Source organism: Hemicordylus capensis, chromosome 3 (assembly GCF_027244095.1).
Source record: "Hemicordylus capensis ecotype Gifberg chromosome 3, rHemCap1.1.pri, whole genome shotgun sequence".
Taxonomy (NCBI): domain Eukaryota; kingdom Metazoa; phylum Chordata; class Lepidosauria; order Squamata; family Cordylidae; genus Hemicordylus; species Hemicordylus capensis.
The window spans coordinates 214,483,632-214,598,938 of record NC_069659.1 but is presented as its reverse complement, the minus strand read 5'-3'; the positions used below and the strand labels follow the sequence as shown (position 1 = coordinate 214,598,938).

The window sequence follows — 115,307 nt, the reverse complement described above, 5'->3', positions numbered from 1 at the left end:
TTGCTCTACACAGCTGTGTGGCGATCTGAGGCAAACAAATGCAACCATGATGCTAATCATGATGCTCCGGCTGATACGCCAGCTGCACCCGTTTCTCAAGATCAATGACCTCAAAAGAGTGGTACATCTGTTGGTAACCTCCAGACTTGACTTCTGTAATGCGCTCTACATGGGGCTGCCTTTGTACGTAGTCCAGAAACTTCAGTTGGGTCAGAATGCGGCAGCCAGGTTGGTCTCTAGGTCATCTCGGAGAGAGCATGTTACTCCTTTACGGATGGAGCTACACTGGCTGCCAATAGGTTTCTGGACAAAGTACAAAGTGCTAGTTATAACTTATAAAGCCTTAAATGGCTTAGGCCCTGGGTATCTAAGAGAGTGTCTTCTTCACTAGGAGCACCACAGCCCATTGAAGTCATCTGAGGAGGTCCGTCTCCAGTTACCGCCAACTTGTTTGGTGGCTACTCAGAGACGGGCCTTCCCGGTCGCTGCCCTGAGATTGTGGAATGCGCTCCCTGCTGAGATACAATCCTCCCCATCTCTGACAATTTTCAAAAAACACCTGAAAACCCATCTGTTCACCCAAACTTTCTCAGCTTCCTAAAATGTTTAGGTTTGAATCTCTGGTTTATTTTTAAATTGTTAAATTGTTTTAAGTTTTTGTATATGTTTTTAATTTGTTTTATGATATTGTTAACCGCCCAGAGATGAAAGTTTGGGGCGGTGTACAAATTTGATAGATATAAATAAATAATAAATAAATAAATAAATAATCAGAGTGCCTGGAATTCACAGTTGAATAACAGAGGAGGAGAGAACAGGAGAGGAGACAGCATGCAATTCATGTGGGAAGCAGTTTTAAAATGGCCTCCATTAGTAGGCGGGACCTAAGGAGCCCAGCCGTATGTGAATATCAAGATGCCACCTTTCAAGGGGGGCTTTTTAGGATATGTAGCCTTAAGTACTTATGTGAATAGTTTCAGCAATATCTATTTTCATTTCAATATTCCAGATGACGGCCAACTGGAACCTCCAGGTTCAGAAACAGTGTATCTCTGTCCCTCAGCTATGCCAGCTGGGGAAGACAACCACCCGGAGAGGGTTGCTTTTATTCTCCACCTGTGAGCATGCTGGAGGCATCTGATTGGTCACTGATGGGCCTTGGTCTGAGCCAGAAGGATTTTTCCTATGAGCAAATCTCACTGAAACTCGGCTTTACTTCTCACTGAGGTCAGGTTTTGCAATCATCCATGGATAAGACTGGCTTGCAGGGTTTTATACCAACACCTACATCTCTGGCCAGCTCATTGGTTTTGCATGCATGTCAGCTGTTGTAAACAATTACATGGGCTGAGGGACGAGCTATATAATCACAAAAGCTTTCTGCTTGTAAAGGGAGGTGATTGTGATTGCTTGATCTCTGCTAATAGCATTGCTAAGCTTTCTAAGAAGTTTTCACAACAACATACCTGCCAACATGTCCCTATTCTTCCATCCATTCCTATTTTCCCTATGTCCCCTGCTAACTGAGAAAAGGCATCCTTTGAAAGTGGTGTGATTCCCTTTATTAAGCAGGGGGAGAGCAACTGGCCTTATCCATCCCTAGTACAGCATCCCTCCAGTGGATGTTGCTGGTGTTTATCTTATGTTTCTTTTTTCGATTGTGAGCCCTTTGGATCCAGGGAGCCGTTTTATTTGTTTGTTTGTTTGTTTATATTTATGTAAACCGCTTTGGGGACTTTGGTTGAAAGGCGGCATATAAATATCTGTTGCATTTGTATTCACCTGAATGGGAAAATAGGGACATCTTGGCAGATATGCAACAATTGCTCTTCACTGTTTGTTTGTTTGTTTGGGGGTGTTTTCTTTTGCATTTTATTTACTTGATTTATATACCATCTTTCCAAAAATGGCTCAGGGTGGTTCAATCTTTGATATATATCTCTCTCTAAGCAAGCATCTGAATCTTGCCCCTCCCTGCATCTCTTTGGCCTTCTTTAAAATCAGAAATGGAGCACCTACTGCCTTTTAATGGAGCTCAGAAAAGCTGCGCTTTTGAGGAAACTTACGCAAAGTTGGTCCAGATGCCGAGAGGAAGGGTTTTGTAGCGTGTGTAGAGGGACGACGCGGATAACCATCCCTCATACTCAATTAAAAGGCATGCTGAAAACATATTGGTATGTCCTTTAATGGCACTGGGGTGGGAGTGTTCTTGGCACGTCCACCCTGGCATTGCGTGTAGGGAGCTGTGTTCATGTCAACCAGCCCAATGTCTATAGGTCTGCTGGAATTCTGGACAATGATTGTATTTGATAGCTGCTTCCCACATAGACACAAAGAAATCTTATGTAGATTTACTAAAGGCTTATTCAGCAATAACTCCCTTTTCTCCTTCTCCTTTCCCTCCCTTTTCCTTTCTGACTCCACACCCACACTTTCTACAGAATCCCCATTGGGAAAAACTCTTCATCCACGAAACATAAAAGAGGTAGAATACAAAAGACTGAGTGGTAAAGACCCAAACAATTCTCCCTGCCCACATAGTGGCAGGCCTTTAAACATTACAGTGGGACCATGGGATGAACCCATGCAATAACAATTCCCACCCTGCTGTCCTATCTAATGATCATACTACTATGTAATGGAATTGCATGTATATGCATACAATTTCCACTGCATTCAGTAGGACTTACTGCCTGATGATTCTGCTTTAGGACTTATCTAAAGGTGAATGTAGATGGAATTCCAGCATGGGTCCAGGAGGAAAGGACAAACTCATCAGTAGGGTTGCTGTCTTCTAACTCCGAGAAGGTGCATCTATTTTCAAGATTCTTATTGTGCAGTTAATGCAGAGAAGTATTGCACCCCTGCTCATGCTGTCACTACCAAGGTGGCAGGGAGGGTGACCAAGGTGGAAGAAGAACCTATTTCTCTTCTTGGCCTGCGCAGGCATGAATGTCCTTGGTGCTCATCATTGGATAGATTGTACATAACATAAACAGTTTGATAGACACCAAAAGGGTTACAAGCACAATTATTGCCAAAGTTAATAAACAGAATATCTGTGCAAATACCAACACAGTTGCTGGCATGTCCAAACAGGAAAATGTACAGTAATACAGCAACTACCCTGAACAAACATACATTAATCCCAGACCAAGTAAACAATTCAGGTTCAGACAAAATGGCAGGAATAGAGTGATTTAAGACATGAAATGAAAGCAGTATTGAATGAGCTTTAGCAGAAATGCTGTGCCTCAACAGAGAGACAGCACAGGTGGAAAACACCTGTCATTTGGATTGTAGAGAAACAGACTAGATTCAGATAAATCCCTTACCCTGATGTCCATCATTTTCCACACCATTTTGGGGGGGCCTCATGCTGGGCGGGAGTCTGCGCAGAAGAGCCGCAACAGGAGGGGGGAGGGAGGGGGGAGTCTCAGAAGCCATAATCTGAGAAAATGGGATTTCAGACAAGACTTTGGTCCACCTACCCATGATTGTCTACCCTGACTGGAAGCAGCTCCTGAAGTGCAGCTCTAGCTCTGCTACTCAAGAACATTGCAACTAGAAAGTGTATGTTCTGCCACTTCATTCCTTAGATTAATGATACAATTGCTGCATTCACATGTAACATGAAACCAAGGGTCCAATGGGCCTACGGTTCCACCCTCTCCCTATCCGCATTTGGATGTAACCACTAGGGATGTGCGAATCAGTCCGAATTCAAACTGGTTCAAATTTGAACCAGGGTGGTTCGAAGGTCTGAATACGAACCGAACTACCCTTCAGGTTCAAGCTGCAGGTTCGAATTTGAACTGAACCACGGGGTGGTTCGATTTGAACTGGTTCAAACCGGTTTGAACCAGTTCAGACATCCAAAAATTGGTAGATGGTAGCTGGCACCCAGTTTGAATTTGAACCGAACCAGCCATCAGGTTCAAGCTGCAGGTTCGAATTCGAACTGAACCATGGGGTGGTTCGATTCGAACCAGTTCAGACATCCAAAAATTGGTAGATGGTAGCTGGCACCCAGGGGTACCTGTCACCCAAACCCCAAAGCAATCGGACACTCGTACGATTTTTTAAAATGAATTTTTGAAAATTGTTTTTATTTTTTTCTCATAGGGTATAATGGGACTTGAACCAGCCCATTATTCCTTATTGTGGAGCACCCATGGGTGCCAACAATCATGCAAACCCTGAAGCAATCAGACAGTCCTATGATTTTTTATGAATATTTGAAATATTTTTAATTATTTTTCTCATAGAGTATAATGGGACCTGAACCAGCCCATATCCCCTATTGTGGAGCACCTAGGGGCACAAAAGCAGGGTGGGTGGTAGACAGACAGGGGTGCCTACCACCCACAAAACCCCAAAGCAATTGGACACTCCTCTGATTATTGGTGAATTTTTAAAGTATTTTTGAATTCCTCATAGGGAATAATTAGGATTGCAGCAAATGTATAGCTTCACGTTGGGGGGAAAGGGGTGTCCTAGAGTGGAGTGTGGTGGGTGGTAGTTCCCAAGGTGGGCAAAGAAGCTATCAGAATTATTTGAAAGGAATTGGGCAAAAGGCTGATTTTTAAGTGATTTTTGAAGTTTACATGACTTTAAGGTTTTTCTCCAAAAAGAAGCATGGAGGTGTCAGCAAATGTATAGCTTCACATCGGGGGAAGAGGGGTGGCCTAGAGCAGAGTGTGGTGGGTGGTAGTGCAAGTGGGGCAAGGAAGCTATCAGAATTATTTGAAAGGAATTGAGCAAAGGGCTGATTTTTAAGTGATTTTTGAAGTTTATATGTCTTTAAGGTTAGCAGATGAGAGTAGATTCATGGTTTGTCATTGAAAATCTTATATGCTACCAAAGAATCTACACTCAGAACACTTCAGAAACAACAAAACCCAGTACCCCATGGGTTGCTTGGCACCCTCTTTGCACTAGACCACCACTCACTCTGGGCCACCCCAGCACCCCACAAGTGGCTTTAAGGTTTTTCTCCATAGGGAAGAATGGAGGTTTCAGCAGCCCCATAACTGCACTTGGGGGTTGCTGGGGTGGCCCAGAGCGAGGGTGCCAACCACCTCCATGGGTTGCTAACCTTAAAGTCGCGTAAAATTCAAAAATCACTTAAAAATCAGCCTTTTGCCCAATTCGTTTCAAATAATTCTTATAGCTTCCTTGCCCTCCTTGGGAACTACCACCCACCACACTCCACTCTAGGACACCCCTTTCCCCCTGACATGAAGCTATACATTTGCTGCAATCCTCATTATTCTCTATGAGGAATTCCAAAATAATTTTAAAATTCACCAATAATCAGAGGAATGTCCGATTGCCTTTGAACTTTGTGAATAGTAGGCACCCCTGGTTGTCTACCATCCACCCAACTTTTGTGCCCCTAGGTGCTCCACAATAGGGGATATGGGCTGGTTCCGGTCCCATTATACCCTATGAGAAAAATAATTAAAAATATTTCAAATATTCATAAAAAATCATAGGACTGTCTGATTGCTTCAGGGTTTGCATGGTTGTTGGCACCCTTGGGTGCTCCACAATAAGGAATAATGGGCTGGTTCAAGTCCCATTATACCCTATAAGAAAAAAAATAATTTTCAAAAATTCATAAAAAAAATTGCATGACGGTCCGATTGCTTTGGGGTTTGGGTGACAGGTACCCCTGGGTGCCAGCTACCATCCTACCAATTTTTGGATGTCCAAACCAGTTCAAAACAGTTCAAATTCGAACTGAACCAGAGGGAGGTTCGAGCAAAACCAAAACCGAACCACCCCCTCCTGGTTCGAACCTGGTTTGAATTTGAACCGAACCGGGCATACCGGTTTTGTGCACATCCCTAGTAACCACCAGGACCCGAACTGTAATCAGGACTATTGGCTGTGTGTAGGGATGTGCACGAATCTGTTTAGGGGCCCGTTTACAGGCCTCTGAACAGGTTCGAACATGCGGCCATTTTGAAGTTTGATGGAGAAGGGTTGCCTCTTTAAGGGTGGGGAGGGTGCACCTAACCCCTCCTTCAGCTTCCCCCCCACCGGCACTGTTAAAAGCCTTTGGGGTAGCAGCATACCTCCGTGCTGCCCGGTTGCCCTCCTCAAGTGGAAGTGGCCATAAGTACCAGGTGCGCACCCCCCCGTCGCATGTGCACGGCAAACAGGAGCATGCACGCCCAGTACTTCCGGCCAAGGAGGGCAACAGGGCAGCAGGGAGCTACACTGCCACCCCAAAGGCTTTTAAATGTAATGAGCACCGGCGGGGAAAAAGCAGCGGCAGAGTTAAGTGCACCCTCCCCCACCCTTAAAGAGGCACCCCCCCACCTTCGAACTGCCCATCCCTTGCTGTGTGGGCTTCCTTCTGGAATGAAGGACAGCCCAGGCAGCCAGTCACAGCCAGAGCGAGGGAGTAGCTTCCTCCCTCAACTCCAGTTAGAGCTCGCTGGGACTCCAATGCAGCATTCCGACGTAATGACCCCAGATGGAAACCTCATGTAGGAGCCATGAAACTCACTACAAACCAAAGGTTCAAACTGGAGTTTGATGAGGGAAACCTTGGGTCGCTTTTGTGTCCGAACCTTAGTTGCATGCATTCGGACATACAAGAAATTCAACTTATCCTCCCTTCCAGCCTTCAAAACCTTATTGAAGACATTTCTTTTCCACCAGATGTTTGCCTTTTAATTTTATTTATTTATTGTGGTTTATTTATCCCCCACCCCCTCAAAAAGATCTTAGATGCTGTTCTTGTTTGTACACTGCTCTGAGTCTGTGGATTGGGCGGTATATTAAATCTCTTAATAAAACAAACAAACAAACTTCAGGCCCCTTCAACTCCAGTTTCCTGTTATGAGCAAATGGGGCCACAGTGTGAAGAAGTCCTTTCTTTTCTCCATCTGAAAACACCTGCCAATCAGCTTCATTGCAATGAAAATGAGGCAAATGAAAATGAGGAAAGGAAAGGTTACTTGGAGGCTGTTAGTTCTCTTCCTTTTGTTCTAGATTGTTGCCAACTTAGCTGAGGCAGTGGAACAGCCGAGGGATCAAAGTGCTGACAACTTCCCCACTCTTTAGCCTAAAGGAATTTAGCTGTACATAAGGGCTCCCAGACCTAATTTTGCAGTTGGCCTCAAAATTTCTTGAAATGGCCCTGGGTTGTACTTTCAGCCCGCAGCAGCATTTTCTCAATTTTTTAATGTTTCATGTTGAAGTAGGTTGCCAACTGGCAAAAAAGGAAAAGGGAAAAAAGCTTGACTTGCTTCTGTGTTTTTTGCAAAAGCATGACATTCCAAAATCAGCAAGTGAAACTTGCCAGAGCATATGATTTGCTTATGCCTGAAGATCATGGGGCTGCTAAAGACACAGGAAAAGAGGAGTTGATAAGAAAGTTTGTTGGAACAGGGAATCAACACAATTAGCTGCCTCTTTATTTCAGGAATTCAGTAGCTTATTAAAATGGGTGCTGTGTCTCTAACAGCTGTGTAGACAGTCATTAAGTAAACCTAAAGGGGGAAAGCATGGCTAGAAGAGGTGAATCAAATACTGAAGTATGGCTACATAAAGCTTCTGAAAGAAAATAATTTCTGTCTTTTTCCTGACAGAATCTCTGTGCCATTAGCAGCTAAATGACAGGTAGAAATCAAAAGATGATTTTCTTCCATCACTGTATATCATTGTTGGAAAATGCTGCACCTGCTGAATTTTTGCATCTTGAGCAGGAGCTAAAGGCAGAGGAAAAGGTTTGTTCAGAAAAAGGTGCATGCCACAATTGAAAGACTTGGGAGCAATGAGTTGATGACAAATCATCATTTGATGACAAATATTTCCAGGTAATTTTTCAGAACTACGATGTGGTAGGATTCAGAGAGCTAGGTTGTTTTTATTATTATTATTATTATTATTATTATTATTTCACATTTTATATCCCGCTCTTCCTCCAAGGAGCCCAGAGCGGTGTACTACATACTTGAGTTTCTCTTTTACAACAACCCTGTGAAGTAGGTTAGGCTGAGAGAGAAGTGACTGGCCCAGAGTCACCCAGATAGTATCATGGCTGAATAGGGATTTGAACTCGGGTCTTTCCAGTCCTAGTCCAGCACTCTAACCACTACACCACGCAAAGGAACACAGAAATCTGCCTTATACCGAGTCAGAACATTGATCCACCAAACTCAGTATTGTCTACATTGACTGGTAGTGGGTCTCCAAGGTTTCAGGCAGGAATCTCTCCCAGCTATGCCTGGAGATGCCAGGGTGTAAACCTAGGACCTTTTGCATGCAGATGCTCTTCCACTGAGCTATGACCCTGTCCCCTCAGGAGAATATCCTACAGTGTTCACAAGTAATCACCTATCCATATGCACACCAAGGAGGTCCCTGCTTGCTTGCTTGATTAAGTGCCGTCAAGTCGGTGTTGACCCTTAGCGACCACATAGATAGATTCTCTCCAGGATGATCCATCTTCAGCTTGGCCTTTAAGGTCTCTCAGTGGTGCATTCATTGCTGTCATGACCGAGTCCATCCACCTTGCTGCTGGTCGTCCTCGTCTTCTCTTTCCTTCAACTTTCCCCAGCATTATGGATTTCTCAAGGGAGTTGGGTCTTTGCATAATGCATCCAAAGTATGATAATTTGAGCCTGGTCATTTGTGCCTTAAGTGAAAATTCTAGATTGATTTGTTCTATGATCTATTGGTTTGTTTTCCTGGCTGTCTATGGTATCCTCAAAAGTCTTCTCCAGTACCAAAGTTCAAAAGTGTCAATATTTTTTCTATCCTGCTTCTTCAATGTCCAGCTTTCACATCCATAAAGTGTCATGGGGAAAACCATTGTCTGAATGATTCTAGTACGTACAGACATGTCATGGCATCTAAATATCCTTTCCAAGGCCTTCATTGCAACCCTACCAAGTGCTAGTCTGCAGCATATTTCTTGACTACTGTATCCTTTACTGTTGATGGTCAATCCTAAAAGGCAGAAGCTATCCACCACTTCAATGTCTTCATTATCAATTCTGAGGTTGGTTGCAGAACCCGTTGTCGTTAGTTTAGTCTTCTTGACATTTAGTCGTAGTCCCATTTTTCACTGTGCTCCTTGACTTTCATTACTAGAGCTTGCAGATCATCTGCATTCTCAGCTATCGGAGTGGTGTCAGCAGTATAGCACAGGTTATTAATATTTCTTCCTCCAACTTTAAGACCATGCTCATCTTCTTCCAAACCAGCATCTCTCAGTATATGTTCAGCATATAAGGTGAATAAATAAAGAGAAAGTAAACAGCCTTGTCTTACTCCTTTGCCAGTCTGGAACCAGTCTGTTTCACCATGTTTCATCTGGACTGTGGCTTCCTGTCCTGTGTATAGGTTTCTCATCAGAACAATGAGATGTTTTGGGACACTCATTTTTCTAAGGATATTCTACAACTTAACATGGTCAAAGGCTTTTCTGTAGTCAATAAAGCACATATTGACTTCTTTTTGGTATTCTTTGGCTTTCTCAATTATCCAGTGTGCATCAGCAATGATGTCTCTTGTTTCTTGGCCATAATTTATGTTCACTACCACATGACCAGTTCTTCTCCCCGGGTGGAGAGTTGTTGGTTATGACTGATAATGGGAGGGAAATCTCTCTATATAATACACGCACAGGGTTATAAAAAGAGTTAAGATACTTTCCCAACAAATAGGGATAGCCCTTGTTTGTTGCTCCTGTTTCTTTAATATCAGTCTGACACAAACATGAAGCAGGAGAAGCTTTCCGCAGGCATGTAGATAAAGTGATGAGAAAAGCTTCACCTGCTATATTTCTTTGCTACCAGGCTGCTATTAAAGGCACAGGAGCAAGGCCAGTAAAAAGGCAACTATATAGGAGATGGAGTCAGTCATCAAATGGCAGCTTGGTGAGGCAAAGTGATGTGAAGCCAGTCACAAAATGGCAGATTGTGCAAAAATTTATACCAAAATAAGGGATTTTAACTGCACCCTCCTAGATAATTCCTAGAGAATTTAGTTGCAGGACAGGAGGGGACCAGGAGAGGCTGCTTTGTGGAGGAAGGAACTGGAAATAAATCATTGAGGGAGAAAATGAAAGCAGCTCTGATCACCTGAGGAGAGCAGAGGCGTAACTAGGGAAAACGGTGCCCGGGGCAAGCACTGAAATTGCGCCCCCCCATCACCGCCCCCCCAGCATACATCTGACACACATGTGTTTTTTCCTCACAACAACCCTGTGGAGTTGGCCTGTATCTCAAACAACAGAATTATGATGCAATGATGATACACACCACATTATACTTAGGTTTTTCCTCACAAGCAACAACCCTGTGGAGCAGGCCTGTATCTCAAACAACAGAATTATGATGCAATGATTGATGATACACACCACATTATACTTAGGTTTTTCCTCACAAGCAAGAGACAATCTCCAAAGGTCCTGGCATATAACCCCCTCCCCCATTTTTCTTGCCAAACTTTGTGTCTTTAGCAGGATACCACAGGCACTTGTTAAAGCTAACACTGCAGGTTTTTCTGAGATGGAGCTGTTATAGGAGCACTTCAGCGTAAACTGAGATCACAAGGCAAGCTTTCACAGTGCAAAAACGAGCATGCCAGCAAGCAGAACTCATGGTAAAACTCTCTTGAAACACCTTGTAACAATGCACAGGCAGCTATGTTACACTGCTTGAGTCAACTCACACTGCTGTACTACCCAGGCTGTGAGAATTGACTCTCAGTTCCATATACATGCATGCATTTAAGATTGAGTGCCAAAGAATCTTTATGATTGTTTTTCTTTCTTTTGGGGCGGAGAGAGTAGTGTATAATGCAAACATTAACACCTGTTAGGCATCTGAGAACCATAGTTGGGCAGCTAAATAAAAGCCTGATTCTTTAATATGTTTTTCCCCCACATGTGGCTTCTGTAGTTTTTGCAGCTCATTCAATTTCTCACCCTGACACTTGGTCTGCTGCTTCCACCCACCCGCCACCGAATCCTTTCTTCCGTGCGGGTGTCTGTGTGTGTCCTCGTCGTCCTGCCTGCGTCTGCTGCAGTGCATCCCCAGCCCCAGCAACCACGCTTTCCTCCGCGACGGCGACCGCGCCACCACGTGCAGGAGAACAGAGGAAGACGGACGCACCGCACGCATGTGCAGCGCAACACGGCATGCCGGACGAGACACGCATGCATGCGTCACTGACTAGAGACCCTCTGGCTGGCAAGCCACTAGAGAGCCTCTTTCTGGTTGTTCCAGACTAAGCGAGCGACGGAGCGAGCGAGCCTCAGCCAAGGGCAGGCGCAGTGAGCAGCATGAAAGGCGCCCGCCGCCAAGCCAGGCCACTGACTGGCCGCCAGCAAAGCAATGGGGGGGGGGGGGCGCGGGCTGTGCGGAAGGGACCGCTCGTGGGGGAGGGGGCGCCGACGCGCTCCCTTGACTGCTGCAGTGCTGCTGCACTGAGCAGGAGAAATTTGTATTAAAATTTTATATATATATATATATATATATATATATATATATATATATATATATAAAATTTTGGTCATGGCGGCGCCCCCCATGTGACCCGAAAAGATGGCGCCCGGGGCACGTGCCCCCCCTGCCCCCCCATAGTTACGCCTCTGGAGGAGAGAGAGATTTAAAATGTCCTCACGCAGCCAGCCAATCAGTTCTGTGGTATTGGTTGGAAAGGGAGGGAGAAGCAAATGCCCGAAGAACAATTTCAGACAAGTCTGGGAGCGACCACCAGCTTCCTAATACCCACCGTGGTTCTAAGTCATGTTTCAGAAAGTCTGTTTCTGAAGGAAACTGATATTTTGACACCAATTTGTTGAAAAGTAACCTAGCCTTTGGGCACACTAAACAAAAGGAAAGAAATGTTAATGCATTGTGTTTTATTGATTTCCTTTTTCTGACACATCATAATTACAGACTTATCAGTTACATCATACGGAATATTGATTTCCCTTTTCAGAAACACCATAATCACAGACTTATCAGTTATACAATATGGAATGTTCAGTTATTCTGATTCATAGGTGCAACCTCGACTTATGCATATTTTAGGAAACTCCCCTGGTATTAAGGTCTGCAGTGGAGTTTGGTTTAAAGCTGACAGACAGTGAGGCGGTATTTATTGCACACTTTATCATTCCAGGTGCCATCCGTGTACATTTCCACACATTTCTCTGTCCCTTTGCCCATGGGCTCATCCTCATACCAGTTTGTAAAATTTAGGGGTGTCCCATTTAGGAAATGGAACTCCCCAGGAACATGCCCCTCAGTAATGCCCAGATAAGCATACGTATTATACCATTTTACAAAACTCATAATAGCATCATTCTCATTCTTGTTTGTTGGAGCTGCAATGGAACCTTGAGCTCTTTTGCATATTTTTACACTGTTGTCAAAGTCGGCTGTCTTCTCAGTAGTGGCAAACATTTTATCTCCAGCTACTACAATCTTTCCATTCAAAGCCAAGACTGCAAAAGAAAACAGAAGACCTCATTAATCTCATTAGACATCCAACTTCGTCATTGCTCTTGTATCCCTTATTCTATCCAAGTCCTAGGAATTTCCAGGTAGCCTTTTCTGAATTTGTGGGGAAATCAAGATTTTCTATGATTTCCATTCTTTTCAATAGGGCTTGCTCAGGTGACATACTTAGTAGGGCAGACCTACATATGTTATGACTTAGCAAAGAGATTGCAGCTTGTCAAGTGCTTGAAATCCCCCCTGCCCCCGTTTTACTCCCTGGCAAGTAAATCACCCAAAGCAGAAAGTTTATTGAGCCCCTGGTGGGCCATTGCTGATGGGCTGTACTTAGCTTGTGCTTCACAAGCTGAAGCTAGGTAGGTTGATGGCAGATGGTCTTCTGTAGGTATTACATCAGATTACTGATGTGTATATTGAGTTTCTACCAGCAAATTGTAGCCATCTACCAGCAAATGCTCTCCAAGATTCCCAGGTATCCTGAGCTGGCCCAGTACAGCAAATGTGTGCATATACCCAGTGGGCAGCAGCAACACACATGCTTTCCAGTTCTGGTGGTCTTTGGGTAACACTGGGATTTCCCCCCTAATAAACAAGGTTGCTATAAACAAGCCTTTTCTCTCTGCAGGTTTTGGTCCACTTTTGGTATTCAATGACACCATACAGTGGTCCCTCGACTTACGAACTACTCGACATAAGTATTTTTCGAGTTACAAACGGCAGTTTTAGATCCGGTTTTAGATGCAGTTTTTTCGACTTACAAATTTTTAGATGGGGTTTCCTCGACTTACGAATTTTACATGCGGTTTCCTTCACTTGCCTGCCTGTTTACTGCCTGTTTATTCTTGAAAAGAAATGTTCCTGTGCAGTTTGCAAGCCTTACTGGGGGTCTGGGTCTTTTTTCTAGGCTCCGGAACGCATTAATCCATTCCCAATGCATTCCTATGGGAAACCGCTTTTCGACTTACGAACTTTTCGACTTACAAATGTGCATTCGGAACGGATTAATTTCGTAAGTAGAGGGACCACTGTACGTCTGATCCTCTGTTCCTTAATTTAGACTTAGCTGCACTTATTTTCTATAGTGCAATGAAATCTGATTCCAATGATGAGCAGCAAAGGGAACAGGGCTTCAGCTGCAGCTACTGAGCATGCAATATTGCCCTTCAGCAGGTTCAGTTGCATTAATCATATAAAGTTAAATGCAGTGGCAACCAGTGAGGGCTGTGCAGCAAGATGTACCTTTAAAAATAGTTACTGGCAATACTGCATGGCAGAGGCTCCAGCTCCAGCACTCACCTAGCCTCTGTGCATGTGCGGCCGCCATTTGGGAGCCAGCAACACTATGCTGGCCATGCTAATGGCTGCTGCACATGCACAGAGGTCAGGTGAGTGCTATAGGTGGAGCCTCTGCTATGTGGGATGTTGGGCGGGGCACTGCTGCTTCCTACATCTTCCAGGTGCTGGAGGTATCAACAGTGTCACTGGTAATGACTCTTAAAGGTACCTCTCTCTGCCCCACCACTAGCTGCCACCACCGCTTATAACTATAATTAATTAATTATATTATATATTATAATTATATATTAATTATATTGTAATTAATTGAGTTAATGCTACTGAGCCTGCTGAAGTGCAATGGATCATGCAATGGATATGGTGTCAATACCAAAAGTGGACTAAGACCTGCCTTGAGTTTTTGGAAAAATTCCCAGTGGTCCCCAAAGACAGCCAGAACTGGAAAGAATAGAGCATGCTCAGGCTTTCCTCTTGTAGTCACTGCCTTGACCCTACCCATTCTGGCGGTCTCAAAGGTCTATCTTCACCAAACAATGTGAGCAGGAGTTAAGTGATTTCATTAAGCCAGATGGTGTGAACTGGATTTTCTGCTTTGAGCAGCAAAAGTGGGCTGGCATTGATCCTGAGGTGCAGGTGGTAGAGTCAGGGAGCTAAGGAGTGATGTTTGGCAAAACAGGGAGTGGGGACTGGTGGGGTTGGAAGGAATATAGTGGTTTCTGGTGTGAGAGAGAAGATGGCACTGGACCAGTTTGGGAAGAAACTGGCTGTTTCTGGTTTGACAGAGAAAATGCAAAAGGCCTCTAGCCAAGGAGAAAATAGCCTCTTGATTCAGTCCCCCACCCTGAGATTATACTCTTCCACGAGAAGACCCTGAGGAGGAGGCTAAACCTTGGAAACCTTTAGGTCAAGACCCGGGAACCCTAACTCTATCCAGCTTCTGGAAAGCTGTGTGTCTTGTGGGAGGACTTGAGTTCATTATTTTTCCAGTGAGATCCCAGAGCTGAAGAAAGCTAGGAAGCACAACAAGCTAGTTAATTAGATAATTTTGAGCATTCTGTGACTATCTTAATGGTGTTTTTACACCATTAGGCATTTTACTCTCAGTTCTGGAGAGAGTTGATAGCAATTTGGAAGAAGAATTGACTCTGTGGGCTCTATGCATCAATATTTCCCTTCCAGTAAGTCAGTCTTGCACATTTTTATAATATATCAAAAATCAGCAAAATTTGACCATGTGTGACACTGGGGAAACAGAAATGTGTGTGTACAGCATGGGAAGTGAATTCAGTTTTGAATGATAACTTGGACTGTAGGCACTGGCTGACATCCAGACTAAACTGCATGAGTTGTCCCACTGAAATTAACGGGACAAGTTTGTCATGACTAGCTTGCCCCATTAACTTCAAGGGGCTATTCATGAATAACTTAGTCTCGATGTCAGCCAATTGTTTTTAATTGCTGTAGATAAAAAAAAATCCTGGGTTCAGCATATAGCTACTTGTCCAGGACCGATTGTTTCTGCAAATGAATGTTAAGCAACAAGTAGATGAATACAAACCAAAACAACCCACACTCATTTAAAAAGATGAATAAGTGGAAGACGCAAACATTTTAAAAAGTGTACCTCTTTCCATTCTGGTGATTCTGTGCTTTAATTCACTGAGCATTCGTTGGAGTTGAGCATCCTGAGAAGCAGGCAGGCCTGTGGACAAAAATAACAATTATTTGTTCCATTTTAATTGCTGTTAGATTGTAACATTTTGTGAAAGTCACTTGATGAGATAGTTTTTTCTGAACAGCCTCACTGACTACATAACAAACAAAAAAGTTGAGGTATGTAAAAACAAATATGTCTGTATATTGATAATAATAATTATTATTATTATATACCACTTTTCAACAAAAACAGTTCTCAAAGCAAGTTACACAGTAAAAGAAAATAGAAGATGGTTCCCTGTCCCAAAAGGGATCACAATCTAAAAAGCATACACACACAAAAGGAGACACAGCGGCAGCCACTGGAGAGATGCTATACTGGACTGAATAGGGACAGTTGCTCTTCCTCTGCTAAATAGAAAGGAACCACCACGTGGAAAGTGACTCCATGCCATTTAATTTTCTATCTCAGATAAATTGATTTTGATATATTAAATGCACTTGTGGGCTATATGTTATTCAGCATTATTGCCAACAAATCTGAAAGGAAGTGTGAGCACTGTAAGATATTCCCCTCAGGGTATGGAGCCGCCGCTCTGGGAAGAGCAGAAGGTTTCAAGTTCCCTCCCTGGCAGCATCTCCAAGATAGGACTGAGAGAGATTCCTGTCTGCAACCTTGGAGAAGCCACTGCCAGTCTGTGAAGACAATACTGATCTAGATAGACCAATGGTCTGACTCAGTATATGGCAGCTTCCTATGTTCCTAAATGGTTTATGGTCTCTCCAGGAATTTTCAGACTGTATTCCTAGATACTGTATACTGCCTCTTTACAAGGCAATACCAGAAGGCTTCTGTATGAGAGAGACTATGTGAGGGAACTGGAGAAACATTTTCAGAACAGAAGCCTGTGTGAGTGGTTGGGCCTGAATAGTTCTAGGCCCAGACAGTCTAGAGACCTGCAGCAGTGTTCCCTCTAACAGAAAATCCCAGATGTTGTTGACTACAATTCCCAGAATCCTCAGCCAAATCCCACTTCAGCTAGGGGTTCTGGGAGCTGTAGTCAACAACATCTGGGATTCCCTCTTACAGGAACATTGGTCTGCAGATGTGCTGTCCCCCCCCCCTTTCCCTTTTCTTTTTGTTAAGCAGTCTACATTAGGGATGTTCATGGAACTGGCTCCCTTTGAGCTGATGGTGGGGCAGGGGTGGATTTAAGGACGGGGGAGGGTGCACTCCCCCCCGCTGTGCTTCCTGACTCAAGGTGAAGTGCCAGGCACACGGACTTCTCATGTATGCATGACATGTGCGCATGTGCGCATGGCACTTCCACACACACCCATCCTTTAAGCCACCTGTTCGAATGCGAGGGTTCCGAACCTGTTCAGCAAACCTGTTCAGCATGCACTGGGCTTTCGTAATGGGTCGCTAGCAGTAAATAGTCAAGTAATTAGAAGAGATCTGCTGTATGCTGATGTTTTCACATATGAAATACTAGGATCCTCCTCAGGGGTTCCTTGGTGAGAAGATCCGTAATGCTGAGAAGCTTCCCAGAAAGACAGCTTGACCATCATTATCCCAATGTACATTGCAGAGGATTCTTAGATGTATCCTAGGGCAAGAGTTACCAACCTGTGTTGTTCCAGATGTTGATGAACTACAACTCCCATCACCTCCAGCTACAATGTGGCTGGGGATGATGGGAGTTGTAGTTCAGCAACATCTGGAGTACCACAGATTGAGAACCTCTTTCCTAGATCACACACAATTAATGCAGGGAGGTCCCAGAAGTCTGCTGCCTTATCTTCACATCCTGTGTAAAGTTTGAGCCCTAAAAAGTGTCCCAGAATCCTCTATAAATGTTTGGGCAGATATGCAGGGGGGTTGTGGGCATATAAATCAATGGATAAAGTTCCCTAAATATAGAAGGTTCGAGAACTGCATGCCTAGCTCTTCAATTCACTAGTCAAAAGGAAGACCAATAGAGAAAGGAGCAAAGGTGCTGCACTGCTATGTGAAAATTAAAGGACATTGTGTGTTATTGTTGGGCCTGATGTGTTGACTTGATTAGGGCAGGAAAGTACATTTTGTTCAAGTACTGCAAAGAGTAAACACCTTGCAGCTTTTGTGGAACCAAATATAGCATACTTTTGAAGTGTGTGTGCTGGCCTCTAGTGGCTTGGCTACATTATAGAACAGTGTTCTTCACTGCAAGGCTTAGGAGCAAGTGGCAGCTCCCATCAGCCTAAACTGCAGCTCCCTGACTAAATGTTTATTGCATGGTTTCTTAACCTTGGGCCTCCAGATGTTGTTGGACTACAACTCCCATCATCCTCAGCCACAAAGGCCATGTCTGGGGATGATGGGAGTTGTAGTCCAACAACAGAGAACCAGCGTGGTGTAGTGGTTAGAGTGCTGGACTAGGACCGGGGAGACCCGAGTTCAAATCCTCATTCAGCCATGAAACTAGCTGGGTGACTCTGGGCCAGTCACTTCTCTCTCAGCCTAACCTACTTCACAGGGTTGTTGTGGGGAGAAACTTAAGTATGTAATACACCGCTCTGGGCTCCTTGGAGGAAGAGCGGGATATAAATGTAATAACAACAACAACATCTGGGGGGGCCAAGGATAAGAAACCCTGCTCTATTGGGCCTTTGAGAAGCTATGATCAAAGCTGGATAGTCTGCACAGTTCCCTGGCATCATGTGGAGGCAATTGTTTCCACCATTCCACTGTTGATCATTCCGATTGATCCATTGCCCAGCATTGCTGGGGCTCCTTTAAGGGAAACAGAGCCCTCTTGGAAAGCATGCATGGGCTTCTGGGAAGTGCTTTCCCCACAGAGATCTTAAGAGAGGGCTTTGTTTCTGTTAAAGAGTCCTACCAGCACTGAGAAAAGCACAGTATTACTCTGTGGAGATTAGCACAGTGGGAAACGCCTTTCATACTGAAGGTTTTTTGGCCAAAGTGGCCTGCACTTGAAAACCAGGGGGAAATGATGCTATGCTCTCTATATATAATTCTCCTGGGTGTGCCCAGGAAAAATGCGTCCCGGCAGCCCAGCTGATTGGCTGGGCTGCAGGGGGCGCCTGATTGGTCCTGGCGGCACACCCAGGAGAACAGCGGCGGCCATGGCCGCTGGCGGGGCCGGCCTGGCAGCGACAGGGAGGACAGGCTGAGGGGCGAGGAGGCGGCAGCCCCGATACTGGGGTGGGGGTTGGCAGCCCGACAGATGGCGGCGGCTCTCAGCCCGGTGGTGGGCCCGCCCATGGCGGCATGCCGCCGGAGACTGGGGTGGGGGGAGAGAGGCGGCGGGTCTGGCCCGGCCGAGGCGGACCAAGCCGTGGCACTCGGCCCGGCCAGAGATTGGGGCGGTGGGGAGAGAGGTAGCCCTGCCTCCCGCCCACCTCCGCCTCCTCTATCGCCCAGGTCATGCCCCCCCACAGCATTGCTCTGTCTGATGCGCAGCTGCCCAGTGCCAGAGGCCAGCGCCCGCCTAGAGGCCGCCCCTTCTATCTGCGCCACCCTGGACACTGCCCTGCACGCCTCGGGGCGGAAACGAGCGGCGGCGGCAGCGGACAAGCCCAGCAGAGCCCAGCGACGAGCTGAGCACGTAGGAGCAGCGGGGGCCCCCTGGCCGCCTGCACCGGGTCTTCCAGCCAAAAGCGCGCTTCGGCCACGCGGGCAGGCAGCAGCCCCCGCGGCTCCCTCCTCCCCTCCGCAGGGGTCTGGCAGACACTCATCGCAGACACGTCCCTCGATTCCATCCGCTATTCCTCTCCTGGCCAGAGTGCTTTGACGGATAAGATCTATGAAAGCGGAAGTCATCATGGTGGCTCCCTTCTGGCCCAGGCGCCCCTGGTTCACAGGTCTGATCTCCATGGCAATCAACAGGCCTTGGCACCTCGACCCGAGCCTGGACCTTCTTCGTCAGGGTCCGGTTCAGCACCCCAATCCAGGCTGGTTTCAGCTAGCCGCCTGGAGACTGAGCGGAGCCGGCTGCGGGCGCAGGGATTACCTCCGAAGGTAACTCAGACTATTCTGGCCTCTACAAAAGATTCCACCAACCACATCTACCAATACACGTGGAGAATGTTCCTACGTTGGCTTAGGAGGAACAAGACTCCCAGCCACAGGGCCTCTCTCCATCACCTACTACACTTCCTCCAGGATGGCCTCGACAAGGGTCTGAAGCCCAACACTCTCAAGCGACAGGCAGCATCCTTACTACCAATGTTGCGAGGCGCCGCCTCATCGAGTGTCAAGGATCGTGCCCTATTGAAAAGATTCCTGAGAGGAGCCACCCTCCTGTCACCGCCCGTCTTTCATCGCTTTCCGTCATGGAACCTGAACCTAGTTCTCCGGGCGCTGCAGGAACCTCCCTTTGAACCTATCCGCACTATCCCTCTGAGGCTTCTTTCCCAAAAGCTGGCTTTCCTGGTGGCGCTCACCTCAGCCAGAAGAATTTCTGAACTACGAGCCCTGTCCATCCACAAGGCACGTTGCGTTTTCTCGGAGGACTCAGTCAGGTTAATTCCAGACTCGTTTATCCTCCCCAAGGTTGTCTCCCATTTTCATACCTCACAGGACGTCTTCCTTCCTTCCTTCTGCCCTCACCCGGAACACCCGCAGGAAAAACTATGGCACAAGCTCGACGTCCGCCGTTGTTTGAAGCGATACATCAAGAGAACTGCTGGCTTCCGGAAAACTGACACTATGTTTGTCTCGTTCCTGCCTTCCTCCATGGGAGAAGCCGTGCCAGCTCGAACTATCGCCAGGTGGATCAGGGCGTGTATTACCTTAGCGTATGAAACCCGGAAGGTCCCTCCACCACCAAACATATGGGCTCACTCGACCAGGTCGGCTGCTGCCTCTGCCGCCTTCGCTTCTAATGCGTCGGTCCTAGAGGGCGCCGGGGCCGAGTGGCAGCAAGGAGGCCCTCGCTCTGTGCTGCTGGGCCGATGGGTTCCACTCAGCACCCTGCCGTGGCCCAACGAGGCTCTCTGCTGCTGCTGCCGCCTGTGGAAGGAGGGGCTGGGGCGGGGGCTGGATTCCTCCCGGCTGCCCTCCTCCTCGGAGGCTGGCTGGCTCTCCCTGCGACCTGAGTGGGGTGGGCGGAGGGGGTGGCCAAAGTGTCCTCACTTTTTGTAAAAAAGCATGTGCCCCCCACACCCTGCTGGTGCCGCCTGTCCTCGCTGGGCTTAGAAGGAGGGGGGGAAACGGGAGGGCGAGCACCCCGAGTTTCATGGGGACAGAGGAAGATGCCTACTACCGAGTCAGCCCCTTGCTCCACCTAGTCCGCAATGTCTACCCGGTGGTGGTGGGCCCGGGAGGAGCCCAACTAGAGGCACAGATGCTCTGTGCCCGGGCCCACTAGTAATACATATTGCACACATTACTAAGAGATCAAGAACTATCTCTCTAGTTCATAAGCATTTATGGAGGGACAACTGAAAAATAATTATTACTCTGTAGTTCTAACCTCATTCATGGTTTGTATTTATCAACATACTTGTGTTTTCACATTTATAGTATTATTCATTCCAAAATATGTGTGTTTCCCTTTAAAAAAAAGATGAAAAGAGATTTTCCTTGTAGCCTTCTGTAAACTCAGAGTCAGATAATTCAGCTTGGCTGTGGTTTTCAAACTCTTTTTCTTAGATAGACCCTCTGGGATTGTACACCACAGAGCATTTGCTACAGTTTAAGAGTTGCTAAACTGATAAGGAAGACTACACAGTTAAGGTATTCTGAAACAAAAGTCTAATTCTTGTAATTTCATGAATGACGATGACAGTGAAGAAAAATGAAAAAAGGAGTGCACCCAACAGAAGTGAAACATGGCAAAAAGCAAAACAAATAAAAACCCTAATTTAATTTAATTTAACAAATCCAGTGGAATCATGTCAAGCTGTGCTCTTCTTTAGAGATACTTGTGCAGGTAAAACAAATATCGGAGTTGAAAACAAACAGAATTAAAACATATTTTATTGTTTATGTAGTAAACTTAGTACTATTTTATCGTTATAGCCTGTGTCTTTAAGATATAAAAAATGTGTTAATGACTTTGAGTTAGAGACATAGAGTTCTGTTAATGACACATACATATATATGTATATGTAATATATTACATATATATGTGTGTGTGTATATATATATATATACACACACACACACGCACAAATTTTTTATTTTCTTATACACATTGCTTCACACAATTGTACTAATAATTATAGCAATAGAGTGTTGTTCTAAGAAAATAGTAATGTTAGTAATAGTAATAGTATGTCAGCATAGGCTTAGTGGATATCATATCTTAGTGGATACCATTCGTTGTAATAAGCTTAGTGGATATCATTCTCCCAGAGGCGGATTTAAGGAAGGCAAAGTAGGCACTTGCCTATGGCGGCAAAATTTGAGGAGTGGCAAATTTTGCTGCTCCTTAAATTTTCCATTCCTCTTTGGGGGTGCGGGGAAAGTCCCCCCTTTTTTCATCTAAAAACTGCCACTGTGCGGCAGGATGGGGGCAGCAAAGGCCACACAGCTGCACTGGTCGGGGTGGCAAATCCTTGGCTGCCTACAGGCGGCAAAAGGCTTAATCCGCCCCTGCATTCTCCCCCAACCAGGAATGTTAACCTGACCAAATGTGACTTGTAATCATGTTATTGGTCTGGCACTGCTCTTCAGGGCAGGTGATAGAGTCTGGGAGCTAAGGAGTGAGGCCTAGCAGAACAGAGGATGGCGACCAATGGGATGGGAAAGAACAAAGTGGTTTCTGGTGTGGGAAAGAAGATGGAGCTGGGCCAGTCTGTGGAAAATCCGGTTGTACCTGGTTTGGTAGAGAAAATTCAAAGGGCCTCAATGCAAGGAGGAAATAGCCTGCCCTCTTGATTCAGTCCCCCACCTTGAGACCCTGAGGAAAAGGCTAAAACTCAGAAACCTTTAGGTCAAGACCTTGGAACCCTAATTCTATACAGCTTTTGGAAACCTGCTTGTCTTGTGGGAGAACTTGAATTCTGCGTCAATACAATGTGTGGTAGCTGTGAAAAAGGCCAATTCCATGCTTAGAATCATTAGGAAGGGGACCGAAAACAAAACTGTTAATGTCATAATGCCCTTATACAATGTGTGGCCACATTTGGAATACTGTGTACAGTTCTGGTCACCAACCTCAAAAGGATATTATAGAACTGGAGAAGGTGCAGAAGGGGGCAACCAAGATGATCAGAGGCCTAGAGCACATTCCTTACAAGGTAAGCCTATAGCACCTGGGGCTTTTTAGTTTAGAAAAAAGACGACTGGGGGTGACATAATAGAGGTCTATAAAATCATGCATGGTGTGGAGAGAGATACATTTTTCTTCCTTTCACATAACACTAGAACCAGGGGTCATCCCATGAAACTAATTGCCAAGAAATTTAGCACCGACAAAAGGAAGAACTTTGTCACACAATGCATAATTAACCTATGGAATTCTCTGCCACAAGATGTGGTGATAGTCACCAGCCTGGATGTCTTTAAGAAGGGCTTAGATAAATTCATGGAGGACATGTCTATCAAGGGCTACTAGTCTGAGGGTTATAAGCCACCTCCAGCTTCAGAGACAAGGTGCCAGGTGCAGGGGAGCAACAGCAGTTAGAGAGGGCATGCCCTCAGCTCTTGCCTGTGGGCTTCCCTGAGGCATCTGGTGGGCCTCGGTGCAAAACAGGATGCTGGACTAGATAGGCCTTAGGCCTGATCCAGCTGAGCTGTTCTTATGTTGAATTCATTACTTTTCCTGTAAAATTCCAGAGCTGAAGAGCAGCCTCACCCAGGAAGCACAACAAGCCAGTTTCTAGATAGTTTTGAGCATTCTTTTACTATCTTAATGCTTCCCCACCCTGGCATTTTACTCTCAGTTCTATAGATAGTTGGTAGCAATTTGGTCTCTATTTGGTCATCAGTGCTCTATTAATTTTGAATTACATTTTGGTTTTAAAATTCCCAATTTCACTTGTAAGGAAAGGGGGGGGGAGTTGTAAGTGAGGAATGGAAGATATTATATATGTGCATGTAATATCTCTCTTGGATAATGCCCTGGCCAGCAGCTTCTTGGAGGAGTAATGAGACACTATGGGGCTTGATCTAAACCACTGCAGATGCAACATGCACATATAGAGGCGATTCTCATGACCGCTGGAAAGCGGGCTAAGGAAGCCCAGCCCGCTTTCCAGCGGTCGTGTGCTGCAATGGGAGCCGAGTGGCTCCTGGCAGCAAATCTCACTAAATACTCATTACATTAAATTAAATACTCATTAAATCAGCCGCTCTGGGAAGAGTATCTAGGTTCCAGGTTCTTTCCCTGGCATCTCCAATATAGGGCTGAGAGAGATTCCTGCATGCAACCTTGGAGAAGCCGCTGCCAGTCTGTGTAGACCAGGGCTGCTCAACTTTGGCCCTCCTGCAGATGTTGGCCTACAATTCGCACAATCCCTGGCACTGTTCCCTCTAACAGGGATTTCCAGATATTGTTGACTACAACTCCCAGCATCCCCAGCTGCAGTGCCCTTGGGCTAGGGAATATGGGAGTTGTAGTCAACATCATCTGGGAATCCCTGTTAGAGGGAACACTGATCCCTGGCTATTGGCCACTGTGGCTGGGAATTTTGGGGGTTGTCATCCAAAAACAGCTGGGGGGGCCTAAGTTGAGCAGGCCTGGTGTAGACAATACTGAGATAGATGGACTTATGGTCTGACTCAGTATATGGCAGTATCCTATGTTCCTAACCATTTTACCTCACCTCCTTCCTCCCACAGTATATCTACCATCAGGGCACTAACCATTATGGTGAATGGGAGATGTGTGTGAGTGCCTCCCATAGCCTCATCCAACCCACTCTCCTCTGTCTGCATTCCTTGCATTCCATGATTGAGTGGAGAAGAGGAGTCTTCGTGGGTTATAGGTCATGTGCAGACACCTCCCATTCCCCATGGCATGGTCCCTGTGCACATACTCATATGCATACACCAAACGGGGAGGAGAAAACAGGATCGTCTCAGAGAGATGAAACAACAAAAGAGAAGCTATGCCTAGCTGTCTGGGATCAATAAGGTAATGGACAAGGATATGGTTCCAGTGATTGATTTGATTGATTAAGTGCCATCAGGTCAATGTCAACTCTTTAAAACCACGCTCATCTTCTTCCAATCCAGCTTCTCTCAGTATATGTTCAGCATATAAATTAAATAAAGAAGGAGAAAGTATACAGCCTTGTCTTACTCCTTTGCCAATCTGGAACCAGTCTATTTCACCATGTTTCGTCTGGACTGTGGCTTCCTGTCCTGTGTCTAGGTTTCTCATGAGAACAATGAGATGTTCTCGGAAGCCCATTCTCCTAAGGATATTCCACAGCTTGACATAGTTGATGCAATTGAAGGCTTTTCTGTAGTCAATAAAGCATGTACTGACTTCTTTCTGGTATACTTTGGCTTTCTCAATTATCCAGCGTACATCAGCAATGATGTCTTTTCTGAAACCAGCTTGAACATCTGGCATTTCCCTTTCCATGTAGAGCTCTAATCTGTGTTGGATGATCCTGAGAATTATTTTGCTAGCATGTGAAATCAAGGATATTGTGCGATGGTATGGGTATGTAGACTGCCCTCTTCCAATCTGTTGGCCACTGTGTCATTCTGCAAATTTGCTGGCATAGTTTGGTTAGAGCCTTGACTGATTCTTCTTCTGTTGCCTACCATATTTCTGTAGCTATTCCATCAATTCCTGTAGCCTTCTCCTTGGTAATGACTGGAATTCTGATCTAGCTTCATCTTCCCGTACTAGATGTTCTTGCAAGTAGGGAATATCTTCTACAATATCTTGGATGTTGACGTCCCTGCTGTACAGATTTTCAGTATACTCCTTCCACCTCTGTTTGATCTTCTCTGAGTCAGTTACTATCTGTCTTTTGGCATCCTTTCACATACCAATTCGAGGTTGGAACCTCCCTCTGAGTTCAGAGATCTTTTGTAAAACTTGCCTTGTTTTTCCGTGTCTATTTCCATCCTCAAGGTCTTTACAGATGTCATTGTAGTACTTGCTCCTTGTCTCTTCTAACAGCTTCCTGAAATTCCCTATTAAGTTCTTTCCTGAGGTCTTTATCTTTCTTGACTGGCTTTTCTCCTCTTCTTGGCAATTTCCACCATCTGTTCAGACATCCATTTTGCTTTCTTCTGTTTCTTGGTCTTTGGCAGTCTGTTTTCACATTTGTCCTTAACAACTTCTTTGATTTCATTCCACAGTCCCTCTGGTTCCCTATCAATGAGGCTGAGAACTTCAAAGTGGTTCCTGATGTTCTCCTTGAAAATGGTGGGTACATTCTCAAGATCATATCATGGAAGCGGGATAGCTTTGTTTTTCCACTTTAGCTTGACTTGAAACTTGCACACAAGCAGTTCGTGATCTGTTCCACAGTCAGCCCCCAGCCATGTCTTTGCTATTATAACTCAGCTCTTCCACCTCCTTGCACCAATAATGTAATCAATTTGATTTCTGTGTACTCCATCTGGTGATCTCCATGTGTATAGGTGCCGCTCTAGTTATTTGAAGAATGTGTTAGCAATGAGGGCATCATTGGCTTGACAGAAATGAATAAGTCGTTCTCCTGCTTCGTTTCTGTTTCCCAGGCCATATAGGCTAACTGTGTTTTCCTCCTCACCTTTTCCAACTTTGGCATTCCAATCTCCAACCACCACCAGCACATCTTGCTTGCATGTTCTGTCAATTTCAGACTGAACTTGAGCATAAAACTCATCAACTTCTTCTTCTAATGCATCGGTCGTTAGGGCACAGACTTGAAGAGCTGTCATGTTAAAGGGTTGTCCACGAAATCTAATTGATATTAGTTGGTCACTGACTGCATTGTACCCAGGTACTGTCATTGCTATATCCTTCCTGATTATGAAAGCAACACCATTCCTTCTTTGGTTTCAGTAGCAGAAACCAATGTCTCAAAACCAAATAATGGTACAGAGAATGTGTTCCCATTCCATCCTAACTGCAGCCTTCCTAAATTAGAAGACAAGTTATGAACTGCTCCTTATTAACTTAAAGTGCTGTCAAGTCGATTCCGACTCCTGGCGCCCACAGAGCCCTGTGGTTTTCTTTAGTAGAATACAGGAGTGGTTTACCATTGTGCAGTATGAGATGATGCCTTTCAGTATCTTCCTATATCACTGCTGCATGATATAGTAGCAGCGGGGATTCGAACCGGCAACCTTTGGCTTGTTAGTCAAGCATTTCCCCGCTGCACCACTTAAGGTGACTCTTATTAACTTAGGCAGGGTTAATTGTTGATGCTGAGGAAAGCATTCAAGGAGTAGTATCTCTTCATCATAAAATTAATGGCTGACATGACATGCACTCTTAAAAAGCCAGAACATTCCATACTGGGGCTGCTGTGGAATCAGAAGGCAACCCCAATGCCAGAGAACCAGCACTAGTGCAATTAGTGTTACCGTTGTTTCTGAAAAACAGCTGTGTGTAGCAGGGACAGGGGCAGATAATCTAATCTGATCCAATTTGAATAAAGTATTAAGTGGTGATTCAGACAAACCATTCCCTCCCACATACAACAACAGATATTTATATGCTGCTTTTCAACAAAAGTTCCCAAAACAGTTTACAGAGAGAGAGAGAGAGAGAGAGAGAGAGAGAGAGAGAAATAAATAAATACAGACTTGAAAATAAAACTAGCACCATGTAGCAGCATGCATTTCACAGCACATGCATTAAATTGGTGACCATCAGTTGTGGGGAGATAAGAAACTCATGCTTTCAAAAAGACTGATGCAGGAAGCAGATGGGCAGTTCTGCTTTACCATAGTTCTGGAACTCCTACTGTAGGAGCACAGCAAACTGGCACACCCCTGTTTCTCCTCTTTCTCTCTGGGTAAACTGCACCCAGGAGCATAATGCCTTAAGAGGGTTACAGTTTCACTTTAGAGATGAGATTCTGTCACCTGGTGGCCCAGGGTCTCCTTTCTCGCCTTGTTTGCCTCTTGGTCCTTGTAAACCAGGGTATCCATCTCTTCCAGAAAGACCTGGCGGACCTGTTGAAGTAAAACACAAGTATGAAAATCTGGCACACTCTTTATAGATCAAGATAGCAGCACCAAAGCAGCGGATATTTCACTCATTATATCTGAACTGTTCTCCCTCTGGTACTCTTCCCCACACCTAAGTGGGCAGTCCACTTCAGAGAGGCAATTTTCAGTGGGAAATCAGTCCAGATCTAAACTGTCAAATACTCTTCACCTAAAGTCCATGATGCAGTTTGGGAGTACTTCTGGACCAAAAGTGGCCCCTGATATCTCAGGTTGAGGCAGTGGCCAAGAGTGCTTGTTATCAGCTTCAGTGGATACGCCAGCTATGTCAATTGCTCAAGATAAATAACCTTAAAACAGTGGTGCAAATGCTTATAATGCAATGCACTCTATGTTGGGCTGACTTTGTATGTAGTCCAGAAACTGCAACTGGTGCAGAATACGGCAGCCTGGTCTCTGGGGCTATTCGAAGAGACCATATTACTCCTATTTTAAAAGAACTACACTGGCTGCCAATTAGCTTTCAGGCAAAATACAAAGTACTTGTTATTACCTTCAGAGGTGCACTTAGCCATGGACCATGGGGATTTAGTCTGTATTCTGGGGGTCCTTCTGTCTTCTGGGGGTCCTCCAAATATTCTGGGGGACCCCACCAGAGCCCCGCCACTGATCCATGCCTGCCAGGCAAGTCAAATATTTTGTAAACTTTTTTAAAAGTACCGTTGTGTGGCGGTGATGGGGACTGCCCACTAGGGATGTGCACAAACCAGTTTGGAGGCCCTTTTATGGACCTCCGAACCGGTTCGAACCCTGGCTGGCTTGAAGGTTTGACAGCAGGTGAGGGATGCATGCAGTCGCAGCTACTACTTCCCGTTACATCCAGTCAACATCGGAATGGGGCGGCAGGGAGGTATGCTGCCGACCTGATGGGCTTTTAGGGAATCATGCTCCAGTGAGGGAAACACGGTGGTAGGGGTGGGGGGTAAGTGCATCCTCCTCTGCCCTTAAAGCCACCTAGGGGCGTAGCAAGGTTGGAGTGGGCCCAGAGATGAGATTTTAAAATGGGCCCCCTTCCCAAAGTCCAGGGCCTCCGCATACCCCAGGACCCCTAGGATTTAAATCTGATATTTCAAAATATGTATGCTGCCTGGAAATACATTTCACTGAATACGTATATGCACACTTCACAATATATAGTGATATACATTGAAAACACTAATTATTAAAATGAGCCCCTCGCTGCAGATTAGCAAAGGAGACTTTCAACCATGCAGTGTGAGCCTATGTATGTTTTCTCAGAATTCTGAACAAATTCAGTAAAGTGTGATTCCAGGAGGTTTTTCACACGGGGCTTTTAAAGCCCTTTAACACACATCTCCTCTGGAATGGAGGTGCTGCATTCACATGTTGGCCAGATTTACCCTGTAGTCCCTGTGAGTTATTGGGAGCAGTTCACACACAATTCAGGTTTTTCACTGCTCGTTAGAGTGTAGCCTGATTTATATCCGGAGTAAAAATTTAAAAAAATTCCACTATTTTGCATTGGTTCTTTGGGACAACTTCAATTTTGCAGTAAAGCCTTCCAGTAAACTTGCAGTAAAGCCTGCTGTGTGTAAAAGTCCCAGGTAAGTGTGTGGAAAATTGCAGGGTCAGGCAGCAAATCTAACCACATTTAGCTGGAAGTACATTTCACTGAAACCTTAAGGACTTACTAGCAAGGAAAGCATGTCTACTTAAAAATAAACTCCATTGCATTCAGCTGTCTGAGATTCTTCCCTGGTAAGTGCATATAGGATTCTACATGCTCAGGGATGTAAACCAAAGTAATTTGTGCTCCCAGCATATTTTGCTCCCTATAGGAGACCAGTAAGTCCCACTGAAGCAAGGAAGATAGGTGGGGAGAAATAGAGAAAAGAGCAAGAATTAGCACCATTTCTCAGGAGAAAAAGAGGTGTGTGTGTGGTGGTGGGGAGAATGAGGAGTCTGCCTCTTCTTGGTAAAAATTTCAGATAGATGAGGCATGCCAGGGCTCCAGGAGCTCCTGAAGTTACCCTCTGTCCTAAAAGTTGTTCTCCCTGCTCCCCAATGTGGAAGTAGAGCTGGTTGTGGTCTCTCCCTGTTCTGAGATAAAAACCTCTGCAGGTGCTCAGAAGCAGGGTCATCCCTAGTGGGGTGCAGGGCTGGGGGGCAAATCAGCATGTGCAGGGCCTCCTTAACATTTCATATCATTACAGAATCATACGGACTGATGACATGCAGTGTAAATAGTGTGAGTGAGGTTTTTGGACATGTCCAATCAGCTTGGCATTTCTAAAGAAAAATAAAATAAAATAAAAGCACCACACATGCTTCACAGTTCTCACTCAGACCTTCTGGGTTGCAAAACAACTTGAACATAAGTGCATTTATACATGAATGAATGAAGGAATATAAATATAATACTGTTTCTTCCAGAAGTTTTTGTAATTTTCTGCCATGAAACAAGCCACTTACAAGACTTTTTAGATAGTTATTTTAAAAAGCCAGCAGATTTTCCAATCTGTTTCAAATTAAATATTCAGAGACTTATCAATCTCCCCCCCACCCCATATCAAAGCCCTATGGCAAGCAGATCCCTATATATGGGGGGGACCACAAAAAGGAATTCACATCATACCTCCATTACTAAGCAGGCAAAGGCTGGTCTGTGCTGGGCAGAGAGTCTGCAGAGAACTGTGGTGGGTAAGAGCAGCCAGCGCTGGCCACTCTGGCTAGAGAGCTTCAGGCTTCAGCGAGGCCTACACAGAGGCCTCTCTGGAAGCCCCACGCACCCGCCCACCTGCCAATCAGCTGAGAGGCGGAGAGAGAAGGAGCTCTAGCAGCATGCAGGCTGCTTAGATTACTGGCCAGGAGGGCAAGCAGGAGAGAGGGCGAACACAGCAAGGGAGACTGGCTGAGGGGCCTTGGGCCTGGGCAATGGGGAGTCATGTGACATGTCTTTGGGGGGCCCCTCAGGCAGTGGGCCCCCACACAACTGTCTCCCCTTGCCTAATTATAGTTATGCCCATGAAGCTACCCTGGCCGTCGAACCAGCTCCTGCCAGTTCCGTGCACATCCCTACTGTCCGTGGGTGTGTGGGCACTTGGGGGAGGGAGGCAGTAGCAAGAGCTCCTTCTCTGAGCCCGCATGTCTCCCAAATGACAGGTTGGGCCATTTTTGGCCCATTTCAGGCCTCTATGCACATGTGTACATGCGCAGAGAGACCCTGAATCGGCCGAAAATGGACCGATTGGTCATTTGGGAGGCAGGCAGGCAGGCTCAAAGGAGTTCTTGCCTCCACCTCTCTTCCCCGAGTGCCCGCACACCGGCTGACAGTACCCATTCCCGCCGCACAGTGGCACTTAAAAAAATGTAAAAAAGAAGAAGAAAGATTTGAGCAGCCCTCAAGCGGTGTGTGTGTGTGTGGGGGGGGGGTGCTCCAGGCTTCAAAATTACCTAGGTGCAGCCCTGATTACCTATAAAGCCCTGAATGGCTTGGGCCCAGGGTATTTAAGAAAGAGCTTCTTCATGAACCCTGCTACCTAGTAGGAATCATCAGGGGAGCTTTGGTTGTAGTTACCACCGGCTTGTTTGGTGGTGATTCATAATCAGGCCTTTTCTAAGGTTGCCCTAGGGCTCGAGAACATGCTCCCAAATGAAATCAGAACCTTCACATCTCTGGCTGTGTTTAAGCGACTTTCGAAAATACATCCATTTTATCAGGCTTTTAGTTTATAATGTTTTAATGTTTTCTTGATCATTATATTAATTTGTTCTATATGATTTTAGGTTTTCATTGTTCCTGGGTTTTAATTGTAAACAGCTCAGAGATTTTATATGGGGTGGAATAAAAATATGACACACACACACACTTCACCTGTGCAATGCAATCTTAATCCAAACTGCAGCCCTGAGGGGTGTGGAGTCAGAAAGGAAAAGGGAGGGAAAGGAGAAGGAGACAAATGGAGTTGTTTCTGAATAAAGTTTAGTTAAACAAACAAAAGATTGATTTGTATTTATGAGGGACGCAGCTATAAAACAGTTGTAGTTCAGGAATAGCAGTAGAGTCAAAATTGCCTATCCTAACTTTGAGGGAGAACATTTGTTTTAAAAATGAATGGGGATTAACATAAGTAAGCTCATTTGTTGGTTTTCATTTTTTTACAATGATAACAAGTAGAGATTAAAATGAACAGGCACTGAAATAAAATCCATTTGATTTTCTTTCATTTTTTCATTCATTTTTATAGGAGCTCTCAGGAATGTTAGAACAGCCGGTATGCAGATCACGGAGAGATTTCAGGGTGTGGGGGGAGAAGTCCCCCTCACACACACTCCTAATTATTATACCACATTGCCACTGCAATTTGACTATGTGAGGACACTGATACCACACCAGAGTGAGGAAATTGGTTTGTCCTTATTCTGATAACCTGTGGGCAATGCATACATAAATGGCACCCAGCGGCACTGAGATGCACGGAAGGTGCCACCATCAGGAACACTAGTAAATGGGGCAAACTTTGCAGGCCCCCAAATTGCCAAAACAGTCCTCCAGTCCCAGTCTAGGCCCCCAAAATTTGCAGCCTATTAAGTCTTTTTGATTATCTCTTGTGGTTCACAATATTTTTAGACGTGTGCACCAACACATATGAAGAAGGTATGGGTGTCTGTTTTGTCACTCATAGATGTGCTGAGAAGCTGACTGGCTTTGCAACATTTGTACTTGGCCACACTACAATGGTGTGTTTTATTGGCACTTGATGCCACTATTCAGGCTTAGAATTACATGTTCCCTTCACATTAGAAATGTAAGAAACACAATGAGTGAAATCATTCTGAGGCTACAGTGTAATGAAGTGTGTCACACTGGAAAGCCATTCCTCTCTATAACAGTTCATTTTCAGTTAAGAAGAAACTGAACTGGTATAAGCCAGCTTTAGGTTTTACATGAAATGCCAAGAAAAGATAAACTTCTGGATGCTCTTCTTGTCTATAGTATATGATCACTACTTATAGCAGTCACCTAACCTTGTAGCCAGATGCTACAAGCCAAAGAAAGTTGCAGAAGTAGTCCAGAGAGGCAGGGGTGAGGGAAAAGAAAAGCCAAACATTCAGAGAAGCAGGTGTCCAAATGATACAGATCGCTACCCTTCCTCATGCTTCAGATACATGAGCCCTGCATACAGATACAAATACGACAAATATTTATATACCGCTTTCCAACAAAAGTTCCCAAAGTGGTTTACACAGATATAAATAATTAAATTAAATTAAATTAAATTAAATTAAATTGTCCCTTGTCCCCAATAGGCGTCCTTTGCGTCCATAGCAGCAGTTTGGGCATTGGCTTAGCACAGAGAGGAGCTCTGTTCGGGAGCTCCTCTCTTCTTCGCAAAAAATGGATTTTAGATCGCCCGACTGTCGCGGGCTGCTTTGGGTAAGGAAGTCTCCGCCAGCTGGGAGGGCATGGGGGGGGGGGAAGGCCAGAGGAAGTGGGGCAGGGAGGGAAACTCTCCCCTACTAGCGCCCGTTATCACAACGGGCCTGAAAACACTAGTCCTGAGCATAATGCACTGAACATATTTTCAGTAGAAGGCTCAGATTTCTGGGACTGGATTAAAAAAACATGGATGCTATTTTCTTTTGAGAGTTGTTAAATTCCACTGTACTTCTCCACTAGTAGCTGCCCTTCATAATCTCCTCCTCATCTCCCCCAGCTCAATGATTATTTCTAGGCTTACCTTTTGGTCCCATACATGTTGGCTGAGCATGGCATGATACCAGCAAGATAGTTACTGCAATAAGGACATGAACCATCTGAGATGCCATCATCCTTTTAGATCTGCTAAATAACGAGAAATGTTTTCACCAAGTGGAATTGCATCCAAATAATTTTATTGTGCTCACTTTGTGGTAATATTGTCTCATCCACCTTGTTCACTCATTGATGAACACCTATGTTCACCATATGAACACCTATACACCTATGATGACCTGGTTTTGAATTATTGTTATGCCAATCATTATACATTATTGTTTCAAATGGAAGGGTTCACTTAATTGGAGTCCTTTGCTTCTTCACCCCTTCTTTGTGAAGGCTTCCTTTGTATATGTTGGTATAACTCATATGTCGTTATAAGGATTTATTTATTATTATAACTTTCTTAAAGATGACTTGATGTTGCCCCATGCTTGATTGGCAGTTGTGATATTTTCATTAAAATATTATTTGAGTTAATTACAAGATGTTTGGGGAAAAACAGGCCAATTTACAGTCTGAGCCTATATATGGTTGCTTAGAAGTAGATGTTGCTGAGCACAAAGGGCTTAAAGGTAAAGTGTGCCGTCAAGTTGATATTGACTCCTGGCACCCACAGAGCCCTTTTTCTTTTGGTAGAATACAGGAGGGGTTTACCATTGCCTCCTCCCATGCAGTATGAGTTTATTATTATTATTATTTTATTATTATTTCGATTTCTATACCGCCCTTCCAAAAATAGCTCAGGGCGGTTTACAAAGAGAAACAACAAATAAATAAGATGGCTCCCTGTCCCCAAAGGGCTCACATTCTAAAACGAAACAGCATCTTTCAGCATCTTCCTATATCACTGCTGCTTGCTATCAGGCTTAGTCCAAACTAAATGAGCAAACTTAGGAAGTTTAAATCTATACTTAAATAGAGAAGTCCGACTTACCTTCTTGCTCCAATGTAGACAACTGAAGAAGCAAAGAAAGGGCAAATTTATAGGGTATGTTATTTGATATATGTGTTAATGTTAGATTTCTACTGGCTTAGCAACCCCGCACCCAATTTTATTTACGTAGCTTCATTACAGAAATGATTTGCCAGAGGCAGAATGGACAACAGAGAGTATTGATTTCCTGTATTTTAGAAACAAGATCTAGCATAACGAGAGAGAGAAATTGCTCTTGGGCAGGACAACAGAGCTTTGATAAAATATTTCTAAGAATTGTTTGCAAGATATAATGTTTCAAAAAACCTTAATCTAATTAATAAATAATGCTACTTCCATTGTGATTTTCAATGCCACAGGGGGAAAGCAAATCCAAACCAAGACATAGTTTACATAAGCTACAAACTGTTCTCTGCACATTTCTATATAAAACACACATCCTTTGTATATATTATTTCCTACAAATCAAGGTATGTACGCTGATGGCTGACATGAAAAGATTATTAGTAATCTGATCCACAATTCCACTTGACCTAGAACATACAGTTCAGGAGGACATACTGTCTCCTCTGTGCCTAAGGTAGAGTACTGATAACTATTGAGATGACATTCTTGATCAAACACTCTGTCTTTTGTCTTGACATAAGAAAATGAGACACAGTGGCTGCATTTTGGAGAGCTCTGCCCGCCTATGGCAGGGAAAGGGCATTTTGAGCCTTTTAAATGCCCCACAGTGCCAGCACGGCTTCTGCCAGCGATGGCACCGCCCTCCCCCAAGTAGCTCTGCACCCTGAAAACACCACACAAGCATGACTTAGATAGCACGGGCGGGGAAGGGAAAATCCACATTTACTAATATGGGATGTGCAGATGGTGGAGGGCAAAGGATGCTGGGGGGTCTGTCTCACCATAACTAAGGAAGATGTCACATGAAGGGTGACTCTGGCAAAGCAGTCCGTGCAGAACCATCTGAAATTCACTGTTTGGCAGCTTGCTGCTGAGTGGGCTAGCCCAGAGGCGCATCTAGGGAAAATAGCACCTAGGGCAAGCACTGAAATTGCGCCTCCCACTGTGGGTGGAAAAGAAGCTGGGGGGGCGGCGTGATTGTTAGCCACTTCACACAGTCCAGAGCAAGGCTCCTGGGCTGCGTTGGGCTTGGCGCGTCCTGCAGAGATTACTTTTGGAAGTCAGAGTTCACCTCAGACCCCTACTTAGCTTCAGCAAAATTGCTGCATCACATGCCTTCAGGTAATCCCAGTGACCTACAGGACATTGGCCGTTCCACTTAGGAACATAGGAAGCTGCCATATACCGAGTCAGACCATTGGTCCATCTAGCTCAGTATTGACTAAACAGACTGGCAGCGGCTTCTCCAAGGTTGCAGGCAGGAATCTCTCTCAGCCCTCTCTTGGAGATGCCAGAGCCAGAGAGGGGACTTGGAACCTTCTACTCTTCCCAGAGTGGCTCAATCCCCTAAGGGGAATATCTTACAATGCTCACACATCGTATCCCATTCATATGCAACCAGGGTGTACCCTGCTTAGCTAAGGGGATAAGTCATGCTTGCTACCACAAGACCAGCTCTCCTCTCCTTCTTGAACTGCCATCTCCTTCTTCTTGGATTCCAGAGTGAAAAGCAAAACCTTCCTGCTTTCTGTAGCTCTGGAAAGCAAGGAAATGCTGTCACAAAAATTCCCTAACAGGCTAACCATTAGTATGGGGTCTAAAGGCTTCAACTAGCAAGAAGAAAATGCTGTAAATAGCAAATGATGACCAGAAACTCTAGCTCATCTCCTTTGATTAGCATGCAAACACCGAGATTAATTCAAATAGTGACTCATGGCAACATAGGATGTTACCAACATGTGTTGTGACTTGTAAAAAGGAAGAAATGCCAAAGAAACAGCAGAAGCTCCTCTGAAAACAGTTTCATTAGATCAAATAGTTCATTTGTCTGAAGTTTGGGAATAATTCATCAGAATGGATTCTAGTTCTCTGCAGAAGGATTGCTGTACTTGGGAGTTGGTCTGTTCCACTGGGTGGCCAGAGTATGTGTCTCATTAAAAATATTATTAGCCCAGCCCCGTGTAACTTTGTTTACTAAATCAGAGCCACAGGTGATCCAAATTGGGACCAAAGCATGGGGCTGGTGGGGGCGCTTTTGGAGTAAGAATCTGTCTTGGGTCTGTGGCAGGGAAAAGCCTTTTCCCTGCTACAGACCCAAGACAGATTCTTACTCCATACCACATAGCTGCTATTTAGTAAACAAAACGGAAGGGCATCAGAATGAAGGATGCACTTAACATAATGTGTAGTTACTTGCGGACCTCAAGAAGCTCAGATGAAGTGCAACAATTCTGGTAATGGGAAGAAATCACTTGGACTACAAGCTGTAATGTTTCCCAGCAGGGAAGAAAATCATGTATAGAGAAAAGAAATCCATTGTGCCTTGCTGTGTCTGGTTTTAAAGTTCATGCTAAGCTAGTTATACTCACTGGCCTGCTGAATGTGCATTTATACAGTAGGGCAACAACAACTTCCCTTCATGTGTGTAACCTGCTCTTTCTCCTGGCCCAACCCACTCCTTATCCAAACCTATAACTCTGTGCTGTGGCGACTCAAGGCTTATTATGTAAAGACTGAAGCCCTATTCACCCACCCTCTCCCGAGGAAACTGCAGTGTCAACTTCTCAGAGAAGAAAAAATCTGGGGGGGGGGGGGAATCTGTCCGGCCATTGGAAGCAGTGCAGCTGCTGGGCTGGAGCCTGGTGGTGCTCAGAGGCTTGTCACTAGAATTTTGTGGGGGTGGGGCAATCAGTGGCATTTTATGCTCCCCTCAGTGGCGTCCAGGGCATGTGCCCTGGCTGCCCCCTCAGTTATGCCTCTGGGCTAGCCCTCTCATGACAAGGCCAGTCTACTGGCAATATGGCTGAGCTTTGCTGTGCCCCCTGAAGGGCAATTCCCATCCTGTGGACTGTGAGCTCACAAGTTGAGCCAGCCCACTTAACCACCAATGAACCCAAGGGGGCCCCACTGTAGTGGGGTCCCCAACTCTCTCTGGTAAAAAATAGAACTGGTTCTCTGCTACCTCCCTCTCCTCAAATCCCCCTAAAGCCTTGCATGTACTCCAAAGGAGATTCTGACACCCCATGTGCCATTGCCTGGCTGTGTGTGTGGCCATGGAGTGGGCCAATGGGACATACATTTACACACATGCAGAAATTCCGGGTCCACTCTGTCTGTGTGCCATATGCAGAAAAGCGAGCCCAGTGAATCACGAGAGAGGGCACTTTCCTCTTTCCCCCAAAACCTGGGGCAGTGGGGTTGACTGCAAGGGCCACAGGCAAGGTGCACCTGTGCACAGGTGCAGGCAGTCAGGCAGGCAGCTTGTTTCTGCGGCAGCTGGGCCATTGTCCCTGGGATCAGGAAAGCAGTCTCTTGGATACCCCTGCCCACCACTTACCCACACACCGCAGCACAGCACAGCTCTACTTAGAGCACCGATGGCCTGCCACTCTTGTGATTGGGCATAATCTGCGTGGGCGATGGTAGTGCCTGTCATCACAGAGGAAGAATTATTCCAAAACCTGGATCAATCCTGATCCTGCTGGCCCTGCTCATGAATAAGCCTGGGTTGTAAACATCCCACCCCCCCAGGGAAAGTGGCTGGGACCCAAACTCCACCCTTTCTTTGTAAAAAATAGAACAGGCCCCGCTAAATCTCTCCACCCTTTCCCTCTGTGCAGACATTCATGCACCCAAAGGACATCCAGATGCTCCATCTGTCATTGCCTGGACATATGCATGGAGGGGAGGGGGAGACATTGGGATGTACAGTACCTTTAAACCCATTAAAAATGTGCAGTTCTCAGTCTGTTGTTGCAGTGTATGCAGATCTCCCGGCACAGGGATTCCTGGGAGAGGGGAGCCCCTTTCCCCGGCCACCCCAGGACAGTGGGCTCATCCTTCGGGGTGATGGAAAGGGTGGACATGTGCACATGAGAGGGTGGGCAGGCAGGGGGCAATCAATCAATCAATCAATCAATCAATCAATCAATCAATCATTTTATTTATGGCCATAAGCCAAACAAAATAAAAACTTTAGACAGTTACCATAGATAAATATACAGCATAAAATAACTAAAAGATACACAATCAGCCTCATAAAACCCCATGACGAGAGGTCAGTTTCATAGCCCCATATAAAAATTTAGCAACCAGTTTAGTAATACCCACATTAACATCAGCAAGACATAAATTAAGATAAAATTAGTCAGGCCTGCCTGGGAACTGATCAAATGGAGGGGGGGTCAATAATTCTTTCCTTGAGTTACGAAACAGAGGGCAGTACAAAAGCACATGAGCAACTGTTTCTAAACAGCCCTCTTCACAAGATCATAGCCCCCAAACAGGGGAATCCTTGCAAAAGCTTCTAAGGAGCAAGGCAGAGGGCAAAACATCCAGCCTGGCTCTTGCAAAGGCTGACCTCAGTTTAACCAGATGGCGCGTGGAGAGATATTTAGCAGGATGATTTCGAGCAGGGAGGGAAATACCAAGATATCTGAGAGAGCAGCATCTATTCGCTAAGGAGACAAGGCGTCGATATGCAATGTCTCTAAGACGTTGGATCATAATAGCCTTAGCGCTGGTAAAACACAGAAACAATAAACTGGAGCAAGAAAGCCCAAACTCAGCACTTTTTTGGTAATGACAGATAACCAAGGGTTAGGGAAGTTGTCCCTCCACATAAGTTGAGTATACAATGAACCCTGAGACTCAAGGCAAAATTTGAGCCAGCAAGTTAGTGTAAGCTCCCAAGCCCAACAGGCAATGGAATAGGAAACCAACTCCAGACACAAAGCGCCATAGGAAACACATCTCAGCACTCTAAAAATAGCTCTGAGAAATCTGGACTGAATAGAATCCATCTCCGACTGAATCCATAGTGGAGCCCCAAAGAGCATTTGAGCTACAATTTTGGCTCAGAACACCCTGAGAACCATGGTTAGTAATTGGTTTCAGTACCATCAGTTAAATGAAGTTTTTAAGAAGGATTTCAAACTGGGATTCGAGGATCAAATGTTGAGATTTGAGAGGAGCTATGTGAAAATGATGAAAAATTAGTGTCTAAGATGTATAGGCTGTTGCTTTTGGAAGAGACAAGAGAAGAAGTGGTTAAAACAACTATGATAAAATGGGCTCAAGATGTGGGTCATAATATAGATATGGCAGCTTGGGAAAAATTATGGAAAACTGATTTAAAGTTCACTGCATGTTACACTTTAAAAGAAAATTATTATAAGATGATGTACAGGTGGTATTTGACGCCTAAAAAACTGGCGATAATGTATAAAAATGTTTCAAACAAATGTTGGAAATGTGGACATTGTGAAGGAACCTTTTTTCATATGTGGTGGTCTTGTAGGAAGGCAAAGGCCTTTTGGGACATGAAATTTTTTTTTTTACATGACATTTCCTCAGAGCCCAGAATCCTTCCTGTTGGGAATAATGCAAGGAGAGTTTTCCACAAGCAATTTAACATTCTTCATGTATGCAACCACGGCGGCTAGAATAGTATATGCACAGAAATGGAAGGACAATGAACTGTCCTCAAAAGAAGATTGGTTGATAAAAATTATGGAATATGTGGAGAAGGACCCCTTCCTCCTTAAGGAGGGAGGAAGGATCGCAGGTCATATCATCCTCCACTGCAGAAGGCTCTGAGATGTCAGAAGAGGTAGGCGACTGATAGAATCTCCGAAGGCCCTGGTTGAAGCCCATGGTTTCGCAGTAGCTTGTCTGTGATCCCCAAGACAAGGAGAGCCGTCTCCAGGACACCCTTTCCCATGGCTTGCCTGTACACAGTAACCTGGCTCTAAGTGTTTAGAGCCCCATCGCCTGACACTCGTGAGGGAGGTGTTAGTGGGAGAAGGGGATGTTCTGCCTTCTGTATTCATATCAGACTTGTCCAGGCAATTCTCTCCCCTCCCCTCCGATAGTCCTTCTCATGAGTTGTCTGGGGATGTCCCAATGACCTTTCCATCTGGCCAGGGAGCCCCGGGTCAGGTGCCTGTATCCTTGAAAAAGGTTCTAGGCCTACTCAGGACTGACCTGGTGAACAACCTTAATCGTAAATAAACCTGGGGGACAAAAAAACCCAAAGGGGAAGGGGCTGGAGCCCCCTTTCATAAACTTTCTGTAAAAAGAATAGAACTTGGCTGCTCAGGAATCCCTTCTGAGGCTGCCTTTCAAACCTTGCCAATAGCACCCACACCCAAACCATTTGAATAGACGGTGTAGACCCTCAAACCCATTCTAAAGACCCGGATCTAGCCTGGTGTGCCACCATAAACAGATCTCCCAGTGCAGCGATTGGTGGGAGAGGGGATCCCAAGTTTCCAGCTGCCTTAGGACTGGGCAGGGGTGCACATCTCCACCTGGGCTGGCGGGCTGGCAGGTGGCACATTTTTGAAGCAGCTTGTCTCCAGGATACCCCTCACAACTGCTGGCTGGGCCCACTCCCCCAAATTTTCTCTAGAATCTCTGCCTGTGGCAGCCCCTTCATCCCATACAGGAACTCCCCCCAAATATGTACTCCCCAACCAGATAGGGGATGCCCTAATCATGCTGACTATCTCTGTAATTAGGGGGCCCTTTGCCAGGGCATACTCACTTGCATGGACAGTGGAGACACAGGGGTTGGGCACGGGACTTTAAACTCGTTCAAATTTCCTGTGTTCGATCTGGCCGGGTCATGACCCACCTTAGAGAAGCCCCCTGAGAGGGTAAGTTTAATTTTTTTTTAAAAAAAGGCTTGCTGAAGCCCCCCAGACTGGACTCTGTGTGTATGTGTGTGTGTGTGTGTGTGTGTGTGTGTGTGTGTGTGTGTGTGTGTGTGTGTTTCAAAGGGGACCAAAACCAAATTGGCCCGATGTGGTTCGAGTTCAGTTAGAACTTGAACAGAACTGGTCCAGGTGGTTTTGTGCACATCCCTACCACCAAGGACAATATGATTTGGGGTCCCCCAGGGTGTGTGTGGGCCCTAGACATTGGCCCCCAAATCCAGGGGTAAGAGCGCCTCATCCTCCCTCTCCCCCTGTAGTCTGCCACTCTCATGAGAGAGAGGTCTGTGGGATAATGGGCTAAGTCTCCAGTGTGATGATGGCCATGATGATGGCCATTTCCTGTGCACCCAGGAATGCCATCTTGTACATTAGCACTTGGTCCTCACAATGGTTCTTCTCATGAACAAGACTTAGAGAGCAAATATCCCCACCTGGGGAAGGGGCAGCCTATGTGAAAAGAACAGAGCTTTGCTTCTCCAGGTTCCCTGTTTGGGACTGCCTTTTAAACCTGACCATGCCCCTACCCTCAGATTTTTAACTTTCTTTTATTTAACATTCCGGGGGGGGGAGAGCCACCTCCGCTGCCTCCCCCTGCTCCCAGCTCCAGTCACTTCACCTCCCATCCTCCTCTCCCCACGCCTAGGCCCCCAGCTCCTATCTCTCTGGGTTGCTGGGGGGGAGCCACCATGGGGAGCTGCCACCTCCCATCCTCCTCCCCCACATCATCTGCATATCTTGAGGGAAGTCTCACAAGATCTGCAGCCGGAACTGGAGGAGGAGGAGGCCTGACCAGGGGGGGAAGCTGGTGGGGGGAGTGAGGAGGAGGAGGCAGTGCAGCAGCAACCCGGCTGGGGGTAATGGGGAAATGCTTCCAGGCTGGGGAGGGGAAGGGAATGGGGTGCCGGGGTGCTGGTCTCTCTCCCTTTCTGGGAGTGCATCTCTCTGCCTTTCAAGGAAATGGCCCCATTTCTGCATTTGGCCATGGCCCATGCATGTGACACAAGGGTTGTCTATGGGCTGTGGGGCAGCTTCACCAGAAAGGTGGCCTGGGCTCTTTGAATCCAGGCACGTAATGGTGGCTCTGCCTGGAGTAATGCAATTCTTTTTACTCCAACAAAAAAGTGTGCGTGGAGAAGGGCAATATGAAACAAACTACTTCGCATTGTTGAGCAGAGGCACTATGTGTAATAATGCACTTATCGTCCTGAGTTTGACCCTGAAAGCTTCAGTTTATTTCTTCTTATCTAATCCATTATGGATTCCAAACACCAGTTTAGTACTTTTGCGACCAATCAGATATAAATGAAGGGCACAATGGTGCCATCGGCATACTGATGATACCCAACTCCAAAACTCTGGATGATTTCACTTAGTGATGTTAAAGAGGATGGGGACAACCCCATAGCATAAATGCCATGGGGGGGAGGGGTGTCAAGCAGTACCTTTTGGAACTGACCCTTAAAGGGGGAACAGAACCATCAAAAATGTGTCCTTGAACCCTAATTCAGATAGCCTATCTAGATGGATATCATGAGTGATCGTACTTAAAGCTGCTGAGTGGTCCATGAGAATGACCAGGGTCACCCTCCCCCTGTCCTTCTCTAGGTAAAAGTCACCCATCAGGGCAACCAAGGCAGTTTCTGTGTCAAATGTTGTATGTCCACTCAAAGAGTGGCATCTTTGGGTGTTTTCACTTGAGAAGCTAAAGCCTCTCTCAGACTATTTGTGTCATGTGTGGCTATTATCATTAGAAGAGAGAATATGTTCCTTAGAGATTTTACAATTATGCTTGTATAAAGAAAGTGATGTAGCCTTTCATGTGTATGCAAAACACTCATCTATACAAATCAGTTCAAAAACCATTTTAGATCATTCAAGGCACTTCTGTGCAGAGGCAGAAGTGAATGAACTTATGAATGAACTCTCCAAGCATAAAAACAAAGCTCTCCCATACGTAGTGTGGAAATAAGCCTTTTACAAATGTCAACTCATAATATAATCTCTCTCATTAAAAGCAAGAAGATCTGGATAATTTCCCAAGGACTTGAAATGCATTGAACATCCTGGTTCTCAAACATTCTATTGGAAAATATTTTTCTCAGCCAACACTTAATCACTGTGTACTGATTATTCATGTAGTGTTTAATTAGCTTAAGGCAGCTTAGCAGAGTGCTTGGGCAATCTCATCCCTCCCTAGCCTCCCTGAACGTTGTATTGCAGAACAAGTATAAGCAGTTTTTAGAAATTGTCAGTAAGAATTTCTGAAATAACTCTGTAGCTGTGAGAACTGCTGGTTAGAAGGCCATACCCTTTATGGGATCAGGGCTGAGCCAAAACTGACTTATTTATGTAGCATTCATATACATTATGTCATAAAGCATGTCCTGTTTGCTTTCTTTCCCCCCGCAAATAGCTTGGTGAAATCAAAATTAAGAAAATAAAAGATATTTGAAAGGAAGGCAGGCAGGAATGAGATTGGGGGTGTGATTTAGAAGGAAAGAAAGAAAGAGAGGGAGGGAGGGAGGGAGGGAAGGAAGGAAGGAAGGAGGTGGTGAGGGAAGGAAGCACCATTTGGTTCTCTGCTTCAGGCAGCAGAATGTTTTGGGCCAGCACTAGTTTCAATATTGTCTTCTCGGCACTAGACTGAAAGGTGTGCTTGTCATGCCTTCATGATTGCTCCCACACTGCTCCCAGTGATCCTTACTGGGGACAGTGTGGAACCAACCATGAAGGCACGGCAAAGGCACCTTTTCAGCCGGACCGTTTATAAATACTGAGATGGATAGAGAGGAGCAATCTAGTCTTTTAAAAATCATATCAGATTTTGTATTTGCCTTTTCCTATCAAGTGTATCACTTTTTTGAAAATTAAAACTGCAGTTTCTGGACTACAACACTATCTATCTATCTATCTATCTATCTATCTATCTATCTATCTATCTATCTATCTATCTATCTATCTATCTGTCTGTCCGTCTACTGACTTATCTGCCCCAAATAACTGAAGATCGAACAGTATTCCTGTTTTTGGATGATACTGAAATAAATGCCCCTGAAGAAATACAGGTCTGGGAACACTGGCTATATATTCTGGTAACCAACTATTACTCTGACTTCACCAGGCAATAATTCATGACAGAACTTGGGGCTGTTCCTGCTTAGAGCTATTTTATTTGAAACAGCCTGGAAAGAAGGAAAGAAAAAGAAAAGAAAAGATTGAAAATACTATGAAGCATGTTTGTTTAGATCATGTCTTTCCAACCAGAGCCGGGGGTGGGGGAGATTCATGGGAGTTGAATCCTTGTGTCGGGACTCTTCCCCAAAGCCCAGCAGGGCGGGGCACTCACCTGACTGGGCAGCAAGCAAATCAACAGCCAGGGACTCCTTGGCCATGCACGAAGCCAACAGCAACCATGCTGGGAGGTGTGGGAGGGAGAAGAAGCTGGGAGGACGGCCACCCTTGACTGGGCCCAAATGGCCCGACAAGCCATTGCCTAGCTGCAGTGAGGAACTAGCAATTTCCTCTGCTCTGCAGAGACCCTGGGTGATGATGCAGGTAGAAGAAATGGAGTCCAGTAATTGGCCCCTTTAAGGGCTAACAGACAGAATACTGGAAGCTGGAAATGGAAGTCAGGGGAGGGGCTAAGAGAGGTGATGGCTGATCCTGAGAACATATATAAGGGGCTTGAAGCGAGTAATGAGGAGGCCAGTGGAAATGGAGGGTGGCCGCCTCTATTGGTTCCCAGGGAGGAGCAAGGCATTCCATCTCCCTGACAGACTGAGGAAGAACAGGGTGCTTTGAACCTCCACCCCATCCTTCTGAGGCCTTTATGCCCAGGGTTTGCGAGGCTTGTGCAGAGGAAACACCACACCTTGTCTGTAAGGGATCCACAGTAGGCTGCCACCATCCACTTTATTTTGATGTGGGAAAACCCACTCCATGTACAAGGTTCCTGTGGGTGGGTGGGGGGTAAAGTGGCAAAACCCTCCCGAAAAGGGCTAAACAGTTCTAGGTCTCCAAAGGTGTGTGACTAAGGTAGACCCAAAATGAAGATTAGCACACTTCAGCAACAGGGATTTATTATTGTGATGATGTCATCTACCCTGATCCAAGATGGTGGACGTGTAACCTGTGAGGTGCAAGTGGGCTAACTTGTGAACTGCCTAACCAATTTGAACCAAATTTGCTACAGCTGTATGGACACACAGGGATGCTAAAATGGTGTGGTGTGTGATGATGTCATCCACTCCAATTCAAGATGGTGGCCATGTGAACATCTGAAGTAAAAGTGGGCTAATTTGTGGATAACCCATTTGAACCAAATTGGGTACAGTTGCAGTGAGTGACACACAGGGATATATCAGTGGCATAATTTGTGATGATGTCATGCACATCGATTCAAGATGGCAGACACATACACTTTTGAGGTGCAAGTGAGCTAATTTGTGAACTGCTTAACCAATTTGAACCAAATTTGCTGCAGCTGTAGGGACGCATAGGGACATCTCAATGGCATAGTTTGTGATGATGTCATCTACCCCAATCCAAGTTGGCAGACACATGAACGTTTGAGGTGCAAGTGGGCTAACTTGTGGACTGTCTAACTGATTTGAACCAAATTATGTACAGTTGTAGTGAGGGACACATCAGTGGTGTAGTTTGTGATGATGTCATCCACCCTGATTCATGATGGCGGAAGCATAAACTTTTGAGGTGCAAGTGAGCTAACTTTTGAACCGCTTAACTGATTTGAATCAAATTTGCTACAGCTGTAGGGACACCTCAGTGGCAAAGATTGTGCCAATGTCATCCACCCCAATTCAAGATGGTGGACACATAAATGTTTGAGACAAAAGTGCACTAACTTGTGGACAGTCTAACCGATTTGAACCAAATTTGCTACAGCTGAATGGACATATAGGGATGCCACAGTGGTGTAGTTTGTGATGATGTCACCCACCCCAATCCAAGATGGCAGATGCATAAACATTTGAGGCACAAGTGCACTTGTGCTTTTGAGGCACAAGTGAGTGACACAAGGGACACCTCAGTGGTGCAGTTTGTAATGATGACATCCACCCTGATCCAATATGGTGGACACATGAACATTTGAGGTACAAGAGATCTAACTTGTGGACTTGATTTGCACCAAATTTGGTCCAGATGTAGAGACAGTGAAAGGAAAGTAGGCTGATTAGTTCTTACTAGAACAACTTGTTTCCTTTTTTGGAAAGGCCCACCTTCCCAGTACCTGCTGTAAGTGAGGCCTAGTCCTCCCTCAAAGCCTTGCTATCACTACAATGTGCGACTTCATGATGACAAAATGTTTAATCCAGGCCTACAAGTAAGTGTTTAAAAGTTTGGTTCAGGCTTCTAAACAGAAAGTAAGTCTAGTAGGCCAGAATGAAATTGTTTGAGTTTAAGAATGTGAGATCTCTCTCTGTCAAGAGGTAGCAAATACCAGAGGCGGACAAAAGATACATGTAGCCCAGGTTGTGAGACAATTCTCCAGTCAGCAGAAGAAGAAACACAGCTGGCACCCGAAGATACCAGAAGATATCGATAAGGAGTAGGGAGAGCAGATAGGCCAAACAGTAGCTCATGTCCAAGGCTAATTGGCACATCATGAAAACATCTGTTTATTCACAAAGATAAGTATTGAAGAATTTACTGATTTGTTTGCTTTTTAAAATCTATATAAGCTAGCCACTGTGTACCTTCAGGGCCCAGTGCTTGTCAGACTTTTCTTGACCTGTACTGTGCTTTCATGATCATGAATAAAAGCTTTTTTGAGCACAGACCCCTTGTTGTATTTGACTCAATTCTTTCAGGCATGGGAAGCTTGCCTAATCCTCTTTAGTTCAGTAAGATGCCCCATTCTCTATCATATCTGATGGAAGGATGAAAGCAAGGGACTGAATTAAACAGGAGGGCAAGGTTCCAGAGGATTTCCCTGCAACATTTAGTTGTATGTTCATGGCAAGAATGCCAGTTCAGTGTTTGAAGCAGCATTTCAGCAGCTCTGGGGAAAGATTACTAAGCCTATCAACCTCCATTACTTCCATTTTACTGCCAACAGAAAACTTAAAAGAAGAAACCTCTCCTGCCACTTCAGGGAAGAGATGTTACTTCCGCTTGTCTTGGAGGACTGGTTAAAAAGGCGGGGGGATGAGTTGTGGTGAGGGGTGAGAGCTGATTGGGGAAGCGGGAGGGTAAAGCAGGTAAACATCTCCAAATAGAGATAAATTCTGGTACTAGGAAGGGTAATCTCTCTTTCTGAGATTCCAAAATTATTTTTCAGTTCAAAACTTGGTGGATTTTGCCAGCATCACTACTAATTATCAATAAATCATTATTTAAATTCCTTAATTTAAGTATAGTAGTATGGAAGTATAATAATTCTGATTTTTGTGATTCTGCACACCAGAACTAAGCCAAATTAAAGTACAGGTAAAGTGTGTTGATGAGTCAGTGTTGACTCCTGGCGACCACAGAGCCCTGTAGTTATCTTTGGTAGAATACAGGAGGTGTTTACCATTGCCATCTCCCGCGCAGTATGAGATGATGCCTTTCAGTATCTTCCTATATCACAGCAGGGATTCGGACCGGCAACCTCTGGCTAAGCCAAACTAAATCATCTGTTTATTACATTACATGAGAAGAAAAAATAAACAGATTTTATCAAGCTTACATTATTACTTTAAAACCGGCTTTGTCACAGTTTAATTGTCATGGCTTCCCACAAGGAATCTTGGGAATTGTGCTATTCTGAGTGTTGAGACATATCTGATGAAACATATTGAGTACCCTTACAGAACTACAGTTCTCAGAAGACAAGATAGTTAATCTGCTTTGGTTTGTATAGTGTAGATGGAGAAATGTGTTTAAAATTCACAGATGGTGAGACGATACTGGTTGCATTTTTTGTCATTCCAGCCTCCATCAGTGAACATCTCCACACAGTTTTCTGCTCCATTACCATTTGGTTCATATTGACGCCAGTTAGTATAATTCACAGGCGTCCCGTCCAAATACTGGAATTCTCCTGGAAGAGGGCTCTCATTAATTCCCAGGTAGGCATATCGGTTTTTCTCTTTCACAATTTCAAGAATAGCTTTATTCTCTTCTTCATTCATGGGCTGTGCAATGGAACCCCCAAAATGCTGGCACGTTTGGACCGTGGTTTCAAAATTAACTTCCTTTGCATTGGTAGCAAATATTTTGTCTCCTGCCTTATTTATCACTCCTTTCAAAGCAAGGACTGCAGAGGAGACAAAAAATCATGGTTAACCATTTTGTACTACAACAATTAAAATTCATATGTGCATATCATCACTTGGTATTGCAGCCATCAAAGGATGAATGTCTGAACTGGCCAGGGATTTTGTAGTATTGTTGGGAATTTTAAAGGAAGGATTAGTCCTTCTTTCAGAAAATGGCAGTTCTACAAAATATGAGATTCCTCCCCCTGCCCTGAATATTACAGTGCTGTTGGATACTGTTAAAGCTCCCCATGTTCCAGGGGGGAAGTGCTACCTAGGTTTGGTATCCTTTGGAGGAAAGATCACTGGAGACTGTATGGAAATATTGCTGAAATATGTTCCAGCCATTAGGTGGGCACTAGGGTTTGCTTTACCAAGCTGCTGGCTTGCTTGGTTCCGGCCTCCTTTCATGTGCGGATGCAGCACAAATGGCCTCCGCACCTGCATGGAGGTCAGAACCAAGATGTCGCTGAGCCAGCAGCTTTGTAAAGGAGGGGGGAGCACACTTGGGGCTGTGTCAGGAGGGCAAATGGCAGTGCTGGCAGCTGTGCCCGCTGGGTAAGCAGCTTATTTCCTCTCTCGCTGCCCCTGCCTGGCAGCCCCTTACCTGGAACGGTCCCCCACCTGCTGTACTTGTAAAAAGAAATCCTCACCGGATTCCCCTTTACAGGTACATGGCCACCCGAACCAGTTAAACTGAACGGACCGAACTGGCTGGTCGGTTCAACAGAACCACTTCAGAGAAACACAGTTAGGTTTGAATTCAAAATGAACCATATTTGGTTCGTGCACACGCCTATCAGCCATAACAATACCGCCGTGTAAAATACAATACAACCATAGCTAATATTACAGTTCTGAAATGCCTCTTATTTTTCAAACATTTCACAAGCACTATGTAATTCTTATGGGGTTCGGGTAATTTAAATTGGAGACAGGCAAGTGTTCTCTGCCCAGAGAGTGAGTGAGTGAGTGAGTTTGTTTATTTATTAATTAATTACATTTGTACACTGCCCCAAACTTCCGTCTCTGGGCAGTTGAAGATTATTTGAATGAGAGATCACTGATTTGGTGTGTAAATTCATCTGACTTTGACCTTTGATGAGAAGATGGATTTTTACATTCCTATAAGACCCTGCAAAACCTGTTGGACCAGAGACAATGGGGAGACTAATAAAGAATGGACTGGATCTTAACTCACTGCTTCACTGCTTTGTGAAGGGAGCTCCTTCCATTCACTGAAGGAGAGGTAGGAGCTGTGAGTGCAACTCTCCTTCTCGCTGCCAACTAGGCAAAGAGGCACCTTTCAAAGTGGAGCTTCTCTTATATTTAGCAGGGAGAGAGCAACTGGCCCTTTTCAACGCCAGCATAGCATCTCTCCAGTGGTTGTTGCTGGTGTCTACCTTGTGTTTCTTTTTAGATGGTGAGCCCTTTGGAGACAGGGGATCAGCATCTTATTACTTTTTTACTGCACAAGCCATGTTGAGAACTTGTTTGTTGAAAAGCATCATCATCATCAATAATAATAATAATAATAATAATAGGAGCTTTGTTCAAAAAGCAATACATTGCCCCAGTGAGGCATTACCTTGGCGTGGTTGTGGGGCTTGTGTGCTCTGAGGAAGGTGAGAGCTATGCCAGAGGTCCAACCATACTGGACAGGTCTCACCAGAGGAGCCAGACAAAGAGTGCCTCTCCCATCAACAATATGGTGAGACGTAACTTTAATAAATCTATACCGGATCGGTCATCGCCCGGGTCAACAAGGACTGCGCCAGGTGCTGGAGTCCCTGGACATCTGGTGGCAAGTGGACAACAGGATTCAGGATCTTCAGTTGAGCAACCAGGGCTGAAGACAGCAAAGTTACTGGAAGAAACGTCGCTTAACCGAAAAAAATATACGAAAAATGCCAACAAGGAAATAATAGGAGCTTTGTTCAAAAAGCAATACATTAAGCTCCAGATTTGTGTTTGGACACTATGGGGAGTGAATAGAAGCCTGTCTCAACCTCTTTCCTCTTTAAAACCATTAACAGGCTCCAGCCAAAGCTACCTAAGAGGGGATAGGCAAGGGTTGACAATCAATGCCTATTCTGAACATATTCCCAACAGTATATAAAACTGGGGAGACAAAAAGCAAGAGCATTACCTCCTTCAAGCCTCATGATTCTTTGTACCAGACTTCTGAGGACTTTCTGTACTTCAGGATCAAAAGAAGCAGGACGGCCTGCAAATTAATTTAAGAAAACAATTGAGTTCAACTGTGCTTCACTGGCCATTGTTCTTGGAGTAAACAGATATTATTTTCTGTAATGAGTAATTAAAAGGACCTGTTACAAATGTGTTAGTTTGCTTTCATCAATGGCCACTGAAAAATCACTTCTGGAACAGGATTGAGTCTCAATGCCTTAGAATTATTTTACTTGAAGTTAATGATCACACATAGTTTTGGAAATGAATTTGATAGTTGGCTTCACTGGTGATGTAGATGTTGTGCAAACAGGGTAGTTTTCCTAAACATCCCCTTTATACCTTCTGGTCCAGGCTCCCCCTTCTCTCCCTTCTCTCCTGGTTCACCTCTCTGCCCTTCTGGACCTGGCAGTCCATCTCTCCCAGGAGCACCTGGCAGGCCATTAGGGGGCCCCGTAGGACCTAGGAAGAAGCACAAGAATAAACACGAGCAAGACACTCTTCTCAATGACTTCAGAATAAATAATATTTGCATGGCTGAGTGACCTTCAAGGGAACAGCTTTGTGACCAGTTCTGAATAACTCAATGTTCTGTACTGATTTGCTTGGAATGATGAGTCAGAAACCCAAATATTAATGTACTCTAGGCCCTGAAGCTGGAAAGATTTTCTCACCTGACCTTTCAAAGTAAGATTGCACAACAGTGAACTCGGTCTTCTATTTTAGTACTTGCCTGGTCACTACTGGCAACCAGGAATGTATGTTGGGGTAATGACATTGTCCAGTTTATGTTGTGGCAAGTGACAAAAGTTACCCACTTGCAACATTCCTTTATTTGTCTGCTTCAGGAGGTTTATCCTTGGTGTGGGTGGCACTGGCAGAGCTTTAAAATACTTTTCATTGTGTCTCTGTGGGTGGTAGCAGCTCCAGCAGCACTTGAAGCCCTGATCATGTTCCCAGTGGCCGGTTCCTGGTTGTTGTGATTTTGTTTTTCTAAAATGCATCACCAAGACTTGGCCCTACATCACATTATAAGATCATTTCCTGGCGTGTTATAAGAAAATGGTGACGGGACATTATCAGCACTTTCAAGCACATCTGAAGCTGCTGCTTCCACAGCAAAACAAAGCAAAAGACGCAGCAAAACAAAGTGTTAAAAAGAAGTATGCCTTCTCAATGCCACCACCACCAAATGGTAATCCTCCTGAAGCAGGTGAGCAAACCATTTTGCAGTTGGCTAACTTTTGTGGCTTAATTACCAGGCTGAGGGAACTATTCTAGTATATAAGCACAAATTAGTCTACTTCTGGGTACCTTTCTCAGCTGCTCAACCCACATTTTGAGGACATAGAAGATGCAAAAGATTATTTCCTCCACCTTGCCAGTGTTGATTATTAACATGTTTATTCATTCTGTCTTTTGCAGATTTTTTTTTTTTAAAAAAGCCCTTGCAACAATTCAGTGACCATCTTTCCATTAGGGGGTGTGCAAGGACCATTTGGAGTGGTTTAGTCCAAATTCGAACGGAATTTGGACTGAACTGTGAGTATACAAACTGGTTTGGTTGAACCGATCAGATAGGCTGGTCAGTTCAATGAACCAGCTTGAACTGGTTCAAAGCAGTTTGTGATCGAATTCCTAGAACCACGCCAGTTCATGGGGTCCAGTTCGCAATCAAACCAGTTGTGCACATCTCTACTTTCCACTATCAGAATGGATCTCACTAAGGGATTAAGAAATTGCCCACTAGCTTTAAGATTAAGCTTGTATAGTTGCTTGTTGGATGGAGTATTTCTACTCTTTCCCTTTCCCCGCTGGATATTCTGAGTTATTCAAGCCTTTTTTCCTGTGCCCGTAAATTGCAGTCACTATTTTACTTAAACATGAGAGACACACATCGTACCAATCTAGAGGATAAAAAAGGCATTCACACACACATTTGTGAGGTATATATGTATAAAGGTTTCCTCTTAGAGAGTTCTGTTTTTTGCAAGCAAGATATAAACATCCAGCTTCCTACAAGGAGGAAAAAAGGACCTATGTCATCTACACTGAAAGTATTTAAGCATGTTCATTTCTGCTCATGTTGGGTAGAACTATTTTACTCCCAAGAGGTCTATTTAAGGATGTCTTGTTTCTTGGAATACTGTTTATTTATTTGTAAGTATAAATATTTGTACATAAGGTAGGGATGAGACAAGACCCTCGTAGGAGGCAAGTTATGTAGAAGATTATCTAGACCTAAAAACAACAAGGTAGTGCCGTAGCCATAACACATCCAACCATATTGGATTTCAGCAAAGAATATTGAACTCCACTAAAGAACATAAGCCCACATACATGGTGAATTTATAGCTGAAAAGGAACTTTGTCATTTACCCTGCCCTTATAGGGTTTTTTGTGTTTTGTTTTAATCTAGGAAGACCAGGTCTAGAATTTATGACCCACAAAATCAAACATTTACTATGTGCTGTGGTCAGATGCTTGTCAACCTGTTTTTGCGGTCCTAGGCGGGCAACAAAACCAGGTGGCTTATGGAGCCTCTGGTGGGTTGCCATACATAGCTGGCATAATGCATTCATCTTGATAGGTCAGAAGTTGTGCAGAGCTGACCTAGATATCACCAGCAAAGTATGGGACCATAACGTATGGAAATAGCATCAATACTACTGTAGCGATGGGTGACTCAGTCCTCATTCAACTGTGCATAAAACTTAACATTATTGTTCATTACTCATGACAATTCTTAATATCAGAATTTACTATATATATATATATATATTGTAGAGATACCTGGGGGTCCTGGATTTCCTTTCATGCCATCCCTTCCATCTCTTCCAGGCAATCCATTAGCTCCTGGGGTACCTGGGATTCCTGGAGTTCCTGCACATCTGTCCTCCCCAAGACATGGCAGGCAAAAAACAGTTACCACTGCTACCACCTGAAGCAACTGGCACAACCACCCCATTTGTGACCAGCTGTAAAGAAAAGCATTGAAATAATTAAGCATTATTTTTAGCATCAAACTAATTAGAACATGTTGAAAAACATTGGTTCTGAATTGTGAAATTTCAAATGCTATACATTTTTATTTCATCTATTTAAGCTTGTTGGTTCTCCTTATACTTATCTATCGCTGACTCCCACCTCCAGGGGAAAGAATACATCTGTGGTAGTACAGATTAGAATAATGGCAATACAAGCTGCTGTAAAGAAATATCTCAAAAAATAATAAAACTTTCTGCTAGTAAGACCGACAAGTAAATGCCAGTCTAAATCACATTGTAATTTCTGGGTTCAACTTACCCTTCTGTGGCACTGTGAAGTATAAGATGGGTTTCAGATTGTCTAATTTATATAGTGCTTCTACACTGGTGGTTTCATACTTAAGTGGAAATCTGATATACACTTTTGAGATGGAAGTTTGGGAAGGGTGGGTTTGAGTGAGTCTTTGTTTTACTGATGCACTCTCAAATACTTGACAGATACTTCAGATAGCATGAAGGACCCTGTGGTGATGAAGAGAGAGAGGAAATTACTTTCTTCTGTTAGAGTTCTTAAAGAATTCCCATGAATAAAGTAGAGGTGAGTAAATGTCAAAGTGCCAGATTTTCATTCAACAAATAATATAAGAGTTTACACATGATAAAATATGTCGTTCAAAACATATAAGAGCTTCTATCAAACTCTCTGCCTGCATTATTAGCACATCACTCTAGTTCTTGCATGGGCAGCGAGCTTCCTGTCATCCTCTGCATCAACTTGACTCTTCTAAACTAATCAGTTCCAGACTTTTTACCTTGAACATTGAGTCAAGAACTTTGGGTCAAGCACCCAGAACCCTCCCAGTGCTTATGTACAGACATTATGTACAGACTGGGATTCCCTCCCAGCGATTATGTACAGACATTCACTTGAAAAACACAGTTTCAAAGAAGAACTTGCCTCAGCATGGAGTAGGGGGAGGACATGATAGCACTCTTCAAATACCTGAAGTATTGTCTCACAGAAGAAGACAAAGAAGTTATTCTCACGACCAGGGGAAATCGGGCTAAGGGAGCAGCAAGCCGCAAAAATTACCCCTCCCCTTAAACAAGGTTAGCAGAGCAAGAGCTCCGCTAAGCCTGTTTCGTGTGCTGATCGTGTGCTGCTGTGGTATGGCTCTGTGGTGCAGCAACACATGAGGAGACCCCCACTGGGAAGCTGAAACAAGCCTCCCAGCCCTGGGGGTCTCTCCAAAAAGCCCTGTGCACTAGTGTGGGGCATCCTGGAACTTCTGGGGGCCAGGTGGCCCCTGATCCCTACCACCGCTGCCGGCTCTATGACGGAACCAGCAGTCATGTGGGTGGCCAAACTGGCCGTCCAGGGACAGCTCCCTGCCCATGTGCGGGGAGAGTGGGCTAAGCCCACTCTCCCTGTACTACCCCAAACAGTGCTTTACATCGATTGTGTGAAGTCCCTCAAAGACTTGTTTTCTAATGCTTCAGAGGGCAGAACTACATCTAATGGACACAAGTTACAGAAGGGTAGGTTTCATTTGAACATTATGCAAAAGTTATTAACAGTAAGAGCTATTCAACAATGGAACCAATTACAGAAGGTATAAGCAGGCTCAACCTCGCTGCAGATCTTCAAGCAGAAGCTAGAGAACCATCTATTGGGGATGTTCAAAGTCTGATTTTCCAGCACCCAGCAGGAGGTTGACCTCCAAGACCTCTTCCAACTGTATGACTGAATGTCAGAGATGTGCTGAAGTTGGTTTGAGTTTGTAGCCAAAATTCCCCATACAAAACCCCTTTCAGGCAAAGGTCAGCCTCGTTAAATCACCTGTTCAGATTCCCTCCCAGTGCTTATGTACAGACATTCACTTGAATGACTGCATGAAGTCAACATATGTACAACTGTACACGCACAGGCCTCTTTCCACACAATTGGGAACCCTGGAAAATCAGGATTCTCAACCTGGCAGAAACAGTTCTGTATGTGTACAGTTGTATGTGTGTTGCCTTCATGCAGACATTCAGGTGAATGTGTCATTGGAGCTAGGACCCAGGCAGCATCAGATCTCAGCTGCAATGTCTCATAGTGACCACTGGGGGGACAGGGCTAGGGTCATGGATAAAAGTGCTGGACTCCTCTCCTCTTTGTTCTTCCAGTGTTAGTCTCCATTTTGTCTCTCCAGAGATGGCTGTTTGTTTTGGTCTCTCTCTTCAGCCATGAGCTACAGCTGAAATTAAGCTGCAGGCTTTTTCACGTTCATTTCTAGCCTTTTCTTTAAATAAATTGTTGTAGTTCTTCAATACTAAAGAACTGTGTCAAGACCTCTTGCTTTGCTGCTTTCTCACCAAACTGGTTTTGATCTGCTATTTGGGGACTGAACTGCCATTCTTCCCTTACATGTGTGTACATCAAAAGGCAGGGCTTGCTGCTGTAATCCTGCTTCCCTGTGTGTGTGTTCACTTACTTTGAATTAATTTTGAAAAGCAATGCACACAGGGGTTTTTCCTCATGGCACGTACATACAAACCCTTTTCACCATGTAGCCATAGGCTTGCAAGACATCCCTGAGCCTCAGGAGTGTACTCTTCCCCTCCCCTGCCTTCATGAGCTTCCAGGGAATTCCACTTCCAATTTAAATTAGAAACAAACCAAAATCTGCTATGATGTCCAAACCAAACAATCTGGTTTATTCTATTTCCCCTAAAATAAACCAAGATATGAAACCTATTTCATATGAAACCTTGGGTTCGTATCTTGGTTTATTTCAGGGAAGTTAGAATAAACCAAGATCAGTTGGTTCGGCTGTCACAACCAATCTTGGTTTGTTTTAAACCTAAATTAGAAATAGAATTCCTTGAAGGCTCACACAGGCAAGGGAGGGGTAAGTATGTCCTTACTATGTCCTTCAGAGGCTTGGGGACATAGTATGGAACCAAGCTTTAACTGTGGTTCACTGTAACATCTGAACAGCCCCCTTGTATGCTCGCGGAATGTATGAATAGGGCTAATCTGGTCTACTGCCTTGAGACTCTCATTAGCACCTCATTCTGTTGCATGTGTAGACTAGGCCCTTGAGGGTTCCTCTGTATAAATCTGAGACCTACAGTATATCATGGGGCCAAAGCTTCCACACTGTTCTGGCAACAAATGAATAGATTTAATAATGGAGCTCAGAATGAGTGGTTAACATGATGTTCATATGAATACAAAGGATTTGTTTTGGTACTGACTGCTCCTGTGTGTACACCTTTTCCTGAGCTAGTTAGTGTAACCATGTGCCACTAAGAACTAATAACATATACAGTGGGTATAGGAAAGAATCACCCCCTTTGATAGACCTTAAATTCTGGTTCCCTTACATCCTGAAATGAAAACACAAAGAAAATTCCCTTCACCAGCTGTACTTATCCAATGCAACCTATAACATCCAACTGAAAAACATCACAATTACAGTCCAGAAAAAGTGTCAGAGACAAAAAACAAGAATTACTGAGATTGAAAAAGGATCACCCCCCCACATGTCAATATTTTGTTGAACCACCTTTTGCTTTAATAACAGCCTTGAATCTGTTGGGATACTTGCACATCTAGACGGGGCAATATTTGCCCACTCCTCCATACAGAACTGTTCAAGTTCGGTCACATTGGATGGTAGGTGTTGGTGGACTGCTATCTTCAAATCTCTCCACAGATTTTCTATGGGATTTAGGTCTGGGCTCTGACTGGGCCACATGAGGACGTTCACTTTTTTCTCCTTCAGCCACTGTGTGGTCAATTTTGCTGTATGCTTCGGATCGTTGTCATGTTGAAAGGTGAATCTTCTGCCCATCCTCAACTGTCTGGCAGAGGGTAGGAGGTTTTCTTCCAGAATCTGATGGTATTTTGCCCCATCCATTTTTCCTTCTACCCTAACGAGGGCCCCAGTCCCTGAGGCAGAGAAACACCCCCACAACAGGATGCTGCCACCTCCATGCTTCACTGTAGGTATGGTGTGTTGTGGATGGTGAGCTGCGTTGGATTTATGCCAGGTGTACTGTTTGGTGTTGAGGCCAAATAGTTCAATCTTGGTCTCATCTGACCATAAGACCTTTTTCCATTTGGCATCAGAATCTTCAAGGTGCCTTCTGGCAAAGCTCAAACGAGCTTTAATGTGGCCTTTCTTGAGAAGTGGCTTTCTCCTTGTGACCCTCCCGAACAAGCCACATCTGTGGAGCGCTCGTGAAATTGTTGTCACATGCACAGAACAACCACTCTTTGCCATGAAGTCCTTTAACTCCTTCAGAGTGGCCATTGACCTCTTGGTAACCTCTCTTACCAGTTTCCTCCTTGCTCTTCCATCCAGTTTGGAGGGCCGACCGGATCCAGGGAGGATAGCAGTCCACCAACACCTAACATCCAATGTGACCAAACTTGAACAGTTCTGTATGGAGGAGTGGGCAAATATTGCCCCGTCTAGATGTGCAAGGTTGATAGAGAAGTATCCCAACAGACTCAAGGCTGTTATTAAAGCAAAAGGTGGTTCAACAAAATATTGACATTGGGGGGTGATCCTTTTTCAATCTCAATAATTCTTGTTTTTTGTCTCTGACACTTTTTCTGGACTGTAATTGTGATGTTTTTCAGTTGGATGTTATAGGTTGCATTGGATAAGTACAGCTGGTGAAGGGAATTTTCTTTGTGTTTTCATTTCAGGATGTAAGGGAACCAGAATTTAAGGTCTATCAAAGGGGGTGATTCTTTCCTATACCCACTGTACAGATGTTTCAAACAGAGAAGATAAAGTTCAAGTGTATTGTGAGCTCTCAAAAAAAGGCTACTTTCAGCACTACTGGGAATGAAAAAACAGTGTTAACTGCTTCAGAGGGCTGCCGCTGCTCCTGATGAGTCAAGCACAAAGAGGCCATTTGACCGGCCTGTAGCTATGGAGGCTAAGGTGCTCTTGACACAGCAGATTAAATGGAGAGGCAAAAACAAAAACACCCCCCCCCGCATCTATATCTCAGAATTTCCTCTCCACATGTTTTCTGAAACCATTTATTCAATATTGTGAGTTGTGGAATAGGAACACATATCTAAAAGGAAGGGAGAAGAATTATAACGCGAGGTTCCTGTTTGTGTTATGCTGGCTCAAAACAATACAGTAGTCATGCCTCTATGATGTAAACACACAGATGAACAAAGCATTTTGCACATGATGTGGGCAAAGATCCTGAGCTATAGCTCATTCATACTTCTCGAACTAGTGATAAAGACAGATATCACATTTATTGAGCAGTCAAACTACTTTGGAAGCCACTTTATAGCATTCAAAGTACCTTTACTTCTCTTGGGTTGAGTTCAGAAAAAAAGGTTCTACAAGTTTGCAGCAGGAACCAATTGTGGATTATGATGATGATGATGATGATGATGATGATTGATGATTGGCTGCCACTTGTGACATCATGAACAGACCTCTCTCACTCTGCCTTAAATCCCTGGAATAGTTTTATTGTGGCTTTAGAAACATCTGTAATGTTTTATTTTTCAGTAAGGCAAGGGGAAGAAATGAAAAATCATCATGTAAGGTTTAAAAAACAACAGCCTGCCTAAAGCACAGAGAGGATGGGCCACTGAGTTACTGGCCCATGATTCATTTCAGTGGTATGTACATTAATTATTCCAAATGTAAAGCTGGGTTTAATCTGTGGCTGAAGAAATCCTTGCAAATATTCTTTTAATATTTTGTCTCTTTTCAATCCTAGATTCCTGCTTGACTTGTCTCCATTCGTAGACCATGCTAACTGGGGTGTGCACCTCTGTCACAAAATGTGGCCTCTGGATATTATCACCATCCTTCATGAATGGAAAGCTTGGGGCCTTTTCCAGGAAAGATAGAAGATACAAATAGGTGAAGCACATTCCTTTCCCTGGAGAACTACTGATGATGTTTGTCACGACACATAGAGCTAGAGTCTCGTGTCTTGCTAAGGATCTTTCAACTAAAGGCTGTATGTAGGTGCAGGAGTGATGCAAATGGGGGAAACAGCTTTTCAATGCTAATCTTGTAACCTTTATTAGAACACAATCAAAATATACAGTCTGATTAGGGGATTAATTGAAACAGGGTTTTGCGACATCTGTAGAGGGGCAATCCAGATGATCACCGTGTGAGTAAAGGATGTGCTGGGAATTAGGGATGTGCATAAACCTGTTCAGAGGCCCTTTTACAGGCCTCCGGACTGGTTCGAACACCGGGCGGTTTGAAGGTTTAAAGGTAGGGGGGATAACTTTAAGGGCGGGGGATGGTGCACTTCTCCCCACTCCCACCATATTTCCCATGCTGGCACTTGCTAAAAAAACGGCCCGGTGGGGCAGCAGTGTACCTCCCTGCCACCCCATCCTCTCCTCAGACCAGAAGTAAGCGGAAGTAGCCTATGTGCATGCACACATTGGGCTCGCTCGCGCTGACGTGCACACACACACGGGCTACATCCACTTACTTCTGAGGAGAGGACGGGATGGCAGGGAGGTACACTGCTGCCCTGCTGGACCGTTTTTTTAGCGAGCACTGGCAGGGGATACACGGTGGGAGGGGGGGTAAGTGAACCCTACCCCGCCCTTAAAGTTATTCCCCCCGCTGGTTCTGTGCACATCCCTACTGGGAATGTGTCAGCATGTCCTTGAGTGACATAGGGGCAGGCATAATCTTGTTGCGGCCCCAGCAATACCTTGTGTAGGAGCAGTGGCAGACTTAAGTTCATCTGAAGTGGCCCACTAATAATTTTAAAAACAAAACAAAACCCTGATAAAATATAAATATGTGTTCAACTAAAATAATGTAATATAAACAGTAACACAACCCACAGCAAACATCCTTAGCTTGACAGAAAACCTTCCAGATTCATACCCTTTTCACTGTTCACAAGTCCTTCTATATGTGGGCCTTTTATAACTTTCAGAACTGTTGAAAGACAAAGACAGAGGCAAGAAAAAGGTGGCAGTGGGTGGGCTGGCTGGAGGCACAGATGCTCTGCTGCCGGCCCAGCTAGTTCAATATAATCCTTTTAGTATTTCAAAGGGTATTTTCCTTACTGGTTTCATTGGGCAGTTCTTTAGTCTTCTTAAGCATCTTCTCATGCCTTTGGAATGAGGCAGGCTAGAAATTTAACTTGATTTTCAAGTATTATCGTAGAGAGCATACTCCAGAGTCCCCCTACACATTACAAGGGATACTGGGATGCATTCTCACTTTGCTTCTGGCAAGAATGCAGACACTGCATTCTCTCTCTGCTCTTGTCAGATAGCGACTGAACTGAGAGTCTTTCTCCACAGTCCCCTGTACCAGCACAAAGGCCTCTGAGACACACCTCACATAGTGTGAGCCTCCCTTACCTCAGAAGTAGGCCTTGTTGCTTCCAACCTGGTTGTGCTTCAATCCAAGTCTGAATCAAGATGGCTTTCAGTGGGCCCTGGGATGTATTTTCAAATTCACTTCAATAGCAGAGGCAGCTCATTGAACCTAAGAGCTGACCTCCCAGTTAGTACAACTGGGGAAACATATGCACATGAGGTCCCCATGTGAACACTGGAAAACTTATAGAGTTCTCAATTAGAGCAAAACAAATTTTTTAATGGTTTATTTAATGGGAAAATGGTGTGCAGCATGCATTCACACAAGTTATTTTTCATAATTAGAAGAACTTATTTATGATCAGTGATCAGATACTTTTTCATAACTGCAAGACAGACCAATAAATATATTAAACCAGATATTGAGATCATTCACACAACCTTTGAGAGTACCGGAGAAGGCAGGAGGGGGGAAGGCAGGATAGCACCTACATTCCCCCAGATGATATGGTGTGGTCCCAGGCAATGCGGCTCGTGTGTGCACATGACCAGTGCGTTTGCTTTTGAAAATGCATCCCTGCCTCCAGATATCCCACAAAGGATATCCCTCTAGATATCCCTCCAGATATCCACTGCACAACTAGCATTGGGAGATTCCACCATGAGCCAGGGTGCTCTAGGTGCCCAGCTTTATATCTGCTTGGGCTGTGTGCAGCCTGAGCATACACACGATCCTGTACCTAGGTAAAAAAAAGCACATATGTGACAATTTACCCAGGTAATGGTTGGGTAAAAATCCTGGGCTACCTGGGAGGGCAATGCTGGAATCAGCCTTGATGCTGATGCTTCACACAAGCAGTCCTACCTAGGTAGGGTTGCCCAAGCTTGGACTGGGCTCCTCTTGTGAACAGCCTCATTATCTTCTGTTGAATTTTTGCTCTGAAATATGCTTTTTCTCCATGGCACCTTTTTTTTTTTAACATATCCCCACATCATGGAATATGATATAATTTATTCTCTGTGCTAACCTCTTTATTATCACTTGCCTTGTTCTAACACCTAGAAGTCCCTGTAAGGGTTTTGTTTCTCTAGTCTGTGTGACTCACAGCTCTTCCATGGACTTAATAAAATCTGCTAATTAAAGGATGCAGAGCCATTTCCTGAAGGAGGATATTGGCCAGTGGGTGCAAAATAGATTCATTTTTAGGCCTGATCTTTACAGCTGGCATTTTTTGGACCTGTGGAAAAGAGGGTTTTCAGATATAGCTTCCTCCTCCACACACTTTTTGCTGACTGTAAAATCTTTTATCCTTTCTGAATCAGAACCAAATAGAGCTCACCTACCTCCTTTTACTTGTTGAATATCATGTCCTAAACATCAGTGACTGAGGCAATAGCCTGATAAGCACTTGAAACGCATAAGAAGTATTTCATCACAAACTTCCCAAACAGAATAGATTTTTTTGGTCTTTTGGCACAGAATGGAGAAATGGTCTATCATGTCTCTATGTCTCTTGTACTTTGCATGACAGCAGGGACCCTGAAATTATTTTTCAAGTGAGGGAGCTCAAGTGGGTCAAAACACAACGAAGGTTGCCTATTTCTTTTCAGGGACATTTTTATAACTGTTTATTTAATGGGAGAATAATAAAGTTATAATCTACCTCATTCAGCATTATAAAATGAATTTATCGTACATAATGCCATAAATTCAGGAGCATGAATGTTTAAAAATCAGTTTTTAGATTAATTTTATTGATTGTTTTAACTTCAAAAATTTCACATATGTTTTAAATGTGTTAATCTTTTGGCTTGTTTCATTACTGTAAACCACCTAGGGACTTTGATAGAGGGTGGAATATAAATATGTTAAGTAAGTAAACAAACAAACAAACAAGCTGAATAAAAAAGGAAAGAAATATAAGAATTAGGAACTGATCAAAGAAAAAATATGCAACACTTACAGAACACCCCTGCTAACTGAGCAAAGAGACACCTTTTCAAGTAGCGATTCAACCTTATATTTAGCTGGGGGAGAGCAATTGGCTCTGTCTAACTCCAGCATAGCATCCCTCCAGTGGCTGTTGCCTTATGTTTCTTTTTAGATTATGAGACCTTTGGGGACAGGGGACCATCTTATTTATGTATTATTTATTTTTCTGTCAACCACTCTGAGAAATTTGATTGAAGAGTGGCATATAAATATTCGTAGTAGTAGTAGAATTATGGAATTCAATTATTGTACACTCTGTATATGATACAACTTACCCATATTATTCACTTCGGAGAAGAAAGGGAAAGATACATTTCCCACCGCACATTAAGGTCATCTGAGGAGGTTTGTCTCCAGTTACCACCAGCTCGTCTGGTGGTGACTCAGAGGCGGGCCTTCTCTATAGCTTCTCCGGGGCTGTGGAATGCACTCCCTGTGGAAATCTGTAATTTGAATTCTCTATTAGCCTTCAGGAGAGCCCTTAAAACGTATCTCTTTGGCCTGGCTTTGGGTTTTAAAAATCGGTTTTAATATTTTAATCCAGTCTCAGAGTTTTTAATTACTGTGATTGTTTAATTGTTGTTTTAAAATGTTTTAAAATTGTTAATTGTTGTTATATTGTTTTTAATTTTTGTTTTAGCTGTTTACTGTTTTAATGGTTTGTTTTAATTTTAAACCACCCTGAGCATTTTGGAAGGGATTTCTAGAAATCAAATAAATAAATAATAAATAAATAATTTTTCCTTTGTTATTGGAATGTCAGAGGCATATTATCCATTCTGGGTTTTATATTTTGCTTTTCCTTTCTCCCTCCTCTTTGTGTGTTGTGTGGGAACTTCCTTGGTTACCAACAGACACCACAGTTTACCCAGCACTGACTGAGGCCTGCAGAACTATTTATTTAATTAGCTGATAGTCTATGTATGGCAAATAGGGACCTCATGCAATTTTTGCAGTGCCATCTGCTGGCCAGCTGTTACAGTCTAAGAAGAACCCACCACTACTTTTGTGGTGACTGGGGAAATGGACAGGTTTTCTCAGAATGCAAGAACTGGTTGGCAAGTGATACTGTGAAAATCATGTGAGGTCCTTGCTTGGTGTGTCACCAGGGAGTGAGATAGCACTACGAAGGAGCATGGAAGCCTTTACAAGCATGTGGACTGTGAGTTAGATGGTGTTTGGAGCCTGTGTGGAATATTTCACATCCCTACTCTTTATTACCATCTGGAAGGCCCTTAACTGTGAACTTGGAAGATGCTGGTTTAAACTTTATCTCCTGTATGAACTCAATAAATGGGTTATGGCAAAACCACTGTCTTTCAGCCTCAACTTCAGGGCCGGATTAAGCTAGTGTGGGGCCTGTAGCATATGTTATAAAGGGGCCCTAAATTTTTTTTAAATGCACATAAATATTAAAACGTAAAATATTTACTTGCATAGTAAAGTGATTCAATTTTTTCATTTGCTATATTTTGGAGTATGGGAGACCAAGCCACAAACTCACACTTACTACAACAACAGTGAACATTTATATACCATTTTCCAATCAAAATTCTCAAAGTGGTTTACATAGAAAAATAAAGAGTGGATAGATGATTCCCTGTCTCCAAAGAGCTCACACTCAAAAAAGAAAAATGTGGTAGGTACCAGCAACAGCCACTGGACAGATGCTGCGCTGGGCCTTCTCTTAAAATGCACATTTAGCAGAAAAGGGATATTTTATCTAACATGGACCAAATAAAACAAGTAAAGTTTTAACTTTAATTCCCAGTTGGAAGCCGGGCATGCGGGGCCCTCAAAAACGTGGGGCCCGTAGCAAATGCTACACTTGCTACTATGTTAATCCACCTCTGCTCAACTTCCCCACAAACTGAAAGAATAATAGTAGCCTACCATACCATACAGGACTGTTGCAAGTAGGGTTGCAAGAAGTGAATATATGTGCAATGTAATGAATACTCTAAAATGCTTAATAATAATAATAATAATAATAATAATAATAATCAGTAAATACACTAAGTGATGAACTTCTGCTATTTATGCCATGCAGGGTTTCTAAATTCTATATTTAAAAGAAAGCATTAAAATCAATACCGTTTGGTGAATTATTCTGCTGCTGCCTGAGCTGTTTTCTGAAGCTTGTGATTTTCCATTTCCAGCTTGTATTTTTTTAAAACTCAGCAATATGGGAAAAAATGCCTTTTTAATTTCCATAATCACATAATAAATGACAGCTCTCTAAGCTTGCTCAGAGCTCTGTGCTTTGCATTATTTGAGAGAGAGAGAGAGACAGCAAGCAGCTTCCTAGAAACATTCTGCTCCTTGTGCAAAACTAACTGATCGGAACTCTGACAAAAGTTCCATTAGCACCATATGAATTGGCTTAGATTAGGGCTAATACAGCAAATGTATAATTAAAGCAAAATTAAATGGCCAGCAGGCATGTTTCATAAAGCCTAAAGGCTGGGAAAAGAAAGCAATATCCATCCTTTTTGTTATTTAAGACCCCCCAAAAGGAACTGTTTGGTCAGGCGGCAAAGTGTTCTGTTCAGTACACATCTGAGTCATGCTGATAGCATTTTCTGAGAAATAACACATTGTGAAGGCAATCAGGTGCCCTCTGTTCTGTCCCTAAGATTTTTTGGCACCTTCTGAAAAGAACAGCCTGCCAGCAAAAAACAATTAGCAGTTTCACCACATTTGATTATATTTCTCTTTGTAAAGTTAACAGACAATCGGAGGCCAGTAGAATGTTGTTGCAAGTGACCCAGAGCTCTCAGTGTTTGTCCCTCTTTCGCAATACACTATAGAAGATGATCGTTCTGGTTCCTTTTGGCTCCATTTTGGCTCTTTTTGCTTTTCTTCTGGATTACTATATTTGCTGTGTTCTCCTTTGAGTAACAAGCTTAGCAAGTCTTCCTTTTACTATTGAAAACAAGAAGGCAGGTGAAAAGGCTCTTTGAGAATAGTTCTTATTTATAAGAACTGTTGCAGAGGCTCTCTCAGCAACATATTCATCAGCAGTATCAGCTCGGGTCAGTATGCCACTCAAGATGATACTGGCCGTATCCCCTGATGCCATCGTCAGTGTTGGGGTGCAGTGCCAGCCCTGCCTCCCCCATGTGAGGCTGCTCTCTGGCTGTTTAACCTTCTGGGCAGCCAGGCTTTTAAACTGGAGAACATTGGGGAGCCAATCTCCACTTTTAGCAGCCCAGGAAGTTAAGCAGCCAGTCACACTCATATGAGGGAGGCAATGGAGCCGAGCACTTTCTCTCTCACTCTTCTTTTCCTCCCCCTCCGCCCGCCCACCGTGCTTTCCACCTATAGGCATCCATCTAGGTCAGAGCTGCACAACTCCAATGCCCTGGTGGGATGGAACCATCCACAACTTGGCGTGCAGGGGCTGAGGTCAAATTCTTAGCACATTATTACATTAAAATTAAAAATATTATTAGTTACTTGTGGATCTATTCCCCCAGTCAATGGACCCATAGTTTTAAACAAGGATAGTGGCCAGAGAACAGGTCCTGTCCCTGCTCAATCAGTGGGGCCCCTGGAGCGCATGTCAGCCCCAAACAAATGCCAAGTCTTCTCCTCTCCTAAATTGTTGTTGCTTTCAGGCTGCAATGCTAGGCATGCTTACATGGGCGTAAGCCTCACTGGGGACACCATGGAGCATATTTTTGAGAAAGCATGCAAAGGATGGCACTATAAGGCAGTTACCAGCTCCTGTCTTGCTGCAGGATACCTGGGGGGCAGTAAATTAGTCCCTGAGGGCCAAATCTGACCCCTGGGCCTTATATTGTGCAGGCCTGATCTAGGTAGATTACAGTCTGTAGCTGTAAGGCATGGGGTGGGTAAACAGTGTGCGTGAAAGCACTCAACTCTGTTCTCTCTGTTCCTCCCACCCATCTCCCTTGTGCCCAGATCTCTCAGTTGCCTAATCATCTGGGCAGCCAGGCTGTTAAACTGCAGATCAACTCCTCAGTGATCTCCTGTTTAAGGTGCTCACCAGACCCTGTACTACTTTTTCCCAGTTCAAACTGTACTTGCTGTTGTGCCCAGAGGAAAATACCCAACTATCTAAGGGGAATAGTGTACAGTAGGCAAAAAAATCTTTTTAATGATTAAATTTGCCTTTGAATTCATTTCAGTGTTGGTCACAGGGAGAAATAAGAGAAAGTTGCACAAGCACCTTGTTAGGCAAGATATTAGCCATAGTTTTCAAATGAACAATACAGCTGGGATTACTTGTGGGGGGAGGGGAGAGTGGGCTAGTTCAGGTTGCCATATTCTGGCTTTCCAAATCCAGGTGTCTAATTTGCATATTATGTTAATTGACCTTTTTTTAAAAAAATGAAAGCTGAAACCTGGGCGATCTGAGTGGGCGAAGCAATCTGGGTGAGATGCTTAAAATCTGGGTGAAACCCAGAATTTCAGGGGGCATGGTAACTCTAGGGCTAATGAATTCAAACACAGCTGCACTCATTGGACTAGACATATAAAAAAGGAGGCTTTTGTGCATGGATTCCTAATTGGTTGGGGAATATCAGGTGTAAACAAAGGCTGCATGCATGAAGTCCTTACCAGTTGAATGGGCAGGGCTGTGCACATATAACCCTCCAAAGATGAAATCCTGCCAATAATCTGTTCCAGAAGTGTGCAGGGGGAGGGATTCATTCCCCCCTTCTTCCCTGTTGTGTACTCTCTTGTTTACTCTTTAACAAATACCTCCCGAGTTGTAAATTATATTAAGGTCTTTAATAAGCAACAACATTTAACGTAACATATTTACTACGCCTTTTGTTTCCTACTAATCTTTGTCTCTGTTTCTGCTGGTGCTTCCTATCTGTGCTGCCACTTCCTCTCTCTGCTGCACAGACTACTGGGATCTACCATATTGCAGGAAACTCTGTAAACAGCTACACTACATCTCTCCCTTTGTTAGATAAACAAGCATAAACATTAAACACTGTCTAACTTTAAAAACATTTTTTAAAAAAAGATAACACTTCTTCCTAACATGCTGCCAAAACCTACATGAACATATCCCTAAATCTGGAGGGTCTTTTAACTACTTGTCCATGCCTCATAATCTTCTCTGGAGTAGGTTCTACATCAGCAGTATCAGTTTCATCTGCTGTTCTGCTGTCCTTGTTCTCAGAGTTCCTCAGTGTCCTGCATCACAGGGGTTTGCAATTCTGAGTTACTAGAGACTGCTAAATCATCACATTTTGATTGAGATGGAACCTTTCTCAGATGTTTGACATTTCTAATCAAAACATTGCCATCTTGAGTGTTGACAAGTTCAGAGGAAGGATCTTATATGCTCCGTAGAATAACACAGTATACATATCTGTATGTTGGGTGAAGTTAGTCACCTGTAGTATTGTTAGCAATATACACCAGATCCTCACTTTAAAACTTTGGCCCTTAACCCTATGGGTGGAATCAGCATAATATTTCATCTGGTGCAGGTACTGTTGATGCTAGTCCCTAACATGTGGATCATCTACGACTCTTTGAGTACCAAGGCCAGGAAGTTTAGTGCAAATCTCACATGACAGGAGCCATCTGGCTGGTGTCTCCTGTGAAGCCTTGTGTGGAATAGAACAATATGCCATTAGAATCTTTGGCAATTCTGTCAAATGTTCAACTTCTGAGCCTATGCCTGGTCAGTAACTTGGCACACAGAATTTGCTTGGTGCGTCTCATGAGCTAGCTTCAACAGTCTATGCACTTTAGATTCAGGTATTCCAATTAGCTCACCTCTCAACAGAAAATCATCATGAACTGTAAGCTCAGCAGCAACATGCTCAGAATAAGGCAATGGAGCAGGAAGTTTCTGTGGCCATTTGTTAGTTTGAAGAATATGTTGGGACATAGTCAATGAAGCATCCTGCTAAGAAGCAAGTCGAAGTTCCTCAGAAGACAGTGCCTCAAAATCCAGCATACACGTGTTGATAATCCTATGAACATAATCATCAGAGCCAGTGTTGTGTAGTGGTTGGAGTGCTGGACTAGGATTGTGGAAACCCGAATTAAAATCCCCATTCAGCCAAATACTTTCTGGGTGACTCTGGACCGGTCACTTCTCTCTCAGCCTAACCTACTTCACAGGGTTGTTGTGAGGAGAAACTTAAGTATGTAGTACACTGCTCTGGGCAGTGGAGGAAGATTGGAATATAAAATGTAAATTAAATAAATAAATACATACATGAAACACCTTTTAGAGAGCCAGTGTGGTGTAGTGGCTAGAGTGCTGGACTAGGACCGGGGAGACCCGAGTTCAAATCTCCATTCAGCCATGAAACTAGCTGGGTAACTCTGGGCCAGTCACTTCTCTCTCAGCCTAGCCTACTTCACAGGGTTGTTGTGAGGAGAAACCTAAGTATGTAGTATACAGCTCTGGGCTCCTTGGAGGAAAAATGGGATATAAAATGTAAAAATAAATTAAACAATAAAACAAAAATAATCCACGAATGAGCCTGAGCCTTTGTCAAATAGAGAAAGATATTACAATGAATAAACTGCATTCAGTTTGCCAGAGATGTGGTCAACCTTAAAATAATAAGGTTGCAGTCTCCAGCTGAGATACAAGATGGTCATATACTGCTTTTATGAGGGTTATTATATAACCCTCATTATATAAGTGGTTTGTGATCAGTCAGTAACACATATGGGTGACCCCACAAGTACCTATTAAAATGTTTCACAACCCATTCACATTCCAGAGTTCCATATTCAATCTGGGAATATTGCTGCTCTGTAGCGAAAAGCAAGTGACTAGCATCACTTGCTTTGAGATCCATCTTTTTGAGTCTGCAGCAAAATGGCAGGCTGGCATCTGTCACCACAAAAATAGGTGCATGCAGGTCATAGTAAGCCAAAGTTCTTTAGTTAATGCAGAGTCAGCTGCTGCAGACCCATTCCAAGAGACTCCTTTTCAAATGGAGTGTTTCAGAAATATTTGCATATTTATTTATTTATCCAATTTGTAGACTGCCCCAAACTTCCATCTTCTTTTACAATGTAAAAGAAATTAAGACAAAAATAAAAACCTTAAAAATGATTTAAAACTGCAGTCAAGTTAAAAAGCTTTTTATTAGGAATATATTTCATGAGATGAAGTTGCCAAACTTCAAGTTGCCAAAAACAACTTCGGTAGTTCTAAATTTCTGGGCTTGGGGGTTTGTACGATGGCTTCCACCGTCTTTGGATCCTTCAGCTGAAACAACATGACCTAAGATTACAATCTTGTTGAGGCCAGAGTGACATTTATTTTTATTTAGCTTCAATCCTCTCTTTTGAAATCTCTCAAAAACTGCCTTTAATCTATCACAGAGCTCTTCAACATTTGTTGCATACACAACCACATCATCCAAATACCAAACTACCCCAGCAAAATATTTTGTAACTACCCTTTGCAAAATAGAATCCAAAGCTTTTTAATAAGCCTTGGGGCACTTGAAAGTCCAAAGGGAACTTACAAAATCTATAACATCCTCTGTGTGTAATAAAGGTTGTCAAACTCTTTGACTCTGCCGCAAGTTTATTTATTATTATTTTATTTATTTGATTTATATACCACCCCTCCAAAAATGGCTCAGGGGCCATTCCGGAAAACCCCCCAATTAAAATCAATTAACAGTTAAAAATCAAAACTAAAACAGTTAAACGATTAAAATCATTTAAACATTAAAAACATTAACATTAAAATCATTTAAATAAAAGCCTGGGTGAAGTTCCACTTGACGAAAGCCTATGTTAGCATTTAGCAATTTAACTTGTGTTCTGGTTGCGTAATGCAACCTTAGCTTTCTTTCTTTCTTTCTTTCTTTTCGAATAGACACGAGCAAAATGCCTAACATTTCCACAATATAAGCAAGTAGCATTCAGGGCACCACACTGTTCTCTAATGTGGTTCAGTAATCCATAGTGCTAACCTGGAGTGTCTGTACTTGGCTTATTCCTGTCATGGAATGCTGTATCCCTGGAGGTTCTAACAAATCATTTGGTCTTTACTTGATGGGTGACACAGTTAACAAAAGTGTCTGCAGAGTCACTATTTAGTGCAGCCATTAAGCAGCTTTCTTCTTGAGCACTTTTATATAGCTCAGCCATTTTCATTGCTTTATCTAATTTCATACCATCCTGCTGCAAATATTTATCTCATAAATCTTTGTATATGCATTTTCTCACTACTTGATCCCAAATTATACTGGCTTCTAACTCTCCATATTCACAGAATTTAGCTAATTCTCCAAGTGCAATAACACATGTATTGTGGAAGCAAACTAGACCAGACCTCAAAACTTTGGTCAAGAAAAATATGTATATGCCAGCAGAAAGAAAAGAAAGGGGATGTTGTTAACTAGAGACAATGTTCTGTGAAAATGTAACCTCCTGCAATTGGCTAAATTGCAGCTTCACTTAAACATAGTATCACCCTCCCCCTTTTGCATTCTTGTCCTGTACTGATAAGAACAATGCTTGTTATGCTCCTATTAAAACCCCCTGTGAACTGTTGAACAGGGTTAGGGAGGATCTTGGCACCAGGTAAAACCCTGTTGGTCTGAGCTCCCTGCCTGTGATTACTTGTATTCTTTTAAATAAAGTGACAGTCCCTACTTACAAATGAGAGAGAATAATGTTTTTCTTCCACAGCATCTACAGATTTATTATTATTTCTTGTTTACACAGTCAGACAGGTGTTATTGACTGGTTTGTTTTATACAGACATCGAGTCCTTCCCAAGGACCAAGGATGGCTGAATTTTATTGTCAATGTTGTTGTTGTTATAGATATCGTGGCAGAATATAGGCTGTTCCCAGTAAGGTTGCTTTTTGTAATTGGCTGATGGTGATTTCTGTGGCCCCTATGGTGTTGAGGTGCTCTTCAGGGTCTTTTGGAACTGCACCCAGGGCGTCAATTACCACTGGGATTATTTTGGTCTTTTTCTGCCACAGCCTTTCAATTTCAATTTGTAGATCTTTGTATTTTGTGATTTTTTCTATTTCTTTTTCTTCTATTCTGCTATCCCCTGGTATTGCTATGTCGATTATTTTAATTTGTTTTTCTTTCTTCTCGACTACAGTTATATCTGGTGTATTATGTGGCAGATGTTTATCTGTTTGTAGTTGGAAGTCCCATAATATTTTTACATCTTCATTTTCTTCAACTTTTTCAATTTTATGGTCCCACCAATTTTTGGCTACAGGTAGCTTGTATTTTTTGCAGATGTTCCAGTGTATCATCCCTGATGCCTTGTCATGCCTTTGTTTGTAGTCAGTCTGTGAGATCTTTTTACAACAGCTGATTAGGTGGTCCACTGTTTCATCTGTTTCTTTACAAAGGCGGCACTTACTGTTTGTTGTGGATTTTTCGACTTTTGCTCTTATTGCATTTGTTCTTAGTGCCTGTTCTTGTGCAGCCAGTATTAAACCCTCTGTTTCTTTCTTCAAGTTGCCATTCTTAAGCCATTGCCAGCTCTTGGTGATGTCTGATTTTCCACTTATATTGTGCAAATATTGACCATGCAGTGGTGTATTTCTCCATTTTTCTGCTCAGTTCTTGACTTGTTCTTTCTTGTAGGCCTGCTTTGTTTCATTGGTGTTGAATAGTTTCACATTATTGACCATTTGAAGTGAATCTTCTTCACTGTCCTTGATATATTCTTCAAGGCCTCTTTTCTCCTCCTCTACTGATGGACTTGCAGCATTCCTCTTCCACCTGAGCTGTGAGGGAGGTATAGCCTATCTACATCACTGTGGGGGTGCAGGGCATGATTGATGGTCATGATTTTCCTGGTCTTATGATCTAGCGTCTCTAGCTCTGCCTGGGTCCAGCCTATTATTCCTGCAGTGTATCTGATAACAGGTATAGTCCAGGTGTTTATGGCTTGTATGGTGTTCCCGCCATTGAGTTTGGACTTTAGGATTTTTCTAACTCTCCTGATGTATTCACTTCCAATTTTTCTTTTAACTTCAGTGTGTGCAATGTTATCAGCCTGGAGAATGCCCAAGTATCTGTAATGTTCTTTCTCTTCCAGGTTCTTGATGTTGCTTCCATTGGGTAGTTCTATTCCTTCTGTTTTGCTTATTTTTCCTCTTTTCATCATCGTCATCATCATCATCATTATTACATTTATATCCCACTCTTCCTCCAAAGAGCCCAGAGTGGTGTACTACATATTTGAGTTTCTCTTTCACAACGACCCTGTGAAGGAGGTTAGGCTGAGAGAGAAGTGACTGGCCCAGAGTCACCCAGCTAGTTTCATGGCTGAATGGGGATTTGAACTCGGGTCTCCCCGATCCTAGTCCAGCACTCTAACCACTACACCATGCTGGCTTGGTGCTTGTATCGATGTCCAGTTTAAACTGTTCCATCACAACATTTCTGTGTGGAGTGAAATGCTTCTCTAAGGCTATCGTTTGTAAAAAGGTACCTCCCCTCCGGCAGACTGGAAAAAAATGTGTTGTACTGGAGCTTCAAAACAATGTAGCAAGGTTGCTTTTCTAATGGCATCATCTTCCTTATCTAATTTGGTAGCAATTTCATAGAATGTAAAGGACTCCATCCATCGCTTGTACTGAGTATACAGATTATCTGCATTAATATTCAGAGGCTGTGGGGCTGCAAGCCAGACTGGGCCATCCTGGTGTGATTGTCTGATATCCCAGCTTCATTGCCAGTTGTTGAGTACACTCTTTTTAATCTTAGCTCCAGAGTTGTAAGTTATATTAATGGCTTTAATGAGCAAAAACATTTAAGTTAACTAGTCTTACTAGGAGTCCAGTAAGACTCCTGAGGATGTGGACAAACTGATTGGAATGGTGTGGCCTACCACCTGTTCTCTTGACCCTTGCCCAACATGGTTTATATTATCTGGCAGTGGGGTGGTTGTAGAAGGCCTGATAGAGATTATAAATGCGTCTCTGAGGGAAGGTAGGATGCCTCCTTGTCTTAAAGAGGCTATTTATTTATTTACATTTATATCCCACTCCTCCTCCAAGGAGCCCAGATACCACATATTTGAGTTTCTCCCCACAACAACCCTGTGAAGTAGGTTAGGCTGAGAGAGAAGTGATTGGCCCATAGTCACCCAGCTAGTATCATGGCTGAATGGGGATTTGAACCCGGGTCTCCTCTTGAGCCATTTCAAACTGGCTTTCAGGCTGTCTATGGGATGGAGACTGCCTTGGTAGGCCTGATGGATGATCTCCAATTGGGAATGGACAAAGGAAGTGTGACTCTATTGGTCCTTTTGGACCTCTCAGTGGCTTTCAATACTATCGACCATAGTATCCTTCTGGAGTGTCTGAGGGGGTTGGGGGTGGGAGGCAGTGCTTTGTGGTGGTTTTGCTCCTACCTCTCGGGCAGGTTCCAGGTGGAGACTGCTGTTCTTCAAAATCTGGCCTTTTTTATGGTGTGCCTCAGGGCTCCATATTGTCTCCGATGTTGTTTAAAACATATAAAACCACTGGGAGAGATAATCAAGAGATTTGGTGCAGGGTGCTATCAGTATGCTGATGGCACCCAAATCTATTTCTCCATGTCAACCTAATCGGGAGAAGGCATAACCTCCCTAAATGCCTGCCTGGAGGCAGTAATCACCTGGATGAGGGATAACAAACTGAGACTGAATCCAGATAAGATGGAGGTAATTGTGCGGGGTCAGAACTCAAGAGACGATTTTGATCTGCCTGTTCTGGATGGGGTCACACTTCCCCAGAAGGAAAAGGTACGCCATCTAGGGGTGCTTCTGGATCCGAGCCTCTCCCTGGTGTTCCAGGTTAAGGCAGTGGCCAGAAGTGCCTTCTATCTGCTTCGGCTGATAGGACAGTGTCCGTTTCTTGAGATGAATGACCTCAGGACAGTGGTACATCTGCTGGAAACCTCCAGACTGGATTACGGCAATGTGCTCTATGTGAGGCTGCCCTTGTATGTAGTCTGGAAACTACAGATGGTCCAGAATGCGGCAGCAAGGTTGGTCTCTGGGTCATCTCAGAGAGACCATATTACTCCTGTGTTGAAGGAGCTACACTGGCTGCCGATATCTTTCTGGGCAAAATACAAGGTGTTAGTTATAACCTATAAAGCCCTAAACAGCTTGGGTCCTGGGTATTTAAGAGAATGTCAATGCTTGCTTGGCTCTCGTTGTGTTAAATCTAAACCAGAATATGCAGAGCAACCCAAATAAAGAACCTGAAAACAAATTCATAGGAATTCTAACATATGCATGCCAGCCTTTCTTAATAATAAAACAAGTTGTTCTAGTAAGAACTAATCAGCTTACTTTCCTTTCATTGTCTCTACATCTGGACCAAATTTGGTGGAAATCGAGGTCCACAAGTTAGGACTTGTGCCTCAAATGTTCATATGTCCACCATCTTGAATCAGGGTGGATGTTAAGAACATAAGAACAGCCCTGCTGGATCAGGCTCAAGGCCCATCTAGTCCAGCATCCTGTTTCACACAGTGGCCCACCAGATGCCGCTGGAAGCCACAGGCAGGAGTTGAGGGCGTGCCCTCTCTCCTGCCATTGCTCCCCTGCAACTGGTACTCAGAGACACAACCTTGAGGCTGGAGGTGGCCCACAGCCCTCTGACTAGTAGCCATTGATAGACCTCTCCTCCATGAAGTCATCCAAACGCCTCTTAAAGCCATCCAGGTTGTTGGCCGTCACCACATCCTGTGGCAGAGAGTTCCACAAGTGGATCATGCGTTGTGTGAAAAAGTACTTCCGTTTGTTGGTCCTAGACCTCCTGGCAATCAATTTCATGGAGTGACCCCTGGTTCTAGTGTTGTGTGAGAGGGAAAAGAATCTCTCTCTCTCCTCTTTCTCCACGCCATGCATGATTTTATAGACCTATATCATGTCTCCCCGCAGTCGTCTTTTTTTCTAAACTAAAAAGCCCCAGGTGTTGTAGTCTTGCCTCGTAAGAAAGGTGCTCTAGGCCCCTGATCATCTTGGTTGCCCTCTTCTGTACCTTCTCCAGTTCAACAATGTCCTTTTTAAGATGTGGTGACCAGAATTGTACGCAGTACTCCAAGTGTGGTCGCACCATAGTTTTGTATAAGGGCATTATTATGTTAGCCATTTTATTTTCAATCCCCTTCCTAATGATCCCTAGCATGGAATTTGCCTTTTTCACAGCTGCCGCACATTGAATAGACACTTTCAACGAGCTGTCAACCACAACACCAAGATCCCTTTCCTGGTCCGTCACCAACAGCTCAGATCCCATCAGCATATACTTGAAGTTGGGGGTTTTCGTCCCAATGTGCATCACTTTACACTTGCTAACATTGAACCGCATTTGCCATTTTGTCACCCACTCCCCCAGTTTGGAGAGATCCTTTTGGAGCAGCTCACAATCTGTTTTGGATTTCACTACCCGGAAGAGTTTGGTATCATCTGCAAATTTGGCCACATCGTTGCTTACCCCTGCTTCTAGATCATTTATGAATAAATTAAAAAGCACCGGTCCCAGTACAGATCCCTGGGGGACCCCACTTCTTACTTCCCTCCATTGTGAAAACTCTCCATTGATACCTACCCTCTGTTTTCTGTCTTTCAACCAGTTAGCAATCCACACATGTACTTGTCCCTTTATTCCATGATAGCTAAGTTTCCTCAGGAGTCTTTGATGAGGAACTTTGTCAAAAGTTTTTTGGAAGTCCAGGTAGACTATGTCAACTGGATCACCTTTATCCACATACTTGTTGACACTCTCAAAGAAGTCCAAAAGGTTGGTGAGGCAAGATTTACCTTTGCGGAAGCCATGCTGGCTCACTCCCAGCAGGGCCTGTTCTTCTAGGTGCTTTACAATTTTATCCTTGAGGATGCTTTCCATCAATTTGCCTGGAACGGACGTTAGGCTAACTGGCCTGTAATTTCCTGGATCGCCCCTGGATCCCTTTTTGAAAATCCGTGTTACATTTGCTACTCTCCAGTCCTCTGGTACAGAGCCCGATTTCAGGGATAAGTTAAATATTTTAGCAAGGAGGTCGGCAATTTCACATTTGAGTTCTTTGAGGACTCTTGGATGGATGCCATCCGGCCCTGGTGATTTGTTAGCTTTCAGTTTTTCCAGACAGTTTAGAACATCATCCCTTGTCACTTCTATCAGACTCAGCTCTCTAGCCTCCATCCCTAAAAAGCCTGGTTCAGGAACAGGTATATGCTCAGTATCCTCTGCCGTGAAGACAGACGCAAAGAACTCATTCAGTTTCTCTGCAACCTCCATATCCTCCTTAATAATCCCTTTCACTCTCTCATTGTCTAATGGCCCAACCGCCTCCCTGGCAGGTTTCCTGCTTCTGATGTACTTAAATAAGTTTTTGTTATTCCCCTTGATACTTTTGGCTAAATGTTCCTCAAACTCTCTTTTTGCCTCCCTTATTGTCACCTTGCATTTCTTTTGCCAGAGTTTGTGTTCCTTTCTGTTCTTTTCGTTTGGACAGGCCTTCCAATTTCGGAAGGAAGTCTTCTTCCCTTTTATGGCTTCCTTGACGGTACCCGTTAGCCATGCTGGCATCCTCCTGGACTTAGTGGTACCTTTCCTCCTTTTGGGTATACAATCTAACTGGGCTTTTAGTATTGTGGTTTTGAGTAAATGCCATGCACTCTGGAGCGAAGTGACTCTCCTGATTTCCCCCCTCAGCTTTCTTTTCACCATACTCCTCATTTTGGAGAAGTTTCCTCTTTTGAAATTTGTCATTTGAAAGTTGTCATTACAAACTGCCCCATTGAGGTGTCCCTGTGTGTCTCGCACTACAGCTGTTCCAAATTTGATTCAAATTGGTTAGACAGTATGAAAGTTAGTGCACCTGTGCCTCAAATGTTTATGCATCCACCATCTTGGATTGGGGTGGGTGACATCATTACAAATTACACCATTGGGGCATCCCTATGTGTCAATTCAGCTGTAGCAAATTTGGTTCAAATCGGTTAGGTCGTTCACAAGTTAGCCCACTTGCACCTCAAAGGTTTATGCGTCCGCCCTCTTGGATTGGGGTGGATGAGATCATCACAAACTATGCTGTTGAGGTGTTCCTATGTGTCACTCACTGCAACAGTTCATGCGACCACCATCTGGAACTGGAGTGGATGACATCTTCACACACCACACTCTTTGGGCATCCCTATGTGTCTCTACATCTGTAGCAAATTTGGTTGACATCAGTTAGGTGGTTCACAAATTAGCCTACTTAAGCCTCAAAAGTTTACATGTCCACCATCTTGGATCAGGGTGGATGACATCATCACAAAATATGCCATTGAGGTGTCCCTATGTGTCCCTACAACTGTACCCGATTTGATTCATATTGGTCCAGGCACTGTAAAGTTGATAGTGGGGGGGAGACACATGGACACACACACACACACACATACACACTGCTGGGTGATCTTATAAGCCTACTGGAAATTAGACTAAAAAGATAATACTCTCAGATAAATTATTCATAAGCACAACTGAAATGTCTGTTAGCTATTATCCTACCTAGCTGGGAGAATGTTTAAATAACGCAGCCGCTTGGATGAGGCCCAGATGTGCATGATCCCCTCCCATGGAATTGGTACCCCTTCTCCCACAGAACCACCCACCATCATGGACAGGGTGTTTCTATTCAGACAAATGCAGTGGGGAGTGCTGGTGACTGATGGGTAGGGAGCAGAACTTCTGACCCATCTGTGCAACTGTACATGGTTGCAGTGTGTTTTTTTAAAACATCTGGATGGGGTTTTTGGTGCCAAACTTTGGAAACACTCAAGCTAGAGAAGTGCAAATGCACCTTCACCTCTAATTTTTTTCCTATTCATGTGGGTTTCCGCTCCCACCCCCCATCCTTGGAGACATTCCAGCCGAGGACCTTCTAAATTCACCTCAAATTTTGTTTAGGCAAAATTCAGTTGCAATACTACATCTACATAATAGAGAAACAAATTACTGTGGAATAAATAAATATTGTGCTGCAACCAGATATATAGGACAGTCTTATATTTTGCAAATCTTTCCCTGCATTTCCATGCAATCTAATCAAAATATCCAGACAAACTTTTAAAAACCAATTTTTGTACCTGAGAAACACCAATTACTGAATAGAAAGAGATCATTTCTCATAAGAATTACACGGAGAAGGCAAGGAAAATACAATAGCTACCAGAAAAAGGACAATTTGCCTTGTGCAAATAATTATTTGCCAGTGCCAACAATTGCATTTCTGTCTGTATAATATGGCTCTTTCATCCTGAACTATGCCGAAAGAATTCCATTAATCATAAAACTAGAAAACAAGATGAGGTGCTAAACTGGTAATGTACTAAAGGTAAAAACAGATAATACTGTTATATAAATGTTGTGCAGAGCAGAGGCTGGTGCGGTTATTTTCATATTGTGTTCCAGGTGCCTTAGAAACTTATTGAGGGTCCTTCAATGGAACATTTAGTAATGGTGGACAAATGGTTCTGAAAGGAAGCTTGTCCACCACACTTAAGTGCCGATAAGTTTCCATCTACCTGGACATAAGTGCTATTGGGCAAATTGTCATCACTTGGCTTTTCTACTGAATATTTGTCATTATTAGATTACAATCAAGCCAAGGAGATCCTAAAACAGAGGATCTTGGACACTGGGAACCTGCTAGTTACCGACTATCACTTTCCCTACCAAGCTATCATATAGGTGTTTCTCAGGGCAAGATATGATGCCTTACCATCAGCAGTTCTATCTGGAAGGTTTTTGAAAATTCCTTTGGCCAGTCGGAATTGCTCTTGTGTCTCAGGTGAGGCTGAATTTGTCCACCATGTGCTGTTGTTCTGTTCTTTTTATAATGATAGTTGGTGCAGGTTTTGCGGCACCACAGAGGCAAAGGAGGGGGAAAGGAAGGGGGGCAGCAGCAAAGGGGAAGGGTTTGACACAGCTATTGGATCTCCAACAGAATTCCTCCACAACAGCAGGGAGCTTCCCGAGGGTTCCAACTTGCAGAGGCTCCCTGCTGTCATGGAGGAATGCTGCCTGACAATTCCTGCAATAGGGCAAGTTGAGTCCAACAGTTCTGTTTGACCCGACATGATGCACAGCCCTGCTATTTGCAAATAAATAGATATTGCAAGGACACCATAAGTCTTCAGTGCTTCCTTGGACAAAGGAAATGAATGCTGGGCTTCTCACCTCTCAAGGAAGTGCTTAGTGCTTAACAGTATTTACTGTCATATTGTAATTGAACTTAGAGTGCAGGATTCACTTTTTCAGCTGTGCAGCATAGACAGTTTGTGAAGGGCCCTTCTTTTGGGAAGAGCAGTAATTACATTCCAGTCTCTATGTTGTCTCCTCCACCTCTCTAGTCACTTAATTGATGAGTTTAATTGGTGTTTTATTGTGAGAGCTGTGTGCTTTGTATTGTAAGATCCCACCTGGGAGTTTCCTGCATGTGTGTCATGTGCTTTGCTATGTTTCAATTATGATTGTAACACGGTAATCAGTTTGCTAACTTGTTGGATAGCATATGGCTTTCACTTTGATTTTGTTCATCCCTTTCTTTCTTTTTTGTTTTGACAATTTGGTCTTCTGTTGTTGAGGAGATGGGAGAAAACAATATGTGGCAGCTGACATTCCCTTTGAAGGGACTGATGGACATGATTGACACCAGGGTTTCTTAACCTTGGGCCCCCAGGTGTTGTTGGACTACAACTCCCCAGCCACAACTCCAAAGGCCATGTCTGGGGATTCTGGGAGTTGTAATCCAACAACATCTGGGGGCCTGAGTTTAAGAAACCCTGATTGAGACCATAGCCTGTAGTGCTGCATGTGTGATCTCTACTTTTGTGAACTTGAGCAGTCCATCTAATAGTCCAGCATTCTGCCTCTATTGATGGCCAGCCAGATGCTTTTGGGAAGTTTATAAATAAGGCATAGGATAATGGCACTCTTTGGTGGGTTGTCCCTAGCAGTTGATATTCAGAGCAATGTAGTCTCTGAACATCTGAATTGTCTTATACCAAGTCAGATCATTGGTCCATCTAGCTCAGACCTTTTTTTTAAAAAAAACATTTTATACCCCGCTATTCCTCCAAGGAGCCTAGAGTGGTGTACTACATACTTAAGTTTCTCCTCACAACAACCCTGTGAAGTAGGTTAAGCTGAGAGAGAAGCGACTGGCCCAGAGTCACCCAGCAAGTATCATGGCAATGTAGGGAATAAGGAAGTGTAAAAGAAACCTTAGGATGTGGACTCCAGCAGCTCCTGTGCCACTGTTCCTCCCCCTCCCACATCACCAGGAGAACCAGGAGAACCTGAGCAAGTATCTCACCATGACCTGACGACATGCAACCCGAGGACATGCAACCTTTCCAACCCTGCCTTTGGTTGAGAGAAGTCGCCCAAGGACCTACCAATCTTCGCAGAGCCCACCACCCCAACATTTCCAGAGTAAGTGCTTAAGAAATCCAGCAAGGCCTTTTAAGAAACAGAGCCTTTCCTAGGGAAGGGGCAGTACCAGTTCACTCTGCTTGGGCAGCAGCTACAGAACCTGGTGCCTGGCTGCAACATCTGCTGGAGCAACGTAGGGCGCACTCACACCTTTAACTCTGGCTAAAGTCAGGGTACCCGCAATGGCAGCACCGGGATTACGCTGGATCCCAGTGGTGCACATGGGCAGCCATACCTAGGATGGGTTGCTCTAGCCTGGGTTTGGCTGCTTGTGTGTATAGCCTGGATCTGAAGAGCCCCTGGTGGAGCAGTGGTAAAACTGCCGCCCTGTAACCAGAAGGTTACAAGTTCTATCCTGACCAGGGGCTCAAGGTTGACTCAGCCTTCCATCCTTCCGAGGTCGGTAAAATGAGTACCCAGAATGTTGGGGGGCAATATGCTAAATCATTGTAAACCGCTTAGAGAGCTTCCAGCTATAGAACCGTATATAAATGTAAGTGCTATTGCTATTGCTATCTGTCTAACCTACACCCTTTCCCATATGTGCTTAATTCTTTCCCAGCTGGAGCCTTTCCCCTTAATCCCTTCTCCCCAAGCCACTTCTCTCAACCAAGGTTTTGAATTTTTGCCAGGGTGAGGGGAGGGAGTGAGGGTAGGAATTGAAGAGGTAAGTGGCAGAAGGGTTAAGCACCCCCTCCCCCCCCCGTTACATCTGGGCTCCAAATTGCTCCTCTCAGAGCAGCTTTGCAACAAAGAAGCAGGCTGTTGGGGTTTTCTTCCTCATGGGCATATGTAATGTGTCATCAGATGCCCCCAAAGAAATAATTAGTCACAGCACACTGCAGAAACAATTTGTATGTACATAGGAATTTAGTATCAACAAAAAGCCCAAGTGCCATTGATCTTGTTGATTCTCCAGTTTGGTAATTTTATTTTAGCAAGAAAACAAAATTCAAACAAAGAAAAGAAAAGTGTGTTCATCTTTTCTAACCATAACGGAATGGGCTTTTGCTCTAAATGGAGGTTGTAGTGCTTGTTTAGGAATCAGATCACTGCAGAAACAGGGTAGCAAAAACGCATTATAATTCATAAGGCTGTATCACACAATTAGAGGTAAAGTGTGCTGGCAAGTCAATTTCGACTCCTGGCGCCCACAGATCCCTGTGGTTTTCTTTGGTAGAATATAGGAGGGGTTTACCATTGCCTCCTCCCTGCACAGCGTGAGATGACGCCTTTCAGCACCTTCCTATATCGCTGCTGCCCGATATAGGTGTTGGGGATTCAAACCAGCAACCTTCTGCTTGTTAGTCAAGCATTTCCCCACTGCACCACTTAAGGTGATACAATTAGGGAGAAGTTATTGGCCACATTAGCATGTGACACTGGAGGTTGCTGAACATGCGGTTAATTTTTCAACCTGTTAATTTCATCACAGATGTTCATCCAACCACAGTCAGGCAACCTCTGTTTTCAGGGCAGGGAAGCCCCTCCCTCTTCCTGGTCTGCCAAGGCCGCATCCCAGCAATCTCCATAGCACTCACGTTGTCAGGATTTGGGCAAGCTGTCAGCATGTCTCCAGGTTGGCAGCCATTGGCCACAATCTTCAAGGGGGGATGTTTGGCCCTTCAAAGGGCCGGGTGTGATCGTACCTTTTTGGAGCGTACATTTTTCCGTGGCACGGAAAGGGCTTTCAATTCCCTTTAAATGCTATGGCGTCCAAGCCTTTCTTCTGACAGCAGTTGAACTAATGCCCTTGTAAGAGCCCCCAAACAAAACTGTCTCACACAAGCACAATTTCTGGTGTGTGTGGGGGATCTTGGGGGGCACAATTTTTCTGCTACTCAGGAAAGGAAAGGAAACATGACTTCCTAGCAGGGGATATGTTATTGAGGGACGGCAAAGGATCCTGGTGTCTGGCCGGCTGTGACCAAGGATGCTCTTGTGAGGGCTCACCCCAGCAAAGCAGTCCATGGAGACCAAACCACACTCCTGTCCCCTAGCAGCTTGCTGCTAGGGGCCTAACACTTTCATGGGAGGGCAAGTCTACAGGGAAGGACCTTAGGCTCAACTACCTTCTGTCAGACAGTGCACTCATGTGTTGAGCTAACAAAAGAGCCCCCCCTCCACTTGTGAGGGCTCCCCATTCTCTCTGGTTAATGATAGAACTTTGGCACAGAGACTGCCTCCTCTCCAGGGAAGTCTTTCATGCACCCAGAGGGGATTTTAACACCCCATTTGTCCGGGTGTAGCCAGGTGGGCAGACTGCAAAAACACCCAGGACCGGGGACAGATCTTTACTCTCATTCCAATTTCCTGGGTGTGGACGAGCATTGTGGCATATGCAGATCTGCTGCTGTGGGGGAGCCCTGATTCCACCAGCCCTGGGAGAGTGGAGTTGCCATTCCGGGCAAAAATAAAGATGGACATGTTTAAATGGGTGGACGGGTTGGCAGAGGGCTAGATTTGATAGCTTCTTCACAGCAAGAAAGGGAGAGCTGTTGCCGGGGTACCCATCCCTGTGGCTTGCTTGTATAGAAATAGCCAGGTTGGGTAGCACCTGCTGTTCAGCCCCCATGCATGTCTCCATAGCCTGAAACTCTAGTGAGAGACCAGTCTGTGGGGGAAGGGAGGTCATCACACATTATTAGTGATTCTGCCCAACACCTCTGTCCCCACAGATGGTTCTTCTCAAGCGTTATGAAGGGGTATCCCCATGACCCTACACTCTCATGAGTGAGCGGTCTGCTCAGGAACAGCATTCGTTGTCATCACATATGTTGAAACGCTCTTTTCACTGGAGCCAGTGCTGATCCTGCTGCCTAGGGACTGCACATGACCCTCCAAGCACTTTTCCCAACATCATTGTGCAAAAAAATAGAGCTGAGCCATTAACAGTTCCCCCTTCGGTCTGCCTTTTAAACCCAAACCCGGGTATCACCATCCTGCCATACGTTGCTGTCCCAGCGCTCTAATGGAGTTGCCCTGCTTATGTTGCCACAGTAAGTGCATGTGCTTATGAACAGACATCTTTGTCACTTTATTTTTGGAGAGCAAAGCATGTAGTTCGCATCTTGCCATCCTGTCCCCTTTCTCTCCTGATTGCCAGGAGGGAGGAACAGGGGACAAAGTGGGAAGCGGGCATACCCCTGTGTGACTTTGCCATTTGACAGGCTTTGAAGCTTGGGATGGGGTGTGGTGGCATCCCTGTTGTGGGCAACTGCTTTGTTGGATCAGAGACAGGGGCATGGCAAGTGTTGGGAGAGGTGGCCAGCAAGAAGTGCTGCAGGCATCGAGTGGGTGCGAGCCTGGGTGGGTCTGCCCTGCCATCTCAATTGTTACAGTTCCAGAAACTGAACGAAACAGTGGTTATGATGCTGTCCACATGGAGACATAACACTGCCACCAAAAAATCTCAGGTTACAGTGGCAAAACTCATTAGAAGCTGAAGGTTCAAACTGGAGTTTGGCGAGAAACCATGGTTGCACACATTTGGACATAGTGGAGTTCCAACCTCTGCCCTGTTTAACTGCAGTTTCTGTAGGGGAAGATTTGCAGTTCAGTTCCCAAACAGCAAAGCAAAACTAGTTTTGTGAGAAAGCAGCAAAGCAAGAGGTCTTGAGACAGTTCTTTAGTACTGAAGAACTGCAAGGATTTATTTAAAGAAAAGGTTACAAACAAGTGTGAATAAGCCTGCAGCTTAATTTCAGCTGTAGCTCATGGCTGAAGAGAGAGACCACAACAAACAGCCATCTCTGGAGAGACAAAATAGAGACTAACACTGGAAGAACAAAGAGGAGAGGAGTCCAGCACTTTTATCCATGACCCTAACCCTGTCCCCCCAGTGGTCACTATGAGACATTGCAGCTGAGATCTGATGCTGCCAGGGTCCTAGCTCCAACAGTTTCACATTAAGTGTGAATGTGGCCAGGGAGAATGTCCATATGCACCCACAGAGAGGAAAGCCAGGATGTTCTCTAGAACATGCAAGAGCCATGCGTATCCCTTTCAAAACCATATTCATGTTGCAAATATCCAGAGCCTATAAGGCTCTCTGTTGCAGCATGTACACACAATTTACCTGTACTCAAAAAGCAGTGAGCAAGCTTTTCCAACTATTGACAAAGCATTGTAGGCATTGTCATGTACAAGCATGCCCTTGATGTTTCCATAATGTAAAAAGCAACCAAGGGGCAACCCAGTAATGAGGCGAGGTGGTCACCTAGAGAAGTGGATAGGCAGAGGTGGTGAATTGGCTGCCTCCACAGATCTGCCATCACCTCCAGCCACCTCACATCACCCAAACCCACAGCTGCTCTCAAAACCTTCTGCACCAGCCACTAGGGATGTGCAAACAGGTTCGACAATGAACATGTTCAACGTTGAATAGGTTCAGTTTGACTTTTCAGGGTTGAGCCAAACCATCTCCTGTTCCGTCCAGGATCGGACTGAATCCATGCTCTCCCGGGGGCTCACAAGTTAAAAATAAAAAATAAAAAACCAGCCAGTTCTGTGCACACCCCTACCAGCCACCACTGAGGCTTTTCCTCCTCCCCCTCCTCCCCCTCCCTTTTTAAAAAGGCAGAGTTAGGGAAATTGGAGGGGCAGGAAATGCTGAAAAATACAAATTCCCTCTCCTCTACTTTTTGAATAGTCATACAAGCCCCCAAACGTTAGGGAACTTTGCAAATGGGCTAAACTTCACAAATGATCAGTGATTTATGTTCACAATTTAGGTCATTCCATAATGCATTTTCATGTACGACAACACAGTCTTCATTATTATTATGGTTATTTGGCTCTCCAGATTTCCAGTTTGTGTAACTTACACGAGCACCGTTCAAGTAGACAAAGGTGCCCTCTGACTGAATATCGTTGATATCAAGAAAAGCATACTTGGAATTCTTCTTCACAATTTCTTGCAAGGCTGTATTCTCAGCTGCATTCCTTGGGCTGGCAAGTGCTGCACCTTCTTTTGCACACAGGTCTCTCCCAGCTGAGAACGTTTCTTGCCAGCCAGTTGAAACAAAGGTTTTCCCCCCAACTCTCAACGCCCCCTGCAGTGACAGAACTAGACCCAGAAAAAAGATCATAACAGAGTAAGAGGCACAGCTTGGGTGGGGGATCAACACCTGTATAATGTCCACAATACCCATTGACATTGCGGAGTCAAAGTTAACGACTTTTAAGTTCCATTTAATGGCAGCACCAGGAAAAAATATTGGGGAGGCATAGAAGAGGCACAATGCATTTCTGGTGTGTGTGTGTGGGGGGGGGGGAAATTGGTCCCACATGTTAGATTTCTGAAGAAGAAATTAGTGGGATGTAAAAAGGTCTAACTATGGGTGGTATATATATTTATACCCCCTTTGCCAGGGCAGGCAGCATTGACTGCAAAAAGGAGGAAGAGAAGGAGGAAAAGGAGAGGAGTGGCTTTCCCCCAAGCAATGGCTGTGCCATTGCGCAAAGAAGAGGTGTTCCGATGACAGAGGGAAGCCGGTGAAGCAGCAGGGGCACAATTTGCTGCCCCACCATCAGGCCATTTGAGGTGAGTGCTTCACCTCATACCATGGAAGGACTGCCCCATCCTCCCTTCACATACACATCCAGAAGTGTGGGAGCTGCTTCTGCCCAGTGCAGTCCTATACGGCAGGCACATTTATGTGAATAACATAACTGTATGGAAGTGACTAGTTCATGCAGGGGTTTCCTGTTTGATTGGCATCCACCCTCCTAGTGCGGTTCTGATTGTGTAAGAGAGATGTAATTGACCCTGTCCTCCTTACATTTTTTACACAACCCTTCAGTGTTTGCTTGCATCACATGGAGGCAGCTCCCACATTGCTAGGTACGCACATGAAGGGGGCCATCGATTGAGAATGAAGCTAAGAATGTAATATGGGTGGGGTTTTCACAGTGCTGACTCATTATTGGCCTGCTGTTTTGGCATACTAAAAACAAGAGCCCACATTTTTTAAAAGTTAAAAATAAATCCTTCAACATATATATTACACCTTACCGTTTTTTATTTTTCTGAGGTCCGCTTGGAGAGTCTGGATGTTCCTTTCCAAAGCAGTTACTTGTCTTTGAACAGCATCAACAGCTAGAGAAAAAGGGGTGTGTGGAAATATAATTAAGCACAAATTGATCTTTTTTTCTTTTTTCTTTTAGTTGGGGATTGGTCATCCAAACCAATACTGGTCCTTGGCCATGTATCTATGCCATCTGCCCATGTTCAGTCCACACTTCTATTATTGATTGATTGATTGCATTTATAATCCTGCCTTCCATCATGGAAATCAAGGTGTAGTACATAGAATTCCCAGAGTGCCTCCCATCCAGCCATGTATCCTTATTTATGGCAAAATGTGTCTTCAGACCATATCCTGGGACACGTACACATCACACACACACACACACACACACACACACACACACACACACACACATTCTGAAATCCCTCTGATCAGCTTTACTTCTTACCTGTGCTTTCTCCCTTTTGTCCTTTTTGACCTGGGGTGCCTTGAGCTCCTTGAGCTCCATGGGCACCTGGAGGCCCAGCCTTCCCAGGGAAACCCTGTTGGCCTCTCAGTATGGCTCCTAGTGTTTGACACACAAAAAAAATTAGAACACCTGTTCGGCTTTATTTCCCCAAACAACCAGCCACCATGAGAAGCTAATTTAAATACATCCCATAAATAGCTGCCTTCAAATGACAAGCTGCTTCTCTAGATTGACATGCCACATTTTATACACAATGTATTCAGCAGATGGAAAGCATTATAGCTTTAGTAGCACATCCTGCCAGGAGTGGCTGGTATGGGCAGGGCCAGGGAGTTAGTCACACATGGCTTCATGCTGTGGGGTAAATGTTGAGCGAAGCCACTTCGAATTACACTTGTGGCATTGAGGGAAGCAGCCCCTCCCCTCTGCTCTTGGGTTTCATTTTGGTGCAGGTTCACATCACATGCCTCCATGTTTTCCTTCTAGCCAATGGGGAGGGGGGAAAGAGATTTTGAAAGCCTATATCTGCATTCTTAAAGACTGTATCTCTCTTATCACGTTAATGATTCTACATCACTGCCTCTCTCTATTTGTTCCGACGTTTTCAGAAAAACTCACTTAAAACCAGCATTTTAAAAACCCAGAAATATATCGAGATAAGCTAGAATTTGGAAGACAGAGATTGATTTGTGTGTGGAGTGCTTCCAAGGATCTCGAATGGACTTCGGGGTGAATTTGGCTGGTGTGTGAATGCATACATTCTCTTCCGGAGGAGATTCAGGGTAACAGCCCTGTCTGTAAAGCCTCCAGGCAGGCGGCAAGAGGCACCTTTAAGGAATAATAAGCAGGTGACCAGTGTGTAAGCAGCACCTGCAAGCTGCCGCTCCAACCGCAATCCTGCGTGGGGGGTGGGGGCAGCGCTTTCTCCAGCATCCAGCACCACTGTGATGTTTCCCTGGTCTCTGTGCATGTGAGCTCACATTAATGACCACACAGATCTAGTCTTTGAGTACGAGGTTTCAGCCGTGCCCATAGTCCTAGCTATGGTAATGTGGTGGATATGTTTGTGGGAAGCAGCTGGAAGCCTTCCTGATGAAAATGGTTGGGCCCTGAGCAAGCATGGATCACTCTCTCATATGAGAGAGAAACCCAGAAGAATTCTAGAAACTTTCCAGTGCTCTCATACGGTGCAAAGTGTTACAATGTAATTATTACGCCTGTGCATTAAAACCAAAGGTGGATCAGGTCTGACCTGATCTAATCCAGCCCTAAAAATTTTGGTTCAGGGTCCTTAGGACTCTTCTCGAAGTTGTGATTGGGATCAGGATCAGAGTCAGGGTTGTGTCTGAACTGGACAATTCCTTAGGATATATATTTTTAAGTAACTGTGAATACTCACTGTGGATCTGGAAGAAAAGTTATCTAACACCAGAGAATCTAAGGGGAAATGATGTGTAACACCAGAGTACCTCAGGAGAAATCTGGAAATCAGTTGCTTATGAGTAAAGAAATTGGCTATTTTTTTGGTAAAATCAGACATGGTCCAATTTTACCAATCTGATTTTTCACAGGCCTAGTAATTATAGGTATCACTGTATAAGGTATTGTTTCAAGTTATTGTTGTAACATGCCTTGCACATTCTCATAAGGGCAAGATATCTATATTTCAAGTAAATAAATGAAGAACGTAGAGAATTAGAATCCCAATACCTGAGTCTCCCTTCTCTCCTTTGATGCCATCTCTTCCATCTCTGCCTGGTAAGCCATTGAGTCCTGGGTTGCCACATGCCATCACTGTGCAGGTGTTTGGTCCATGTTCACTCGGAACAGCAACGGATGCCAATGCCAGTGATGTTCCCAGCATCAGGGCATTGAACATTTGGAGAAGATACATTGCTGAGTCTTTAGACAGAGAACAAAAGAGATTATTGGAAAATGGTTTCCAGAGGTTGTTTATGGCCTCTCTTCTGTTCTATGTGCTGATGAGAGAGGACACTGTTAGTCTCTTAGGATGGTAAAAAAAGGTAAAGTTGCACCATCGAATCACTGTCGACTCCTGGCGACCACAGAGCCATGTGGTTTTCTTTGGTAGAATACAGGAGGGGTTTACCATTGCCATCTCCCACACAGTATGAGATGATACCTTTCAGCATCTTCCTATATCACTGCTGCCCGATATAGGTATTTCCCATGGTCTGGGAACATACTAGCGGGGATTCAAACTGGCAACCTCTTGCTCTCTAGGCAAGTTATTTCTCCACTGCACCATTAGGTGGCTTCTCTTAAGATGAGAAGCTCAAAAATCTATTTGCGTTAACATGTTTCTCCCAGGTTGGCTGAAACTAGGGTATATCTACATTTATTAATTATTTATTATTTATATTCTACCTTTCTTCAGCAGAACTCTAGACCACCCTACTTATCTACATGATAAGTTGGAGCCAAACTGAAGCCATTTTTGGAGAGCCATGCCTTCCTCCAAAAGTTCCTTGGAAATTTAGTTTTATTAGGCTGTGGAAAAATCTGTGCTGGAGAGTTTTACACTTTTCACACAATATTACAGTATTTAGGATCACTTGATTGGAGTCATAGCAATGAAACTGTTTGAAAACTGGTTTAACCATACATGCTACATGCATATAAAGAGATGCAGGTGCAGAAATATTTCTGAATACAGATAACATGCTTGATGGGTATAAATCATATGTACATCTAATGGGCATAAATCAAATGCATATCTGAATGTTGGTATCATTGTTCAACTGCACTATTTGAATTGCATGTACATCTGAATTCACATCCCCATTCTTGTAGAACTAGTCACATATAATGATAGAGAAACAGTGCTGGATTAAGTGTAATACCCTGTATGTACCAGAAGGGAATGGGTTGTTAGTTTTAATTGTAAACTGCCCTGAGCCATTTTGGAAGGGCAGTATACATATCAAATAAATAACAACAACAACAACCCCCAGTGAGGCACTACCTTAGCGTGATTGTGGGGCTTGTGTGCTCTGAGGAAGGTGAGAGCTATGCCAGAGGTCCAACCATACTGGACAGGTCTCACTAGAGGAGCCAGACGAAGAGTGCCTCTCCCATCAACAATACGGTGAGACATAACTTTAATAAATCTATACCGGATCGGTTGTCGCCCGGGTCAACAAGGACTGCGCCAGGTGCTGTAGTCCCTGGACATCTGGTGGCAAGTGGGCAACAGTACTCAGGATCTTCAGTTGAGCAACCAGGGCTGGAGACTGCAAGGTTACTGGAAGAAACGTCGCTTAACCAGAAAAAATATATGAAAAACACCAACAAGGAAATAATGATCTGCTATTACAAGTCTAGTCCAACTAGAAGAGGTTATTTAAAAAGAATGAACCAAATTTGGAAAGAGAAGCATCCCGATACAGAAATAACAGAACAAAGGCTAGCAGACCAGAGAAGATTCATAATAAGAAATAAAGTATTCACAGCAGTTGAGCTGGAAGAACTGCAAAGAGCAACACAGGCTCAAGACATGGAAGAAGAATTACCACCAACTGAAGAAGTTGCACAGGTGGAGGAGGTGTTGGAAACAGAGGACGCCACTGTTGCTGAACTGTTTCAAAATCAAAACCAGGCAACCTCCCCTTTGCCTTCACCTCAAAAACCCAAATGCCGTTTAACAGAAAAGCAACAAGAACTAAAGCAAAAAATAACTGAGCACATGAACCAAACAACCACCAGGGTTCGACTTCCAGCGCTAAAAACAGTTGCCAAAAAACAACTCGCTCAGGCATTAAAAGATGTCAATGCTGCACTTGCAGAAATAACAACCAATAATTTGTAAGAAACAAACCAACTAATGTACAGTGCAGCAACAATAACAACACAAGAGCTTGGAAATAAGATCAGTGGACCTGTCAAAAAAGAAAGTCGTACATCACCAAAACGGAAGATTAGATTAGAAAATAAAATCTCCAGGCTTAGATCAGATGCTAGTAAATTGAAAGATATGAAAGACAAGAAGCTGAAGAATGAAAACACCAAACAGTATCTGATCCAAATATACCACCTAGATTCAAGGAAAATTAGAGAAGTCCTGGAAATAATAAAGCAGCAAACAACAGCAGTGTCAAAGAAGATTAGCAGATATGAAGCCAGAATTACACAACACAGGCAGAATCTCCAACTCCAGTCGAATCAGAGACGTTTCTACCAAAGCATAGAAGGGGAAACTGCACGAAACATAGAAACACCAAATAAAGAAGAAACAGTGCAATTCTGGGGGAAATTATGGGACAATCCAATAGATTATAATAAAAAAGCAGGCTGGGTGAAAGAGGTGGAAAAATGTAACCAACAAATGCAAGATCTAATAATAACACCAGAATTAATAACTGAAAGAGAAAAGAAAATTAAAAATTAGACTGCACCAGGCGATGATGAACTGCATGGCTTCGGGCTTAAACACCTAACAAGCCTTCATAAACAACTATCAAAACAGTTCAATCACATTTTGCAAGGAGGTGATATTGAACAATGGCTAACAACTGGGAAAACTCATCTCATCATGAAAGACCCAGCAAAAGGTGCAGTTCCAAGTCATTATAGACCGATAACCTGCCTGCCAACCATGTTTGAATTATTAACTGGAATAATAGCAGATGAAGTAATGCAACACTTATTAACTAACAAACAGCTTCCAGTTGAACAGAAAGGAAATTGCCCGAACACCAGAGGCACAAAAGACCAGCTGCTGATTGACAAAATGATTTTAGAAAACTGCAAGAAAATAAAAACCAATCTAAGTGTGGCATGGATTGACTACAAGAAAGCCTTCGATTCATTGCCTCACACATGGATACTAAAATGTTTAGAAACAACTGGTGTCAGCAAAAACATTCAGATATTTATTTAAAAAGTAATGAGCATGTGGATTACACAGTAAACAATCAATGGTGAGACACTTGGAAAGGTTAGCATTAGAAGAGGTATTTTCCAAAGGGACTCACTATCCCCTCTGTTGTTTGTCATCGCCATGACTCCACTTTCACAAATACTAAACAAAACGGGCCTCAGATACCAAACATCTAAAACATCCAGTAAAATCAACCATCTGCTGTACATGGACGATCTGAAGTTTTATGGAAAGTCCCAGTCAGAAATTGAATCACTGCTAAACACTGTCCGTATATTCAGTAGCGATATAGCAATGGAGTTTGGACTAGACAAGTGTGCTGCATTAATAAAGAACAGAGGAAAAATAACAAAAACAGAAGGAAGAGAATAGGGCTGAGATAGGTACAAATTTGGGTACAAATCGTTTTGTACCCAAATCGATTCGCACAGACAGCAGGCACAAGCAGTGATTCTCTCAGCAGCAGGAGGGGGGTAAAAATTCTCTTCTCTTTTCCTCAATCAGGAAAGCAGGAACAAAAAGCAGAGAATCCATTCCAGGCAGCAGGTGGGAAATGCAAACCAAAGCTCCTCTCTCTTTCTTCTCCCACAAGGCAGAAAGGCAAAATGGTGGCTGCCTGCCTCCTTAAGTACATTTGAAAATCCCTCCTTTGAACTCGCAGGCCTCACAGAGGCCATTTGAGCAAGCACAGCAGCAGGCACAATGGCTGCCATGTCGAATAACAGAGGCCCAAATGGGCCAAAAAGGATTATTTTATGGGCTGTGGAGGTGATAAAGGAGGCCGGGGGGGGGGGAATCCTCATGGACACCCTCCCCCATGCGGCCTTTAGGAAGCTCCACCGAAGGGGCTAGGAGGTACTGGTGAACTGGTGCAGGGGTTCGGTTCCAGTATAAACAGAACCGGGGGGGAGGGGTTTCGCTTCAACCCCGAACTGAACCCTTGAATCAGTTTGCACATCCCTACTCCAAGATAGGGCTGAGAGAGACTCCTGCCTACAACCTTGGAGAAGCTGCTGCTCATCTGTGTAGACAATACTGAGCTAGATGGACCAATGGTCTGACTCAGTAGAAGGCAGCTTCCTATGCTCCTATGAATAAGCTACAAGAGGTGGCTTCTGGAAGTCTTCAAGGATATCTGATAAATCAGTAAATAATATCCTTTTTAAAAGCACCTAAGGTTAAAACAGGTAAATATCTTTCAGTAGGGATTTCCCAGTACTTTTTAGAAAGTTGGCTCAGTGCATTTTAGCACTTTAACTCAGGGGGGAGGGGGATGTGGACGTGGAGAAGGAAATTCTTCACTTAAAAGTCTCACCTTGGAGATCTGTAGGATATTATGGTTATTCAGAATAACTAATACTGACCTATTCTGAACATTCAAAAATACAGAAATAGAATTTTCAATTCATCTGAAACATGAAGGACTGGAAAGTATTATCAGCACTCTGCTAAATTAAAGTGTACTGTACAGGATGGGGAAGGCAATGCACCTATTTGTGACTGGCTAAATCAAGAGAAAACATCAAAGTCCCAAGCCAGCTATAGTCATAAGGTGTTGCGTGTGACTAGTATTGTGCAAGACTAGACATTCCCAGCCACACCACTATGCAAATGGGAATATGAGCACATATCCATTATCAGCATGCAGTGTGGACTGAAGTGCACATCTGGTTTATGCATATGTATCTGTATACACACATGTGTGTGAACATTCGCGCTTGCACACTCACACATACACGTAAATGAAACTTGCATTTCCATTCCTTGCTGCTGTGGGAAAACTTGCCAAATCTGATGCACAAATATGAAACTCAGAAGCCCTTAGGAACATAAGAAAAGCCCTGCAGCATCAAGAAAGAGGTCCATCTAGTCCAAGATCCTGCTTCACACCGTGGCCAACCAGGTGCATCTGGAAACCACACAAGTGGGGAAAGAAGGCAATCACCTTTCCCCACAGGTGTTCCCTAGCACTTGGTGTTCAGGGGCATGTCATTTCTGATCCTGATAGAAGTGTACAGCTATCACAGCTGTATCATCCATGTGTGATTCTACTTACTCTAGGTTGGAGTGCTGGCCTCCTTTATGAAGTAAATTGCATGCCCTGAATTTTGATTGAATATACAGTTTGTAGACATTTCTAGTGATACAGTGTCTTGCATCAATCAAACAATATTCATTTGCTTAATATTCTGCTCTTCAACCAATCAGTTGATAGATAAATCTACATACATGCGACATATTACCAAATCTACTATAGAAACGTCTATTTTTGAGATGTTAAGGGAAGTCTCCTAAAATTAAATGAAGAAAAGCTATTGTCCACTGTTCAAAGACAGGGGCGTATCTAGGGTGGGGCAGACAGGGCACATGCCTCGGGCGCCACTTCAAGGGGGGCGCTATTTTTTAAAATTAGAAATAAATTTTTAATGGCCACTGAAAACAAAATGGCCACCACACATGCTCAAGTGGCCTCTGTGAGGCTCTAGGCCATGCCAGGCCTTGCAGAAGCCATTTGAGCATGCATGGTGGCCATTTTGTTTTTGGTGGCCATTTAAAAATATATATATTTTAAAAAATGGCCACTGCACATGCTCAAATAGTCCCTGTGAGGCCCTAGGCCTTGCCAGGCCATGGAGAGGCAATTTGAGCATGTGTGGCAGCCCCCACAATGGCCACCATGCTGATCTTTGCAGGCCCAAACCAGCACGAAAATCAGCCCAGGATGGGCTGCGGCGGTGAATTAAGAGGCTGGTGGGGGAGAGAGAACCTTTGCAGACCCCCCCAGCCTTTAGGAACTTAGCCCCCCGAAAGGGCTACAGGTAATTTTTTTAAAAATTAATATAATATAAGTCACTGTATACATATTCAGTTTGGCACTATGTACAGAGAATCAGGGCTTGTGAATACTGAGCTGAAGCTTATGAGCTAGGATTGTATTCATTTGTTCTTACTTTGCTTCTTGTGATAAGTGAGTTAAATGTGATGTCTTGATAATATGGCTATTAATGGTGAGTTTGTCTTTGAATCAGTGTGAAATCCTTAGTATTAAGGCCACTGGGAGTTTCTTGCTCTCTTTCTCTCATTTTAACTGTCTTTCTGAAATACTAGAATATATTCCAAGCAATGAGACAGTTTACTCTGCATATCCTTTAATTATTTTCAGAGTATCTGGGAAAAGTCAAATTCTCCATTTATTTTTAAAACTTATGTAATAGTAATGCTACAATGCATAGTAGAGAATTAGACAGGCACTTCTGTTTAGTTTTCCAAGTACACCTCCACATAGTATTTGGATATTTCATGAGCCCCAGCATACTGAAATTTGTATTTTCCTAGCATTTTTTGGTCTGGCTACATCCACTGCTAAATAGTTTTTGAAATATTAAAAGATTAACTAGCTTGACTTGTATTTTTGAGCTGATATTATGGTAAAGTTATCTGAAAGATGGGTGTCAGATGTTTGGATAGGGGGCACAATTTCAGTGCTTGCCCTAGGCGCTATTTTCCCTAGATACGCCTCTGTTCAAAGGAAAAACCCTCTTTAATATGATTCCAAACACACACAAAAACTAAAAAAACACAAACAAAAAACAAGTATGTCTTTAACTCACATCCTTACCAATTAAAGTTCTCATTCATCTATTCAAAGTGGGGCCCACCAATAAATAAACTAAATATTGCGCTGATTAATCTTCCAGTGAACCTGATTGAAGCTTGTAGTCCCATATTTAATTGTTAGTGCAACTCCAAACATCTATAGCTTAAAAAGCACTTTGATTCACATATAGCTTAACTGTGGGAATACAGCAGGTAGCCAAATTACCGTATAAACCTGAGGTCATCTAAAATTACCAAGAGAAATTTATAGTAGCATTACTTACCAGATCCAAAGATGTTTCCCTGATCAACTGAAGCAATTCATTTGATTTGAAAGGAGGTGAAGATTGGCCAGCTTGCCTCCCGTCTGAAACTGCCCTTGTTAACTATCTGATAAGCTTTATTCTAAGTATTCAGGACAAATAAGGTAGTGAAACCAAGAAGAAGTAAACATACCCCCTTCTGTTTGCACTCTTGTTCAAACAATCCTCATTTCCCAAAAGTGATTAGAACCAGGGATGACCTCTCTGTTGTGAGCAAACAGCCTGCTGCCCTCCTCCTTTCCTTTGTGCCAAGAATCAATGGCTTGCCACACAGAAGCCTAAAGCCCTGGAAGGCATCTGATGCCCCAGTGAATAAAGACTGGCTCTTGCACTGTTCTGTCTAGCAAGGGATGAGCCAGTGGGACATCCTCCTGCACATGGGAAAGCTGATTGCCTGCAGATTCAGGTGTGTTCCAGAGGAAGCACGAGTTCTGGTGAACAATGGAAATGTTAATGTAGGAGACATGGATAACCATCTATGGGTCTTCACTGTTCACATACTTTGGAATGCAACCGAGCCTAGGCCTTACTCAGTGTTGGCGCAAAACCTCTCTGTGCCTGAGATAGGGTCCCTTGTATGCACCCTCCTCCCCCTTTTCTTTTAAACCAGGGGGCAGAAGGACATCTTGCTGGAGCCCCAGTGATCTGCTTCCTGAGACAACGGTCTCACCTTGCCTCATGGAAGGGCCACACCCAGTCTTCTAAGTATATACACAAAGGAGATCCCAAGAAACAATTCAGGGCTTTCTTTCCTTTCTCTTTCCCCACATTCCCTCAGCAAAATATGGAAGCATTTCCTGGGAATAAAGCCCATGGATTTCACTGGGACTTACTTCTGAGTAAATATGCATTGGAGCAGGTCGTGCAAGGTCCCTCAGGGTAGACCATAGGTTTGTTTTCACCATAGTGATGGGAATTCAGAAAAGCTTGGAAGAAGCTGCTCAGAAAGAAGTTTACTGACATCTTACACTGAGATGCAAAAAGCCTTACATCTGATGATATGGGCAGCAACAACAACTAGAAGGGTTTTTGTCCCTCTGGTACTAAGAACAAATTCTTGGACTGAGCTCAAAAGTACGTTGTTTTGTGTACTTTTCGTCTCTCAACCATAGGAACATAGGAAGCTGTCATATACTGAGTCAGACCATTGGTCTATCTAGCTCAGTATTGTCTTCACAGACTGGCAGGGCCTTCTCCAAGGTTGCAGGCAGGAATCTCTCTCAGCCCTATTTTGGAAATGATGTCAGGGAGGGAATTTGAAACCTTCTGCTCTTCTCAGAGCGGCTCCATCCCCTGAGGGAAATATCTTCCAGTGCTCATACTTCTAGTCTCCCTTTCATATGCAACCAGGGCAGACCCTGCTTACCTAAGGGGACAAGTCATACTTGCTACCACAAGACCTGCTCTATTTTGCCTTAGTTTGCACTTGGTGGACCTTGGAATTCTAGTATAAACAAATAGATCCTGAAAACCTGAAGTCTGCCTGCCTCTGATTTAAAGACAAACAGGACTCCTGCATCATGCTCTCTCTCTAGCTCTGGGTTCTAGCTCTGGACAGATGCAAACAAGGCAATGATGGTTGGGATGTGGCCACTGTGCATGCTCCTTCTTCTGCCTTGTTCTGATCTTCTGATCTTGTAGCTAAATATTCATATATGTAAAGAACTTGATGACTGGCAGTTGAACATGTGAACTGACAAAGGATTTGAAAATATGATGTCATTTCTGTTTACGTACAGTGATGGAAGTTTTTGGTGGTGTTTGATCTGCCATGGCCCATTCATGTATGCAAGCTATTGCTCGATGTTGTAGTCATTAAGTGATCAACATGAATCAGTCCCTGGAAGCTTCAGCAGGTGAAGTTTTTCCTGAAATTGGGATCAGTGATAGAATAGGAAGGGGATTGTTTGCAGACTTGATCCTGAGCATCACTGGATGGAGGATCTCTATGTCTGGTTGAACCAAGTCAAACTGTTTTTATCAAAGCCTTATTTTCTCTGTAGTATTGCAGTCCTGTTGCATAGCACACTGTCTTCAATGATGTCTGAATGACATAACAGTAAGGCTCTATGTCATAATATCTTGTATATTTATAATACTTCATACCACAGCTCCTTCAAACTATTGAACCAAGGGCATAGCGCAAGCCTAATGTCTGCTCTGAAGGCACATGAAGCAGCAGCCTTACTGAATCTAAGCAGGTCTGGGTCTGGCTGTTGCCTGCATGGCAGACCTTCAGGGAATCCATATATATTTTGACTTAAGTTCCAAGACAGAAGAAAGATAGGATGGACATAAATAGCTACAATGCTACTCCAAGATGATAAGGTGAATGTTAATGTCTATTATTTTCCTACAGCAATTGTTGAAAGTATTTTTTTATTCCTTTATTTATTAAGTATATTTCTATACTGGCCCAGACAGAAGTCCCTGGGCGGTTCACAATCTAAAAGCAACAATTCAAACATTAACACAATTAAAACAATTTAAAATTACAAATAAAAACTCTAAAACCCGAAGCTTTAAAACTATAAACTAAAAGCCTGGCTAAACAGGCAAGTTTTCAGTTCCTTCTTAAAAACGTTCAGAGAAGGGGGAACTCTTAATTTCATTAGGACGTGTGTTCCAGAGACCCGTGGCAAGTCTAGAAAAGGCTTGGTTTTGAGTTGCTACCACCAAGCTGGTGGCAACCGCAACCAGACCTCCCCCCAGATGATCTTACATAGGTGTGTGAGCTTAAGTACATAGAGGTGTATGAGCAATGTCTCATGGATTGTTTGATAACTTGTAAAAATCTTATTACTGTTTCTGATCATAGGTTTATGTTGTATGAGGAATAAAGCTTCAGGAAGTCATTTTGTACTATGGGAATACCAACCAATATGCCTCTACTTCTGAATGGCATAAATATTTTATAGACTGCCCCCCTCCCCACCTATAGCTCAGACTAGAACTTGGTTAAAATCAGCATACAGAATTGAAAACAATTTAATTCATTTGACTTCCGTTGAGCTAAAATATGTCCTCTCAGTTTTTCACACCTTTTCCCATCCATTTTTCAAATATAAGAATACTGATGGTTATCTGTAATACTGAATAAAACCTTTATACTTTTAATATTAAATACAGTCTTCCACCTCTATTTGACCAAATGAAGAGCTGGATATATATTCAATTTTTACTTTTTCATTGAACATGGATGGTTAGTTCAAGATCCAGAAAGGATTTGATGTTCTCATACCTTTCCTCTTGGTCTTGAAGCTCTTTCCTGACCCATATCCTACAGTTTTTGTGCCTGTGACATTTCTTGCATAATCCTATCCCTTTCCCCCACATCCACATTCACCTCTAAAAGAGAGATTTGGAAAAACATATCATCTCTTCTGAGCAGCGTTATTCATACTTTTTAAGGGGGACTTACATTTTCTCATATACTCGATTTCTTTACTGGGTGCAAATATTTCTTACATTTTGGAGGCTGTTGTTTCTTTCTTTTTCATTTGCTTTCTGTATTTAGACTCTAAAGTTTTGAGAGGGAAAGTGGTTTTCTAGACAATCCCAAGGAAATAAGGAAAGATAAGTGCTATATTGCTCTTCACAGATACTGTATAAAAACATTTAACTCTAGGGTTGTGCATTGTGTTGGGTCCAACATGCTTTTCGGACCTGGTATGTCCTCTATCAGGCATTATTGGAAAGAGTTCTGTTTCTCAGGAGGGACCCCGGACAGTTGGGAGACTGACTAAATGCCCTCCTGTCATTAAAGAACTCAATCAGCATTCCAACATGCCTGTTGGACACTCCCCTGCCCTCTCCTCCTCCTCCTTTTTACCTTGGACCCAGATGGGGCAGGAGACAGCTTACATCGTATTGTCCTCCCTCCTTAAGGAGAGTGCTCACTCAACCAGCTGTCTTGCACTGATCTTTCACCTTGGTTTGACTTTGCTAAAGTCAAGCTGGGGCAAAAGACAGAGTGTGAGGTGGCTGCCTGACTGGGTAGTCCCCTTAGGGAGTAATCCTCCCTAAAGACAGCTAGTCACTTCTGGCTCCCCTTCTGCCCCAACTTGACTTTTTAAAAAACTTCAAAATCCCTGAGGGCTGCATGGCCCTCAGGGACACAATTGCACATTGTTCAGAGTGCTTCCAGCAGCTTACCTAGACAGCAAGCCTTTTCGTGGGTTTACTGTGAGGCTGTAAGTCTGAAGTTACCCCCCAAAAACCGATGCAAAAAGTTGATTTTTTTTACCTTGGATATAAATCAGGTTATACTCTAATGCATGATGAAAAACCTGAATTGTGTGTGAAGTGCTCCCCAATAGCTTGCAGGGACTTGGGAGTAAATTTGGCTGATATGTGAACACACACTCTCCATTCCAGAGGAGATGCGCGCTAAAAGCCGGATGTGAAAAATCTCCAGCGGAATTGGAGATTGGAGAAAAGAGGCCCCGTCCTGTGTGCAATTTGGAAAAAAGAGTTCCCCTCCTGTGCATGAACACCTGTACTTCTGAAGTGGGGATGCTACTGCTGTAGCCATGCATCCTTTTGCCACATGCACACAAGTTTAGTCAGGATGCTGGACAATATTCTAATTACAGGCATAGCATACATTTAGAGTTGAAAGAAATTTGCTCTGACACAGTAGTGTAGTTGAGCATTCTTGCACTGGAAAGAGGTCAATGCATACTGATGATATTCATGCCTTATGAAAATATCCTGAGATCCTATTAACCAGATGGCACTTGGGGCCTTAGAGGCAAAGCATCTAGTGTTCTAGACACCACTGAGCTATGCCTCCTCCAGCACTCTCTTGTCTCAAAGATACTGACTCTGTATGGCTACCCTGGGGCTTCTCACCACTCACCCTAAAAACACAGTCATTGGACTGAGATACCAAGCAATGAGTTGAATAACAATGGAAAAGTAAAATCAAAGCCAACAATTGCTGGTGACAATGCGATTCATTTCACCAGAGAACTAGCTAAGCTATTATGTGCAAAGTGCCCCATACACAGTAAGATAAAGAAGAGTAACATGTTCAAAACCACCTGTGCAATTTACTGTTCAGATTGCAGAACCACAGAAATTTGTTACTGTTAAAATAAACTGTACCTTCACTGGCCCCATGGAATTCCTTGATGCATAATGAACTCCCCCCACTAGTGATGAAATCCACAAAGGTTACTTTGTGACTCCCTGAGATTTTAACCAAACAATGCCCCCCTGTAATCTTCTAAAAACAGTAGCTAAGGGGGCCATCATAAAAGGGGGTTGGGCCTTTTCTGTCGCTGTATTTCAAACACAGCATCTTCCAGTTTTTAGAATTCACAAATGATAAGCCAGCCAATCTCACAGCGTCTATCATGCCATGTGCCATCAGGATGCATTTCTACACAGTCTTCATTGTCAATATTATTTGGCTCTCCTGGTGCCCAGTTTGAGTATCCGATGACTTCACCATTCTGATCCACAAATCTTCTTTCTGTCACCATGTCATTGGTTCCAAGCACTGCTTTTGTTTGATGCCATGCCACTATTTCTTGGAGGGCATTATTCTCTGCAGCATCTCGTGGTAAGGCAACCCTGCCACCCATTTGCGAGCAGCTCTCTTTTGCGTTGTCATAGTCACCCCTGGTGCCATCTGTTTTGAATATTTTGTCACCAACCATCATACCATTGGGGGTAAGGAGAACTAGGAGAAGACAGAATTAGTGTTGGGAGTCATGCATACTGAAGGCAAGGATGCCATTTCTTATTTCAGTGGAAGCAGGAAAATGCACCAAAAGATTTGCTGTTGGACAAATTCACAATTAAAAAGCAATAAAAGAAGTGGTTTTAAGAACATTTGTGCGGGTTTCTTTTTAATGAGGTCATTCACACAATAAAAAACTGTGTTTGGGAGCTACGTATGCTCCCAATTTTCTGTTGTGTGGAAGCAAGTTAAGAGGAAAACCTGGGTAGCTTTTTCTCCTACCTTACTTGCACACAATCACTACTACCCGCCTTATTGTTGCAGTTAGTCAAGAACAAGCATGGAGATTGTAGTGCAGTATAAAGTAAATAAGATTTATTACCTTAAGTACATTTGAGATAGGAAAGACCTATCCTAACTATGAGCTACATAGTGAATAGGAGTGGGCAGAGAGAGATGCTCCCATCTGTTCTCCAAGGAGAAAGGAAGTAGGACTGAGTCGCTAAAGGAAATACCTGAGGAGTCAAGGCAGGCATCATAGAGTAGAGGCAAAGCAGGGACAGGTAAAGGGACCCTCACTAACTACTTCTACTCCCAATGCCCCTAGTGGTCATTAGGATAGTTGGTGAGAAAGGATGATGGACTAGACAGGGGTGTAGCTAGGGGAGAGGGGGGGCTGTGTTCACCCCTCTCCCCAGCGGCCCCTCGGAGTGAGGGATATAATGAAGAACATAGGGAAGGGTGGAGCTGTGGGGCCCTCAGGAGCGGCAGGGTCCGGGTTCTTTGAACCCATCCACTCAGCTATATCTACACCCCTGGTACTGGATCTCTATCTCCAACAATATCTAGTATCCAATTACTTGCATGTGTAAATAAGTCATCACAAATATAACATCACAGACAGAACCTAGTATCAAACATCACCTCAAACACAATGCTTTTCAATTGAGAATTCACACAAGCCACTGCCACTAATTAAGAACAGAGGTATCAAAGGCAAGATGCCTCTGAATACCAGTTCCAGGGGAGTAACAGCAGGAGAGAGGGCATGCCCTCAAAGATGGCTTTCAGCTGCATCTGGTGGGCCACTGTGCAAAACAGGATGCTGGACTAGATGGGCCTTGGGCCTGATCCAACAGGGCTGTTCTTACATTCTTATATTCTTAAATGATGCCCATGCATGTATGGACAAGTCCTTAAACCCAATTCCATTCCTTTTAAAGCATGCTGAGCTTTGGGTCCATTGTCTCACAGCAAAGAACAGTTAAGGCACCTCCTGTACCATTAAGGTCAGTGGGGGCCCTGAATTACATGTGTGGTAGAGGCCCCCTTTGGGGGGGGGGGGCTTGGTGACTGGCTGATAAATTAGTGGCAGCTTCTTAGAAATTTTCTCCAGCATCTCCTCTTCCACCAAAGGGTGGCCTCCTCTATGAGTGGGCAGGTTCCTCCTCCCTCCCAGAATGGGACACGGCAGCTGTAATAGCTCCTCTTTCAAGCTGCTGCAGCTGCTGCATCCTCCCAACACAGTTCTCATTTGTGCCACAACGGCTTGCTTTCTTCCAGCACTCACCATATAGGCTTCAGGGGTTAGGGGCCTTTTGCTAGCTTTGGATTCTAAGACAGTGCTAAGACAGGGGGAAGTTTCCAGTGGCTTCCCCTCCCCCCGAGACTCCATAGGCCAGTTTGGCTTGTTTGGGGGCTGTTTTCAGTCCTGTTTGTGCATGCAGCCATTTTTGTGACCCAGATCTTGACCTGGGGGGAAGCTGATTCAAACCTTGCATTTTTATACCTCTCAACTTTACTACAGTGCACAAAATATTATGGAGTAACTGGTAGCTTCATTCGTGGAGTAACATCTTTGCAGAATCTCATCACATACAGTTACTTCATGAACATCTGTTTTACTATGCCTTCTCTCTACTCCCATATATATTAGAACAGTAGACCAGATCCAAACAATACCAGAACTTGATAGATGGTCTCATCTCTAAAACGTGATTCTGCTCTCTTCATAAGAATATTGAATTGATACATAGTGGGAGCGATTATTTTATTCCATACAATGAATCTAGCATTGGTATTTGGCTGGTAATATAATCAACTTCTTGAATACTATTGGTTTTTCTTGCCAATATGACAAGATTTAAAAATGCTGTATATCTGCCAGATTTCTAGGCTATAGTGTGTCTTATCACATTGTATTCTTTTTACTTTTAGTACTTTGTAAAAGGTAACCACATCACTCGCTGTAAACCCAAAGCAATAATCCAAAACATTTTGGACCAATCAGAAATACAGTTTCCCATCTTACCTTTTAGGGTTTTGTTGATAAAAGCATTGAAAATGTCCTGTTGCCTTTGCAGATCCTTTACTTGGGCTCTAAGAAGGTCAAGCTCTGAATGAGAATATAGTTGCATTACACTTCCCATTCTACAGCAAATGATATAAGCAATTCATACACACACACACACACACACACACACACACACAGAGGCATAAATGTCTGAGAAAGCTTTCATGTCGTTAAATAAATTGCAAACCTAGTGGGCATGGCTTGCAGCATTTTTTCTTTTTAAAGAGATATATGAGATCTGTACGAGTTGCTTCACACACTATAAGGTGTCAAATATGTGTTTGCTACATGCACACGTTACATTTAGAGGTACATGAAAAATATTTCAATGTTCCCTTTGGTGGAACCATCCTGCAGTGTAGATATTCCCAAGGAGTTTGAGGTCTAAGGCTCACCAGAAGATGTTATAGGTCTTGCTAACATAAATAGGGAAATTTCAACAGTGTATATATTTCTGATTTGCCAATACCAATCCCTGAATAATATACCTAAATGATATCTATCCTTGCAAACAGTGGCACTCCTACCCCTGGACTTTGGGGCCAAAGTCCAGGGCGCCACACCCCCTGGAGTCCCGCAAATCCTCTTTAGCCTGTCCTGGGTGGTGTGTTTGCCAATGGCCTGCACTGCACCAGGCAGCCAAATGTGATTGTGACGTGTGTCGAATGCTTTAGAAGGGGGGGGGGAGTGGGGAAATAAATATGTGGGATGGGGATATGTTATTTGCATGTTGAAATGTTTCTGCTAATGCATATTTGCATAAATATACCTGTTTTATATTCTTACCTTCTTGTGAGTTCAGTGGCTGTTTGTGCCCTCAAGAACCCATGTGTTAAAAATACTGTGAGGCTCTTCACATGAGTAGTGTGAAGAGCCTAAAGGGGGTTTGCAGGGAGAGCGGGTTTGGCCTACTCTCCCTGCAGATGACAGCTCAGTTGTCCCTGGGTGGCCAGATCGGCCACCCAGATGATTACCGGCTCCATCATGGAGCTGGTGTGAGCAGCGGGGGTTGGGGCCTCCCAGCCCCCAGAAGTCCCCGAAAGCACGGAGGAAGTGCACAGTGCCTTCTGGGGAGTCTCCCAACACTGTGAGGCTAGCTTCCCCATTGGGGGGCTACTCGTGAATTGGTGCAGTGTGAAGTAATGGCACACAATCACTTAACCCACTTTTCAGGCACCCTCACACCCGAAACCCAGGTTAAGAGGCGGGCTACCAAGGAGGGTTTGCTGCCAAGCTGCCGCCGGGAGCCATGCGGCTCACTTTGGTTCTCATGCGCAGCTAAAATTGGGCTGGGCTTCACTAGCCCAATTTTAGCCACTTACGAGAATAGCCTCAGAGTATGTCATGGTGTGTGCATAGGAGGGTGATGCTCAACATACAGAGTGGGGGCACTACAAAGGCCTTTAGGTCCAAGCTCCAAAATTACCTAAGTGCACTTCTGCTTGCAAAAAATATCTGCCTGATTGCAAATTAGGTTTTTAGGTGTACATGTGAAACTTCATCAGCGATGGCAGCTTGAAGGCAAGCTAAGAAGCAGTAAGATGGTCAAGCTAGAAGGCAGAGGTGGGTAATCAAACCATGCTGAGTGACAAGTTGTTTCAGTTGGGAGGTCAGGCCAGAATCAGCAGCTTTATAGGGCCATGTGAAATCCTATTGGCTCCTAGGTGCCACCTGACCTTTTTTGAACTGTGCTGCACATATCTGTGCTGGCTGTGTTGGTCCTGAAGCACAGCAGGGAGCAGACAAGCTACTCTTTCCTCCATCTAGCCACCATAGTGACACACAGTCTCTTGTCTGAAAATTCTGGTACATCTTATGTGTACACTCAAAACCGTAACAAAGTGGTCCATGGTAGCTCTATTGTTGGCTGTTCCAGTTGTACCATACATTAAACATAAGTTGCAGAATAAACTTCCTCTTCTTAATAAAGCTAGGAAAAAAGGTCACCAGCAAAAACAACCAGTGTTTACTCTTTCTCTCAGTAACTCATTTCCTCCTCCTGAAGAAAGCAGGAGACATATGGGGAATTTTGGGCTGGGTAATTTTTGCTTTTTATGTTTCTAGTGCTGTAGATCTCTCCCTTCTTGGTTTGTCCACTATGGCATGTTTCCCAAGAAGCACATTTTATAACTTCCTGAATGGTTGAATTAACTGTAGTATTGTTTTGAAGTGAATCGAGGCAGCCTTATTTAAATGTATGAAAGCCTCTAAGAAATGACTGGTCTATGAAAGCTGCCAACTTGCAGTGAGGTGGGGTGGGGGGAGAGAGAGAAACACAGCTTTGATGGACAGTCTCAATGAGCTGTTGCTTAGCAATGGAGGAATTGTAGGCCTGATCACTCCTGGGGAAGACAGCCGAGAGGGAGACTTTCCTTCGGAGGGCCAAGGAGGTATCTGCTGATGTGCTGCTTTTCTACTTGAGCTGAAGTGCTGCAGTTTGAGGACCTACTATTCTTTTTGTGTTGGCTCTCTCTATTGTCTCTGTGTGAGGACTGGAGTTGTCACTATTCTGGCATGGTCTCCTCCTTCTGAGCACCTCATTGAAGGCACCATTTCTACAAAGGAACCCATTGTCAAAGTATTTTCCACTTGGGATGGTCTCAGGAAGAAGAACATCCTAACTCAGAAGTGGTGCTACATTTGTGGGGGGCCTTGGGTGTGTGTCTTTGTGGACCCCCTTAGCAGGCAGGGGCCAGGGCCAGAGGTGCACCTAGGTAATTTTGGAGCCTGGACCTAAAGGCCTTTGGAGGGCCCACCCCTGCAAATTAAGCATTATCATGTTCCTCTGGGTGACCACACCACCCGGGACAGACTAAAGAGGATTTGGGGGGCCCTGGGGGCTGTGGAGGCCCTGGACTTTGGGGCTGGAGTCCAGGGGTAGGAGCACCTCTGGACAGGGCAGCCATGCTGACAGACACTGAGGCTGTTCTCACAAGCAGCCAAGACCAGGCTAGGGCAGCTAAGCCTGGACTTGGCTGCCTGTGTGAACCACTGGGAGCTGCGGCTCCTGGCAGCACCTTGGCAGCAAACCCGGCTAAGAAGCTGGGCTGTTAAACAAGGTTAAGGGAGTGAGTGCTCCCTTAACCCTGTAATTGACTGCGTGTCAGTGCCAGCTCATTCAGCCAGCGCTGAAACACTGACAGGCGCCCACCTGTCATTGGGGGGATACCCACAATGCACTGTGCACTCATACAATGCATTGTGGGATTTCTGGGGATGGGATGACGTGTCCTGACCCCAACACCTCTGTGCTGGTGGTGGCAGCTGTGGACTATCTGGGTGCATGATTTCAACATAGATCATTTGCGGGGCATGTGAGCTTCTGCTGCCTTCCCCGCTGCCCACCCTCAAGCCTCTCACTTGATCGTGAGAAAGGGCTCACCATCTCTATTTTTTAAAAACATGCAATGCAATAACCCCATTGTTGCATCACTGGATGCAACAGCAGGGGCAGGGCATTGTACCATAGGTCAAGGGAGATGGTGGCTGGCAGCACAGATGTGAAGAGCTCTCTGAGCCAGCTCAGTCACTGCTGCTAAATCAGCTCCCACAAGAGTTTGGGGAAGCTTACCTTGATGGTAGGAGAACAGCAGAGTCAGTGGCATGGATTGGTCCACCATCTTTCTTTTTAAACCAGAGGGTTTCCCATAGGCCCTTTCAGGGCTTTCTGCTCCAGCAAGCCAGCCCCTGATGCCATACCTGTGCCACCCTTTCTGGAGTTGTGACTGGACAGAAGGGACATCTTTCTCTCATACACTGAACTCTGGAAAGTGTCTTGGATAATTGGATAAACGTTAACCTTTGTAAAAATGTTTTGTTTTTCCAGTCACACAAGTTATTATCCTCATTCCCAAATGTAAGGATGGTGAAACAAAATGCTTGTAAACCGCCCAGAGACGTAAGTTTGGGGCAGTATAGAAATATTTTAAATAAATAAATAAACAAGAGACAACCTTTCTTGATGTCAAGGTTCTGTGGGGGGGAAAAATGATCAAGAGAGGATCTAAATAGCCACACATCTTTTGTATGCATATTGAGATTTCTCAGCCCCCGCCTTTTCCATTGAAGTCCAAAATGTACTTTCTATAGTGACAGAATGAAGGAATGCAGCAAGAATGAAAAAATAGCAGAACTACTGGGCATGCGGTTAATTTGAATAGTGGCCATTAAAAAAAATCTATCTTCTTCCTGCTTAACTGTAATACTCTTAGTTGCTTTTATCAATACTTTTTAATAGTTATGCATCACCTCCAATCGTACAAAGTCTCACATTCCTTTGACCATGTAAAGGTATAGGGAACTAGAACAATGCAGTATGTTGAAGTTGGCTAGCTAGGTGACTTTTTGACAGGTTCTTATCTCTCAGCCTAATTCACAGGGTTGTTGTGAAGAAGTGGGTGAAATAGTGGAAATAACGTTATATACTGAAAAATGCAATAGAATAGAAATTAAATACCATCACAATAATGCGCATGATTCACCATTTTTGCAATAATAAAATATCCTATGTCTTATTGGTGCATTGTATTCCAAGAAGAAAAAGATCTGTATCAGACTAACACTGTCCTCATGTTAGGACATTCTGAGTGTGCAACAATTTTTGCTGATCCCTCCCTTCCGTCTTCTGTCCCCAGTGTATGTCCCTGAGGGTTCCCTAACTCTTGGGGACATATTTTTGAGGGGACAGCAGACGGAAGAAGGGGTCAGCATAAACTGTTCAGTATGCAAAAACATTCTAATGTGAGGGCAGTGTCAATCTAGATGCTTCCATTGTATTTGGTTCTTGGTGTTCTGAAATTTAAGTCGGGGGCAAAAACCTTATTTCTAATTTTTGTATCATGCCTATCAATTTTGGTGTATTATTATTATTATTATTATTATTATTATTATTATTATTGTTATTATTATTAAATTTTCTTACCAGAGTCTTTATCTCCTTTTTGTCCAGGAATGGCAGTTGGTCCTGCTGAAACTCGTAGTTCTTGAGTTCCTGGTAATTCTGTGATGAAGGTACAACCATGTTTCCTACATAGCTTTTATCACTTTAACATTAAAGTATCGATAGTATGTTTACTTTAGTAAGGGATGAGTAAGTGGCATCCAATAGGCCAAATCAGGTCTTGGGACAACTTTAATTGGCCTCTGATAGACTCCACCAGATATGAACCCAGATGCAGAAAACATTGTGCATGGTTTTATTCATAAGAAAAAGAAGCAATAGAAGTCTAAATTTTTAATATCAATTCAACTGGATAGCTGTTTCATGCACATTGTTGAAAAGTGCAGGATTACTGTTGATATGCCTCTTCAGGAGCTCTTCAAGGAAGTATATTACGTCTTTAATACTCACCAGCCAGTCACACTACCTGATCACATGTGCTTTAGACCTATGAAGCCCTTACTTTTAGGTGATGCCCACCTTACTTTATATCCTGTCCATAAAGGTCATATTGTTTTGGCCCCAGGTTCAATGTGGTACAGAAGATGGTCACCACTGCTATAGTGCATGGAATTAGTTTGAGTCCACCTTCCCCATAAAGACTGTGATACCTTTTGGGCTGCTCTCAGCAGATGTAGATAGAACTACTGTACAAGTAGTTGGAACCCATTCTTGTAGAACATGACTTGCTGCTGAGTTGGTGATTCTCTGCAGAGATATACCATGGACCAATGGAAAAAGCACTAGAAGAATGAACATTATTTGGAAGCAGGGTCTACAGAAACAGACAAAAAAAAAATCAAAAGCAACTTATACTCTGGGGTTTCTTTTCTGCTTCTTCAAACCTTTGAAACCTTTTCTACAGTCAAATGGGAAGTACCTTGATTGAAGAAGAGTCAATTTCTGTTGTGGTTGCTTAGAGTGAGTGGTGCTGTTTTGGTGCAATGCCAGCTTTGCTTCTTGCACCAGTCCTAATAATACATGTATCACCTGTTCTCTTCAGCCTGTATGGGGCAGACTTTGGAGAAGGAAAGAAAGCACAAATTATTTGTAATTTGTATTGGTGCTGTAATTAGAGACAGCAAGGTTTTGGGTCCTAAACTGTTTTTAATGTCTCCCATTGAATTTTATGGACCAAAGTCCATAAAATTCAACAGGCTGAAACAGGAAACATGGGAAAGGAACCAACCCGCTCCCCCACAAGAAGATGGGGACACCAGGGGCAAGGGAGCAAACTTGGTTCCTACTCTTAAAGTATTCCTGAATATTCACATACTCCCATAGAAATGAATAAAAGTAATTCATCCCTGTGAGAAAATGTATAAGTGCTGTACCTCTGATAATCACAGAAGTGAAGAGGGAAGTGGCCCCTATCCCTGGCCTTACTTGCAATTCTGCCAATGATTACTTAGGAGTGAGCCCCATTCAACACATTGGGACTTATTTCTGAGTGAGTATATGTAGAAGTGAGCTGAAAGAGCACACAGCAGCACCATATAGCTTTCTAGGGCCCAAATAATTCATGAGATCTCTTGTGACACTCTCCCCCGCCCCCACTCATAATGACAGGTATTTCACAATTTTAAATAAATGGTTGTATGATTCTGAATTGAATGAACTACTTCTGATTTTAAGCAAATTTGCTTAGCAAAACATAATAAATATATCATTTATAAACCTATGAATGTACCATTTTAATACTGATATTTCAGTTAGGATTCTTTCCCAGGTCCATGTTTAGATTCATATCAAAAGTACAGTCACTTACTTTGTAGTTTCCAGCACTCCACAGAAATCTTAGTAAGAATAATTTAGTTGACATTCAAGCTTCCATTTATAGACTGCTTTATGGATTATGTAACAAGAGCTCGTGTTTCTTAAGTAAATTGTTTCAACAATAAACATCCTGGGCCGTGATCCTGAAACCACCTTCGTCAGAGGAGATATGCTGATTTTCAGTAGGACTGTTCAAAGGTGTGACTTTCAAGTTACAGCATTAGATGGTGCTAAGACAAGACACAAATACAAAGAAGGTATTGTCCAGTGCTGTAAAATATAAGCAAACAGCAATCCAGCTTTTCAATTCTGAGTGAAAGTAAACAGTTCATAGTGAATTACTAACCCATTGTTCATCTTGCAGAAAAGGGGCTTCTCTGAGGTTTATGAATTGTGGGACAGAGTTGGAGAATATTGGTGAAATGACTTAATTACCATTTTAATTCAACACTGGCTATAGCCTAATTAAGACATTTAAAAAGCTCTGCTGTAATTGTACAGCGGTGCAAACAGATCAAAAGTCTCACCCTGACCTGTCAGTCATTAGCACTCACCGTCGATCATGCTTAGAGAAGGATTTGTGTTAATAGAGAAGCACCCTATCCATGATCTTAACCCAGCCTCACGATCACAAAAGAGCCCACCATCATTCACACAAGCCCCACGCTAAGTATGAGCAGTGGGGAGTGCTGATGACTGACATATTGGGAGTGGGACTTCCAGTCATTCACACTGCTGTACATGGTTATAGCAGCAGTTTTTAAAAGTGTCTGAATTCATTCATTCATTCATTCATTCATTCAATTTCTATACTGCCTTTCCAAAATGGCTCAGGGCAGTTTACATTAAAACAAAACAATTAAAATCAATTAACAGTTAAAAACAGAGAGTATAAAACTCCCTAAAACAATAACAATGAAAACATTCAAAATAGTTTAAAAACCAGGTTACAACATTAAAACCATTTACAACAATGTAAAAACCCTGGAAGGCCCAGCCAAATTTCTGCAGGGAATTCATTCCACTGCCCAGGAGTGGCTACAGAGAAGGCCCACCTCTGAGTCACCACCAGTCACACCAGTGGTAGCTGGAGACGGACCTCCTCAGATGACCTTAATGTGTGGTGAGGATCATGCAGAAGAATGAGGCTTGTCTATTAACACTATTTTTTTTTTTTTTTACAGTTTTGAAGGACTTCCCTAACTGCGCGCGCTTTCTTTCTCTTTCTTCATGGATCCCCCAGAACTGTAGTTCTTTGGGGAGGGCAGGAGTTGATTAGGGATCTCTAACAGAAAATTCTTGGTACTCTCTCAGCAAATTACCATTCCTAGGATTCTTTGGAGGAACCACTGGTACAAAACTAATGTAAATTCGTAGTATAGAAAGACCCTAACTTTTGAATAATAACTGAACAATTGAATCTTGTTCATAATTTCTGGCACTGTGTCTAACACCTCGCACTATCACAAACCAGAAGATCTCAAAGTACTAGGTAGGTAGGTAGACTATATAAAGTGAATAATTGTTCTCTTTTTCTTTTCTGACCTCATTACAAATATTTGAATACAGTCAATGCATACACCCCTTAATCTTTTATCTTGGCTAAACATTCTGAAATCTGTTGCATTATATTTACAGCTCTCCTTTGAATCTTTTGCTGGTGATCAGCACTCCTCCGGAAACATTGCACTCACCATTGAACTCCAAGTAAGGAGCGATATTAATATTTCCCAAGTGTTGTATATGATCTAATGTCTGGTTTTATGGTATGCTCAGGCTGATTAATTTAGGACCTAAATTTTCATCCCCACTTTGAACACATTTACCTAGTTCTGAAACTCAGTTTGTATGTTACCTTGCTAGTCCTGAGAAAACAGTGTATGTTAGTGGAGCTCTACATTGCAATGGTAACATAAAATGACATGGGTTCCTTGTCATAGATCATGTGGTTGATCCCACTCCACTGTCACAAGTCCTTGGTGCTACTGGTGCTGGTGTGGGAAGTAACCCGTGTTTTCTAATTACATACATTCCTACTGCGATGTGGAGTCTGATTGTGTGGAAAGGTTTCTGGAGACAGCCATGTTAGCAAGGTAACATATAAACTGGACCTCACTTACTTCCAAATAAATCTGCTTAAAAATGACCTATAAGGATGCTAAATCAGGGTTCACAGTCTCAGAACCCTATGTTTCATAGGGTTCAAGTTCCTATTAACAATCACTAGCTTGGTGGATGTCTTGATCTATAAGTTTGATGATAGGACTCCTTCCACTCCTTTTAGGACTCTTTTTATGTGGTACAACTGTACTTATGCTCAGTGTGGCCAGGTCCACATCACCAAAATAGAGTACATGCATCACCAAAAAATAGGACATGGAGGACATTTATTGCCCAAAAAGAGATGAAAAGAGGACTCTTATTTGCATAAAGTTTGCATGTGTCAATATATGTCAATTTCGAAATAAGATAATAAAAACATGCCTCATCTTTCCCCTTATCTCTCCAGCCTTTTAGTTTCACTGTACCTACATTTTCCACACACCCCCACTCTTTCTCTCTTCCCTTTCTCCCAAAATATTTGTCCTCTCTTAAACAGTTCTTTTTCCTACCTCTTTCCCCTCCCCGCTCTTCCTTCCAATCCACCCAGTACACCCCACATCCACTCACCCCCCTCACATTCCTATTGACATAGAGCAAGCAGTGTCTTCTCCTGGATCTGTGTGTGGATGTGTGCAATTCTGCCTGGAAGAAAGAAAAGCCATGTCCCACCTGTTTGGTCCAGGCTGGCTGCTGCCACACTCAACTGTGCCCTGCTGCCACTGACTTGGGCAGCAGCACCTCAGGGCCAGCAAGTGAGCCAGGCCCGTTGAGGGATGGTACAATAGTCCTCTTGCTTTTTCTCACCATTGCCACCACAACCCTCAGGCTCAGAAACATGTGCTGTCTTCTCTCCTGCTAGCTGCTGCTGCTTCCAGATCTGAGTTCTACGTGGAGTAGCAGCCAGCAAAATGCGAGCTCCCCAGCACTGAGGAACCTCCTTTTCAGTATCTCCATTCTCCATTGGATGACGCTGCTATGAATACTGGGTAGCACCTCAAAAAAGAAGACTGCCTGGTACAAAAGAGGACACCAGGCCAAGCTTCTCATGCTTCTGGGGTCTAATTGCAAGAATGAAACTCAAGAGTTAAATAAGAGCAAGATGAAAGAAGTTTAAAAATAAACACTCAGTGAATACAGTTCCGGGTATATTTTATGCTTGAGGGTATTTCATACAATGAACAGTAAAGGATGGATCTGTCAGGAGGAATCCATCATGGTGGACCAAAACCATAAGGGGTGTATGTGGCCCAGATATAAAATGCTGCTTTACTGAATATGAGAATGTCCAAACAGATCATTGGTTACAGACTATGTAAATGTAGGGAATAGTGCTTTGAGTCTGGATTGCCACTCCAAATGGGAAATTAAATTATGCATTCTCATGGGCTCAATAATCAAGATTTGCATGTTGTGCACTGCCCGGAGTCTTCGGAGTGGGCGGTATATTAAATGTCTCTAATAAATAAATAAATAAAAATAAAGATGTGAAACTGAGTTATCCCCCTCACCAGGTTCAAAATGGAGTTTGCTGAGGGAACCACAGGTTGCATTGGGGGCAAAACTGCTGTTTCACGTATTCAGACATATAAGAATTCCAACCTCTCCCCCATTTAAGTGTAGTTTCATGTTACGTGCAAATGGGGCCCATATATGGTAATAATAATTCAATAAAATGAATATTGTTTGAAATTGAAATCCTACACATTTCAAACTGTTTTTACTTTCCTTTTGCAAGCACATTAATAAAGATGCACACATCTCTCTCTCTCTCTCTCTCTCTCTCTCTCTCTCTCTCTATCTTGCCTATAGGTGTAATCTATGCAAAATGA

General features: G+C 43.8%; 3 protein-coding genes and 2 long non-coding RNA genes across 7 annotated transcripts; 2 read left to right on the top strand and 3 right to left on the bottom strand.

Annotated features, from left to right (window-relative positions):
• Nucleotides 1-11,878: 11,878 nt before the first annotated feature.
• Nucleotides 11,879-30,257, bottom strand: LOC128351892 (pulmonary surfactant-associated protein A-like; the record flags this gene model as incomplete). The annotated part of the gene is made up of 4 exons (XM_053311908.1): nt 11,879-12,481; nt 15,415-15,492; nt 27,442-27,531; nt 30,182-30,257. Coding segments are annotated over 4 exons (621 nt in total), but the record flags the coding sequence as incomplete, so codon positions are not given.
• Nucleotides 30,258-47,706: 17,449 nt separating this feature from the next.
• On the bottom strand, nt 47,707-59,319 carry LOC128350258 (pulmonary surfactant-associated protein A-like). The gene is made up of 6 exons (XM_053308268.1): nt 58,854-59,319; nt 53,845-54,047; nt 53,332-53,516; nt 50,881-51,000; nt 50,498-50,575; nt 47,707-48,347 (listed from the first exon to the last, which is right to left on the bottom strand). Exons 3-6 carry the CDS (start codon nt 53,504-53,506, stop codon nt 47,971-47,973), a joined length of 750 nt encoding a protein of 249 aa, XP_053164243.1. The 5' UTR covers nt 53,507-53,516; nt 53,845-54,047; nt 58,854-59,319; the 3' UTR covers nt 47,707-47,970.
• On the top strand, nt 53,732-59,404 carry LOC128350259 (uncharacterized). Its single transcript, XR_008319212.1, has 3 exons — nt 53,732-54,123; nt 59,066-59,178; nt 59,280-59,404. It is a non-coding gene; the product is annotated as an uncharacterized LOC128350259 (long non-coding RNA).
• Nucleotides 59,405-69,945: 10,541 nt separating this feature from the next.
• LOC128350257 (mannose-binding protein-like) lies at nt 69,946-96,716 on the bottom strand. 3 transcript variants are annotated; one of them, XM_053308267.1, is made up of 6 exons: nt 96,580-96,716; nt 89,509-89,700; nt 87,778-87,894; nt 87,314-87,397; nt 86,124-86,365; nt 69,946-70,088 (listed from the first exon to the last, which is right to left on the bottom strand). In XM_053308267.1, exons 2-6 carry the CDS (start codon nt 89,690-89,692, stop codon nt 70,002-70,004), a joined length of 714 nt encoding a protein of 237 aa, XP_053164242.1. In that variant the 5' UTR covers nt 89,693-89,700; nt 96,580-96,716; the 3' UTR covers nt 69,946-70,001. The 3 variants fall into 3 exon arrangements, with proteins under 3 accessions (XP_053164242.1, XP_053164240.1, XP_053164241.1); XM_053308265.1 differs by lacking the exon at nt 69,946-70,088 and having other exon boundaries at nt 84,911-86,365; XM_053308266.1 differs by lacking the exons at nt 69,946-70,088; nt 96,580-96,716 and adding an exon at nt 90,936-91,966 and having other exon boundaries at nt 84,911-86,365.
• Nucleotides 96,717-98,756: 2,040 nt separating this feature from the next.
• LOC128352262 (uncharacterized) lies at nt 98,757-114,822 on the top strand. Its single transcript, XR_008320293.1, has 4 exons — nt 98,757-98,946; nt 109,609-109,670; nt 113,014-113,082; nt 114,338-114,822. It is a non-coding gene; the product is annotated as an uncharacterized LOC128352262 (long non-coding RNA).
• Nucleotides 114,823-115,307: the final 485 nt, after the last annotated feature.

What these genes read in the sequence shown, in the direction of transcription:
- LOC128350258 (XM_053308268.1), bottom strand. Translation starts at nt 53,506, where the DNA reads ATGGGGTGGTTGTGCCAGTTGCTTCAGGTGGTAGCAGTGGTAACTGTT. An exon ending in AGGAAATCCAGGACCCCCAG is followed by an intron (nt 51,001 to 53,331) that starts GTATCTCTACAA and finishes GCTTCTTCCTAG; the next exon opens with GTCCTACGGGGCCCCCTAAT. An exon ending in GGGGGAGCCTGGACCAGAAG is followed by an intron (nt 50,576 to 50,880) that starts GTATAAAGGGGA and finishes ATTAATTTGCAG; the next exon opens with GCCGTCCTGCTTCTTTTGAT.
- LOC128350257 (XM_053308265.1), bottom strand. Translation starts at nt 89,692, where the DNA reads ATGTATCTTCTCCAAATGTTCAATGCCCTGATGCTGGGAACATCACTG. An exon ending in AGGAGAGAAGGGAGACTCAG is followed by an intron (nt 87,895 to 89,508) that starts GTATTGGGATTC and finishes GTCAAACACTAG; the next exon opens with GAGCCATACTGAGAGGCCAA. An exon ending in CCTCAGAAAAATAAAAAACG is followed by an intron (nt 86,366 to 87,313) that starts GTAAGGTGTAAT and finishes TTCTGGGTCTAG; the next exon opens with TTCTGTCACTGCAGGGGGCG.